Raw genomic sequence first — 121,896 nt, forward strand, 5'->3', positions numbered from 1 at the left:
AGTCTTGAGAGTAAGGTCAGGAGTTGGTGAGACAAGAGCTAAGGAAGGAATAGCATTACTCCTGAAGAAGGAGGTGTGGGAGTGTGTGATAGTATAAGAAAGTAAATTCTTGTTTGATGTGGGTAAAACTGAAAGTGGATAGAGATGGGTGATTATTGGTGCTTATGCACCTGGTCGAGAAAAAAAAAAAACATGAAATGGAAGTGTTTTATGAGCAGCTGAGTGAGTGTGTCAGCAGCTTTGGTGCACGACGCCGGGTATTAGTGATGGGTGATTTAAATGCGAAGTTGAGTAATATGGCAGATGATTATATAATTGGTGTCCTTGGGGTATTCAATGTTGTGAATGGAAATAGTGAAGAGCTTGTGGATTTATGTGCTGAAAAAAGAATAGCGATTGGGAATATCGGCAAGGAGGAAGTAATAACAGGTAGTGATAAAGTGAGAAGATGGAGCGAGTATTTTGAATGTTTGCTGCTGAACGTGGAAGGTGGTAAATAACGTGCGTAAGATAAGAGAACAAATGGAAACATCGGTGAAGGGGGCAATTGGGGAAGTAATAACATGTAGTGATGAAGTGAGAAAATGGAGCGAGTATTTTGAAGGTTTGCTGAATGTGTTTGATGATAGAGTGGCAGATGTAGGGTGTTTTGGTCGAGGTGATGTGCGAAGTGAGGGGGTCAGGGAGTATGGTTTGGTTAAGAGAAGAGGTAGTGAAAGATTTGCGGAATATGAAATCCGGAAAGGGTTAGATGGTATTGCAGTAGAATTTATTAACAAAGGGAGTGCGTGTGTTGTTGATTAGTTGGTAAGGATATTCAATGTATTAATCATGAAGTGTCTGAGAATTGGCGGAATACATGCATAGCGCCACTGCACAAAGGCAAAGGGGATAAAGGTGAGTGTTCAAACTACAGAGGCATAAGTTTGTTGAGTATTCCTGGGAAGTTGTATGGGAGGGTACTGACAGAGAGGGTGAAGGCATGTACAGAGCATCAGATTGGGAAAGGGCAGTGTAGTTTCAGAAGTGATAGAGGATGTGTGAATCAGGTGTTTGCTTTGAAGAAAGTGCGAGAAATACTTAGAAAAACGATGGATTTGTATGTAGGATTTATGGATCTGGAGAAGGCGTATGATAGGGTTGATAAAGATGCTTTTTGGAAGGCCTTAAGAGGATACGGTGCGGGAGGTAAGCTGCTAGCAGTGAAAATTTTTACCGAGGATGTAGGGCATGTGAGCGAGTAGGAAAAGATGAGAGCGACTGGTTCCCAGTGAAGGTCGGTTTGCAGCAGGGGTGTGTGATGTCCCCATGGTCGTTTATTTGTTCATGGATGAGGTAGTTAGGGAGGTAAATGCAAGAGCTTTGTAGACATGGGCGAGTATGCAGTCTGTTGGGGACGAGAGGGCCTGGGAAGCTAGTCTGTTGTTCGCTGATGATACAGCTCTTTTGACCGATTCGAGTGAGAAACTGCGGTTGTTGGTGACTGAGTTTGAAAAAGTGTGTGAAAGGAGAAAGTTGAGAGCAAATGTGAATAAGAGCAAAGTTCTTAGGTTCAGTGGGGTTGAAGGACAAGTAAATTGGAATATACGTTTAAATGGAGAAAAATTGGAGGAAGTGTTTTAGATATCTGGGAGTGGACTTACTAGCGAATGGTAACATGGAAGCGGAAGTGAGTCGCAAGGTGGGGGAGGGGGCGAAGGTTCTGCGAGCGATGAAAAATGTGTGGGAGAGAACGTTATCTCGGAGCAAAAATGGGTATGCTTGAAGGAATAGTAGCTCCAACAATGTTATATGGTTGCGAGGTATATGCTATAGATAGGGATGTGCGGAGGAGGGTGAATGTGTTGGAAATGAAATGTATGAGGACAATATGTGGTGTGAGGTGGTTTGTTCGAGTAAGTAATAAGAGGGTAAGAGAGATGTGTGGAAATAAAAGAGTGCACTTGAGAGAGCAGAAGAGGGTGTGTTGAAATGGTTTGGACATATGGAGAAATTAATGAATGAGGAAAAATTGACAAAGAGGATATATGTGCCAGAGGTGGAACAAGAAGCCGGAGAGCAAATTAGAGGTGGAAAGATTGAGTGAAAGAGATTTTGAGTGATCGGGGCCTAAACATACAAGAGGGTGACAGGCATGCAAGGAACAGAATTGGAACGATGTGGTACATCGGGGTCGATGTGCTGTCAATGGACTGAACCAGTGAATGTTAAACGTTTGGGGTAAACTATGGAAAGGTCTGCGGGGCCTGGACGTGGATAGGGAGCTGTGGTTTCGATGCATTACACACAACAACTAGAGACTGAGTGCGAACGAATGTGGCCTTTTTTTGTTTTCCTGGCGCTACCTCGCTGAAGCAGGGGAGAGTGATGCTGTTTCTTGTGGGACGGGGTAGCGCCTACAATTGATAAAGGCAAGCAAGTACGAATATGTACATATGTGTATATGTCTGTGTATGTATGTGTATATGTTGATATGTATATATATGTATATATGCGTGTAGGGGCATTTGTGTGTGTGTGTGTGTGTGTGTGTGTGTGTGTGTGTGTGTGTGTGTGTGTGTGTGTGTGTGTGTGTGTGTGTGTGTGTGGATGGGCCATTCTTCGTCTGTTTCCTGGCGCTACTTCGGTGATGCGGGAAACGGCGAGCAAGTATAATAAAAGAATCAGAATGAATATATATTATCATCATTATCAACAATCAATAATCATGTATATATATATATATATATATATATATATATATATATATATATATTTTTTCTTTTCTTTCAAACTATTCGCCATTTCCCGCATTAGCGAGGTAGCGTTAAGAACAGAGGACTGGGCCTTTGAGGGAATACCCTCACCTGGCCTAATTCTCTGTTCCTTCTTTTGGAAAATTAAAAAAAAACCGAGAGGGGAGGATTTCCAGCCCCCCGCTCCCTCCCCTTTTAGTCGCCTTCTACGACACGCAGGGAATACGTGGGAAGTACTCTTAATCCCCTATCCCCATCATTATCAACAATCAATAATCATGTATATATATATATATATATATATATATATATATATATATATATATACATATTTCTTTCTTTCAAACTATTCGCCATTTCCCGCATTAGCGAGGTAGCGTTAAGAACAGAGAACTGGGCCTTTGAGGGAATATCCTCACCTGGCCTCCTTCTCTGTTCCTTCTTTTGGAAAATTAAAAAAAAAATAATGAGAGGGGAGGATTTCCAGCCCCCCGCTCCCTCTCCTTTTAGTCGCCTTCTACGACATGCAGGGAATACGTGGGAAGTATTCTTTCTCCCCTATCCCAGGGATAATATTTATATATATATATATATATATATATATATATATATATATATATATATATATATATATATATATATATGAATAAAGTGCTTATGAACGCGCACCTTCATAGAACATACAAACCTCCAACAGCCAGGATCGAACCCGGGACCCCTGTGCCACAGGTTAAATGCTATCTGCTGGCTATGTGCGCCTGTTGGGAAATAACCGGTGTAGACCACGTTGCTCACCAATGTGAGACGAAGGGTATTCGAGTACATAGTATTCGAATAGTTACTTTCGATCAGCCTGGCCCATAGCCTAGCGGTAGCATTCCCGCCTGTGGCACAGGGGTCCCGGGTTCGATCCTGGCTGTTGGAGGTTTGTATATATATATATATATATATATATATATATATATATACACACACGAGTCCTCATATATAAAGTACAATATTTTCAACATGCTGAGCTAAATATAAAATACGTTTCAAATAAACACAATAAAGTCGATACATAAAGGCAGAGAACATGACGTACGCCCTCCGCTGCCTTGGAAAGTACTATTATCCCAATACAGAAATGTTAAAACAATGTCTGGAAACGTCTTACACCCATGTATCAGGATAACCGGTCTTAACTTTGGTCTCACTAAATCACCAACCCGGTTTAAAATGTCTTCTTCCTTCACATACCACGAGCCTACCCTTTTTATTCACCTGCCTTCACACTCATTCTCTCACCTTCCCTTTCTCGTTCCTTCTCTTTTTTTCCGAGTACAAAAATGAAAATATAAATTAAGCATATAGCCCTAAGTACCCAGAGACGTGGGATGTAAAAGAAACTCACGAGTTTCCGTCAACCTCTGAAGTCACTAAAGGGATGAGGCCAGGCCTAATGTCCCTTTCAAAATCCCTTTCCTCTAGTACACCTGAATCGTTTTACAATGCCTCCACCAACATTCGCGGTCTTCCTACCAACGTTTCTTCGGCTGAACAAACTAGTACCTCTCCTATTATCTCAATCCTCTCGGAAAAACAACTGTCTCATTATGTACTCTCCAACTATGACCTACACCTGAGCTACAGCTGCTAGCTAACACTAACAGCATATAGGTAATGAAGCTATTAATAAGTACTAGCAGCACATCTGTAATAGAGCTGATAACAGGGACTAGTAGCACATCTTTACTAGAGTTGTTAACAGAAACCAGAAGCACATCTGCACTGAAGGCTGCTCACAGGAACTAGCAGCACATGTCTACTGGAGCTGCTGACAGGTACTAACATCACATGTGTACTGAAGCTGCTAACAGGAACTAGCAGCACAACTGTAATGCAGATGCAAACAAGCACTGTTAGCACACTTCCACTGAAGTTTATCTTATCTTGATATAACTTACTCTTGCCAAGTCAATCTTCTTGTGTGTTATATCAATACACACCGTGATCAACCATTTTGGAGTATGTCTGGAAAATGACCGTCCATCTGTTATCCACTGGCACACACGTTCCCTCCGATACGCTGAATGTTTTACTGAACGTTCCGGATCAATCCATATCATATCCATTATTGATATCATCCAGACTTAACCTGCTAAGAGTGATGCAATGACCATTATAATTTCACTCTTTACCTGGTATTTTTTTCGCTACTATCAAGCTAACGAGTATTATAAGCAGTACTAAGAGCTAACTCAAAAGTAATATGTCACTGATCATTGTACCACATTAATCTCCAACCAGAACATCGCACACAAGAACCTCATTTGTAGCTACAGTCATGTCTATGTTCACATCTCGGGTAGTATTCTCAGCTTATGTCAAAGCATCAACAAACAGGCTGAGATACAGTCCAAGTCCGGAGACTTAGGTTTAAATCAGAGCTATATATTGATCATAATTATCCTTTTATCTTTCATTTAAAGTTCATCACAGTAACTTCGTTTTTCTTTAAATAACTTGCTCAAAATTTGTATATCTGGCTAGACAGCTAGCTCCCCAGTCTTTGTGGAGACAACTATTCCAGACGTTCCATGGAACAGCACCATGATTGGTTCCTTCTTGTAGGATTAACTCTAGAGCTGCAAAAAGAAACTAGCAGCACATCCGTACTGGAGTTGCTAACTAGAACAGCACATCTGTAATAGGGCTGCTAACAGGAACTAGCAGCACATCTGTACTGGAGTTGCTAACTAGAACAGCACATCTGTAATAGGGCTGCTAACAGGAACTAGCAGCACATCCGTACTGGAGTTGCTAACTAGAACAGCACATCTGTAATAGGGCTGCTAACAGGAACTAGCAGCACATCCGTATGGAGTTGCTAACTAGAACTAGCAGCATATTTGAGCTGGAGCTGCACACGGGAAGTATCAGCCCATCTGTACCAGAGCTGCAAATAGGAACTAACAGCACATCCTTAATGGATCTGCTACCAGGAACTAGTTGCACACCTTTACTAGAGCTATTAACATAAACTAGCAGCACACTGGTAGATGAGCTCTAACATGAACCAGCAGCACAACTGCATTGGAACTGCAAACAGGAATCACTAACACATTTGTACAGGGGCTGCTAACATAAACCAGCAGCACATCTCTACCAGGGATGCTAACCGAAATTAGCAAAATGTCTATATTAAAGCCGCTGACAGGAACTAGCTGCACATCTGTACTGAAATGCAATGCAGAGACGAGATGCAGATCGAGTGAGCGAAGAAGCAGTTTTGAGGGATATGGACGAATGCAGTACTGAGTCGTTAGCACGTGAATGCATATGGTTATTCGTAGAAGATAGGAAATCGTAAAAAAAAAAAAAAGGGAAAAAAGCTCAGGAAACACGACAGAACCTTGAGGGACACCGCTGTAGATGGAGAGTGTGGGACATGCCTATCCATCAATATCAACGGGTATAGATCGGACTGACAAACTAGATACGAGGGAGCAATGTGAGGAAGGGAAGCCTAAACAGTGGAGTTTAGAGATGAGACCCCGATACCACTCCCTGTCAGAAGCCTTAGATATATCAAGAGAAACGACACAGGACTCCCCAAAATCTCTCAGGGATGATGATCAGACAGAGATTGCAAAGAATAGCACCATTAGAACTTGCCTAACGGGAGCCAAACTGGTGATCAGAGAGAAGACTGAGATTCAAAATCTCTCTGGGTATGGGAGATTAGGAGGGATCAAAGACTTTGGAAATAGTAGATAGCAAAGCAAAAGGACGATAGGATGGGATGCATCATCATATGTTTCCAAGAAGGAAAAGTTCTGGTTTTTAAACAAGTTGAGCAGACGAGCAAGCTCAGTATAGATGTGCTGCCACTTCCTGTACAAATACTAAGCACCGAACTTATGGCCAGAGCAAACACAAAGTAGTACAGTTTAGCCAGACTGGTAGAATACAGTATCATCCATCTTGTGGACACCCACATTTAAGTCCCTCTCCGACAAGAAACAAAAAAGACCATTACATCCATCAGCTTCACTTTCTTTAGCTTCACAGAAAGTCGAGGAGCTTTCAACACAAGTGATCATATACTATGCACAGAATTTCTACTTCACCCTTACAAATACCCACAGGGCAAAAAAAACTCTGGCGAGGAATTTTTTTCAATCAAAATTTATCAAAGTATCAACTATGAACCTAAAGAGAATGTTATAAAGGCTTCAGAGTAAGCATAGTTCTTAAAACAGTTGTGTGAATACAACGTTAACTCGTCATATCACACTTAATGGTATCTCTCAAAACACCGCCGTATTCTAAAGCCTCACAGATGCAACCAACACCAGAAAGTTGCAACTCATGGTTATATGAGTGGTGAAAATGTCTATCATTTTAGAAGTGTCATCAACACCTGAAGGTCTTCGAGTTTTTCCTGTTGGTGGATGTAACAACGTTGATGGTCTTACTGACCTTGGCAGTCGATTAGCCCAAAAGCCCATACGCACAACCAACAAACCCCAAACAGGTAATGTTCACTGCGGTCCACGTCCTCGGAAAGCCAAAGAATCTTGGATAACTGAAAGGGCTTTTACAGTGATCTCGGCAATACAGTGACTTTGCAAGTTAGGTTCACAGCAACCCAGAAAACCTCCAAGCAGACATTGTTAGCTGCAAATGTTAATACTAATCAAAATTTTTGCAGCTTTAAAACTCTATGTGCTTTTCAAACACAAATACGTTTTGGATCGCTAGTGGTGGTGTAGTGGTTAGAGTCACTGATCATGAGTCATCATCTCGGGCCACCCCGCATGGGTTTGAATCCTAGGCGCGGCAGTAGCCCTCCACCCAACCTAGGTGTTCACCCTCCCTACGGGGTTGGTCGATAAATGGGGACCTGGCTGAGCATGGTGTGTGTGTGTGTGTGTGTGTGTGTGTGTGTGTGTGTGTGTGTGTGTGCGCGCGCGCGCGCAATAAAAGCGTAAACCTCTCAACCCCTACCACACAGACAGTAATCATTAATTTCATTAGGCTGTCGTTTGAAATAATAATCCTACGAAATAAGTCATTCTACTGCTGGCCGTAAACAAAAGATTAGGGAAGAGTTAAAGTTTAACAACGATCAACTGGCGGCCACAAAATGACGTTCTCGGCCTTAATGACCCTAGCACCTGATAGGCTGAAAACCCAAGCAACAAACATTATTATACCAACTGGCCAGCACCGGTGGGTCAGCTCTTAGATTGCTTATTTTTTTCATTTCCACTTTATAACTTTAATTAATATGTTCTTTAACGAGATTCATTAATTCAAATTCTGATAAGCGGAAAAAATGCACACAAGTCCACCTGGGTCGCGGGGCAGAGTACCAGTACTGTTCTCAAGTCATGGCAGCGTTAGGCGAAAAGGTAAAAACAAACCAATAACTCGTACCTAACACTAGGCCAGGAGTCTCCGATCCCCATCCTTAGCCCTACTTCAACATGGTTGACTAGAAAACACCTTAGCCCTACTTCAACATGGTTGACTAGAAAAAACACTAGTACGCATAGTCGTGTCCCAACGGTGCCACCTATCTTGCAAAAATAACTACTACATGCACTTGTGAACAGAACCTGCAAAATCGTTACCTTTTGCTCCGTATGGCCCAGTATTGATTCTATTTTTTTTTTTTTTTTTTTGGGGGGGGGTTAAATGTACCTTTAGATTAGGTGGCATACACTTTTTGGCTTACGTCCAATGTGTTTAGTTGAAAACAATTACGAAAAGCAAAGTTTCACAGTGTAAATTTCATAACTTCATTAAAATCATTATCCATTTATGTATGGACTCATACACAAAGGCCATTCTTTTTCCGTGTATCGTATATGACGTAATTGGTATAACTCAATACTTAATAGATTTAACACCAAATAAATTCTATTAGATATAATCTGGAATGGAATTCCCTCTTACATTATAGTATACGACGAAATGCATGTACTACTGATCAAAATTTAGGATAATTTCTCCTGTACGAACCAACTGTTCATGATACGTTAGCATCTCGTATCGGCTTCTTCCACTGACCGGGAGAAATCACGTTCTTGCCGTCTCAAACTGACGTCTAAAAATTCCGTTTCAAGTGCCAGTCACAATGGTAAATTGAAAGTTATTGTTTCCATGTGATAAACTGAAAATTATCAAAAAGAGTTTAGGCATCTACTTAAGAATTGTGCTCAAATCGATATATTCAGGGATGATGTTTTGTTTGGAAAACAATACAATACTTAAATGATTACTAACTGGAAGTTTGTTCAGGAAACTGTACGCGAGGCAATCAATCATTTCTACTAACTTTACATGGTGAAATTATGTCATGTAAAAATTCCCAATTACGTTAGGTTAATTTGGTTGGCTAGTGTTCTTGAAACTGTTGAGCACTAATACAATTATCAAAAATTTGCGTTCATGAAACTGCTGAAAACGAATCCAATCACCAAATCTTAGCACGGAAAATACACCTGTCAACTTAACACTATTTTCGCAGAATCAAAGTATGAAAGTTTGGCTTCCGTATAAAATAAAAAATTCAATTTACTTTAACACTACTGTCTGAGACTTGAATACTTACATTTTTTCAATATACTTATTGCATAAAACACATATGATACTGTCATACACTTCTGGTATTCCGTTTGTTCATGTTCCACGTTATCATGAACTTAATTTCTTTGGGCGAACGCAATTCATCACATTTTACACAACACACATCCATATCAGACCCGCCCCCCCCCCCCCATACATGAACCCCTCGGTGCCAGTAATGACAACTCGAGCAAATCCACCCGATCTGTGCCATTAACGGCACACCCAACAACGGGTTATTATCAATGACAAGCCCGTGCTAAGCTGTCTTGGCAAATCTGTACACACATGTTCCATGGGAACACTGCAGTTGCTAACATAATGGGACAGGTCTCCTCTCCGTTAAATGACCATGTGCAACCAAAGTATGACCAAACCCGTTAACAGCGAATTATCTCAAAATGGCGACGCTTGGGGGAAAAAAATCAAACATAGTATAAACTGCAACACTCGATTCTCGTCAATAACCCCGAGTAACTACAACCGCCGCACGGAAATACATATTGTACTATTTCTTGCACTAATTACAAAATACATCAGAACTAAGACCATGAAAATAAACGAATAAAAACGAGAAATCACCTGACTCGATAAACGTACGTCCAACTCCTACGCTGTCCTCCTCCAGCTCTTGATGTATGTGGCAGGAATATCGCTGGCTTACTCAATAATCAGTGATAAGAAACGTATACCAGCTACATACTCTTTCAAATTAAAAATGCCCAACAATAACACAATGCTTATTAATCTATATGGAGTCATATAACAGAGGATTTAAAAGAAATGTCAAATTTTGTGATTTACGAGACTGTGAAATCGACGCCGAGATTCACGCCATCGACTTTTTCGAAAAGCATCGCCGTTGTATCATAGGGAGAACCCCCGTAAGTACAAATTATCATCTTAGCAAGAAAAATTTATACATATTATTCTATCGTACGGGGATTCATTCACTGGTATATGATAACAAAATCACGGCACTTTCAAATACCTGTGTGGCGTACATCTTACAGGCGACCATTAACAGCATAACGAACTGAAATCAGTCCCTTAATTCAACGAAATTAACCTCACGAAAGACCAGGTTTATATCATTTTGTTCTATGAAAGTTACAGATTTCAGAAAGCACGAGTTACAGTAAGGTAGTATGATGTGTGCGGTGTAATGCAGTCCATTTGAAAACACAGCTGCAACTGTCCAAGTGGCCATAACCTTTGTTTACATGAGCTAGGCTAGGGGCTGACTGACCGTGTTTTTTTTTTTTTTTTCTTTTTTTGACTAAGCTGCATCTTTACAGTTTCAAAGAGCAATCCAGCATAATTTACAATGAGGCTTGTCCCACGGAATGATTTAGGAAATCTGTCCATTCCTTGGATAATAATCCTCACTGTGATTATATTCCTAAGCCCAGGGCTTACTCATTCTTCTTGGGTTCTGAACTTGGCTCTTACTATATGCAACAAAACGCCTGTGTTAGATATCCCTGATGAATTTTAGCCTCATGTAAAAAAAAGAAAATAATCTATCAAGTATTACAGGAGAACGCTGTCCACTGTGAAGCATGCACAACATACATATATCTGGAACAAAAGTATCCATATATCAAATGAATTCGTAAACTTAACAATGTACCAACAGTCCGCTCAACTGGCTCACATAAATTGTGCAAAACAGCGCCTGAAGCGCATAGGCCAGAAGCCTAGTCTTTAACGGGTCTCCGAAATATACGTTTTTTCGTATTATTTACTCATTATTCACCCCACAAATTGGCTTGCATGAAGAACATTAGAAAAATGATATTCATCATTCAACAATGGCATTTATAAATGCGATTATCATAAATATGATTTTTCCTTTTTTCGTATATTTCTATTCCCCTTAACGTTCCGACAGACCTACGTAAATCAAACAAATCCTGAGGCGAAAGAAAAAATTCATTTACTAAGGACATTGTCCTCATTCTGTTGGGGTTGAAATGGGTGGACTAGTTCTTTATACACTCAGAGCCCATGGCTCTAATCAGCTTTAATTCGGCCACATTACAAATCTTTTTAAAGCCTATAGAAAAAATGATATCCAGTAAGTACGTGCAGCAGTCACTAACGGGAAGTTGAACAAATATAAATTCTATCAATATACCTCTTGAATAATTGATACAATGTAGGATAAAAAAGGAGATAAAACATGAACGTGGGAATTACATGAGTCACAGAAGAGTTGAATATAATCACGTGTTCCCAGAGATATCTTACTGTCAAAAAAATATTGCCGTTTCAACTCTTATATATATATATATATATATATATATATATATAGATAGATAGATAGATAGATAGATAGATAGATAGATAGATAGATAGATAGATAGATAGATAGATAGATAGACATATATTTCACAGAGAGTGAACCTGGTACCATATGACTGGTAACACTGACTACGCCCGTTACAACACGCAAGCTCGCATTATATGTCAGCCCATCTCGGACCACTTTTTCGTTGATCATCTTTTAGATGTCTCGTCCTCGGTCACTGGTTATTAGTCATACGGTACCGGGTTCGATCCCGTGAAATGGTTTACATCGGTTGTACGTGGTATTACGTATTATAGGGAGGACCTTGTGTGGCTTTAGGGGTGGAATCTTCTCGCTGTGTTACCGGGTTTCCCACCTAGATTTCAGGTCGTCAGACAGACGACGAGACATTTCATGCAGATCACAGAAAACGTAGTCGACCAGACATCTCATGTACATCACAGAAAACGTGAGGTAACGTAGTTTTAGATAAATCGTGGATACTTGTTTTACAGTACCGAGTTCAATCCCTGGCAAATACTGGTAAAATAGTTTACATCGATTCGACGTTATATACACACACACACGTGTGTGTGTGTCTGTATATATGAGAGAGAGAGAGAGAGAGAGAGAGAGAGAGAGAGAGAGAGAGAGAGAGAGAGAGAGAGAGAGAGAGAGACGTATGTGTGTGTGTGTGTGTGTGTGTGTGTGTGTGTGTGTTCATTTTTTATTTTTATATAAAACAAAAGTCGACCCTGTGTGAAGAATCCGGCAAGTGGTCATTTCCTGCAGGATCGGACGGGTTCAGGTAAGGAGGCAGGGGGAGGGGTGCTGGCTGGCGACTGGTGTGGGGACCTTTGGCCTCTGACGGGTACAAGGTATGACCCTGGTGCAACATATCCAATACCGGAGTGTTAGAAAAATTGCAATTGTACTCTACATTTACGTAAAGTCCACTTCTGAAACAATCATAATATATATATATATATATATATATATATATATATATATATATATATATATATATATATGTATATATATATATATATATATATATATATATATATATATATATATATATATATATTCCTACGAGTCCACGGGGAAAATGAAACACGAAAAGTTCCCAAGTGCACTTTCGTGTAATAATCACATCAGGGGAGACACAAGAGAGAAATATAAGTCAGTTGATATACATCGAAGAGACGAAGCTAGGACGCCATTTGGTAAACATGTGATTGTCCAATATATATATATATATATATATATATATATATATATATATATATATATATATATATATATATATATATATATACATATATATATATCCTCTCGCCCAAAGTTCATTCATACCTCTTCTCTAAGGAACTTCCCGTCAAATGGCATAGCTGAGACGGTCCGGGGAGCCGGGGGCGTGGCTAGGGCATAGCGCAACAGAGGGAGGAGCCGTAGGAGGGAAGGGGTCGGGCAGGACAAGGCTGGAAGGGGGAGCCGGTGTGGCCCGGGTATAAAAGGTTAGGTGGTCCTGGCTGAAGCACGGCACACCACGGCAGGCGGTTCGTCATGAAGTGTTTGGTGAGCTCCCACCTTATTGTACTAACACAGCCACAGTCCACCACACCAACTTGGAAGCATCTCAGTGAACACAACTTGTGTCGACGTACAGAACCTGTGGCGCCTAGCGATAATCGGCCTCTCCCTTTAGTTATTTGTACTTTAGTCAGAGCTGAAAATTATTTGCCCCACTTACCAACAAGACAACACAGTGATAAATCGTACTAAAGCATTATATCCATCCGTTCAAGTGTCAGCTACTCAACATTCATCTACACAGACCCAGCTCGACCACGTTTTAGACCAACTAAGCAACATCTTCGATCACTAAAGACGTCGCTTGTCCATTTGTAGGTGGATAAGTGACTAAACTAAAGTTATATATTCTGGCTCTGGTATCTAGGTTCTTCTCAACCAACTCATGGGAATCCAAGTTCCACAATGCTGATCATGCTCAAGTGTGTGACTACCTACTGACCGCGATAATTCTTCTTTTTCTGTGACTGATGCAAGCGAATTATCAAATACGTCCAGTTCGTAGGTACATCTCTCAAGAAGCATTACCGTGTAACGTCAAAAAAATAATTGAGGTCAAAGTTTTCTTTACGATCGTATCGACGTTGTTGTATTAGAGAAACGTAACTTACATACCGTTGGATACAATCTTCTTTCTGTTCATGCACATACCGTACTGGGCAACATGTCTTCTCTTTTACCTCTTGCTTACATATTAGGAACGTTTTACTGTACACTCATTTATTACAAATTGTGAGCTTTACAATTACAGAGAGAGGCTCCACTACGCGTGCTAGCTTCTTACATAACTGTGCAAGGTGAAAGATATTTGTAAAGGCGACAAGAAAAATAGATGTAAACTCATCTCATTGGTCTCTCTAAGCGTTACCCATACACTTGGACACTTCCTTAGGGTTGCTAACAATATAACTGCACGGTCATACAAATTACTAATTTCTAGCAGAAATACGATCAAGGTCGCAACTTACTGTGGGTCACGCACGCTCGCATACCTGCCTAGCCATTCCACCTTGAGACTCCTTCTGCCTCACCACTCCACCTTCAGACTCCTCCTGTCTCACCACTCCAACCTGAGACTCCTCCTGCCTCATCACTCCAACATGACGCTCCTCATCACTCTATCTTCAGATTCCTTCTGCCTCATTACTCCCACGTTAGGCTCCTCTTGCCTAACGTGAGGCTCCTGCCTCACCACTCCACCGTGAGGCTCCTACTGCTTTCTTACTGTCGCTTCCCCTGTAACACCAGTAAATATGTTATCCCACAACCCAACCATTGTTACATGTGTTTACTAAGGAGTGTTGATCACTCCTCCTCAGTCATCTACTGTTTACTTCTTCCTTTCTTTCAACAGCCACATTGCTGATGACACATTTAATTATCACTGATGCTTTCGAATACGACACTAATTCCTTGTTTTCTTATTTACATTATGATAATGGATTTGTACCTTTAATAACCAGGTATGTAAAGAAACATACGTTAGAAATGTATAAGTATCCCATTCAGTCGTAACTCCTTCCCCTTAAACAGAGTGTATCGTGCGAAAACACTTCGCATATTCTTCCTTAGCTACGAAGACAGACCACCACCAATTGACCAAAATGTTCCCTACTAACCACAACACCTCATACCCAGTCACTTGCAGCGAGTCATCAGGTAAGACATCTGTCTACATGCATCACTTCATCCTCAATTACAAGCTGTTTCTACTGCAGACTATTCTAGATTGTTCCTTTGACCTTATCGCCAGGAATTATTTACACCCTGAGGCAACTCACTCACAGAATATACCCTACCTTATCAATGACCTGCTTCCTCCTTGTGACCTCTGCCGTAGCATCTTTAAGCCTCTCCACATTCTATCATCTATCGTACGTTCTGCAGTCATGGGTACTTTCCGACGCAAACCTCGCACCACAAATATTGTCTTTATCGTGCACGATACTGATCTCTTGCAAACAAGAATAAGATCACCAAGAGAGCTGCAACAGGTACTTGATCAAGGAGGCTTCCCATTCTCACAATAGCCTCGGGGCACCTGAAAATCTTCTCTCTAAAGCACTTAAACTTTCTTCCCGTTATCACCTTTAACCATCATCATTTCCACAAATGAAAATAAACACCTAACTTGCAGTTCTTCAACATCTATCCAAACATTATAGTGGAACCGTCTCTCTCCTCAATCACAAGAACCCTACTTACCTTTACCGAAGACATTTCTCCTGTTCACATCACTGAAGCAACTTTTTTCTTTGATTGAATATCCTCTTTTTACTTGGGTAACAGGACAGCATTATAAGTATTCACAACTATTAACATTTCCATTTTACGTCAGCAAACTTCAACCGCAGACACAATCGTCTCATTCCGTTACTAATTCTTCTATTACTTTAGTTCTATCAAAAGGAGAACCACAACACTCATTTATATTTCAGACCCCTCGCTCATATCCTCATTTACCCTTAAATAAACATTACTTTCAATGAAATTCAGCACTTTCAGACAGTTCAAACGCCCCGTTTTCTACTATAGTTACCCTGTCAGTCCTTTGCAATCCAAATATGTACCAGATACAAAATTTAAATTTCTATTCCAGACTTTCTTCTCATCTTGGCTACAAAAACTGTCCTCAACGCATTCCTCAGTCCCTGTACACTCCCTGTTCCCTACAATAGAGTTTAGTAACATCTATTCTCCCGATACTTTACAAGTCTAACATGTACCTTGCGGTCAGCTTTGCTATCCTCTGGAATTTTTGCAGTTCCCATCATTTCCTTCGTCTCTACACAGGTAAATACCTATCTTCTTCCAGCCACTGCCATATATGTTCTCGCTATCCGGCCAGCTGTTGCTCAGCTTCCACTTTCCACCACATTTACGCCTGAATCATATCTCTCCCGAATTCTCCCACACTCTATTCCCACCTTACCATTACCCAAACATCCTCCACAACCTGTTCCCACCTTACTATTACCGACACATCCTCCACAACCTGTTCCCACCTTACCATTACCCGAACATGCTCCACACATTTCCCACCTTACCATTACCCAAACATCCTCTACACTCTGTTCCCATCTTACCTTTACCAAAACATCCCCGTTATTCTTACACTGAAATTCTTTCCATAAACTGTTTCAGAATTCTGTTGTCGACTTATGGCTTCTTACTCATATTTCATTCTTTTCCTTCCAAGCTACTTTCTGTATCTGCATCACCTTAAACTCAAATCAAAGCGATCCATCACACCTCCAACCTCCTCTTGCTTTCTCCATTCAGTACTAAATAGAATTCTCACACAAACCTGAACCTGTTCAGAATCAACAACGGAACTAAAGTCAAATAGTAACGAAGTCCAAGAAAAAATAAATCCAAACTCTCTGGCTATTGAATCCTTTTCTCCCATATCCTTCCGTCTACCGGAATTTCATGACCTAACTCCATTTGCTGCACATGAACATTCCACTTATACGCAAAAGCCGGCAAACGTTAGTCACTGAAAAAGCCTAGTCATATTTAGATGAAAGTGGCATGAATGTAACACTTATCAAATGATACGTATCTAACGCTCCCTCTCACCGAATTATGAAAAGTAGCGTTCACCTGCTCTGTCACTAAGGCATTTACTGTGGATAGTTTCCCTGTTTCAATCTTAAAAAAAATGAATTCTTGATTTTGCAATGCAATGATTAGATTCAAATGCAAAAACTATTTATACCAAAAGTAAATATGGAAAGCACTACAGTTGTAACCAAGGTTTCTCTCTTGCAGGTGGTAGCAGTGTTAGTGGTGGCAGCTGTGGGGTCGCCCATTCCAGACGACTGTGAATATGAAGTCGTTGGATACAGCGGGGCGGTGTCCACTGGGCCACACTATGCAACACACTACGCGACCATCCCTGCCGGACAACACTACCAGGCGACATATGCAACTGTAGGGGCACCAGTTGTAGCCACAGCTGATGTTCAAAAAGCGACTGCTGCATTCATGGCAGCGTGGAATGCAGCAGCTGCAAGGGCAGCAACAATTCAGTCAACATTGGTGAAATCGGCACCAACAGGAGGATATGTCATTCAAGTTCCCAAACAAGTAGAAGCAACTGAAGAAGTGAAGAAGGCAACAGCTCAGTTTACGGCAGCGTGGAATGAGGCTGCTCAACGTGCAACAACGGTTGAATACGGGGTTGATACACTTTCAAAACCAGTAAAGCCAACAGCCGAAGTTCATAAGGCCACAACAGAATTCATGGATGCTTGGCAAGCAGCTGCCCAACAAGCTTCTTCACTCAGACATGCGGTCACGGTATCTGCTGACCCATACTCTGCTCTTCCCCAGCAAGTACAAGCTACAGACGAGGTCAAGAGAGCAACAGAAGAATTCATGGCAGCCTGGAGAAAGGCAGCCGCACGGGTACCTGCCATTCAAACGACCATGTACCAGATTGCAGGCACCCCACCAGCTCCTTCAGCACCAAAAACCGTTGGAGGCGCTCCCCAGTTCACTCCCTCAGTTGCACAAGCAACAGCTGAGTTTATGGCAGCTTGGAATGCTGCTGCTGCAGCTGCTGAAGCAGCTCCTGATGTCAACATCATAATGGGAGCCAGTTCTCTACCCGGTACCGCACAACCTGCAGCACCTCAGGCACCAGCTGCTGTGTCCTATGCTGTTCCTTCTGCACCTGTTCCTTCATATGGACCCCCTCAGCCTGTTCAGCCCACACCAGAAGTACAGCGGGCTACTGCTGCTTTCATGGCTGCATGGAACACAGCTGCTGCCAGAGCATCTACCATCCAGGCAACTTTGGTCAAGACAGCACCCTCTGGCTCTTATACAATTGAGCTTCCAAAGCAAGTACAAGAAACCGATGAGGTTAAGAGAGCAACAGCTGAGTTTATGCAAGCATGGAATGCAGCTGCACAACGTGCAACTGTTGTAGAACAAGCTATCGGCACTCTGCCTCAGCCAGTACAGCAAACCGCTGAGGTCCAACAAGCTACTGTTGAATTCATGGCTGCCTGGGAAGCTGCTGCCCAAAGGGCTTCCACCATCAGACAAGCTGTGACTGTGTCTGCCGATCCTTACTCCGCTGTTCCCCAACAAGTAGAGGCTACTGACGAGGTCAAGAGAGCTACTGAAGAATTCATGGAAGCTTGGAGAAAGGCCGCAGCTCGAGTACCTTCCATTCAGACAACTATGTACCAAATTTCAGGAACCGTACCAGCACCAGAAACTCCAAAAATTGTTAATGGTGTTCCTCAGTTCACTCCTGCAGTTGCAAAAGCAACAGCTGAGTTTATGGCAGCTTGGAATGCTGCTGCTGCAGCTGCTGAAGCAGCTCCTGATGTCAATATCATAATGGGAGCCAGTTCTCTACCCCGTCCTGCACAACCTGCAGCACCTCAGGCACCAGCTGCTGTGTCCTATGCTGTTCCTTCTGCACCTGCTCCTTCATATGGACCCCCTCAGCCTGTTCAGCCCACACCAGAAGTACAGCGGGCTACTGCTGCTTTCATGGCTGCATGGAACACAGCTGCTGCCAGAGCATCTACCATCCAGGCAACTTTGGTCAAGACAGCACCCTCTGGCACTTATACAATTGAGCTTCCAAAGCAAGTACAAGAAACCGATGAGGTTAAGAGAGCAACAGCTGAGTTTATGCAAGCATGGAATGCAGCTGCACAACGTGCAACTGTTGTAGAACAAGCTATCGGCACTCTGCCTCAGCCAGTACAGCAAACCGCTGAGGTCCAACAAGCTACTGTTGAATTCATGGCTGCCTGGGAAGCTGCTGCCCAAAGGGCTTCCACCATCAGACAAGCTGTGACTGTGTCTGCCGATCCTTACTCCGCTATTCCCCAACAAGTGCAGGCTACTGACGAGGTCAAGAGAGCTACTGAAGAATTCATGCAAGCTTGGAGAAAGGCCGCAGCTCGAGTACCTTCCATTCAGACAACTATGTACCAAATTTCAGGAACCGTACCAGCACCAGAAACTCCTAAAATTGTTAATGGTGTTCCTCAATTTACTCCAGCAGTTGCGCAAGCAACAGCTGAGTTTATGAAGGTTTGGGAAGCTGCTGCTGCAGCTGCCGAAGCAGCTCCTGATGTTAACATCATTATGGGAGCCAGTGCTCAACCCCGTCCTGGACAGTATGCAGTTTCCCATGCCCCAGCCACTGTCTCCTATGCTGCAGCACCTGCATCTACTCTTTATCATGGACCACCTCAGCCTGTTCAGCCTACACCAGAAGTACAGCAGGCCACTGCTGCATTCATGGCTGCATGGAATGCAGCTGCTGAGCGAGCAACTAAAATACAAGCAACCTTAGTTAAATCTGCTGATACCATTGCACCCCCTCGGCAAGTGGAAGACACGTCTGCTGTGAAGAAGGCCACTGCTGAGTTTATGGCAGCATGGAATGCAGCTGCTCGACGTGCTACTGTTGTAGAACAAGCTGTATCAACTCTACCCCAGCAGGTTGATTATACTGATGATGTCAAGACGGCTACTGCAGAGTTTATGGCATCCTGGCATGCTGCAGCCCAACGAGCATCATCAATTAACACAGCCGTCTCTGCAACCACCTATGGTATTCCTCAGCAAGTACAACCCACAAGGGAAGTACAGCAAGCCACAGCTGAATTCATGAAGGCCTGGAATACCGCAGCAGCAAGGGTTCCTACCATTGAAACAACCTTGTACACACTCTCTGGATCTGCTGCTCTTGACCCAGCGCGGGCTCCTCAGCCCGTGTCCGATACTCCAGAGGTGGCAGCTGCTAAACGGGCTTTTATGGCTCAGTTCCGTGCAGCCCAGGAAGCCGCAGCTCGTGCCTCAGTCAGTCATGGCGTCCTTCCAGCCCCAACTGTCTTAACCGTATCCCCAGCCCAACACGTAGCATACAGTGCCGGCGGCCTTCATCATGGATATACCATCAGCGACCGGATTTTCGCTCCTTTTACTGGGTTTCCCATCTACGTTAAGGACTGCTAAATCATGGAAATAACTTCTCATCCAACCTATACTGCCAAAAGAATATACTGCACTGTTCAAGTACTTCCTCTTATCAAATCATATGTAAATACAGAATGCTTGAACGGACTCCTATGTACTGAATGGTTTACTCCATAATGTTTTCATGTTCATTAAATGTTATATTAAAGCAACACAGATTCATTTACATCTTGTTTTAATATTCTTTGGGATTCTGATATCCAAGAAACTTATGAGAAAGTTCATTGGATATATCTTGCAAATTGAGGTAAATGTATTTTTGAAAAAAATAATGAAGAATTAACTCTTGTAAAGTCAAATTATCTGTGTAATGAGAGATAACTCTTAATAATTCACAGTGGCAGTAAGGAACATGCTGCAGTACAAATGGAGGAGTTTGATTTGATTGTATAAAAACCACTAGTGTAGGGAAGCTCAGCGACAAGCCATAAGCTAAATTCATAAAGGGAAGCATACTAAGTAGCAGCATACTGAATGCCTTGAATATGTAGTCCATTTAAGATTAGTTCTCAGAAAATTTCCGTCCGATATTTTCGTAATTCACGAGAAAATAGCTCCTTCATATATACACATCATTTGGGATGAAAACTTGAAATAATGAACCTGTAGTTGCCTTCCAACCTGGCCAAAAGCCTATCACACTTTGCCACCAGTTTATTGATCTACTACTTGCCATGGAGAGGGGATGGCTGGACCACACTTAGGTCTATAAGCCACTGTAGCAAAAACATTACTAGCATCACCCCTACAACTGGTTCATTACAGGGAATATCTCCATGTCAACAATAATTCATAAGAACTTACGAGCTAATTCCAGTTACAACATAAGCCTTAAAAAACCTGAATTAACTGACAAACATTACAACACTGGTGCTTCCCCTTCAAGCTCTAACCATGAAGTGAGTATATCCAAGCCCGATTTGCCTGATCCCTTGCCTGAATGGCCTCAAAACACGAACGGGTGAACCATGGAATGGAAAAAGTAATAGTCTTGGAAGAAGAGAGAAATGGTTTCATTCCTGCAAGAACATCCTCTGTTATGCGTCTGGCGGAGACATGAGCATTACCACATAAGAAACGGTGATCTACCAAAGTAAGGTCAGAAAAGAAGTTCTACAACTTATTCCAGTCACCGCTGTTGAGGTGCAAAATGTTTACGCTTGAAAGGGCTGCTGGAGGAAGAAGTGCCGTTAAAATACATTTATGAGTGACTAGATGTACCAGCTGGGGGCGAGATTGTGTAATTACAGCGGGATGGACTAGTGGTGAATAACAGATCCAGAATATTAGGTCAGTGGTCACAAATGTCAGGAATATGGGTATAGAGATAATTGGCTCTATATCACTGAGAATGGAGAAAGCGAGGGCTTTAATCCCTCTGGCATCCGTATGGGAAGAATTCGACTATTCCCATGGTGAACGTTGAAATCCCCAAAGGAGAGGATCTCGGCTTGAGGGTGAGAGGATGTCACAATCTCATGGCAGGAGTTTAGATAGCCGAAGAGATATAAAATGTGCAGAATTACGGTAATAGGCGAAACAGAGGAAAAGTATCGTAGTCGCAAGACAGAACTCGAGTACAGCACATCTGCACTAGAGACACTAATAGGAAAAAGGAGCATATCTATGCTTGAGGTGCTAAACAGGAACTAGCAGCATATATGTACTGGAGCTGCCAACAGGATCTAGCAGCATATCTACACCGGAGCTGCCAACAGAAGCTAACACTACATCTGTACTGGAGCTCCTAACAGTAACTAGCAGCACAACAGTACTGCAAAACCTAACAGGTACTACCAGCACATCTGCACAGATTATAGCAAAAAAATGCAACATATGTCCACTGGAGCTGCTAACAAGATCTATTAGCACATGTGTAACGGAGCTGCTAATAGGAACTAACAGCACATCTGGACCGGAACTACTAACAGGAACTAGCACCGTATCTGTACTTTAGCTGCTAACAAGAACTACTAGCACAACTATACGAGAGCTGCTAACAGGAACTAGCATTACATATGTACTGCAACTACTAGCAGGAACAAGCAGCACATCTGTCCATGGGATCCTAACAGGAACCAGCAATACAACTGCATTGGAGCTGCTAACAGCAAGTGGCAGCACATCTATAAAGAAGCAACTTACAGGAAAGAGCAGAAGCTTGCTGAAGCTGCCATCAGGAACAAGCAGAGCAACTGTACTGGACCTGCTAACAATAACTAGCAGTACATCAGTACTAAAGCAGTTAAAAGGCACTAACAGCATGTTTGTACTAGAGCTCCTACAGAAACTAGCGGCACATATGCACTGAGCTGCTAACAGGAGCTAGCGGCAAAACAGTACTGGAGCCACTAACAGGAACAAGCAACATATCTGTGCAGGAACTGGAAACAGGAACTAGCAGCACATGTGCATTGGAGCTGCTAGCAGGAAATAACAGCACATCTGTATAGGAGCTACTGTCAGGAACTAGCAGGTACAGTACATATGTACTGGAGCTGCTAACAGGAACCATCAGCACGAACGTGAGGGATGATGACCAGACAGAGATTGCAAAGAATATCACCAATGGATCCTGCCTTACGGAAGCCGTACTGGTGATCAGACAGAAGACTGAGATTCAAAATGTCTAAGGATATAGGAGATTAAGAGGGATTCAAAGACCTTGAAAATGGTAGTTGTCAAAGCAAGAAAACGATACTTAATGAGATCAGAACAGTCACCCTTCTTACGGATGGAATGCATCATCATATGTTTCCAAGAAGGAAAAGTTCTGGTTTTGAAACAAGTGGAGCAGACGAGCAAACTCATTATAAATGTGCTGCCACTTCCTGCACAAATGCTAAGCACCGAACGTACGGCCAGAGCAAAAACAGGGCAGGACAATCTAGCCAGACTGTCATCATATAGAACGCCATCTTAAGTCCCTTAGTGACAACATACACAAAAAAAGACCATTACCTCTATCAGCTTCGCTTTCTTCAGCTTCACAGCAAGTCCAGGACCTTTCAACAAGTGATCATAAACTAATGCACAGAAAATTTCTAAATCACTCTGACAAATACCCACGTCGCGAGAACCTGCGATTAGAACCTTTTTTAATCGAAATCAAAGTATGTACAAAGAACCAAAAGAGAATGTCATAAAGGCTTCAGAGTAAACACAGTTCTTAAAACAGTTGTGTGAATAGAACGTTAACTTGTCATATCTCTCAAAACACCGCCGTATTCTAAAGCCTCACAGATACAACCAACACCAGAAAGTTGCAACTCATGGTTATATGAATGGTGAAAATGCCTATCACTTTAGAAGTGTCATCAACACCTGAAGGTCTTAAGAGTTTTTCCTGCTGGTGGATGTAACAACGTTGATGGTCGTACTGACCTTAGCAGTCGATAAAGCCAAATCCCATATACACAACCAACAAACCCCAAACAGGTAATGTTCACTGCGGTCCACGTCCTCGGCAAGCCAAAGAATCTTGGATAATTGAAAGGGCTTTTACAGTGATCTCGGCAACACAGTGACTTTGCAAGTTAGGTTCACAGCAACCCAGAAAACCTCCAAGCAGACGCTGTTAGTTAAACCTGTTGATACTAATCAAAATTTTTGCAGCTTTAAAACTCTACCTGTTTTTCAAATCTAAGATGATATTAACTTACATATATCATGCAATATGTTTTGGATCGCTAGTGGTGGCGTAGTTGTTAGAGTTACTGACCATGAGTCAATCATTCGGGCCACCTCGCATGGGTTTCAATCCTGGGGCGCGGCAGTCGCCCTCCACCCAACCTAGGTGTTCATCCTCCCCACGGGGATGGTCGATAAATGGGGACCTGGCTGAACATGAAGTGTGTGTGTGTGTGTGTGTGTGTGTGTGTGTGTGTGTGTGTGTGTGTGTGTGTGCAACAAAAGCGTAAACATCTCAGCTGGCCGTAAACAAAAGATTAGGAGAGTTAAAGTTTAACAACGATAAACTGGCGGCCACAAAATGACGTTCTCGGCCTTAATGACCCTAGCACCTGATAGGCTGAAAGCCCAAATTACCAACATTATTATACCAACTGGCCAGCACCGATGGGTCAACTCTTAGATTGCTTATTTTTTCATTTCCACTTTATAACTGAATTTACTGATATCTTTAATTAATATGTTCTTTAACGAGATTCATTAATGTCAATTCTAATGAGCTGAAAAAATGCACACAAGTCCACCTGGGTCGCGGGGCAGAGTACCAGTACTGTTCTCAAGTCATGGCAGCGTTAGGCGAAAAGGTAAAAACAAACCAATAACTCGTACCTAACACTAAGCCAGGAGTCTCCGATCCTCATCCTTAGCCTACTTCAACATGGTAGCATAGAAAATACACTAATACGCATAGTCAATTGTGTCCCAACGGTGCCAACTATCTAGCGCTTGTGAAACTGCAAAAACGTTACCTTCTGTTCCGTAAGGCCCGATTTTTTTTTTTTTTTTTAAGATATACCACCAGATTAGGTGGCATACCCTTTTAGGCTTACGTCCAATGGGTTGCTACAATGAATTACGATCTAGGGCAGACAAATTAATAAAGCGAAGCTTCAACACTGTAAATTTCACAACTTCATTAAACATCTAAATATGCACTCATACCCAAAGACCATTCTATTTCCGTGCATCATATATGATGTAATTGGTATAAATTCATAATTAAGAGAGATTTAACATAAAAAAATTCGATTAGATATAATCTGGAATGGAATTCCCCATTGCATTATAGTATACGACGAAATGCATTTACTACTGATCAAAATTTAGGATAATTTCTCCTATACGAACCAACTGTTCATGATACGTTAGCATCTCGTATCGGCTTCTTCCACTGACCGGGAGAAATTACGTTCTTCCCGTCTCAAACTGATGTCTAAAAATTCCGTTTCAAGTGCCAGTCACAGTGGTAAATTGCTAGTTATTCTTTCCATATGATAAATTGAAAATTATCAAAAAATTAGTTTAGGCATCTACTTAATAATAGTGCTCAAATCGGTACATTTAGGGATATAGCATGTTTTGTTTGGAAAACACCACAATACATAAATGATTACCTAATTGAAAGGTTGTTCAAGGAAATGTACACGTGTACACGAGGCAATCAATCATTTCCACTAACTTTACATGGTGGAATTATGTCATAAAAATTCTCACTTAGGTTAGTTTAATTTGGCTGGATAGTGTGTTCTTGAAACTTGAGCACTAATCCAATCATCAAAAATTTGTTCATGAAACTTGAAAACGAATCCAATTATCAACAATTTTTAGCACGAAAATAAATTGAAAACAACATTATTTCCGCATAAAGTATGAAATTAGGTTGGCTTCCGTAAAAAATAAAAAATTCAACTTTCTTTAACACCACTGTCTGATACTTGAATGCTTACATTTCTTCCATATTCTTATTGCCATATACTTCAGGTATCCCGTTTGTTCATGTTCCACGTTATCATGAACTTAATTTCTTTGCTAAGCTGTCTTAGTAAATCTGTACACACGTTCCACGGGAACACTGCAGTCACTGTAACATAATGGGACAGGTCTCCTCTCCATCAAATGACCATATGCTCACACATTACGACCAAACACGTTAACAACGAATTACCACAAAATGGCGACGCTTGGGGGGAAAAAATCAAACATGGTATAAACTGCAACACACGATTCTCGTCGATAAACCCGAGGAACTACAACCACCGCACGGAAATACATACTGTACTATTTCTTGCACTAATTACAAAATACATCAGAACTAAGACCATGAAAATAAACGAATAAAAACGAGAAATCACCTGACTCGATAAACGTACGTCCAACACCTACGCTGTCCTCCTCCAGCTCGTGATGTATGTGGCAGGAATATCGCTGGCTTTCTCAATAATAAGTAATAGAAACTCATACCAGCTACATACTCTTTCAAATTAAAAATACCCAACAATAACACAATGCTTATTAATCTATAGGAAGTCATATAACAGAGGAGTTAAAAGAAATGTCAAATTTTGTGATTTACAAGACTGTGAAATCGACACCGAGATTCACGCCATCAACTTTTCGAAAAGAACCCCCATAAGTACAAATTATTACCTTAGCAAGAAAAATTTCTACATATTATTCTATCGTACGGGGATTCATTCACTGGTATATGATAACAAAAACATGGCACTTTCAAATACCTGTGTGGTGTGAATCTTACAGGCGACCATTAACAGCATAACTGAAATCAGTGCCTTAATTCAACGAAATTAAACTCACGAAAGACCAGGTTTATATCATTTTGTTCTATGAAAGTTATAGATTTCAGAAAGCACGAGTTACAGTAAGGTAGTATGATGTGGGCGGTGTAATGCAGTCCATTTGAAAACACCACTGCAACTGTCCAGGTGGCCATAACCTTTGTTTACATGAGCTAGGCTAGGGGCTGACTGTCCGTGTTTTGTTTTGTTTTTTCATAATTATTATTAAGCTGTATCGTTACTGTTTCAATGAGCCATCCAGCATAACTTACAAATAGGCTTGTCCTACGGAATGATTTAGGAAATCTGTCCATTCCTTGGATAATAATCCTCACTGTGATTATATTCCTAAGCCCAGGGCTTACTCATTCTTCTTGGGTTCTGAACTTAGCTCTTACTATATGCCACAAAACGCCTGGGTTAAATATCCATGATGAATTTTGGCCTCATGTAAAAAAAATAATCTATCAATTATTACAGGAGAACGCTGTCCACTGTGAACACGCACAACATACATATATCTGGAACAAAAAAATATCCATATATTTTTTAAATTGACAAGCATGAAGAACATTAGAAAAATGATATTCATTATTCAACAATGACATTTATAATTGCGATTATCATAAATATGATTTTTTTTCTTTTTTCCTATATTTCTATTCCCCTTAATTCGGCCACATTACAAAATTTATCATAGCCTATAGAAAAAATGATAACCAGTAAGTACGTGTAGCAGTCACTAACGGGAAGCTGAACAAATATAAATTCTATCAATATACTTCTTGAATAATTGATACAATATATGGACAAAAAACAAGATAAAACATGAACGTGGGAATTACATAAGTCACAAGTTGGTTGAAAATAATCACAATTGACCCCAGAGATATTTTACTGGCAAAAAAATATTGCCGTTTCAACTCCGCTATATATATATATATATATATATATATATATATATATATATATATATATATATATATATATATATATATATGAGATGTTTGAGGACAATGTGTGGTGTGAGGTGGTTTGATCGAGTAAGTAACGTAAGGGTAAGAGAGATGTGCGGAAATAAAAAGAGCGTGGTTGAGAGAGCAGAAGAGGGTGTTTTGAAATGGTTTGGGCACATGGAGAGAATGAGTGAGGAAAGATTGACCAAGAGGATGTATGTGTCGGAGGTGGAGGGAACGAGGAGAAGAGGGAGACCAAATTGGAGGTGGAAAGATGGAGTGAAAAGGATTTTGTGTGATCGGGGCCTGAACATGCAGGAGGGTGAAAAGAGGGCAAGGAATAGAGTGAATTGGAGCGATGTGGTATACAGGGGTTGACGTGCTGTCAGTGGATTGAATCAAGGCATGTGAAGCGTCCGGGGTAAACCATGGAAAGCTGTGTAGGTATGTATATTTGCGTGTGTGGACGTGTGTATGTACATGTGTATGGGGGGGGGGGGTTGGGCCATTTCTTTCGTCTGTTTCCTTGCGCTACCTCGCAAACGCGGGAGACAGCGACAAAGTATAAAAAAAAAAAAAAAAATATATATATATATATATATATATATATATATATATATATATATATATATATATATATATATAATTGGAGGTGGAAAGATGGAGTGAAAAAGATTTTGAGTGATCGGGGCCTGAACATGCAGGAGGGTGAAAGGCATGCAAAGAATAGAGTGAATTGGCACGATGTGGTATACCGCGGTCGACGTGCTGTCAATGGATTGAACCAGGGCATGTGAAGCGTCTGGGGTAAACCATGGAAAGTTCTGCGGGGCCTAGATTTGGAAAGGGAGCTGTGGTTTCGGTGCATTATTACATGACAGCTAGAGACTGAGTGTGAACGAACGGGGCCTTTGTTGTCTTTTCCTAGCGCTACCTCGCACAAATGAGGGGGGAGGGGGTTGTTATTCCATGTGTGGAGAGGTGGCGATGGGAACAAATAAAGGCAGATAGTATGAATTATGTACATGTGTATATATGTATATGTCTGTGTGTGTATATATATAAGTGTACATAGAGATGTATAGGTATGTATATTTGCGTGTGTGGACGTGTATTTATATACATGTGTATGTGGGCGGGTTGGGCCATTCTTTCGTCTGTTTCCTTGCGCTACCTCGCTAACGCGGGAGACAGCGACAAAGTAAAATAATAATAATAATAATAATAATAATAACAATGATATATATATATATATATATATATATATATATATATATATATATATATATATATATATATTCTCTTTCATACTATTCGCCATTTCCCGCGTTAGCGAGGTAGCGTTAAGAACCGAGGACTGGGCCTTTGAGTGAATATCCTCACCTGGCCCCCTTCTCTATTCCTTCTTTTGAAAAAAAAAAAAAAAAGAGAGGGGAGGATTTCCAGCACCCCGCTCCCTCCCCTTTTAGTTGCCGCGTACGACACGCAGGGAATACGTGGGAAGTATTCTTTCTCCCCTATCCCCAGGGATATATATATATATATATATATATATATATATATATATATATATATATATATATATATATATATATATATATATATGGGGAGGTGATAACAAGTAGTGATGATGTGAGAAGGAGATGGCGTGAGTATTTTGAAGGTTTGTTGAATGTGTTTGATGATAGAGTGGCAGATATAGGGTGTTTTGGTCGAGGTGGTGTGCAAAGTGAGAGGGTTAGGGAAAATGATTTGGTAAACAGAGAAGAGGTAGTAAAAGCTTTGCGGAAGATGAAAGCCGGCAAGGCAGCAGGTTTGGATGGTATTGCAGTGGAATTTATTGAAAAAGAGGGTGACTGTATTGTTGAATGGTTGGTAAGGTTATTTAATGTATGTATGACTCATGGTGAGGTGCCTGAGGATTGGCGGAATGAGTGCATAGTGCCATTGTACAAAGGCAGAGGGGATAAGAGTGAGTGCTCAAATTACAGAGGTATAAGTTTGTTGAGTATTCCTGGTAAATTATATGGGCGGGTATTGATTGAGAGGGTGAAGGCATGTACAGAGCATCAGATTGGGGAAGAGCAGTGTGGTTTCAGAAGTGGTAGAGGATGTGTGGATCAGGTGTTTGCTTTGAAGAATGTATGTGAGAAATACTTAGAAAAGCAAATGGATTTGTATGTAGCATTTATGGATCTGGAGAAGGCATATGATAGAGTTTATAGAGATGCTCTGTGGAAGGTATTAAGAATATATGGTGTGGGAGGCAAGTTGTTAGAAGCAGTGAAAAGTTTTTATCGAGAATGTAAGGCATGTGTACGTGTAGGAAGAGAGGAAAGTGATTGGTTCTCAGTGAATGTAGGTTTGCGGCAGGGGTGTGTGATGTCTCCATGGTTGTTTCATTTGTTTATGGATGGAGTTGTTAGGGAGGTGAATGCAAGAGTTTTGGAAAGAGGGGCAAGTATGAAGTCTGTTGGGAAGTGAGTCAGTTGTTCACTGATGATACAGCGCTGGTGGCTGATTCATGTGAGAAACTGCAGAAGCTGGTGACTGAGTTTGGTAAAGTGTGTGAAAGAAGAAAGTTAAAAGTAAATGTGAATAAGAGCAAGGTAATTAGGTACAGTAGGGTTGAGGGTCAAGTCAATTGGGAGGTAAGTTTGAATGGAGAAAAACTGCAGGAAGTAAAGTGTTTTAGATATCTGGGAGTGGATATGGCAGCGGATGGAACCATGGAAGCGGAAGTGAATCATAGGGTGGGGGAGGGGGCGAAAATCCTGGGAGCCTTGAAGAATGTGTGGAAGTCGAAAACATTATCTCGGAAAGCAAAAATGGGTATGTTTGAAGGAATAGTGGTTCCAACAATGTTGTATGGTTGCGAGGCGTGGGCTATGGGTAGAGTTGTGCGCAGGAGGGTGGATGTGCTGGAAATGAGATGTTTGAGGACAATGTGTGGTGTGAGGTGGTTTGATCGAGTAAGTGATGTCAGGGTAAGAGAGATGCGTGGAAATAAAAAGAGCGTGGTTGAGAGAGCAGAAGAGGGTGTTTTGAAATGGTTTGGGCACATGGAGAGAATGAGTGAGGAAAGATTGACCAAGAGGATATATGTGTCTGAGGTGGAGGGAACGAGGAGAAGTGGGAGACCAAATTGAAGGTGGAAAGATGGAGTGAAAAAGATTTTGTGTGATCGGGGCCTGAACATGCAGGAGGGTGTAAGGCGAGCAAGGAATAGAGTGAATTGGATCGATGTGGTATACCGGGGTTGACGTGCTGTCAGTGGATTGAATCAGGGCATGTGAAGCGTCTGGGGTAAACCATGGAAAGCTGTGTAGGTATGTATATTTGCGTGTGTGGACGTTTGTATATACATGTGTATGGGGGTGGGTTGGGCCATTTCTTTCGTCTGTTTCCTTGCGCTACCTCGCAGACGCGGGAGACAGCGACAAAGAAAAAAAAAAAAAAAAAAAAAAAAAAAAATTATATATATATATATATATATATATATATATATATATATATATATATATATATATATATATGTGTGTGTGTGTGTGTGTGTGTGTGTGTGTGTGTTCTATTTCATCTTTATATAAAACAAAAGTCGACCCTGTTTGAAGAATCCGGCAAGTGGTCATTTCCTGCAGGATCGGACGGGTTCGGTAAGGAGGCAGGGGGAGGGGTGCTGGCTGGCGACTGGTGTGGGGACCTTTGGCCTCTGACGGGTACAAGGTATGACCCTGGTGCAACATATCCAATACCGGAGTGTTAGAAAAATTGCAATTGTACTCTACATTTACGTAAAGTCCACTTCTGAAACAATCAAAAGAAAATTATATATATATATATATATATATATATATATATATATATATATATATATATATATATATATATATATATATATATATTCTCTCGCCCAAAGTTCATTCATACTCCTTCTCTAGGGAACTTCCCGTCAAATGGCATAGCTGTCTAGACGGTCCGGGGAGCCGGGGGCGTGGCTAGGGCATAGCGCAACAGAGGGAGGAGCCATAGGAGGGAAGGGGTCCGGCAGGACAAGGCTGGAAGGGGGAGCCGGTGTGGCCCGGGTATAAAAGGTTAGGTGGTCCTGGCTGAGGCACGGCACACCACGGCAGGCGGTTCGTCATGAAGTGTTTGGTGAGCTCCCACCTTATTGTACTAACACAGCCATAGTCCACCACACCAACTTGGAAGCATCTCAGTGAACACAACTTGTGTCGACGTACAGAACCTGTGGCGTCTAGCGATAATCGGCCTCTCCCTTTAGTTATTTGTACTTTAGTCAGAGTTGAAAATTATTTGCCCCACTTACCAAGACAACACAGTGATAAATCGTACTAAAGCATTATATCCATCCGTTCAAGTGTCAGCTACTCAACATTCATCTACACAAACCCAGCTCGACCACGTTTTAGACCAACTAAGCAACATCTTCGATCACTAAAGACGTCACTTGTCCATTTGTAGGTGGATAAGTGACTAAAGTTATATATTCTGGCTCTGGTATCTAGTTCTTCTCAACCAACTCAGGGGAATCCAAGTTCCACAATGCTGATCATGTTCAAGTGTGTGACTACCTACCGACCGCGCTATTTCTTTTTCTGTGATTGATGCAAGCGAATTATCATATACGTTCAGTTCGTAAGTATATCTCTCAAGAAGCATTACCGTGTAACGTAGAAAAAATACTTGAGTTCAAAGTTTTCTTTACGATCGTATGTCGTTGTATTAGAGAAACGTAACTTACATACTGTTGGATACAATCTTCTTTCTGTTCATGCACATACCGTACTGAGCAACATGTGTTCTCTTTTACCTCCTGATTACATATCAGGAACGTTTTACTGTACACTCATTTATTACAAATTGTGAGCTTTACACTTAGAGAGAGAGGCTCCACTACGCGTGCTAGCTTCCTACATAATTGTGCAAGGTGAATGACATTTGTAAAAGCGACAAGAAAAATAGATGTAAACTCACCTCATTGGTCTCTCCAAGCGTTACCCATATACTTGGACACTTCCTTAGGGTTGCTGACACTATAACTGCACGGTCATACAAATTACTAATTTCTAGCAGAAATACGATCAGGGTCACAACTTACTGTGGGTTACACATGCTCGCATACCTGCCTAACCATTCCACCTTGAGACTCCTTCTGCCTCACCACTCCACCTTCAGACTCCTCCTGTCTCACTACTCCAACCTGAGACTCCTCCTGCCTCATCACTCCAATATGAGGCTCCTCATCACTCCATCTTCAGATTCCTTCTGCCTCATTACTCCCACGTTAAGATCCTCTTGCCTCATCACTCCCAAGTGAGGCTCCTGCCTCACCACTCCACCGTGAGGCTCCTCCTGCTTTCCTACTGTCGCTTCCCCTGTAACACCGGTGAACATCTTATCCCAGAACCCAACCATTGTTTCACGTGTTTACTAAGGAGCGTTGATCACTCCTCCTCAGTCATCTACTGTTTACTTCTTCTTTTCTTTCAACAGCCACATTGCTGATGACACATCTTTAATTATCACTGATGCTTTCGAATACGACACTAATTCCTTGTTGTCTTATTTACATTATGATAATGGATTTGTACCTTCAATAACCTGATATACAAAGAAACATACGTTAGAAATGTATAGTATCCTATTCAGTCGTAACTCCTTCCCCTTAAACATAGTGTATCAAGTGCGAAAACACTTCACATATTTTTCCTTAGCTACGAAGACCACCAACAAATGACCAAAATGTTCCCTACTAACCACAACACCTCATACACAGTCACTTGCAGCGAGTCATCAGGTAAGACCTCTGTCTACATGCATCCCTTCATCCTCAATTACAAGCTGCTTCTACTGCAGACTATTCTAGATTGTTCCTTTGACCTTATCGCCAGGAATTATTTACACCCTGAGGCAACTCACTCACAGAATATACCTACCTTATCCATGACCGGCTTCCTCCTTGTGACCTCTGCCGTAGCATCTTTAAGCCTCTCCACATTCTATCATCTATCGTACGTTCTGCAGTCATGGGTACTTTCCGACGCAAACCTCGCACCACAAATACTGTCTTTATCGTGCACGATACTGATCTCTTGCAAACAAGAATAAGATCACCAAGAGAGCTGCAACAGGTACTTGATCAAGGAGGCTTCCCATTCTCACAATAGCCTCGGGGCACCTGAAAATCTTCTCTCTAAAGCACTTAAACTTTCTTCCCGTTATGACCTTTAACCATCATCATTTCCACAAATGAAAATAAACACCTCCCTTCCAGTTCTTCAACATCTATCCAAACATTATAGTGGAACCGTCTCTCTCCTCAATCACAAGAACCCTACTTACCTTTACCGAAGACATTTCTCCCGTTCACATCACTGAAGCAACTTTTTTCTTTGATTGAATATCCTCTTTTTACTTGGGTAACAGGACAGCATTATAAGTATTCACAACTGTTAACATTTCCATTTTACGTCAGCAAACTTCAACCGCAGACACAATCGTCTCATTCCGTTACTAATTCTTCTATTACCTTAGTTCTATCAAAAGGAGAACCACAACACTCATTTATATTTCAGACCCCTCGCTCATATCACTTACCCTTAAATAAACATTACTTTCAATGAAATTCAGCACTTTCAGACAGTTCAAACGCCCCGTTTTCTACTATAGTTATCCTGTCAGTCCTTCTTTGCAATCCAAATATGTACCAGATACAGAATTTAAATTTCTCTTCCAGACTTTCTTCTCATCTTGGCTACAAAAACTGTCCTCTTAAAGCACTTCTCATTCCCTGTACACTCCCTGTTCCCTACAACAGAGTTTAGTAACATCTATTCTCCTAATACTTCACAAACCTAACATGTACCTTGCGGTTAGCTTTGCTATCCTCTGGTATTTTTGCAGTTCCCATCATTTCTTTCGTCTCTACACATCGGAAAAATACCTATCTTCTTCCAGCCACTGCCATATATGTTCTCGCTATCAAGCCAGCTGTTGCTCAGTTTCCACTTTCCAACGTATTTACGCCTGAATTATATCTCTCCCGAATTCTCCCACACTCTGTTCCCACCTTACCATTACCCAAACATCCTCTACACTCTGTTCCCACCTTACCTTTACCCAAACATCCTCCACAACCTGTTCCCACCTTACCATTACCCGAACATGCTCCACTCTGTTCCCACCTTACCATTACCCAAACATCCTCTACACTCTGTTCCCACCTTACCTTTACCGAAACATCCTCCATCATTCTTAGACTGAAATTCTTTCCATAAACTGTTTCAGAATTCTGTGTCGACGTAAGGCTTCTCACTCATATCTCATTCTTTTCCTTCCAAGCTACTTTCTGTATCTGCATACTCGAATCATATCCACTATTACACCTCCAACCTCCTCTTGCTTTCTCCATTCAGTACTAAATAGAATTCTCACACAAACCTGAACCTGTTCAGAATCAACAACGGAACTAAAGTCAAATAGTAACGAAGTCCATGAAAAATTAAATCCTAACGCTCTGGCTATTGAATCCTTTTCTCCCATATCCTTCCGTCTACCGGAATTTCATGACCTAACTCCATTTGCTGCACATAAACATTCCACTTATACGCAAAAGCCGGCAAACGTTAGTCACTGAAAAAGCCTAGTCATATTTAGATGAAAAAGGCATAAATGTAACACTTATCAAATTATACGTACCTAACGCTCCCTTTCACTGAAATATGGAAAGTAGCGTTCACCTGCTGTGTCACTTAGACATTTATTATGGATAGTTTTCCTGTTTCAATCTTAACAAAATGAATTCTTGATTTTGCAATGCAATAATTAGATTCAAATGCAAAAACTGTTTATACCAAAAGTAAATATGGAAAGCACTATAGTTGTAACCAAGGTTTCTCTCTTGCAGGTGGTAGCAGTGTTAGTGGTGGCAGCTGTGGGGTCGCCCATTCCAGACGACTGTGAATATGAAGTCGTTGGATACAGCGGGGCGGTGTCCACTGGGCCACACTATGCGACACACTACGCGACCATCCCTGCCGGACAACACTACCAGGCGACATATGCAACTGTAGGGGCACCAGTTGTAGCCACAGTTGATGTTCAAAAAGCGACTGCTGCATTCATGGCAGCGTGGAATGCAGCAGCTGCAAGGGCAGCAACAATACAGTCAACATTGGTGAAATCGGCACCAACAGGAGGATATGTCATTCAAGTTCCCAAACAAGTAGAAGCAACTGAAGAAGTGAAGAAGGCAACAGCTCAGTTTACGGCAGCGTGGAATGAGGCTGCTCAACGTGCAACAACGGTTGAATACGGGGTTGATACACTTTCAAAACCAGTAAAGCCAACAGCCGAAGTTCATAAGGCCACAACAGAATTCATGGATGCTTGGCAAGCAGCTGCCCAACAAGCTTCTTCACTCAGACATGCGGTAACGGTATCTGCTGACCCATACTCTGCTCTTCCCCAGCAAGTACAAGCTACAGACGAGGTCAAGAGAGCAACAGAAGAATTCATGGCAGCCTGGAGAAAGGCAGCCGCACGGGTACCTGCCATTCAAACGACCATGTACCAGATTGCAGGCACCCCACCAGCTCCTTCAGCACCAAAAACCGTTGGAGGCGCTCCCCAGTTCACTCCCTCAGTTGCACAAGCAACAGCTGAGTTTATGGCAGCTTGGAATGCTGCTGCTGCAGCTGCTGAAGCAGCTCCTGATGTCAATATCATAATGGGAGCCAGTTCTCTACCCGGTCCCGCACAACCTGCAGCACCTCAGGCACCGGCTGCTGTGTCCTATGCTGTTCCTTCTGCACCTGCTCCTTCATATGGACCTCCTCAGCCTGTTCAGCCCACACCAGAAGTACAGCGGGCTACTGCTGCTTTCATGGCTGCATGGAACACAGCTGCTGCCAGAGCATCTACCATCCAGGCAACTTTGGTCAAGACAGCACCCTCTGGCACTTATACAATTGAGCTTCCAAAGCAAGTACAAGAAACCGATGAGGTTAAGAGAGCAACAGCTGAGTTTATGCAAGCATGGAATGCAGCTGCACAACGTGCAACTGTTGTAGAACAAGCTATCGGCACCCTGCCTCAGCCAGTGCAGCAAACCGCTGAGGTCCAGCGAGCTACAACTGAATTCATGGCTGCCTGGGAAGCTGCTGCCCGAAGGGCTTCCACCATCAGACAAGCTGTGACTGTGTCTGCCGATCCTTACTCCGCTGTTCCCCAACAAGTGCAGGCTACTGACGAGGTCAAGAGAGCTACTGAAGAATTCATGGAAGCTTGGAGAAAGGCCGCAGCTCGAGTACCTTCCATTCAGACAACTATGTACCAAATTTCAGGAACCGTACCAGCACCAGAAACTCCAAAAATCGTTAATGGTGTTCCTCAGTTCACTCCTGCAGTTGCAAAAGCAACAGCTGAGTTTATGGCAGCTTGGAATGCTGCTGCTGCAGCTGCTGAAGCAGCTCCTGATGTCAATATCATAATGGGAGCCAGTTCTCTACCCCGTCCTGCACAACCTGCAGCACCTCAGGCACCAGCTGCTGTGTCCTATGCTGTTCCTTCTGCACCTGCTCCTTCATATGGACCCCCTCAGCCTGTTCAGCCCACACCAGAAGTACAGCGGGCTACTGCTGCTTTCATGGCTGCATGGAACACAGCTGCTGCCAGAGCATCTACCATCCAGGCAACTTTGGTCAAGACAGCACCCTCTGGCACTTATACAATTGAGCTTCCAAAGCAAGTACAAGAAACCGATGAGGTTAAGAGAGCAACAGCTGAGTTTATGCTAGCATGGAATGCAGCTGCACAACGTGCAACTGTTGTAGAACAAGCTATCGGCACTCTGCCTCAGCCAGTACAGCAAACCGCTGAGGTCCAACAAGATACTGTTGAATTCATGGCTGCCTGGGAAGCTGCTGCCCAAAGGGCTTCCACCATCAGACAAGCTGTGACTGTGTCTGCCGATCCTTACTCCGCTGTTCCCCAACAAGTGCAGGCTACTGACGAGGTCAAGAGAGCTACTGAAGAATTCATGGAAGCTTGGAGAAAGGCCGCAGCTCGAGTACCTTCCATTCAGACAACTATGTACCAAATTTCAGGAACCGTACCAGCACCAGAAACTCCAAAAATCGTTAATGGTGTTCCTCAGTTCACTCCTGCAGTTGCAAAAGCAACAGCTGAGTTTATGGCAGCTTGGAATGCTGCTGCTGCAGCTGCTGAAGCAGCTCCTGATGTCAATATCATAATGGGAGCCAGTTCTCTACCCCGTCCTGCACAACCTGCAGCACCTCAGGCACCAGCTGCTGTGTCCTATGCTGTTCCTTCTGCACCTGCTCCTTCATATGGACCCCCTCAGCCTGTTCAGCCCACACCAGAAGTACAGCGGGCTACTGCTGCTTTCATGGCTGCATGGAACACAGCTGCTGCCAGAGCATCTACCATCCAGGCAACTTTGGTCAAGACAGCACCCTCTGGCACTTATACAATTGAGCTTCCAAAGCAAGTACAAGAAACCGATGAGGTTAGGAGAGCAACAGCTGAGTTTATGCAAGCATGGAACGCAGCTGCACAACGTGCAACTGTCGTAGAACAAGCTATCGGCACTCTGCCTCAGCCAGTACAACAAACCGCTGAGGTCCAGCGAGCTACAACTGAATTCATGGCTGCCTGGGAAGCTGCTGCCCAAAGGGCTTCCACCATCAGACAAGCTGTGACTGTGTCTGCCGATCCTTACTCCGCTGTCCCCCAACAAGTGCAGGCTACTGACGAGGTCAAGAGAGCTACTGAAGAATTCATGGAAGCTTGGAGAAAGGCCGCAGCTCGAGTACCTTCCATTCAGACTACTATGTACCAAATTTCAGGAACCGTACCAGCACCAGAAACTCCAAAAATCGTTAATGGTGTTCCTCAATTTACTCCCGCAGTTGCGCAAGCAACAGCTGAGTTTATGAAAGTTTGGGAAGCTGCTGCTGCAGCTGCCGAAGCAGCTCCTGATGTTAACATCATTATGGGAGCCAGTGCTCAACCCCGTCCTGGACAGTATGCTGTTTCCCATGCCCCAGCCACTGTCTCCTATGCTGCAGCACCTGCATCTACTCTTTATCATGGACCACCTCAGCCTGTTCAGCCTACACCAGAAGTACAGCAGGCCACTGCTGCATTCATGGCTGCATGGAATGCAGCTGCTGAGCGAGCAACTAAAATACAAGCAACCTTAGTTAAGTCTGCTGATACCATTGCACCCCCTCGGCAAGTGGAAGACACGTCTGCTGTGAAGAAGGCCACTGCTGAGTTTATGGCAGCATGGAATGCAGCTGCTCGACGTGCTACTGTTGTAGAACAAGCTGTATCAACTCTACCCCAGCAGGTTGATTATACTGATGATGTCAAGACGGCTACTGCAGAGTTTATGGCATCCTGGCATGCTGCAGCCCAACGAGCATCATCAATTAACACAGCCGTCTCTGCAACCACCTATGGTATTCCTCAGCAAGTACAACCCACAAGGGAAGTACAGCAAGCCACAGCTGAATTCATGAAGGCCTGGAATACCGCAGCAGCAAGGGTTCCTACCATTGAAACAACCTTGTACACACTCTCTGGATCTACTGCTCTTGACCCATCACGGGCGTCTCAGCCCGTGTCTGATACTCCAGAGGTGGCAGCTGCTAAACGGGCTTTTATGGCTCAGTTCCATGCAGCCCAGGAAGCCGCAGCGCATGCGTCAGTCAGTCATGGCATCCTTCCAGCCCCAACTGTCTTAACCGTATCCCCAGCCCAACACATAGCATACAGTGCCGGCAGCCTTCATCATGGATATACCATCAGCGACCGGATTTTCGCTCCTTTTACTGGGTTTCCCATCTACGTTAAGGACTGCTAAATCATGGAAATAACTTCTCATCCAACCTATACTGCCAAAAGAATATACTGCACTGTTCAAGTACTTCCTCTTATCAAATCATATGTAAATACAGAATGCTAGAACGGATTCCTATGTACTGAATGGTTTACTCCATAATGTTTTCATGTTCATTAAATGTTATATTAAAGCAACATAGATTTATTTACATCTTGTTTTAATATTCTTTGGGATTCTGATATCCAAGAAACTTATGAGAAAATTTCATTGAATATATCTTGCAAATTGAGGTAAATGTATTTTTGATAAAATTATGAAGAATTAACTCTTGTAAAGTCAAATTATCTGTGTAATGAAAGACAACTCTTAATAATTCACAGTGGCAGTAAGGAACATGCCACAGTACAAATGGAGGAGTTTGATTTGATTGTATGAAAACCACTAGGTAGAGAAGCTCAGCGACAAGCCATAAGCTAAATTCATAAAGGGAAGCATACTAAGTAGCAGCATACTGAATGCCTTGAATATGCAGTCCATTTGAGATTAGTTCTCAGAAAATTTCCATCTGATATTTTAGTAATTCATTAGAAAATAGCTCCTTCATATATACACATCATTTGGGATGAAAACTTGAAATAATGAACCTGTAGTTGCCTTTCAACCTGGCCAAAAGCCTATCACACTTTGCGACCAGTTTATTGATCTGCTACTTGCCATGGAGAGGGGATGGCTGGACCACACTTAGGTCTATAAGCCACTGTAGCAAAAACATTACTAGCATCACCTCTACAACTGGTTCATTACAGGGAATATCTCCATGTCAACAATAATTCATAAGAACTTACGAGCTAATTCCACTTACAACATAAGCCTTAAAAAACCTGAATTAACTGACAAACATTACAACACTGGTGCTTCCCTTTCAAGCTCTAACCATGAAGTGAGTATATCCAAGCCCGATTTGCCTGATCCCTTGCCTGAATGGTTTCAAAACAAGAACGGTTGAACCATGGATTGGAAAAAGTAATAGTCTTGGAAGAAGAGGGGACAAATGGTTTCATTCCCGCAAGAATACCCTCTGTTATGCGTCTGGCGGAGACATGAGCATCACCACATAAGAAACAGTAATCTACCAAAGTAAGGTCAGAAAAGAAGTTCCGCAAGTTATTCCAGTCAGCGCTGTTGAGGTGCAGTCTTTACGCTTGAAAGGGCTGCTGGAGGAAGAAGTGCCGTTAAAATACATTTATGGGTGACTAGATGTACCAGCTGGGGGCGAGACTGTGTAGTTGCAGCGGGATGGACTAGTGGTGAAAAACAGATCCAGAATATTAGGTCAGTGGTCACAAAGGTCAGGAATATGGGTATAGAGATAATTGGCTCTATATTATTGAGAATGGAGAAAGCGAGGGCTTTAATCCCTCTGGCATCCATATGGGAAGAATTCGACCATCCCCATGGTGAACGTTGAAATCCCCAAAGTAGAGGATCTTGGCCTGAGGGTGAAAGGATGCCACAATCCCATGGCAGGAGTTTAGGTAGTCGAAGAGATATAAAATATGCAGAATTATGGTAATAGGCAAAACACAGGAAAAGTATCGTAGTCGCAAGACAGAACTCGAGTACAGCACATCTGCACTAGAGATGCTAACAGAAAGTAGGAGCATATCTATGCTAGAGGTGCTAAACAGGAACTAGCAGCATATATGCACTGGAGCTGCCAACAGGATCTAGCAGCATATCTGCACCTGAGCTGCCAACAGAAGCTAACAGTACATCTGTACTGGAGCTCCTAACAGTAACTAGCAGCACAACTGTCCTGCAAAACCTAGCAGGTACTAGCTGCACATCTGCACAGATTATAGCAAAAAAATGCAACATATGTCCACGGAGCTGCTAACAAGATGTAACAGCACATGTGTAATGGAGCTGCTAATAGGAACTAATAGCACATCTGGACTGGAACTACTAACAGGAAGTAGCACCGTATCTGTACTTTAGCTGCCAACAAGAACAACTAGCACAACTGTACTAGAGCTGCTTACTGGAACTAGCAATACATATGTACTGGAACTGCTACCAGGAACAAGCAGCACATCTGTCCATAGGAACCTAACAGGAACAAGCAGCACATCTATCCATAGGATCCTAACAGGAACCAGCAATACAACTGCACTGGAGCTGCTAACAGCAAGTGGCAGCACATCTATACATCCAGGCCCCAAAGACCTTTCCATAGTTTACCCTAGAAGCTTTACATACCCTAGTTCAGTCCATTGACAGCACATTAACCCCAGTATACAACATTGTCCCAATTCACTCTATTCCTTGCATACCTCTCACCCTCCTAAATGTTCAGTCCCCATTTGCTCAAAGTTTTTTTTGACTCTATCCTTCCACCTCCAATTTGGTTTTCAGCTTCTCTTTGTTCCCTCCACCTCTGACACATTTATCCTCTTTGTCAGTCTTTCCTCACTCATTCTCTCCATATGTCCTAACCATTTCAACACACCCTCTTCTGCTCTCTCAACCAAACTCTGTATTTCTATACATTGCCCTCACCCTTTCATTTTTTACTCGATCAAACCACCTCACACCGCATATTGTCCTCAAACATTTCATTTCCAACACATCCATCGCCGTCCACACAACCCTATCTATTAGCCCATCCCTCGCAGCCATGTAACATTGTTGGAAGTTGTAGAGGATGTGTAGATCAGGTGTTTGCTTTGAAGAATGTAAGTAAGAAATACTTAGAAAAACAGATGAATTTGTATTTAGCATTTATGGATCTGGAGAAGGCATAATGATAGAGTTGATAGAGATGCTTTGTGTAAGGTCTTAAGAGTATATGGTGTGGGAGGTAAGTTGCTAGAAGCAGTGAAAAGTTTTTACCAAGGATGTAAGGCATGTGTACATGTAGGAAGAGAAAAGAGTGATAGGTTACCGGTAAAAGATTGGTCAGCAGCAGGGGTGTGTGATATCCCCATGGTTATTTAATTTGTTTATGGATTGGGTATTAATTTGTTTATGGATTTGGAGGTAAATGCAAGAATTTTGGAGAGAGGGGCAACTATGCAGTCCACTGTGGATGAGAGGGCTTAGGAAGTGAGTCAGTTGTTCGCTGATAATACAGCTCTGGTGGCTAATTCAAGTGTGAAACTGCAGAAGTTGGTGACTGAGTTTGGAAAAGTATGTGAAAGAAGAAAGTTGACAGTAAATGTGAATAAGAGCAAGGTTATTAGGTTCAGTATAGTTGAGGGACAAGTTAATTGGGAGATACGTTTGAATGGAGAAAAACTGGAGGAAGAAGAGTTTTAGATATCTGGGAGTGGACTTAGCTGTGAATGGAACCATGGAATCGGAAGTGAGTCACAGGGTGGGGGAGGGGGCGAAAGTTCTGGGAGTGGTGAAGAATGTGTGGAAGGAGAAAATGTTATTTAAGAGCAAAAATGGGTATGTTTGAAGGAATCAGATAATCAATATCTATAAAGTACAAACAATAATATCAAAAGACCCTAAGAATGATTACCAGTGCTCTAAATTTGGGGAACCTCTCTGGCATAATCAAAATGTCAAGAGATAATGAAAGGGTTAATAAGCTTTAGCACTTTATTACTAAATACTTTTAATGCTCCATACTTTCAGATTTACCTTCTTGCATTGCTACCTACATCCTATTAAATCTAAAACAATTATATCAGCTGTTTTGCTATGACTCATAATAGGAGAATAAACTATGATTTTCTTAATTTCTTAGGGACTTAAAAGTACAATTTCATCTTTATCTAACATCACAACCAAAGCAATAATAGGGAAGGTTTGAAATTCTCAATGTCATATGCACTTCCTTCTTATCAATGATCTTATCATCCACTCATGAGGTTTTCAAAAACAAAGATGCTATTATGAAACTTTCATCAATGATGTAACTCAAAACCTTCAAGCAGTCAGACTGTCACATCAACTCCATGAATCAGATCCATTTGCTACCAGTAACTACATAAACACTTCCTAAAACTGAACTTCATGATTTTTGCTGTTTGAATATTTGAATGTTCTTTATTCTGGTAATGAAGTCAATGACGTTTCATAAAACTAAATCTCAGTGGCTGTGAGGGGGTAAACACAAAACCACTTTTTATCTCAATGTCCTCATGCTCATACTTTACTGTAAATTGCTGCATTACCTAAAAACAAAAGAAGAATTTACCATTAGTAAAGCTTTATATATCCAGAGAGCAGGTCTTTCAGAAAACATATGAATTATCTTTAAACTAATGAAAAGAGCATATTGATAGTATACAGCTGTTTTCAACTGGAACTTATATGAATTAATCAGCATATTTCAAAGGAATATGGTTATCATTCTCCAACAAAGAGGCTATCAAATTACACCAACCAAATAATACCAAAACAATATCATTCACTGAAGACTTATATATATACATAAACTGGAGAAAGTGAAGTGTCTTAGATATCCAGGAGTGGATTTGGCAGCAGATGGAACCATGGAAGCGGAAGTGAATCATAGGGTGCGGGAGGGGGGAAAAAGTTCTGGGAGCGTTGAAAAATGTGTGGAAGTCGAGAGCGTTATCTTGGAAAACAAAAATGGGTATGTTTGAAGTGGTTCCAACAATGTTATATGGTTGTGAGGCGTGGGTTATAGATAGAGTTGTGCAGAGGAAGGTGGATGTGCTGGAAATGAGATATTTGAGGACAACATGTGGTATGAGGTGGTTTGATTGAGTAAGTAATGAAAGGGTGAGAGAAATGTGTGGTAATAAAAAGAGTGTGGTTGAGAGAGCAGAAGAGGGTGTTTTGAAATGGTTTGGTCCCACGGAGAGAATAAGTGAGGAAAGATTGACCAAGAGGACGTATGTGTCAGAGGTGGAGGGAACAAGAAGTGGGAGACCAAATTGGAGGTGGAAAGATGGAGTGAAAAAGATTTTGAGCGATCAGGGCCTGAACATGCAGGAGGGTCCAGTCCAGTCCCCACAAAACTTTCCATGGTTTACCCCAAACGCTTCACATGCCCTGGTTCAATCCATTGACAGCACGTCAACCCCGGTATACCACATCGTTCCAATTCACTCTACTCCTTGCACGCCTTTCACCCTCCTGTATGTTCAGGGACCAATCACTCAAAATCTTTTTCGCTCCATCTTTCCACCTCCAATATGGTCTCCCGATTCTCCTCGTTCCCTCCACCTCTGACACATATGTCCTCTTTGTCAATCTTTCCTCACTCAATCTCTTCATGTGACCAAACCATTTCAACACACCCTCTTCTGCTCTCTCAACCACACTCTTTTTATTACCACACATCTCTCTTACCCTTTCACTACTTACTCGATCAAACCACCTCACACCACATGCTGTCCTCAAACATCTCATATCCAACACATCCACCCTCCTCCGCACTACTCTATCTATAGCCCATATCTCGCAACCATATAACGTTGTTGGAACCACTATTCCTTCAAACATACCCATTTTTGCTTTCCGAGATAATGTTCTCGACTTCCACACATTTTTCAACACTCCCAGAACTTTTGCCCCCCTCCCCCACCCTGTGACTCATTTCCGTTTCCATGGTTCCATCCGCTGCCAAATCCATTCCCGGATGTCTAAAACACTTTACTTCCTCCAGTTTTTCTCCATTCAAACTTACCTCCCAATTGACTTGTTCCTCAACCCTACTGTGAAGTGAGTTGAGGAACCTTGCTGTACCTAATAACCTTGCTCTTATTCACATTTACTCTCAGCTTTCTTCTTTCACACACTTCACCAAACTCAGTCACCAGCTTCTGCAGTTTCTCACATGAATCAGCCACCAGCGCTGTATCATCAGCGAACAACAACTGACTCACTTCCCAAGCACTCTCATCCACAACAGACTGCATACTTGCCCCTCTCTCTAAAACTCTTGCATTTACCTCCCTAACAACCCCATTCATAAACAAATTAAACAACCATGGAGACATCACGCACCTCTGCTGCAAACTAACATTCACTGAGAACCAATCACTTTCCTCTCTTCCTATTCATACACATGCCTTACATCCTCAATAAATCTTTTCACTGCTTCTAAACTTGCCTCCCACATCATATATTCTTAATACCTTCCACAGAGCATCTCTATCAACTCTATCATATGCCTTCTCCAGATCCATAAATGCTACATACTAATCCATTTGCTTTTCTAAGTATTTCTCACATACATTTTTCAAAGCAAACACCTGATCCACACATCCTGTACCACTTCTGAAACCACACTGCTCTTCCCAAATCTGATGCTCTGTACATGCCTTCACCCTCTCAATCAATACCCTCCCATATAATTTCCCAGGAATACTCAACAAACTTATACCTCTGAAATTTGAACACTCACTTTTATCCCCTTTGCCTTTATACAATGGCACTATGCATGCATTCCGCCAATCCCCAGGCACTTCACCATGAACCATACATACATTGAATATAAAACCATGTATACTAACATTCTTTGCTAATAGCTATGTAAGACAGTTACAAGTGTACCAGATTAGACTTTGGTCCTATTCTAGTCAAGAGTCCAATCATCTTGTTTGCATGTGTAAATTTTTCCTGGGCACACCAGGTTACTTTCAAATTCACTTTATCAACATAAAATGCCCTTCACTCACAACTGCTAAGCTTTGGTTAATCCTAAAAAAAAAAATGACATATATTCTATCTATCTCAGAGGGCAAAGATCGTGTACCTATGTGAGTTTATGGACAGACCCATCATAGCAGTGTCCAAACATGTTTGTATACTTCATCTAGTAAGATGCAACCCATATGAATGACTGTGGCTAAAAATATCAGTCTTACAGACTAAGGTAATTCACAGAGGTGATGTAAGGGAAAGTATTGATCAGAAAGAAGGTATAAGGAGAGTTAAGGAGAAGATGGGAGGGTATGAGGGAAGGAGAGAATAAGGTGTGAGGGAAGGAGAGAATGAGGTGAGGGAGAATGTGCAAGGGAGGGTGATGAAGAGATTCAAGCATTGTGTGAGGAAGGGTAAGGATAGGGTTAGAGAGGCATGAAGGAGTGGGAGGATGAGTTTCAAGAGAAAGCTAGGGGGGAGGGGTGATTATATGGTGCATGAAGGGTGAGAATAAGGTGTGAGACAATGTGGAGGAGGAGAAAGAGAAGTATGGAAAGGCAAAGTAATAAATGACTGATAAGGTCATCTTAGAAAGAAAGCTGATACTCACATAAAACAAAAAAAGCCAATAAATATTTTCATTAATCTCAAGTATAAATACTATCCCCCACATTAACAATATGGTATTATGTGATAATAATTCCTCAGACATTTCTAATACCAAATATCACTCTCCTGACACCATAGAAATTTTTTTTTCCTATTATGCTAGCTTACCCTGGTAAGAAAAACAACCATTTCTTGCTCAGCAATGCGTCGACCAACACACATTCTGGTGCCAGCACCAAAGGGGAGAGAAGCATATGGATGGATAGGTCCAAAGGGCTTATGTCGTAACCAACGCTCAGGCAGGAACTCCTTTGCCCGAGGGAAAAGGGACTCGTCCCAACCCATCAACATGTTTACTATAAAAACTGACCACTGTGAATATGCAAAAGGTAAAACAAGTCCATTAGAGAAAGATTTACATTTCATAATCAATGTGGGTCAATATGAAACACTTTGTTATATCCAAAATATCCCACAAGATAATATTTATGTAAAACATTTACTAACCCCTTTAGGAACACAGTAACCACCAAGTACAATGTCTTTGTCCACAGCTCTAGCTGTACCAATTACTAATGGGAAGATCCTGGAAAAGAAAAACTTTTCATCAAAAGAGTGTATATGAATCATTAAGACATTTACTTTCTTTGTATTATACTTGATTGCCATTTCCCACACCAGCAAAATAGTGCCAGGAAACAGAAGAACAGCCCATCCACTCATACACACACACACACAAACACACACAAAACCATATATTACCTTTATACTTATCATACTTAATCGCTGTCTCCTGCATTAGCGAGGTAGCTCAAGGAAACAGACGAGGAATGGCCCAACCCACCCACATACACCTATACATATATATACATAAAAGCCTACACACACACATGTATACATACATATACATTTCAACATATACATACATATACATTTCAACATATACATACATATACATACACAATGTTTTTTTTTTTTTTTTTTTTTTTTTTTTTTTTTTTTTTTTTATACTTTGTCGCTGTCTCCCGCGTTTGCGAGGTAGCGCAAGGAAACAGACGAAAGAAATGGCCCAACCACCCCCCCCCCCATACACATGTACATACACACGTCCACACACGCAAATATACATACCTACACAGCTTTCCATGGTTTACCCCAGACGCTTCACATGCCTTGATTAAATCCACTGACAACACGTCAACCCCTGTATACCACATCGCTCCAATTCACTCTATTCCTTGCCCTCCTTTCACCCTCCTGCATGTTCAGGCCCCGATCACACAAAATCTTTTTCACTCCATCTTTCCACCTCCAATTTGGTCTCCCTCTTCTCCTCGTTCCCTCCACCTCCGACACATATATCCTCTTGGTCAATCTTTCCTCACTCATTCTCTCCATGTGCCCAAACCATTTCAAAACACCCTCTTCTGCTCTCTCAACCACGCTCTTTTTATTTCCACACATCTCTCTTACCCTTACGTTACTTACTCGATCAAACCACCTCACACCACACATTGTCCTCAAACATCTCATTTCCAGCACATCCATCCTCCTGCGCACAACTCTATCCATAGCCCACGCCTCGCAACCATACAACATTGTTGGAACCACCATTCCCTCAAACATACCCATTTTTGCTTTCCGAGATAATGTTCTCGACTTCCACACATTTTTCAAGGCTCCCAAAATTTTCGCCCCCTCCCCCACCCTATGATCCACTTCCGCTTCCATGGTTCCATCCGCTGCCAGATCCACTCCCAGATATCTAAAACACTTCACTTCCTCCAGTTTTTCTCCATTCAAACTCACCTCCCAATTGACTTGACCCTCAACCCTACTGTACCTAATAACCTTGCTCTTATTCACATTTACTCTTAACTTTCTTCTTCCACACACTTTACCAAACTCAGTCACCAGCTTCTGCAGTTTCTCACATGAATCAGCCACCAGCGCTGTATCATCAGCGAACAACAACTGACTCACTTCCCAAGCTCTCTCATCCCCAACAGACTTCATACTTGCCCCTCTTTCCAGGACTCTTGCATTTACCTCCCTAACAACCCCATCCATAAACAAATTAAACAACCATGGAGACATCACACACCCCTGCCGCAAACCTACATTCACTGAGAACCAATCACTTTCCTCTCTTCCTACACGTACACATGCCTTACATCCTCGATAAAAACTTTTCACTGCTTCTAACAACTTGCCTCCCACACCATATATTCTTAATACCTTCCACAGAGCATCTCTATCAACTCTATCATATGCCTTCTCCAGATCCATAAATGCTACATACAAATCCATTTGCTTTTCTAAGTATTTCTCACATACATTCTTCAAAGCAAACACCTGATCCACACATCCTCTACCACTTCTGAAACCGCACTGCTCTTCCCCAATCTGATGCTCTGTACATGCCTTCACCCTCTCAATCAATACCCTCCCATATAATTTACCAGGAATACTCAACAAACTTATACCTCTGTAATTTGAGCACTCACTCTTATCCCCTTTGCCTTTGTACAATGGCACTATGCACGCATTCCGCCAATCCTCAGGCACCTCACCATGAGTCATACATACATTAAATAACCTTACCAACCAGTCAACAATACAGTCACCCCCTTTTTTAATAAATTCCACTGCGATACCATCCAAACCTGCTGCCTTGCCGGCTTTCATCTTTCGCAAAGCTTTTACTACCTCTTCTCTGTTTACCAAATCATTTTCCCTAACCCTCTCACTTTGCACACCACCTCGACCAAAACACCCTATATCTGCCACTCTGTCATCAGACACATTCAACAAACCTTCAAAATACTCATTCCATCTCCTTCTCACATCACCACTACTTGTTATCACCTCCCCATTTACGCCCTTCACTGAAGTTCCCATTTGCTCCCTTGTCTTACGCACCCTATTTACCTCCTTCCAGAACATCTTTTTATTCTCCCTAAAATTTACTGATAGTCTCTCACCCCAACTCTCATTTGCCCTTTTTTTCACCTCTTGCACCTTTCTCTTGACCTCCTGTCTCTTTCTTTTATACTTCTCCCACTCAATTGCATTTTTTCCCTGCAAAAATCGTCCAAATGCCTCTCTCTTCTCTTTCACTAATACTCTTACTTCTTCATCCCACCACTCACTACCCTTTCTAAACAGCCCACCTCCCACTCTTCTCATGCCACAAGCATCTTTTGCGCAATCCATCACTGATTCCCTAAATACATCCCATTCCTCCCCCACTCCCCTTACTTCCATTGTTCTCACCTTTTTCCATTCTGTACACAGTCTCTCCTGGTACTTCCCCACACAGGTCTCCTTCCCAAGCTCACTTACTCTCACCACCTTCTTCACCCCAACATTCACTCCTCTTTTCTGAAAACCCATACTAATCTTCACCTTAGCCTCCACAAGATAATGATCAGACATCCCTCCAGTTGCACCTCTCAGCACATTAACATCCAAAAGTCTCTCTTTTGCACGCCTGTCAATTAACACGTAATCCAATAACGCTCTCTGGCCATCTCTCCTACTTACATAAGTATACTTATGTATATCTCGCTTTTTAAACCAGGTATTCCCAATCATCAATCCTTTTTCAGCACATAAATCTACAAGCTCTTCACCATTTCCATTTACAACACTGAACACCCCATGCATACCAATTATTCCCTCAACTGCCACATTACTCACCTTTGCATTCAAATCACCCATCACTATAACCCGGTCTCGTGCATCAAAACCGCTAACACACTCATTCAGCTGCTCCCAAAACACTTGCCTCTCATGATCTTTCTTCTCATGCCCAGGTGCATATGCACCAATAATCACCCACCTCTCTCCATCAACTTTCAATTTTACCCATATTAATCGAGAATTTACTTTCTTACATTCTATCACATACTCCCACAACTCCTGTTTCAGGAGTATTGCTACTCCTTCCCTTGCTCTTGTCCTCTCACTAACCCCTGACTTCACTCCCCAGACATTTCCAAACCACTCTTCCCCTTTACCCTTGAGCTTCGTTTCACTCAGAGCCAAAACATCCAGGTTCCTTTCCTCAAACATACTACCTATCTCTCCTTTTTTCACATCTTGGTTACATCCACACACATTTAGGCACCCCACTCTGAGCCTTCGAGGAGGATGATCACTCCCCGCGTGACTCCTTCTTCTGTTTCCCATTTTAGAAAGTTAATACAAGGAGTTAATACATACACAATGTATACATACATATACATTTTTTTTTTCATACTATTCGCCATTTCCCGCGATAGCGAGGCAGCGTTAAGAACAGAGGACTGGGCCTTTGAGGGAATACCCTCACCTGGCCCCCTTCTCTGTTCCTTCTTTTGGAAAATTAAAAAAAAAAACGAGAGGGGAGGATTTCCAGCCCCCCGCTTCCTTCCCTTTCAGTCGCCTTCTACGACACGCAGGGAATACGTGGGAAGTATTCTTTCTCCCCTATCCCCAGGGATAATATATATACATATACATACACTGACATATACAAATATAAACATGTACAAATCCATACTTACTGCATTCATCCATTCCCATCACCACCCCACCACACACGAAACAGCATTCCCCCCCTCCCCCCCATTCTCCATCTAGGCAGCACCGGGAACAGACAAAAAGGCCACATTCGTTCACACTCAAGCTGTCATGTGTAATGCACCAAAACCACAGCTCCCTTTCCATATTCAGGCCTCAGAGACCTTTCCATGGTTTACCCCAGATGCTTCACATGCCCTGATTCAATCCACTGACAACACATTGACCCCAGTATACCACATCGTTCCAATTCACTCCGTTCCTTGCATGCCTTTCACCCTCCTGTATGTTCAGGCCCCGTACCCTCAAAATCTTTCTCACTCCATCCTTCTACCTCCAATTTGGTCTATCATTTCTCTTTCTTCCCTCCACCTCTGACATATTATCCTCTTTGTCAATCTTTCCTCACTCATTCTCTCCATGTGTCCAAACCATTTCAACACCCTCTTCTGCTCTCTCAACAACATTCTTTTTATTACCACACATTTCTCTTACCCTTTCATTACTTACTCGATCAAACCACCTCACACCACATATTGTCCTCAAATATTTCATTTCCAACACATCCACCCTCCTCCGCACAACCCTATCTATAGCCCATACTTCGCAACCATATGACATTGTTGGAACCACTTTTCCTTCAAACATACCCATTTTTGCTCCAAGATAACGCTCTCGCCTTCCAAATATTCTTCAACGCTCCCAGAACCTTCGCTCCCTCCCCGTCCCTTTGACTTACTTTTGCTTTTATGGTTCCATCCACTGCTAAATCCACTCCAAAATATCTAAAACACTTCACTTCCTCCAGTTTTTCTCCATTCAAACTTACTTTCCAATTGACTTGTCCCTCAAACATACTGAACCTAATATCCTTGCTCTTATTCACATTTACTCTCACCTTTCTTCTTTAACACACTTTACCAATCTCAGTCACCAACTTTTGCAGTTTCTAAACCAAATCAGCCACGAGCGCTGTATCATCAGCAAATAACAACTGATTCACTTCCTGATTCACTTCCCAAGCCCTCCGATCCAGAACACACATACATACACACAAACACATACATATATCTATTTCATTTACTCTACTTTGTCACAGTCTCCCGCATTAATGAGGTAACGCAAGGAAACACATGAAAGAATAGCCCAACCCAGCCACATACACATGTATATACATACACGTCCACACACGCACATATACATACCTACACATTTCAACGTATATATACATATACATACACAAACATATATACACATGTATATATTCATACTTGCAGCCTTCATCCATTCCCATCGCCACCCCTCCACACATGAAATACCACCCACTCCCCCCGCACAAGCGCATGAGATAGCGCTAAGAAAAGACAACAAACGTCACAATTGTTTACACTCAGTCTCTAGCTGTCATGTGTAATGCACCGAAACCATAGCTCCCTTTCCACATACAGGCCCCACAAAACTTTCCATGGTTTACCTCAAATGCTTCACATGCCTTGGTTCAATCCACTGACAGCACATCGACCCAGTATACTACATCGTTCCAACTCACTCCATTCCTTGCACACATTTCACACTCCTGCATGTTCAGGCCCTGACCCCTCAAAATCTTTTTCACTCCATCCTTCCACCTCCAATTTGGTCTCTAACTTCTCCTCGTTCCCTTCACCTCTTGACACATATACCCTCTTTGTCAATCTTTCCTCACTCATGTGACCAAACCATTTCAATATACACACTTGTGCTCTATCAACCACACTCTTTTTATTACCACACATCTCTCTTACCCTTTCATTACTTACACAATCAAACCACTTCGCACCACATATTGTCCTCAAACATCTCATTTCCAACACATCCACCCTCCTCTGCGCAACCCTATCTATATCCCACACCTGGCAACCATATAACATTGTTGGAACCACTATTCCATCAAACATACCCATTTTTGCTCTCCGAGATAACGTTCTCGCCTTCCACACATTCTTCAATGCTCACAGAATCTTTGCCCCCTCAGCCACTCTGCAACACACTTCTGCTTCCATGATTCCATCTGCTGCTAAATCCACTCCAAGATATCTGAAACACTTAAATTCCTCTAGTTTTTCTTCATTCAAACTCCCAATCGACTTGTCCCTCAGCCCTACTGAACCTATCCTTGCTCTTATTCACATCTACTCTCATCTTTCTTCTTTCACACACTTTACCCAACTCAGTCAGCAACTTCTGCAGTTTCTCACCCCAATCAGCCACCAGCACTGTATCATCAGCGAACAACAACTGACTCAATTCCCAAGCTCTCTCATCCACAACAGATGGCATACTTCTCCCTCTCACCAAAAATCTTGCATTCACTGCCCTAACAACCCCATCCATAAACAAATTAAACAAACATGGAGATATCATGCACCCCTGCTGCAAACCGACATTCACTGAGAACCAAACACTTTCCTGTCTTCCTACACGTACACATACCTTACATCCTCGATAAAAACTTTTCACAGCTCCTAGTAATGGCATTTCTCACATACATTCCTGAAAGCAAACACCTGATCCACACATCCTCTACCACTTCTGAAACCACACTGCTCTTCCCCAATCTGATGCACTGTACATGCCTTCACCCTCTCAATCAATTACCTCCCATCTAATTTCCCAGGAATAATCTGCAAACCTATACCTCTGTAATTTCAGCTCTCACCTTTATCCCCTTTGCCTTTGCACAATGGCACTATGCATGCATTCCACCAATCCTGAGGCACCTCACCATGTCATTTTTTTTTGCTTTGTCGCTGTCTCCCGCGTTTGCGAGGTAGCGCAAGGAAACAGACGAAACAAATGGCCCAACCCACCCCCATACACATGTACATACATACGTCCACACACACAAATATACATACCTACACAGCTTTCCATGGTTTACCCCAGACGCTTCACATGCCCTGATTCAATCCACTGACAGCACGTCAACCCCGGTATACCACATCGATCCAATTCACTCTATTCTTTGCCCTCCTTTCACCCTCCTGCATGTTCAGGCCCCGATCACACAAAATCTTTTTCACTCCATCTTTCCACCTCCAATTTGGTCTCCCACTTCTCCTTGTTCCCTCCAACTCCGACACATATATCCTCTTGGTCAATCTTTCCTCACTCATTCTCTCCATGTGCCCAAACCATTTCAAAACACCCTCTTCTGCTCTCTCAACCATGCTCTTTTTATTTCCACACATCTCTCTTACCCTTACATTACTTACTCGATCAAACCACCTCACACCACACATTGTCCGCAAACATCTCATTTCCAGCACATCCATCCTCCTGCGCACAACTCTATCTATAGCCCATGCCTCGCAACCATACAACATTGTTGGAACCACTATTCCTTCAAACATACCCATTTTTGCTTTCTGAGATAATGTTCTTGACTTCCACACATTCTTCAAGGCTCCCAGGATTTTTGCCCCCTCCCCCACCCTATGATCCACTTCCGCTTCCATGGTTCCATCCGCTGCCAGATCCACTCCCAGATATCTAAAACACTTTACTTCCTCCAGTTTTTCTCCATTCAAACTTACCTCCTAATTGACTTGACCCTCAACCCTACTGTACCTAATAACCTTGCTCTTATTCACATTTACTCTTAACTTTCTTCTTTCACACACTTTACCAAACTCAGTCACCAGCTTCTGCAGTTTCTCACATGAATCAGCCACCAGCGCTGTATCATCAGCGAACAACAACTATCTCACTTCCCAAGCTCTCTCATCCACAACAGACTTCATACTTGCCCCTCTTTCCAAAACTCTTGCATTCACCTCCCTAACAACCCCAACCATAAACAAATTAAACAACCATGGAGACATCACACACCTCTGCCGCAAACCTACATTCACTGAGAACCAATCACTTTCCTCTCTTCCTACACGTACACATGCCTTACATCCTTGATAAAAACTCTTCACTGCTTCTAACAACTTGCCTCCCACACCATATATTCTTAATACCTTCCACAGAGCATCTCTATCAACTCTATCATATGCCTTCTCCAGATCTATAAATGCTACATACAAATCCATTTGCTTTTCTAATTATTTCTCACATACATTCTTCAAAGCAAACACCTGATCCACACATCCTCTACCACTTCTGAAACCACACTGCTCTTCCCCAATCTGATGCTCTGTACATGCCTTCACCCTCTCAATCAATACCCTCCCATATAATTTACCAGGAATACTCAACAAACTTATACCTCTGTAATTTGAGCACTCACTCTTATCCCCTTTGCCTTTGTACCATGGCACTATGCACGCATTCCGCCAATCCTCAGGCACCTCACCAGGAGTCATACATACATTAAATAACCTTACAAACCAGTCAATAATACAGTCACCCCCTTTTTTAATAAATTCCACTGCAATACCATCCAAACCTGCTGTCTTGCCGGCTTTCATCTTCCGCAAAGCTTTTACTACCTCTTCTCTGTTTACCAAATCATTTTCCCTAACCCTCTCACTTTGCACACCACCTCGACCAAAACACCCTATATCTGCCACTCTATCATCAAACACATTCAACAAACCTTCAAAATACTCACTCCATCTCCTTCTCACATCACCACTACTTGTTATCACCTCCCCATTTGCACCTTTCACTGAAGTTCCCATTTGCTCCCTTGTCTTACGCACTTTATTTACCTCCTTCCAAAACATCTTTTTATTCTCCCTAAAATCTAATGATACTCTCTCACCCCCAACTCTCATTTGCCCTCTTTTTCACCTCTTGCACCTTTCTCTTGACCTCCTGCCTCTTTCTTTTATGCATCCCCCACTCATTTGCATTTTTTCCCTGCAAAAATTGTCCAAATGCCTCTCTCTTCTCTTTCACTAATAATCTTACATCTTCATCCCACCACTCACTACCCTTTCTAATCTGCCCACCCCCCACGCTTCTCATGCCACAAGCATCTTTTGCGCAAGCCATCATTGCTTCCCTAAATACATCCCATTCCTCCCCCACTCCCCTTACCTCCTTTGTTCTCACCTTTTTCCATTCTGTACTCAGTCTCTCCTGGTACTTCCTCACACAGAATCTCCTTCCCAAGCTCACTTACTCTCGCCACCCTCTTTACCCCAACATTCTCTCTTCTTTTCTGAAAACCCCCACAAATCTTCACCTTCGCCTCCACAAGATAATGATCAGACATCCCTCCAGTTGCACCTCTCAGCACATTAACATCCAAAAGTCTCTCTTTCGTGCACCTATCAATTAACACGTAATCCAATAACGCTCTCTGGCCATCTCTCCTACTTACATACGTATACTTACGTATATCTCGCTTTTTAAACCAGGTATTCCCAATCACCAGTCCTTTTTCAGCACATAAATCTACAAGCTCTTCACCATTTCCATTTACAACACTGAACACCCCATGTATACCAATTATTCCCTCAACTGCCACATTACTCACCTTTACATTTAAATCACCCATCACTATAACCCAGTCTTGTGCATCGAAACCACAAACACATTCATTCAGCTGCTCCCAAAACACTTGCCTCTCATGATCTTTCTTCTCATTCCCAGGTGCATATGCACCAATAATCACCCATCTCTCTCCATCAACTTTCAGTTTTACCCATATCAATCTAGAATTTACTTTCTTACATTCTATCACATACTCCCACAACTCCTGTTTCAGGAGTAGTGCTACTCCTTCCCTTGCTCTTGTCCTCTCACTAACCCCTGACTTTACTCCCAAGACATTCCCAAACCACTCTTTCCCTTTACCCTTGAGCTTCGTTTCACTCAGAGCCAAAACATCCAGGTTCCTTTCCTCAAACATATTACCTATCTCTCCTTTTTTCTCATCTTGGTTACATCCACACACATTTAGACACCCCAATCTGAGCCTTCGAGGAGGATGAGCACTCCCCGCGTGACTCCTTCTTCTGTTTCCCCTTTTAGAAAGTTAAAATACAAGGAAGGGAGGGTTTCTGGCCCCCCGCTCCCGTCCCCTTTAGTCAGCTTTTACGATACGCGAGGAATGCTATGGATAGAGTTGTGCGCAGGAGGGTGGATGTGCTGGAAATGAGATGTTTGAGGACAATATGTGGTGTGAGGTGGTTTGATCGAGTAAGTAATAATAGAGTAAGAGAGATGTGTGGTAATTAAAAGAGTGTGAGTGAGAGAGCAGAGGAGGGTGTTTTGACATGGTTTGGTCACATGGAGAGAATGAGTGAAGAAAGATTGACAAAGAGGATATATGTGTCAGAGGTGGAAGGAACAAGAAGTGGGAGACCTAATTGGAGGTGGACACGTGGGAGACAGCGACAAAGCAAAATAAATAAATAAATAATCTACCCAAAGGGATATTTTCCAAGGATGAACATTATCTGTCTCTATTTTACAGTTTATCTTAATAAACCTAAAAATGATATCCTGCCTCATGGACTCTTTGATGACAGCCTTGAGATAAGAGAGCTGGGCCAAGTGTCTCTGCATGATTGGTCCCTGATGATCCCCAAGCACAGTGTCCACTTCCTTCTGCAGCTGGGCTTGCACCTCAGGGTTTCGTGCTAGCAGGTATAATGTGAACCCAATGGTGTGGGAAGTCTGAGGGCAATATGAATACAAATAATCAGTGAAACAAAGGAAGATAAACTGTTGTCCTTGGAACATAAAAGCAGTGGAGGACACCTTATAAGTTTATAGCTTAATAAAATGGAATGTCTGGAAAAGCAAGATGAGACAGGCAATTATTTACCTTAGTTTTGCATGATTTTATCATGAACAGAGAAGTTTATTAGCTTGTTTCATACACTTCATGTTATTTCTTTTTCTAGAACTCTCCTGGAAGGGAAGAATATCTGTTCAAGGCAGGTATCAGATGTGCTAAACACTTCTAAATGAAATGTTAAGCACCTAGTCCTTAAGGACAGCCCAAGACAAAGGATATCTGATATATAGAAATAGTTGTAAATTCCTACAGAAAAAGATTATAAGAAATGGTTACATCTATACTCAAATGGTTGACTTTTCTATTTTAGCTGATACAGCACATTCAACTGGATGCCATAATATATGCCAAGAGGTAGTAAAAGCTTTACAGATGATGAAAGCCGGCAAGGCAGTGGGTTTGGATGGTATTGCAATGGAGTTTATTAACAAAGGGGGTGACTGTATTGTTGAATGGTTGGTAAGGTTATCTAATGTATTTATGACTCAGGTGAGGTGCCTGAGGATTGGCGGAATGCTTGCATAGTGCCATTGTACAATGGCAAAGGAGATAAAAGTGAGTGCTCAAATTACAGAGGTATAAGTTTGTTGAGTAATCCTGGGAAATTATATGGGAGGGTATTGATTGAGAGGGTGAAGGCATGTACAGAGCATCAGATTGGGGAAGAGCAGTGTGGTTTCAGAAGTGGTAGAGGATGTGTGGATCAGGTGTTTGCTTTGAAGAATGTATGTGAGAAATACTTAGAAAAGCAAATGGATTGGTATGTAGCATTTATGGATCTGGAGAAGGTATATGATAGAGATGCTCTGTGGTAGGTATTAAGAATGTATGGTGTGGGAGGCAAGTTGTTAGAAGCAGTGAAAAGTTTTTATCGAGGATGTAAGGCATGTGTACGTGTAGGAAGAGAGGAAAGTGATTGGTTCTCAGTGAATGTAGGTATGGGGCAGGGGTGTGTGATATCTCCATGGTTGTTTAATTTGTTTATGGATGGGGTTGTTAGGGATGTGAATGCAAGAGTTTTGGAAAGAGGGGCAAGTATGCAGTCTGTTGTGGATGAGAGAGCTTGGGAAGTGAGTCAGTTGTTGTTCGCTGATGATACAGCACTGGTGGCTGATTTGGGTGAGAAACTGCAGAAGCTGGTGACTGAGTTTGGTAAAGTGTGTGAAAGAAGAAAGTTGAGAGTAAATGTTATTAGGTACAGTAGGGTTGAGGGTCAAGTCAATTGGGAGGCAAGTTTGAATGGAGAAAAACTGGAAGACGTGAAGTGTTTTAGATATCTGGGAGTGGATTTGGCAGCTGATGGAACCATGGAAGTGGAAGTGAATCATAGGGTGGGGGAGGGGGTGAAAATTCTGGGAGCCTTGAAGAATGTTTGGAAGTCGAGAACATTATGGTTGCAAGGCATGGGCTATGGATAGAGTTGTGCGGAGGAGGGTGGATGTGCTGGAACTGAGATGTTTGACGACAATATGTGGTGTGAGGTGATTTGATTGAGTAAGTAATCATAGGGTAAGAGTGATATGTGATAATAAAAAGAGTGTGGTTGAGAGAGCAGAAGAGGGTGTTTTGAAATGGTTTGGCCACATGGAGAGAATGAGTGAGGAAAGATTGACGAAGAGGATATATGTGTCAGAGGTGGAGGGAACGAGGAGAAGTGGAGACCAAATTGGAGGTGGAAAGATGGAGAGAAAAAGATTTTGAGTGATCGGGGCCTGAACATGCAGGAGGGTCAAAGGCGTGCAAGGAATAGAGTGAATTGGAACGATGTGGTATACCGGGGTCGACATGTTGTCAATGGATTGAACCAGGGCATGTGAAGCGTCTGTGGTAAACCATGGAAAGTTTTGTGGGGCTTGGATGTGGAAAGGGAGCAGTGGTTTCAGTGCATTATACATGACAGCTAGAGACTGAGTGTGAACGAATGTGGCCTTTGTTGTCTTTTCCTAGCACTACCTTGCGCATATGCGGGGGGGGAAGGGGTTGTTATTTCATGTATGGCGGGGTGGCAATGGGAATGAATAAAGGCACACAGTATGAATTATGTACATGTATATATACGTATATGTATGTGTGTGTACATATATGTATACGTTGAGATGTATAGGTATGTATATTTGCATGTGTAGACATGTATGTATATACATGTGTATATGGGTGGGTTGGGCCATTCTTTCATCTGTTTCCTTGCGCTACCTCGCTAACGCGGAGGACAGCAACAAAGCAAAATAAATAGATAAATAAATAATATATTTCCTTGTTATATTTCATCATACTTAACTGCTGTCTACTGCAAACTGAGGTAGCATGCAAGGAAACAGACAAGAAATGGCCTAACCCATCCACATACATATGTATATACAAAAGGGCCCACACCCATTTATACATACCTATACATTTCAACATATTCATACATATACATACACAGACATGCATCTACATACACATGTACACATCCATACTTGCTGTCTCCATCCATTCCTGTCCCCACCCCACCGCACATGAAATAGCATACCCCTCCTTCTAGCAAAGAAGTGATAGGAACAGACAAAAAGGCCACATTGATTCACACTGTCTCTAGCCATCATAAGTAATGCACCGAAACAACAGCTCCCTTTCCACATCCAGGCCCCACAGACCTTTCGATGGTTTATCCCAGATGCTTCACATGCTTTGGTTCAATCCAGTGACACCACAATGACCCCAGTATACCACATTGTTCCAATTCACTCTATTCCTTGCATGCCTTTCACCCTCCTGCATGTTCAGGTCCCAATCACTCAAAATCTTTTTCACTCCATCCCTCCACCTCCACTCTGGTTTCCCACTCCTCATTCCCTTCACCTCTGACACATATATCCTCTATGTCAATCTTTCCTCACTCATTCTCTCCATATGACCAAACCATTTCAATACACCCTCTTCTGCTCTCTTAACCACAGTCTTTTTATTACTACACATCTACCACAGAAGTGGTAGAGGATGTGTGGATCATGTGTTTGCTTTGAAAAATGTATGTGAGAAATAATTAGAAAAACAGATGGATTTGTAGGTGCATTTATGGATATGGATAGGGTGGATAGAGATGCTTTGTGGAAGGTTTTAAGAGTAGATGGGTTGGAGGTAAGTTGCTAGAAGCAGTGAAAAGTTTTTATCAAGGATGTAAGGCATGTGTACAAGTAGGAAGAGAGGAAAGTGATTGATTCCCAGTAAATGTCAGTTTGCGGCATGGGTGCATGATGTGTCCATGGCTGTTTGATTTGTTTATGGATGGGGTGGTTAGGGAGGTGAATGCAAGAGTTTTGGAGAGAAGGGCAGGTATGCAGTCTGTTGTGGATGAGAGGGCTTGGGAAGTGAGTCAGTTGTTGTTCGCTGATGATACAGCGCTGGTGGTTGATTCGGATGAGAAACTACAGAAGTTGGTGACCGAGTTTGGTAAAGTGTGTGAAAGAAGAAAGCTGAGAGTAAATGTGAATAAGAGCAAGGTTATTAGGTTCAGTAGGGTTGAGGGACATATTGATTGGGATGTAAGTTTTAATGGAGAAAAACTAGAGGAAGTAAAGTGCTTTAGATAACTGGGAGTCGACTTAGCAGCAGATGGAACCATGGAAGTAGAAGTGAGTCACAGGATGGGGGAGGGGGCGAAGGTTTTGGGTGTGTTGATGAATGTGTGGAAGGAGAGAACGTTATCTCTAAGAGCAAAAATGGGTATGTTTGAAGGAATAGTGGTTCCACCAATGTTAAATGGTTGCAAGGCATGGGCTATAGATAGGTTTGTGTGGAGGGGGGTGGATGTGTTGGAAATGAAATGTTTGAGAACAATATACAGTGTGAAGTGGTTTGATCAAGTAAGTAATGAAAGGATAAGAGATATGTGTGGTAATAAGAAGTGTGGTTGAGAAAGCAGAAGAGGGTGTATTGAAATGGTTTGGTCACACGGAGAGAATGAGTGAAGAAAGATTGACATAGAGGATATGTGTCAGGTGGAGGGAAGAAGAAGCGGGAGACCAAATTGGAGGTGGAAGGATGGGGTGAAAAAAGGTGAAAGGTGAGCAAGGAATAGAGTGAATTGGAACGATGTGGTATACTGAGGTCGATATGCTGTCAATGGATTGAACCAGGGTATGTAAAGCATCTGAGGTAAACCATGGAAAGGTCTGTGGGGCCTGGATGTGGAAAGGGACCTTTGGTTTTGGTGTATTTCACATCACAGCTCAAGACTGAGTGTGAACGAATGTGGCCTATTTTCTTTGTTCCTGATGCTGCCTTGCTGGAGGGAGGGGGGTGCTATTTTCGTGTGTGACAGGGTGGTGATGGGAATGGATGAAGGCAGCAAGTATGAATATGTACATGTGTGTGAAGTATATGAGCTACTGACTTTTATCAATGAGGTGAAGTATATGAGGTACTGACATTATCAATGGGGTGAAGTTTATGAGCTACTGACTTTATCAATGGACTCTATAGATTCACAAACAATAAACAGTAACATAAATGTTTTAGTTGTAATAATTCATAATAATACAGTTAAATTTGAAAGATGATTCATGGTATTTCTCTCAATGCTCACTGTATCAATGCCAGCGAAAAGCATATCCAAGATGAGGGTGACAACATCCTTGCGGGAAAGTCCTGGGCTAAGGAGTAGCATCTCCATTAGGGTTATATCTCGATCATCATCAGGACTCTGGGCCAGGAGTGAAGCCTCTGTCTCACAGATGTTCCGGTCTGCCAATCTTGCCAAGATAAAGGAAGATTTATCATTAATCATTATACATAACAACAGAGATCTAGAAAGGCTAGCACTAAGGGTCTCAGACAGCCATTATCAGAGAGGATGAAGAACAGACATATGTAACAGACAGGTAAAATTTTACCATTCTAAAGAATATGGCCATCTCTAATAATATATATATATATATATATATATATATATATATATATATATATATATATATATATATATATATATCTTTTTTTTTTTTTTTTTTTTTTTTTGCTTTGTCGCTGTCTCCCGCGTTTGCGAGACTTGTGTGAGGAAGTACCAGGAGAGACTGAGTACAGAATGGAAAAAGGTGAGAACAATGGAAGTAAGGGGAGTGGGGGAGGAATGGGATGTATTTAGGGAATCAGTGATGGATTGCGCAAAAGATGCTTGTGGCATGAGAAGAGTGGGAGGTGGGTTGATTAGAAAGGGTAGTGAGTGGTGGGATGAAGGAGTATATATATATATATATATATATATATATATATATATATAATTTTTTTTTTTTTTTTTGCTGTCTCCCGCGTTTGCGAGGTAGCGCAAGGAAACAGACGAAAGAAATGGCCCAACCCACCCCCATACACATGTATATACATACGTCCACACACGCAAATATACATACCTACACAGCTTTCCATGGTTTACCCCAGACACTTCATATGCCCTGATTCAATCCACTGATAGCACTTCAACCCCGGTATACCACACCGATCCAATTCACTCTATTCCTTGCCCACCTTTCACCCTCCTGCATCTTCAGGCCCCGATCACACACAATCTTTTTCACTCCATCTTTCCACCTCCAATTTGGTCTCCCACTTCTCCTCGTTCCCTCCACCTCCGACACATATATCCTCTTGGTCAATCTTTCCTCACTCATTCTTTCCATGTGCCCAAACCATTTCAAAACACCCTCTTCTGCTCTCTCAACCACGATCTTTTTATTTCCACACATCTCTCTTACCCTTACGTTACTTACTCGATCAAACCACCTCACATCACACATTGTCCTCAAACATCTCATTTCCAGCACATCCATCCTCCTGCGCACAACTCTATCCATAGCCCACACTTCGCAACCATACAACATTGTTGGAACCACTATTCCTTCAAACATACCCATTTTTGCTTTCTGAGATAATGTTCTCGACTTCCACACATTCTTCAAGGTTCCCAGGATTTTCGCCCCCTCCCCCACCCTATGATTCACTTCCGCTTCCATGGTTCCATCTGCTGCCAGATCCACTCCCTTTTTCAATAAATTCCACAGCAATACCATCCAAATCCGCTGCCTTGCAGGCTTTCATCTTCTGCAAAGCTTTTACTACCTCTTCTCTGTTCACCAAATCATTTTCCCTAACCCTCTCACATTGCACACCACCTCAACCAAAACAGCCTATATCTGCCACTCTATCATCAAACACATTCAACAAACCTTCAAAATACTCACTCCATCTCCTCACATCACCACTACTTGTTATCACCTCCCCATTTGCGCCCTTCACTGAAGTTCCCATTTGCTCCCTTGTCTTACACACTTTATTTACCTCCTTCCAGAACATCTTTTTATTCTCCCTAAAATCTAATGATACTCTCTCACCCCAACTCTCATTTGCCCTCTTTTTCACCTCTTGCACCTTTCTCTTGACCTCCTGTCTCTTTTATACATCTCCCACTCAATTGCATTTTTTCCCTGCAAAAATTGTCCAAATGCCTCTCTCTTCTCTTTCACTAATAATCTTACTCCTTCATCCCACCACTCACTACCCTTTCTAATCAACCCACCTCCCACTCTTCTCATGCCACAAGCATCTTTTGCACAATCCATCACTGATTCCCTAAATACATCCCATTCCTCCCCCACTCCCCTTACTTCCATTGTTCTCACCTTTTTCCATTCTGTACTCAGTCTCTCCTGGTACTTCCTCACACAAGTCTCCTTCCCAAGCTCTCTTACTCTCACCACTCCCTTCACCCCAACATTCTCTCTTCTTTTCTGAAAACCCCCACAAATCTTCACCTTCGCCTCCACAAGATAATGATCAGACATCCCTCCAGTTGCACCTCTCAGCACATTAACATCCAAAAGTCTCTCTTTCGCGTGCCTGTCAATTAACACATAATCCAATAACGCTCTCTGGCCATCTCTCCTACTTACATACGTATACTTATGTATATCTTGCTTTTTAAACCAGGTATTCCCAATCACCAGTCCTTTTTCAGCACATAAATCTACAAGCTCTTCACCATTTCCATTTACAACACTGAACATCCCATGTTTACCAATTATTCCCTCAACTGCCACATTACTCACCTTTGCATTCAAATCACCCATCACTATAACCCGGTCTCGTGCATCAAAACCACTAACACACTCATTCAGCTGCTCCCAAAACACTTGCCTCTCATGATCTTTCTTCTCATGCCCAGGTGCATATGCACCAATAATCACCCATCTCTCTCCATCAACTTTCAGTTTTACCCATACTAATCGAGAATTTACTTTGTTACATTCTATCACATACTCCCACACCTCCTGTTTCAGGAGTACTGCTATGTAAGTAGGAGAGATGGCCAGAGAGCGTTATTGGATTACGTGTTAATTGATAGACGCACGAAAGAGAGACTTTTAGATGTTAAAGTGCTGAGAGGTGCAACTGGAGGGATGTCTGATCATTATCTTGTGGAGGCGAAGGTGAAGATTTGTGGGGGTTTTCAGAAAAGAAGAGAGAATGTTGGGGTGAAGGGAGTGGTGAGAGTAAGAGAGCTTGGGAAGGAGACTTGTGTGAGGAAGTACCAGGAGAGACTGAGTACAGAATGGAAAAAGGTGAGAACAAAGGAGGTAAGGGGAGTGGGGGAGGAATGGGATGAATTTAGGGAAGCAGTGATGGCTTGTGCAAAAGATGCTTGTGGCATGAGAAGCGTGGGAGGTGGGAAGATTAGAAAAGGTAGTGAGTGGTGGGATGAAGAAGTAAGATTATTAGTGAAAGAGAAGAGAGAGGCATTTGGACGATTTTTGCTGGGAAAAAATGCAAATGAGTGGGAAAGGTATAAAAGAAAGAGGCAGGAGGTCAAGAGAAAGGTGCAAGAGGTGAAAAAGAGGGCAAATGAGAGTTGGGGTGAGAGAGTATCATTAAATTTCAGGGAGAATAAAAAGATGTTTTGGAAGGAGTTAAATAAAGTGCGTAAGACAAGGGAGCAAATGGGAACTTCAGTGAAGGGGGCTAATGGGGAGGTGATATCAAGTAGTGGTGATGTGAGAAAGAGATGGAGTGAGTATTTTGAAGGTTTGTTGAATGTGTTTGATGATAGAGTGGCAGATATAGGCTGTTTTGGTCGAGGTGGTGTGCAAAGTGAGAGGGTTAGGGAAAATGATTTGGTAAATAGAGAAGAGGTAGTAAAAGCTTTACGGAAGATGAAAGCGGCAAGGCAGCAGGTTTGGATGGTATTGCAGTGGAATTTATTAAAAAAAGGGGGTGACTGTATTGTTGACTGGTTGGTAAGGTTATTTAATGTATGTATGATTCATGGTGAGGTGCCTGAGGATTGGCGGAATGCTTGCATAGTGCCATGGCACAAAGGCAAAGGGGATAAGAGTGAGTGCTCAAATTACAGAGGTATAAGTTTGTTGAGTATTCCTAGTAAATTATATGGGAGGGTATTGATTGAGAGGGTGAAGGCATGTACAGAGCATCAGATTGGGGAAGAGCAGTGTGGTTTCAGAAGTGGTAGAGGATGTGTGGATCAGGTGTTTGCTTTGAAGAATGTATGTGAGAAATACTTAGAAAAGCAAATGGATTTGTATGTAGCATTTATGGATCTGGAGAAGGCATATGATAGAGTTGATAGAGATGCTCTGTGGAAGGTATTAAGAATATATGGTGTGGGAGGCAAGTTGTTAGAAGCAGTGAAGAGTTTTTATCAAGGATGTAAGGCATGTGTACGTGTAGGAAGAGAGGAAAGTGATTGGTTCTCAGTGAATGTAGGTTTGCGGCAGGGGTGTGTGATGTCTCCATGGTTGTTTAATTTGTTTATGGATGGGGTTGTTAGGGAGGTGAATGCAAGAGTTTTGGAAAGAGGGGCAAGTATGAAGTCTGTTGTGGATGAGAGAGCTTGGGAAGTGAGTCAGTTGTTGTTCGCTGATGATACAGCGCTGGTGGCTGATTCATGTGAGAAACTGCAGAAGCTGGTGACTGAGTTTGGAAAAGTGTGTGAAAGAAGAAAGTTAAGAGTAAATGTGAATAAGAGCAAGGTTATTAGGTACAGTAGGGTTGAGGGTCAAGTCAATTGGGAGGTAAGTTTGAATGGAGAAAAACTGGAGGAAGTAAAGTGTTTTAGATATCTGGGAGTGGATCTGGCAGCAGATGGAACCATGGAAGCGGAAGTGAATCATAGGGTGGGGGAGGTGGCGAAAATTCTGGGAGCCTTGAAGAATGTGTGGAAGTCAAGAACATTATCTCGGAAAGCAAAAATGGGTATGTTTGAAGGAATAGTGGTTCCAACAATGTTGTATGGTTGCGAGGCGTGGATTATGGATAGAGTTGTGCGCAGGAGGGTGGATGTGCTGGAAATGAGATGTTTGAGGACAATGCGTGGTGTGAGGTGGTTTGATCGAGTAAGTAGTGTAAGGGTAAGAGAGATGTGTGGAAATAAAAAGAGCGTGGTTGAGAGAGCAGAAGAGGGTGTTTTGAAATGGTTTGGGCACATGGAGAGAATGAGTGAGGAAAGATTGACCAAGAGGATATATGTGTCGGAGGTGGAGGGAACGAGAAGTGGGAGACCAAATTGGAGGTGGAAAGATGGAGTGAAAAAGATTTTGTGTGATCGGGGCCTGAACATGCAGGAGGGTGAAAGGCGGGCAAGGAATAGAGTGAACTGGATCGATGTGGTATACCGGGGTTGACGTGCTGTCAGTGGATTGAATCAGGGCATGTGAAGTGGCTGGGGTAAACCATGGAAAATTGTGTGGGGCCTGGATGTGGAAAGGGAGCTGTGGTTTCGGGCATTATTGCATGACAGCTAGAGACAGTGTGAACGAATGGGGCCTTTGTTGTCTTTTCCTAGTGCTACCTCGCACACATGAGGGGGGGAGGGGGATGGTATTCCATGTGTGGCGAGGTGGCGATGGGAATGAATAAAGGCAGACAGTGTGAATTGTGTGCATGGGTATATATGTATGTGTCTGTGTGTGTTTATATATGTGTACATTGAGATGTATAGGTATGTATATTTGCGTGTGTGGACGTGTATGTACATACATTGTGTATGGGGGTAGGTTGGGCCATTTCTTTCGTCTGTTTCCTTGCGCTACCTCGCAAACGCGGGAGACAGCGACAAAGCAAAAAAAAAAAAAAAAATATGAAAGAAAGATCAGAATTATCTGTAACTGTATTTTCAAATATATGTATCATTCACAGTCCACATCTACACCTGAAAATATCATATCTACTGATTTTGCCTCAACACTTCAAAGAATACGTGAACATGTCATTATAGACAAATGAGAAGGTTACTTTTCTTTACCAATGACCATCAGTCTAGTTTTTGAGAGTCACATTTAATTTTGAAAGAAATTAATAGGTTTTACAATCAATGGGGCAATGAAGGTATCTCTTAATTTTTTTCACAACTGATCGCCATTTCCTGCATCAGTAAGGTAGTATCGGGAACAGATGAAGAATGGCTGCATTTGCTCATATCCATTCTCTAGCTGTCATATTCAAAGCACCAAATCCAAAGACCTCTCTATACATAACCAGGCCCTGTAATCCTTTCCATGATTTTCACTTTCCGTTTCACACATCCTGGTTCAGTCCTTTGGCAGCACGTTAACCCTACGTACTTCATTGCAACTCACATTATCCTGTACACACATTTCACCCTCTTACATGTTCAAGCCTCCTTCACTCAAAATCTCCTTCATTCCATCCTTCCACCTGTTCATATGCAAAATAGAAGCTGTTTTCCAAACCATTAGATAGATGAGTATCAACATGTCATACACCTCCTACTTTTCTTGAATGTTCACCAGATTGGTATTCAATAGGAAAATGCTTCCAAAAAGATCTTCATGTCATTTACTGGAGTCTGCTATGACAGTATACTTTTCAACATATACAGGAGGTCCTTGATTAATAATATTTTGAATAATGTTATTTTGCCATTACATTGTTAAACAAATAAAACCAGTTGAATAAAATCGCCATCACTCTGAAGTTACATCACCTCTGCTGGAGATGCAGTGAAGCTGCATGACACTGCTACATCTCTGATACATCAAACAGCATCAGTTTTCTCCTCACTCCCAATAACAATTGTTTATATTCTTGTTCTTTCTTATTTCTGCAATCTGACTTGAAATCTATTTATAGTACTAAGACTGAAAAATGAAAATGAAGTGCCTCTGAAACTCCTGGATCAAAATAACAAAAGATAACAATATCCTTAGAGATAAAGGGTTCAAGATAAGGGCTCAAGGTGCTGCTGGATTAGGATGGCATGGAGTGATTTTCTGTCTTTGTCACTTGAATCATTCAGCAACTGTTGTCAAATCAAAGCTAATGCAGACTACATTTTCTGAATCAAACACCAGGAGAGGCTTGCTTATGCTTATGTACATCACCACAGAATCATCCAATTCAGCAACTACTGCTGTATCAGAAGTAATGGAAACAATTTTAATAGAAGCTTACCAAAAAAGGGGGTGATGAGGGATTGAGATGCTGCTGAAGTGAGATGGAGTAGAGTGATTTCCTGTTCTTGTCAACCTCTGAATTATCTGATTGCCACATCACTGGCAATGAAGACTACACATCTCATAGATATTCTGACAGAAACTCTGGCAATGATTTGCTCAGTCTTAACACCTCCCTCAGAATTCTAAGAAGATATGCTAAGTGATCTCTGGTGGCCTTAAACCTGGAGCAGTCTTTTTCTTCCTTCACAACGAATGTGCTGGCTTCCATTCTTTCCAAAACAAGCCAGTCTAATTCACATCAAATATAATTGATGAGCATAACCTTCTTTTTTAAGAATTTTCTTATGTATGCAGGTTATAACCATGTTTTTTCATCATCGTCAATCCTTCTCACCACTTCTGATTCACCTCATTTTTTTCATACACATTTGCCATTTCCTGTGTTAGTGAGGTAACATTAAGAACAGAGGATTGAGCCTTAGAGGGAATATCCTCACTTGGCACCTTCTCTGTTCCTTCTTTTGTAAATCAAAATGTGAGGGAGGATTTCCAGCCCCCAACTTCCTCCCCTTTTAGTCATCTTCTACGACACTCAGGGAATACATGGGAAGTATATAACCATAAAACTTGCACGCTATCTTTAACAATTCTTGCAGAAATATGAAATGACTACCCTTACTGTGGAGACTGACAACATTAGGATGGCAGGTACAGAAGCATACACAAACCATGGCTTGCATCAGGTAATCTGTCATTAAGAAGCAGGCAGTTGCTGTGACATCCAAATATGCATGTAAAGTACAAAAATACCTTAAAAAATATCCTGACATGTTTATTATCAAAAGAAATTATCATTTCATTCATTAAAGATATGAGTAAAAATTATTCTCTTCTTCAATATTGTTGCAAGTTCAAAATATACTATAATTCTCAAGCGTCTTAAGTGGAAAGTGCCTTAAGTCAAAACATTGTAAGTTGGGTTATAAGTGTGCACACATGTGCTCCAAACCTTCCCAGTACATTGTTTATAATATGGTTACAGAGCTCAAATGATTCATTCAGTTCCACATTAATTGAGTTTACCCACCTTAGGAACTCATCATGACTCCTCTTAAGCTTCTTGTAAGATGAGGTTGGGAAGAGCGTCCAAAGATGAATACTGAACTCAGTTTCATTTAAACCATGAAATACCTCATTTACCAGCCTAATTAATTTTAGAGGCTCTGAGTTCTCTGTTAGGTCTGGCTTTAAACAACCAAGTCGACGATTCAGTGTCACCAAACCAATTGCTGAAATAATAAATCATTGGGAATGAAACAATAAATCATTGGGAATGAAATCCTATCATTATGACAATTTTCTGTTTCCCCTTTTATCAAGTTAAAATACAAGGAGGGGAGGGTTTCTAGTCCCTCGCTCCTGTCCCCTTTAGTCGCCTTCTATGTCACGCGGGGAATGCGTAGGAAGTATTCTTTCTCCCCTATCCCCAGGGATATGTGTGTGTGTGGGTGTCTATGTATATACATGCGTATGTGGGTGGGTTGGGCCATTCTTTCGTCTGTTTCCTTGCACTACCTCACAAATGCAGGAGACAGCAAATAAGTATAATAAATACATAATAAATACATATGATAAATTTGTCTATAAATTTTAAGTACAAAAGAAAGAAAATGTGAAAATATTGGAAATGAAAGGCCTGAGGACAATATGCAGTGCAAGACAGCATAAATTGTTTTTGGAATGACATTTTAAAAGAAAGGTGTGGTAGAAAGCAGATTGTGACTGAGAGAGCTGACCATGGTGGGCTAAAATGGTTTAGACACAAACAGAAGGTGAGTGAAGAATGACAGACTAAGAGGATCTACGTGTCAGATGTGGAGGGTGCAAGGGGGATGGAGGAGAATGAGGAGATGGCAGGAGAGAGTAAAGGAGGTCTGAATATTCAGGGTAAGAGGCATGGATGGAAGAGAATGAACTGGATTGATTTGATATCTGGGGGAGGCAACATGCTGTCAATGGGATGAATCAGGGCACATGAAGTGGTCAGGTAAACAATGCAATAATCTGTAGCATTTAGCTCTGGAGGATAGCTCATTTTCATTACATTACACATAAACCCTAAAGATCAAATATATGCAAATGATGACATTGTTAATTTGTTCCTAATTGCTATCCCATAAGGAGGGAAAAGCAATTAAGTATAAAATCATGTTGGTGTGACTTTTTTGTAGAACTAGATTCCTTTCACCTTTCAACAACAGTTTTTACCTTTGGAACTGATGGCAAGACCTCTTTATCACACATTTATTTGAGAAACTAATATCAGCATATATGAACAGTGTTTGGAATCTACGTACATTCAAGGGCCCACTTGTATAATTCAGTCTGGAAGTCACTTGGCATTTCTCCATGCTGTGACTGAAGTAATGCAATTCTGATGGAAAAGATATGAATCTATTAAAAAACTTCCTGTGAAGACCATACACAGTGTCCTAACTGTAAAAATAAAGGTAAAAATCAATTCAATGATTAAATAAAATGAATGGGAGAGTTCTTCATTCTAATGATAATACTTTTATAAACACATAAAAAATAATACAAACATCAGCAAAACTAAGAAATTCTTACAACCACAAGAAAATGGATAATATCATTAAAATCAACAAAAGATATCATATTTATCATTTCCTGTAATTACGTATTTGTTCAGTACTGGGAGGGAGTTTTACACTCATGAAGCCCCATCTATTGAACACTCTCTTCTAACATAAAATCTCTTGAATCAATTTATGCTGTCTGCACAAACAAATCCTCAGTCAATCTGTTCCAATCACACATCACTATCATACTATAAAAGTATTTCTTTACATCCATCCATATTTACAATTTTCTTATTTAACTTCATGTTATGTTCTCTAGTTCCTCTATCCCTACACTTCTCAAAATACAGTCCACTTCATCAATCTCTTTTACAAACTTAAAGGTTGTGATCAGGTCACCCCTGACTTTTCTCTCCCAAAGTGGGTAAATTCAAGGCCTCCACCCATTCCTTATAGTTAAGCTCTTTTCATTCTGGTACCATCTTTGTTGCCCTCCTGTGGACTTTGTGAGTTCTTTATGCTTCTTTAGGTACAAAGACCAAACCTGAGAAGAATATTCTAATTTTGGCCCTATTTAGGATATGAATAGCTTGCTGTAAGTTTCTGTATCCATATACTTGAAAGTTATTTTGATATCTGCCAACAGACAGTTTTCCTCCTTAGCTATTCCCTTAATATGAGACTCTGGCAATATGTTAGGGATGATGTCTACTCATAAGTCCCTCTCACACACAGAATCTTGAGGTTTATTTCCCACAGTTTATCTCCTTAGCTATTCTCTTAATATGGGACTCTAGCAACATATTAGGAACAATGTCTAGTCTTAAGTCCCTCTCACACACAGAATCCTGAAGCTTACTTCCAGCAAAGTAATAATCATACTGATGCCATCTTTCACTTTGTCCCATCCCTATTACTTTACATTTGCCAGGGTTAAATTTCATCGACCACATTTCAGGCCACCTTTGACGTCTGTTTATGTCCCCTTGTATGCTCATGCAATCCTCTTCACTATTCACTTCTCTCATGATTTTTGCATCATCTACAAACATATTCAGGTAGAATTCAATACCTCTGAGCAAGTCAATAATGTAGATCAAAAAGAGCAATAGTCCCAAAAATGAACCCAGGGGCACTACCCTGGTCACCTCAACCCATACAAAAAAGGCTCCTCTGCCATGTATCCTTTGTTCCCTTCTGCTAATACAATCTTTTCTCCAGGCAACATTCCTGCTTGATGGTTCAGTTTCATAATCATTCTCCTATGAGGTAATGTGTCAAATGCCTTGTGGCAGTCTAGATACAAAAAGTCAACCCTACCTTCTTTTTTGTCTAGGAATGAGTTCACTTTCATATAAAACTACAAGATTAGTCACACAGAACCTCCTTTACCTTAAACCATGGTGACTTGTAATATGAGCCATGTCAAGGTGGCTTTGAGGTGAAGAAGGTAGAGGGATTGAGAGAAACAGCGTTTCCATAAGTAGCACTAAGCTATTGTTATTGTTCCAACAACATGAATCATGAAAGTCCTTTTCAATGAAATATGATATAATTGCCTGCTACAAAAGCAACAAATAATACAAATATAATGTCATATAATAATATAACTTCCATATAAACTGAAATAATTATCATTACATCTTTCCCCCAAACAAAACAAAAAATGAATATATAAAATAACTCTAAATATAATGCACAACATTAGTCATAGATATGCAAAGTACAAATATTACCTTTACATCAAACATTTATCGATCTAACCTCTCCGGGGGTTGTACTAGTCTTACCTCTAGATGTTTTAACCTCACAGGAATCATGCTTACTCCTCTTTAGTGTACCTTCCCCATTTGTGTGCACTGCACGTCACTTCTGGTTCAGCTCGTCCACAGTAATTCCCGGTGTCACAGCACCTTCTCCTTCATGACATACATCAGTTTATTCATCATCATAATCACTAGCATGTCTTATGCAGTCGCTGCCTACTTCTCTTGCAAACCTGAAAATCACTCTTCTTAACCAAATATGATCTAGGAGCAACCAATATACCCATTTTTAACTTTTTACTTGTGCCATCATTGAGTCTAACCACATTTCCCTCTTCAAGTTCAGGCAATAGCTTAGAGCTTCTATCATAATAAAGTTTCTGCTTATCTTGTAAGTCTTGAAGTAGGTATCGAATAGCCAGTGGGTCCTGTGTCTCTGGTTGTAACAAGGCTTCAGAAGTGGGGAGTGTGGGTTGGGTTCTCCTGCCAAATAGTAACTACTGAGATTTGTTGTTCGCACATGTGTATTTCCATAATCCAGCACACTTAGATGAGGATCCTTGCCCTCTTTGGCAGCTTTCTTCATCAACTTCTCTACCGTCTGTACACTTTTTTATGCCAGGCCATTCTTTTTTGGATAACAAGGGGATGAAGTTGTGTGGTCTATTCCATATGACCTACAGAATCCTTTAAATTCTACAGCTGTGAACTTTGGGCCACTGTCACTGTGAATAGTCTGAAGTATTCCATGCCTAGCAAAATGATACTTACAGTACTTCACAATAGTATTGGAATGAGTATTTTCCAACAAAAACTCAAAATATTTGCTGTAATAACAAGCAACAGGTGCCTCTTCCCTTTCATCTCAAATAAATCAGCTCCAAGTTTTTGCCAAGGGAGTTTAGGGACTTCATGAAGCATCACTGGTTCCCTTTCTTGGTGCTTACTGTACGTAATACAAATGTCACAAGCACTAATCAGGTTCTTAAGGTCAGCCCCCATTCCAGGCCACAAGATCTCTCGCTATCATTAGAGACTTTCCTATACCTTGAGAGTTATGAATGTGTTTGAGGACCTTACTTCTTAGTTCCTTAGGCAGCATTCTGTCTACATATCTTATCTTTGTAATGCCAAAAGGCATGGAGTATCTCTCTTACAATCAGGCCATCCCTCTAATGTAAATTCTTTAAGAGTCTGCAATACTCTATCTTTCTTAGTCCTATTTCTAAAAACCTTCAAGCTCATATCTGCAGTGTCTAGCTGTCCATGTGTTACTGGATTTACTTGAACCTCTAGATCATCATTTTGGACTTCTTTAGCCCAGCTGACTCTAATCAGAGCATCAGCTATATGTATGTCCTTCCCTTTCTTACAAAGTACCTCCAAGGAATATTTCTGGAGTCTGAGAAGCATTCTCTGTAACCTAGGAGTAGATAACAAGGACTTCTTGAAAAAACTAAGGGTTTATGATCAGTCTCTACAACTACTTTACTTCTCCCACACAGATAAGAATGAAATTTCTCAGCTCCAAAAACAATGGCCAACAACTTTCAATATGAGCATAATTTCTCCGAGTTTTAGTTAGAGACTTGGCAGCATAGGCAACAGGGTGATCTTCCTGAAGAATACAAGCCCCTACAGCATACCCTGAGGCATCAACAGTCTAGGTCACAGATTTAGATACATCATAATACCTCAAAACTGGTACTTCACAGACCATTTCCTTAAGTTTCAGAAAACATTTCTCCTGTGGTTCATCCCATCTAAATTTAGTGTCCTTCCCCAGTAACCCTCTCAGAGGTTCATTTATTTTAGACATATTGGTAACAAACTTTCCTAAGTAGATGATCATTCCTAGACATCTAAGTATCATTCCTAGGCATCTATGTAACTCTTGCTAATCCTTAGGAATTGGAAAATTACTTATAGTTTCTATCTTCTTAGGGTCTTGTCTTAACCCCTATGCTGTTAATACATGGCCAATGTATTCTATCTGCTCAGTTTGAAGCTTAAGTTTGGCATAGTTCAACTTTAGGTTTCTTTCCAGGCATCTCTAAAGGACTTTTTCTAGTCCCTCATCATGCTGTGCTTCAGAACTACCATACACTATTATGTCATCCATTATAATTTCCACTTCATCAAGATCATCAAACAATTCATGCATGAACCTCTGGTAGATTTCTCCCATAGGGGAGATGTAAGTACCTGTATCTACCAAAACAAATGTTAAATACAAGCAGTTTGGAAGACGCTTCATGTAGTTAAATTTGCCAAAATCCCTTAGAGGAATCTAACACAGAAAACACCTCAGCATTTGCTAAATGGTTGATATTTCCTCAGTTATACATGGTGGATAGTGTTGCCTCTTCAAGGCCTTATTCAAATCTCTTGGATCTAGGCATATTCTTAATCTACTTCCCTTAGCCACAATAACCATACTGTTATTGCATCATAATAAATATATATATATATATATATATATATATATATATATATATATATATATATATATATATATATTCTTTTTTTTTTGCCGCTGTCTCCCGCGTTTGCGAGGTAGCGCAAGGAAACAGACGAAAGAAATGGCCCAACCCACCCCCATACACATGTATATACATACGTCCACACACACAAATATACATACCTACACAGCTTTCCATAGTTTACCCCAGACGCTTCACATGCCCTGATTCAATCCACTGACAGCACGTCAACCCTGGTATACCACATCGATCCAATTCACTCTATTCCTTGCCCTCCTTTCACCCTCCTGCATGTTCAGGCCCCGATCACACAAAATCTTTTTCACTCCATCTTTCCACCTCCAATTTGGTCTCCCACTTCTCCTCGTTCCCTCCACCTCCGACACATATGTCCTCTTGGTCAATCTTTCCTCACTCATTCTCTCCATGTGCCCAAACCATTTCAAAACACCCTCTTCTGCTCTCTACCACGCTCTTTTTATTTCAACGCATCTCTCTTACCCTTACGTTACTTACTCGATCAAACAGCCTCACACCACACATTGTCCTCAAACATCTCATTTCCAGCACATCCATCCTCCTGCGCACAACTCTATCCATAGCCCACGCCTCGCAACCATACAACATTGTTGGAACCACTATTCCTTCAAACATACCCATTTTTGCTTTCCGAGATAATGTTCTCGACTTCCACACATTCTTCAAGGCTCCCAGAATTTTCGTCCCCTCCCCCACCCTATGATCCACTTCTGCTTCCATGGTTCCATTTGCTGCCAGATCCAAACCCAGATATCTAAAACACTTTACTTCCTCCAGTTTTTCTCCATTCAAACTTACCTCCCAATTGACTTGACCCTCAACCCTACTGTACCTAATAACCTTGCTCTTATTCACATTTACTCTTAACTTTCTTCTTTCACACACTTTACCAAACTCAGTCACCAGCTTCTGCAGTTTCTCACATGAATCAGCCACCAGCGCTGTATCATCAGCGAACAATAACTGACTCACTTCCCAAGCTCTCTCATCCACAACAGACTTCATACTTGCCCCTCTTTCCAAAACTCTTGCACTTACCTCCCTAACAACCCCATCCATAAACAAATCAAACAACCATGGAGACATCACACACCCCTGCCGCAAACCTACATTCACTGAGAACCAATCACTTTCCTCTCTTCCTACACGTATACATGCCTTACATCCTCGATAAAAACTTTTCACTGCTTCTAACAACTTGCCTCCCACACCATATATTCTTAATACCTTCCACAGAGCATCTCTATCAACTTTATCATATGCCTTCTCCAGATCTATAAATGCTACATACAAATCCATTTGCTTTTCTAAGTATTTCTCACATACATTCTTCAAAGCAAACACCTGATCCACACATCCTCTACCAGTTCTGAAACCACACTGCTCTTCCCCAATCTGATGCTCTGTACATGCCTTCACCCTCTCAATCAATACCCTCCCATATAATTTACCAGGAATACTCAACAAACTTATACCTCTGTAATTTGAGCACTCACTCTTATCCCCTTTGCCTTTGTACCATGGCACTATGCACGCATTCCGCCAATCCTCAGGCACCTCACCAGGAGTCATACATACATTAAATAACCTTACCAACCAGTCAATAATACAGTCACCCCTTTTTTAATAAATTCCACTGCAATACCATCCAAACCTGCTGCCTTGCAGGCTTTCATCTTCCGTAAAGCTTTTACTACCTCTTCTCTGTTTACCAAATCATTTTCCCTAACCCTCTCATTTTGCACACCACCTCGACCAAGACACCCTACATCTGCCACTCTATCATCAAACACATTCAACAAACCTTCAAAATACTCACTCTATCTCCTTCTCACATCCCCACTACTTGTTATCACCTCCCCATTTGCGCCCTTCACTGAAGTTCCCATTTGCTCCCTTGTCTTACGCACTTTATTTACCTCCTTCCAGAACATCTTTTTATTCTCCCTAAAATTTAATGATACTCTCTCACCCCAACTCTCATTTGCCCTCTTTTTCACCTCTTGCACCTTTCTCTTGACCTCCTGTCTCTTTCTTTTATACATCTCCCACTCAATTGCATTTTTTCCCTACAAAAATTGTCCAAATGCCTCTCTCTTCTCTTTCACTAATAATCTTACTTCTTCATCCCACCACTCACTACCCTTTCTAATCAACCCACCTCCCACTCTTCTCATGCCACAAGCATCTTTTGCGCAATCCATCACTGCTTCCCTAAATATATCCCATTCCTCCCCCACTCCCCTTACCTCCATTGTTTTCACCTTTCTCCATTCTGTACTCAGTCTCTCCTGGTACTTCCTCACACAAGTCTCCTTCCCAAGCTCACTTACTCTCACCACCCTCTTCACCCCAACATTCACTCTTCTTTTCTGAAAACCCATACAAATCTTCACCTTAGCCTCCACAAGATAATGATCAGACATCCCTCCAGTTGCACCTCTCAGCACATTAACATCCAAAAGTCTCTCTTTCGCGTGCCTGTCAATTAACACGTAATCCAATAACGCTCTCTGGCCATCTCTCCTACTTACATATGTATACTTATGTATATCTCGCTTTTTAAACCAGGTATTCCCAATCACCAGTCCTTTTTCAGCACATAAATCTACAAGCTCTTCACCATTTCCATTTACAACACTGAACACCCCATGTATACCAATTATTCCCTCAACTGCCACATTACTCACCTTTGCATTCAAATCACCCATCACTATAACCCGGTCTCGTGCATCAAAACCACTAACACACTCATTCAGCTGCTCCCAAAACACTTGCCACTCATGATTTTTCTTCTCATGCCCAGGTGCATATGCACCAATAATCACCCATCTCTCTCCATCAACTTTCAGTTTTACCCATATCAATTGAGAATTTACTTTCTTACATTCTATCACATACTCCCAAAACTCCTGTTTCAGGAGTACTGCTACTACTTCCCTTGCTCTTGTCCTCTCACTAACCCCTGACTTTACTCCCAAGACATTCCCAAACCACTCTTCCCCTTTACCCTTGAGCTTCGTTTCACTCAGAGCCAAAACATCCAGGTTCCTTTCCTCAAACATACTACCTATCTCTCCTTTTTTCACATCTTGGTTACATCCACACACATTTAGACACCCCAGTCTGAGCCTTCGAGGAGGATGAGCACTCCCCGCGTGACTCCTTCTACTGTTTCCCATTTTAGAAAGTTAAAAAAAATACAAGGAGGGGAGGATTTCTGGCCCCCCGCTCCCGTCCCCTCTAGTCGCCTTCTACGACACACGAGGAATGCGTGGGAAGTATTCTTTCACCCCTATCCCCAGGGATAATATATATATATATATATATATATATATATATATATATATATATATATATATATATATATATATTTTTTTTTTTTAATACTTTGTCGCTGTCTCCCGCGTTTGCGAGGTAGCGCAAGGAAACAGACGAAAGAAATGGCCCAACCCCCCCCCCCATACACATGTACATACACACGTCCACACACGCAAATATACATACCTACACAGCTTTCCATGGTTTACCCCAGACGCTTCACATGCCTTGCTTCAATCCACTGACAGCACGTCAACCCCTGTATACCACATGACTCCAATTCACTCTATTTCTTGCCCCCCTTTCACCCTCCTGCATGTTCAGGCCCCGATCACACAAAATCTTTTTCACTCCATCTTTCCACCTCCAATTTGGTCTCCCTCTTCTCCTCGTTCCCTCCACCTCCGACACATATATCCTCTTGGTCAATCTCTCCTCACTCATTCTCTCCATGTGCCCAAACCATTTCAAAACACCCTCTTCTGCTCTCTCAACCACGCTCTTTTTATTTCCACACATCTCTCTTACCCTTACGTTACTTACTCGATCAAACCACCTCACACCACACATTGTCCTCAAACATCTCATTTCCAGCACATCCATCCTCCTGCGCACATCTCTATCCATAGCCCACGCCTCGCAACCATACAACATTGTTGGAACCACTATTCCCTCAAACATACCCATTTTTGCTTTCCGAGATAATGTTCTCGACTTCCACACATTTTTCAAGGCTCCCAAAATTTTCGCCCCCTCCCCCACCCTATGATCCACTTCCGCTTCCATGGTTCCATCCGCTGACAGATCCACTCCCAGATATCTATATATATATATATATATATATATATATATATATATATATATATATATACATATATACACACATACACACACACACGCACACATACACACACACACATATACATATATAAACATATGAAAAATGTAAGAAACAATTTAGAAAACTGAAACTTCTAGCTTGAAATGAAATGAAAAAATGAATGTCACATAATGATTCAACCTCTGGCTATGGAAAAGGGAAATGTATAATCTATTTACACAAACGTCAATAGCAGTTGTCATCAATTTTACCACTGTATCAATAAGCTTCAATGTCTAAGCTACATTTTTTTCCAATTTCACTATTTTCTTGTCAAAGCACCATGTATGAAAACTATCACTCCAGTAACACAACTATAAACATTTACTTCCCCTTTAAAAAAGTTCTGAGGAAGTCTGTCTCGATACACTGCGGGACACTCTACCACCTGGCGAGGTTTGTGTTGCAATGGTTCTTGATTCATAAACATAGTAGCATCACTGGTGGGCAGAAGAACATTCTCCAACGCACGCACGGGCCGCCTGGGATCAAACCCGCACAAGTTCGAATCCTGGACACGGCAGTTGGTCCACAATCCACCCAGCTGTTCATCCTCACCGGCTTAAATGGGGCTTGTATATTTTGACCCTCACAACTGCCCTGCAGTCCCCCTTCAGATGGCAAAGAAACTGGAGGCACCACATCAGGCAAGAGGATGAAGCCGCTCCTGCCAGGTAGCACCAGGAAAAGACAACAAAGGCCACATTCGTTCACACTCAGTCTCTAGCTGTCATGTAATAAAGCACCGAAACCACAGCTCCCTTTCCACATCCAAGCCCCACAGAACTTTCCATGGTTTACCCCAGACACTTCACATGCCCTGGTTCAATCCATTGACAGCACGTCGATCCAGGTATACCACATTGTTCCAGTTCACTCTATTCCTTGCCCGCCTTTCACCCTCCTGCATGTTCAGTCCCCAATCACTCAAAATCTTTTTCACTCCATCTTTCCACCTCCAATTTCATCTCCCACTTCTCCTCGTTCTCTCCACCTCTGACACATATATCCTCTTGGTCAATCTTTCCTCACTCATTCTCTCCATGTGACCAAACCATTTCAAAACACCCTCTTCTGCTCTCTCAGCCACACTCCTTTTATTTCCACACATCTCTCTTACCCTTACATTACTTACTCAATCAAACCACCTCACACCACATATTGTCCTCAAACATCTCATTTCCAGCACATCCACCCTCCTGCACACAACTCTATCCATAGCCCATGCCTCGCAACCATACAACATTGTTGGAACCACTATTCCTTCAAACATACCCATTTTTGCTTTCCGAGATAATGTTCTCGACTTCCACACATTCTTCAAGGCTCCCAGAATTTTCGCCCCCTCCCCCACACTATGATTCACTTCCGCTTCCATGGTTCCATCCGCTGCCAGATCCACTCCCAGGTATCTAAAACACTTTACTTCCTCCAATTTTTCTCCACTCAAACTTAACTCCCAATTATCTTGTCCCCCAACCCTATTGAACTTGAACGTAATAACCTTGCTCTTATTCACATTTACTCTTAACTTTCTTCTTTCACACATTTTACCAAACTCAGTCAACAACTTCTGCAGTTTCTCACCCAAATCAGCCATTGTATCATCAGCAAACAACAACTAACTAACTTTCCAAGCTCTCTCATCCACAACAAACTGCATACTTGCCCCTCTCTCCAAAACTCTTCAATTCACCTCCCTAACAACCCCATCCATAAACAATTTAAACAAATACGAAGACATCACGCACCCCTGCCGCAAACCAACATTCACTGGGAACCAATCACTTTCCTCTCTTCCTACTCGTACACATGCCTTACATCCAAGGTAAAAACTTCTCACTGCTTCTAGCAACTTACCTCCCAAACCATAAACTCTTATTACCTTACACAAAGCATCTCTATCAACCCTATCATATGCCTTCTCCAGATCCACAAATGCTACACACAGATCCACCTGTTTTTCTAAGTATTTCTCACATACATTCTTCAAAGCAAACACCTGATCCACACATCCTCTACCACTTCTGAAACCACACTGCTCTTTCCCAACCTGATGCTCTGCACACGTCTTCACCCTCTCATTCAATACTCTCTCATATAATTTCCAGGAATATTCATCAAACTTATGCCTCTGTAGTTTGAACACTCACCTTTATTCTCTTTGCCTTTGTACAATGGCACTATGCATGCATTCCACCAATACTCAGGCACTTCACAATGAACCATATATACATTGAATATCCTTTCCGAGCAATCAACAACACTGTCACCCCATTTTTTAGTAAATGCTACTGCAATACCATCCAAACCCGTCGCCTTGCTGGCTTTCATATTCCACAAAGCTTTCACTACCTCTTCTCTACCAAACCATTCTCCCTGACCCTCTCACTCTGCACACCACCCCGACCAAAACACCCTATATCTGCCACTCCATCATTAAACACATTCAACAAACCTTCAAAATGCTCACTCCATCTCCTCACTTCATCACTACTTGTTATTACCTCCCCACATGCCCCCTTCACCGATGTTCCCATTTGTTCTGTTGTCTTATGCACGTTGTTTACCTCCTTGCAAAACATCTTTTTATTCCCCTTAAAGTTTAACGATAGTCTCTCATTCCAGCTCTCATTTTCCCTCTTTTTCACCTCTTGCACCTTTCTCTTGACCTCCTGCCACTTTCTTTTATATGCCTCCCAGTCATTTGCACTACTTTTTGCAAGTATCCTCCAAATACCTCTCTTTTCTCTTTCACTAACAATCTTACTTCCTCATCTCAACACTCATTACCCTTTCTAATCAGCCCACCTCCTACCTTTCTCATGCCACACGCATCTTTTCCGCAAGCCATCACTGCTTCCTTAAATACATCCCATTCCTCATCCAGTCCTCTCACACCTTTTGCCATTCTACAGTGAATCTCTCCTGGTACATCTTCACACAAGTCTCCTTTCCAAGCTCACTTCTTTTTTGAAAACCTCTACAAATCTTTACCTTCGCCTCCACAAGATGATGATCAGACATCCCTCCAGCTGCATCTCCCAACTCATTAACAACCAAAAGTCTCTCTTTTTCATGCCTATCAATCAACACGTAATCCAATAATGCCCTGTGACCATCTCTCCTATGCACAAACATATACGTATGTATTTCTCTCTTTTTAAACAAGGCATTCCCAATCATCAGTCTTTTATCAGCACAAAAATCCACAAGCTCTTCACCATTTCCATTTACAACACTGAACAATCCATGTACACCAATTATACCCTCAACTGCCCCATTACTCATTTTCACATTAAAATCACCCATCACTATAACCCAGTCTCATGCACCAAAGCTGCTAACACACTCACTCAGCTGCTCACAAAACACTTGCCCCTGATGATCTTTCCTCTCATGACCAAGTGCATAGGTACCAATCACCTATCTCTCTCCATCCACTTTCAGTTTTACCAACATCAATCTAGATTATACTTTCTTACATTCTAACACATACTCCCACAACTCTTGCTTCAGGAGTAGTGCTACTCCTTCCTTCACTCTTGTCCTTTCACCAACCCCTGACTTTACTCCCAAGACTTTCCCAAGCCACTCTTTCCCTTTATCCTTGAGCTTCATTTCACTCAGAGCCAGAACATATAGGTTTCTTTCCTCAAACATATGGCCTACCTCTCCTTTCTTCCCATCAATCTGAGCCTTCAAGGATGATGAGCACTGCCCATTTGACCCCTTCCATATCCCATTTTAGAAATCAAAATACAAGGGGGGAGTTTCAGCCCCCCACTCCCACCCTCTTTAGTTGTCCTCTACAACACACAGGGAGTAAGTGTGAAGTATTCTTTCTTGTTTGCTTTCTTGTACCCTCCTTAATATCATGTACCCTCCCTGACAGATTAGGTGTGATCTTATCTCTTTAAGATGGCACGTTCTATCTGCACTACTACAACATTACTAGGTTTGTTTTTCCAAATTCAGTCCCTGAGTTCCACTTCTTTTAAATCTATTACTATATGAAAGTTCATCTAAAGTTGTATACATAATTTTCACTTGATACTCCCATATGTCCTACCTGCAGGATTGTTTTCCCTTATTCTATCCTCGAGTTCAAGTTCTTTTGAATTTACTGCTAGTTCATTTGCAATTTGCATTATTTTCATTCTGATATTCCCATCATTTATTATCCTGATCTCTGCGAGATAATGGAAAGCATATTCCACTCTTTAACCTCTTGATGTTTCTTTTTTTTTTTTCTTTAGACTCTATCACTTACTTTTCTCTCCTTCTTTTCTTGTTCTGTCACCTCTGAAAACTACCCTACTGAATCCCTTTTTCCTTACCAGTTTCTTAACATACTCAGTACTTCCAGGCTATAGAACTATAATGAATGTAAATGGTACCTCATATCTTGACTATATCTACCAGTTCTCATTGTTTCTATTTACTCAGAAGCTGCACTTGGTATGTCTAAACTCTGTAGTAGTCTTTTAATCTGCTTTCCTTTCTACTCTACCCTTTCCTGTTAGACTTGAATATGGTTTCCTTCCAGTCTCAAAATCATCCACAATTTACAGTATGTTTATCTTCCTCCTGGTACACACGTATGTTCTTAATTTTGCTGTAGCCCATTTTCAGCCAATTCCTACAGTGTTAACTCATCTTCCTCCATGTATGTGATTTTATCTGAAATCTCCATTTTTGTCAATAAGCACTGATCCTGAATACACTCCACCATATTCTAACCTTCCATATAACAAACCATAAACTTTACTCACTGCTGTGTCTAACAGTATATTACTCTCACTACAGAGTATATTACTTTCACTATAGAGTATATTACTCTCACTACAATTTCACATAATTGACCATATGCCTCAGTTTCACTGTTCTCACATCTCTGTTCCACTGTATGTCAGTGCCCACTATTTATGCTCATCAGGTGCAAAATTTGCTCCTGTTTTCCTCTATCTATTATCAATAATATTTTGAAGGTTTGTTGAATGTGTCTGATGACAGAGTGGCAGATATAGGGTGTTTTGGTCGAGGTGGTGTGCAAAGTGAGAGGGTTAGAAAAAATGATTTGGTAAACAGAGAAGAGGTAGCAAAAGCTTTGCGGAAGATGAAAGCCGGCAAGGCAGCAGGTTTGGATGGTATTGCAGTGGAATTTATTAACAAAGGGGGTTACTGTATTGTTGACTGGTTGGTAAGGTTATTTAATGTATGTATGATTCATGGTGAGGTGCCTGGGGATTGGCGGAATGCTTGCATAGTGCCATTGTACAAAGACAAAGGGGATAAAGGTGAGTGCTCAAATTACAGAGGTATAAGTTTGTTGAGTATTCCTGGGAAATTATATGGGAGGGTATTGATTGAGAGGGTGAAGGCATGTACAGAGCATCAGATTGGGGAAGAACAGTGTGGTTTCAGAAGTGGTAGAGGATGTGTGGATCAGGTGTTTGCTTTGAAGAATGTATGTGAGAAATACTTAGAAAAGCAAATGGATTTGTATGTAGCATTTATGGATCTGGAGAAGGCATATGATAGAGTTGATAGAGATGCTCTGTGGAAGGTATTAAGAATATATGGTGTGGGAGGCAAGTTGTTAGAAGCAGTGAAAAGTTTTTATCGAGGATGTAAGGCAAGTATGTGTACGTGTAGGAAGAGAGGAAAGTGATTGGTTCTCAATGAATGTAGGCTGGCGGCAGGGGTGTGTGATGTCTCCATGGTTGTTTAATTTGTTTATGGATGGGGTTGTTAGGGACGTGAATACAAGAGTTTTGGAAAGAGGGGCAAGTATGCAGTCTGTTGTGGATGAAAGAGCTTGGGAAGTGAGTAAGTTGTTGTTCGCTGATGATACAGCACTGGTGGCTGATTCATGTGAGAAACTGCAGAAGCTGGTGACTGAGTTTGGTAAAGTGTGTGAAAGAAGAAAGTTAAGAGTAAATGTGAATAAGAGCAAGGTTATTAGGTACAGTAGGGTTGAGGGTCAAGTCAATTGGGAGGTAAGTTTGAATGGAGAAAAACTGGAGGAAGTAAAGTGTTTTAGATATCTGGGAGTGGATCTGGCAGCGGATGGAACCATGGAAGCAGAAGTGAATCATAGGGTGGGGAAGGGGGCGAAAATCCTGGGAGCCTTGAAGAATGTTTGAAAGTCGAGAACATTATCTCGGAAAGCAAAAATGGCTACGTTTGAAGGAATAGTGGTTCCAACAATGTTGTATGGTTGCGAGGTGTGGGCTAAGGATAGAGTTGTGCACAGGAGGGTGGATGTGCTGGAAATGAGATGTCTGAGGACAATATGTGGTGTGAGGTGTTTTGATCGAGTAAGTAATGTAAGGGTAAGAGAGATGTGTGGAAATAAAAAGAGTGTGGTTGAGAGAGCAGCAGAGGGTGTTTTGAAGTTGTTTGGTCACATGGAGAAAATGAGTGAGGAAAGACAGACCAAGAGGATATATGTGTCAGAGGTGGATGGAACAAGGAGAAGTGGGAGACCAAATTGGAGGTGGAAAGATCGAGTGAAAAAGATTTTGAGTGATCGGGGCCTGAACATGCAGGAGGGTGAAAGGCGTGCAACAAATAGAGTGAATTGGAACGATGTGGTATACCGGGATCGACGTGCTGTCAATGGATTGAACCAGGGCATGTGAAGTGTCTGGGGTAAACCATGGAAAGTTCTGTGGGGCTTGGATGTGGAAAGGGAGCTGTGGTTTCGGTGCATTATTATATGACAGCTAGAGACTGAGTGTGAACGAATGGGGCCTTTGTTGTCTTTTCCTAGCACTACCTCGCACACATCAGGGGGAGGGGGTTGTTATTCCATGCGTGGCGAGGTGGCGATGGGAATAAATAAAGGCAGACAGTATGAATTATGTACATGTGTATATATGTATATGTCTGTGTGTGTATATATATGTATACATTGAGATGTATAGGTACGTATATTTGCGTGTGTGGACGTGTATGTATATACATGTGTATGTGGGTGGGTTGGGCCATTCTTTTGTCTGTTTCCTTGCGCTCCCTCACTAACGCGAGAGACAGCGACACAAAAAAAAAAAAAAATGTTCCTGTTTTGATCATTTCCTTTTGTTATTCTATCTCAAGAACATTCAAAGAAGACCTTTCTGATCTTTTTTCAAAAGTTTATGGTTTATTGTGCTTTCCTTCGTCTGTTTATATTCCCTCAAAACTACAAACTTGATTTTGTAATTATTTCACCTTGTAGTTTTTACCTTTAAAAGACTTCCAACATAACCTCTCTTACATTTCAGGTGATCTAGAGCTTGACAACCCATAAGTGACCTCCAGTGTGCAATCATCTTATGCCTCTGTGACCTCCCTCACCTGTTCATAAACTCCATGGTGATCTCATCCATTGAAGACAGGTATGTTAACACATTCTTGACCTTCAACATATGAGTCTGTACCTGGCTGCGGACTCTCCACCACTCCTCCCCATTCCTGTAGTAAAATAATTATCAAGGAAAAAAGTAATAAAACAATGATGATATTCAAAATGATTACAACGTAAGCAAATGATATATGTAATTCGTTATCTGCACAGTACAGGAGAAGTTTATACTTATGTGATTTTATCTCTTGAACTTTCTGTGCCATCAAGCAACCTCTTAAACATCTGTATACTGTGTATGTATCACTGTGAAATCTCCATCACATATGTACAATACTTTAAGGGGAAGGAGTGCTATTCTTATTAGGTCCCATCTCTTGAAACTCCTCTCCTAATATCTGAAATAAATCTGTAAGCTGTCTACATTCAATCAACCACAATTATACAATAAAATGTACCGTACTTCTATAAATCTTTGTTAATCTCTTTGCCTAATTTCCTGGCATGGCCTCAAGCTGTTCTATTTTTGCATCTTTTGAACAATGGTTCACGGTTGTTATCAAAGCAGTTTTAGAATGGTTGTGATCAGTTCACCCCTTACTCTTGTCTGTTTAAAGATGGACAAATCTATGACCTCTTATCTATTACTCTGACTAAGCTTTTTTAATTCTGGTACCATCTTTAATGAATTCCTCTTAACCTTTCCTAGGTCTAGAGGGGTTGGTGTGAGTGGAAGACTACCTGTGACATGGGCAAACAGGGTGGAGGTATACTGGAGGGAGAGAAATAGTGGAAGAATGTGTGGAATGGTCTATGCGAGGGAGGCACGTAAGGATAGGGATGAGCGGAGGCTCTTTTGCTGTGGCCACCCCTTGATGGGAGTCCCAGGAGGGAATGGGCATCTGCAATATAGACAGATAATTTTTTTATATATTATTATTATTTTGCTTTGTCGCTGTCTCCAGCGTTTGCGAGGTAGCGCAAGGAAACAGACGAAAGAAATGGCCCAACCCACCCACATACACATGTATATACATACACGTCCACACACGCAAACATACATACCCATACATCTCATTGTGCACATATATATACACACACAGACACATACATACATACACATGCACACAATTCACACTGTCTGCCTTTATTCATTCCCATCGCCACCTCGCCACACATGGAATAACATCTCCCTCCCCCTCTCATGTGTGCGAGGTAGTGCTAGGAAAAGACAACAAAGGCCCCATTCGTTCACACTCAGTCTCCAGCTGTCATGCAATAATGCCCGAAACCACAGCTCCCTTTCCACATCCAGGCCCCACACAACTTTCCATGGTTTACCCCAGATGCTTCACATGCCCTGATTCAATCCATCGACAGCACGTCGACCCCAGTATACCACATCGATCCAATTCACTCTATTCCTTGCCCGCCTTTCACCCTCCTGCATGTTCAGGCCCCAATCACTCAAAATCTTTTTCACTCCATCTTTCAACCTCCAATTTGGTCTCCCACTTCTCCTCATTCCCTCCACCTCCGACACATATATCCTCTTGGTCAATCTTTCCTCACTCATCCTCTCCGTGTGCCCAAACCATTTCAACACACCCTCTTCTGCTCTCTCAACCACGCTCTTTTTATTTCAACACATCTCTCTTAACCTTACATTACTTACTCGATCAAACAGCCTCACAGCACATATTGTCCTCAAACATCTCATTTCCAGCACATCCATCCTCATGCACACAACTCTATCCATAGCCCACCCCTCGCAACCATACAACATTGTTGGAACCACTATTCCTTCAAACATACCCATTTTTGCTTTCTGAGATAATGTTCTCGACTTCCACACATTCTTCAAGGTTCCCAGGATTTTCGCCCCCTTCCCCACCTTATGATTCACTTCCGCTTCCATGGTTCCATCCGCTGCCAGATCCACTCCCAGATATCTAAAACACTTTACTTTCTCCAGTTTTTCTCCATTCAAACTTACCTCCCAATTTTACTTGACCCTCAACCCTACTGTACCTAATAACCTTGCTCTTATTCACATTTACTCTTAACTTTCTTCTTTCACACACTTTACCAAACTCAGTCACCAGCTTCTGCAGTTTCTCACACGAATCAGCCATCAGTGCTGCATCATCAGCGAACAACAACTGACTCACTTCCCAAGCTCTCTCATCCCCAACGGACTTCATACTTGCCCCTCTTTCCAAAACTCTTGCATTCACCTCCCTAACAACCCCATCCATAAACAAATTAAACAACCATGGAGACATCACACACCCCTGCCGCAAACCTACATTCATTGAGAACCAATCACTTTCCTCTCTTCCTACACGTACACATGCCTTACATCCTCGAGAAAAACTTTTCACTGCTTCTACCTTGCCTCCCACACCATATATTCTTAGTACCTTCCACAGAGCGTCTCTATCAACTCTATCATATGCCTTCTCCAGATCCATAAATGCTACATACAAATCCATTTGCTTTTCTAAGTATTTCTCACATACATTCTTCAAAGCAAACACCTGATCCACACATCCTCTACCACTTCTGAAACCACACTACTCTTCCCCAATCTGATGCTCTGTACATGCCTTCACCCTCTCAATCATTACCCTCCCATATAATTTACCAGGAATACTCAACAAACTTATACCTCTGTAATTTGAGCACTCACTCTTATCCCCTTTGCCTTTGTACAATGGCACTATGCAAGCATTCCGCCAATCCTCAGGCACCTCACCATGAGTCATACATACATTAAATAACATTACCAATCAGTCAACAATACAGTCACCCCCTTTTTTAATAAATTCCACTGCAATACCATCCAAACCTGCTGCCTTGCCGGCTTTCATCTTCCGCAAAGCTTTTGCTACCTCTTCTCTGTTTACCAAATAATTTTCCCTAGCCCTCTCACTTTGCACACCACCTCGACCAAAACACCCTATATCTGCCACTCTATAATCAAACACATTCAACAAACCTTCAAAATACTCACTCCATCTCCTTCTCACAACACCACTACTTGTTATCACCTCCCCATTAGCCCCCTTCACTGAAGTTCCCATTTGCTCCCTTTTCTTACGCACGTTATTTACCTCCTTCCAGAACATCTTTTTATTCTCCCTAAAATTTAATGATACTCTCTCACCCCAACTCTCATTTGCCCTCTTTTTTACCTCTTGCACCTTTCTGTTGACCTCCTGTCTCTTTCTTTTATACATCTCCCACTCATTTGCATTTTTTCCCTGCAAAAATCATCCGAATGCCTCTCTCTTCTCTTTCACTAATAATCTTACTTCTTCATCCCACCACTCACTACCCTTTCTAATCAACCCACCTCCCACGCTTCTCATGCCACAAGCATCTTTTGCGCAAGCCATCACTGCTTCCCTAAATACATCCCGTTCCTCCCCCACTCCCCTTACCTCCTTTGTTCTCACCTTTTCCCATTCTGTACTCAGTCTCTCCTGGTACTTCCTCACACAAGTCTCCTTCCCAAGCTCACTTACTCTCACCACCCTCTTCACCCCAACATATTTATTATATCTATAATATATTTATTATCCCTGGGGATAGGGGAGATAGAATACTTCCCACGCATTCCTCACGTGTCGTAGAAGGTGACTAGAGGGGACGGGAGTGGGGGGCCAGAAATCCTCCCCTCCTTGTATTTTAACTTTCTAAAATGGGAAACAGAAGAAGGAGTCACGCGGGGAGTGCTCATCCTCCTCGTAGGCTCAGATTGAGGTGTCTAAATGTGTGTGGATGTAACCAAGATGTGAAAGAAGGAGAGATAGGTAGTATGTTTGAAGAAAGGAACCTGGATGTTTTGGCTCTGAGTGAAACGAAGCTTAAGGGTAAAGGGGAAGAGTGGTTTAGGAATGTCTTGGGAGTAAAGTCAGGGGTTAGTGAGAGGACAAGAGCAAGGGAAGGAGTTGCACTACTCCTGAAACATGAGTTATGGGAGTATGTGATAGAATGTAAGAAAGTAAATTCTAGATTAATATGGGTAAAACTGAAAGTTGATGGAGAGAGATGGGTGATTATTGGTGCATATGCACCTGGGCATGAGAAGAAAGATCATGAGAGGCAAGTGTTTTGGGAGCAGCTGAATGAGTGTGTTAGTGGTTTTGATGCACGAGACTGGGTTATAGTGATGGGTGATTTGAATGTAACGGTGAGTAATGTTGCAGTTGAGGGAATAATTGGTATACATGGGGTGTTCAGTGTTGTAAATGGAAATGGTGAAGAGCTTGTAGATTTATGTGCCGAAAAAGGACTGGTGATTGGGAATACCTGGTTTAAAAAGCGAGATATACATAAGTATACGTATGTAAGTAGGAGAGATGGCCAGAGAGCGTTACTGGATTAAGTGTTAATTGACAGGCGTGCGAAAGAGAGACTTTTGGATGTTAATGTGCTGAGAGGTGCAACTGGAGGGATGTCTGATCATTATCTTGTGGAGGCGAAGGTGAAGATTTGTATGGGTTTTCAGAAAAGAAGACACAGATAAATAGACTTAAATAAAGTTTTGGTTTACTAAAGGTAGTGACATTCTGTCTACAAATATAAGGTCTCTCCTTGTCCCATATAACACCTGAGAAAACTCACACAACTCATTCTTCATAGCTCTAGACTTCCTTGTGGTGAGTGCTATGTGCTAGTGCTGGCCTTGCCTTTTGGCAAAATCGTAGGAGTAACATATAGAAATATTAAGTTGTATGCAGCTTTTATGGATCTGGAGAAAGCATGTGACAGAGAGTCAAGTGAAATGGCTTTATGGGATGTGTTGAGATAATATGGTGTAGGGAGATAACTGTTGGATGGTGTAAAACCCTTCTACAAAGGAGCAAATGCATGCGTAAGACTGGATGGAAAGCTGAGCAAAAGTTTGGGGATACAATTAGGTGTGAGGCAGGGAGGTGTGATATCACCATGGCTTTTTAACATATATATGGGAGAGATGAAAGCAAAACTAGGGAAAAGGGGTGCAGACATGGAGTGTGGCAGAGATATGGTGGTAGTGGAAAGCCTGTTAGCAGACGATACTGTGTTATTTGCTGAGAGTGAAGAGGAGTTGTAGAAGGTTGTAACAGTGTTTTTTGATATGTGCAGTTGTAGGTGATTGAAGGTAAATGCAAGTAAAAGTAAAGTGATGGTATGTGAAAGGAAGCAGTGAAAGTATAGATTTTGTAAAACCATATAGAGTGCAAGAAGAAAGTGTACCAAATTGTCCGTTGGATATGAGGGGGAAAAGACTGGAAGAAAAGAGAGAATTTAGTATCTACGAGCTGTCTTGGGTAAGTTTGGTGATAAAGGAGAGCACAATACATTGTAGATGAGTCTTTGGGTCCCTTAATAAAATAGTGAAGGGTAGAGGAGTGAGAATGGAAGTGAAGAGAGGCTTAAGGGACAGCATAGTCCTCCCAACTCCAACCTGTATAGCTGAAAAATGGACACGGAATGAGACACAGAGGTCAAGAATCCAGACTGTGAAAATGACCTATCAGAAAAGAGCATGTGGTGTGACTATATAGAATGAAGAAAGAAATAAAGGGGTGTATGGGGGACATGGTATGGCAGGGAACGCAAAGGGAATGAATTATGGAGTGGCAGAATGGGTGAAATGTAATACTTGAGATAGTTTGGGCATGTGGAAAGAATGAAAGACAGGGAGTTTAGAAGGAGAAAGTATGATAGTACAATCAAAGGGGTTGGTGCGAGAGGAAGACCATCTGCGACATGGACAAATAAGGCGAAGGAATACTGGAGGGAAAGAAAAGGTGGAAGAATGCATGGAATGGTGTGTGTGAGGAAGGCATGTAAGGACAGGGATAAGTGGAGACTCTTTTGTGGTGGCCACCCCTTGATGGGAGTTCCTGCAGGGAACAGGCATCAGAGATATAGACAGATAGATAGACAGACATAGGAGATGAGCAGCTTGCTAAATATTTCATTTTCCATATACTGTACTTGAAAGCTATTCTAATTTTTGCAAATAGATTGCTTCCCTAACTATTCTCATGCAAAACTCTAGCAACAGGTTAAGGTCAATGTTAACTTCCAATTGATTATAAAAACACAGAATCTTGAGGTTATTTCCTTCTAAATAATAATCATATTGAGGCTACTTTTCTCTGTGTCCCATACTCATTATTTTACATTTGCTCAGGTTGAATTTCATCATCCAAATATCAGACTAATATTAGGGTCTGTCTAAGTCCTCTTTAAGCTGATGCAATCCTCCTTGCTTTTCACGTCCCTCATGACCTTTACATCATGCAAAAAATACTTATGTAAGAGTTTGTACTTTCAGGTAAGTCATCTGCATATATCAAGAAGAGTACTGGATCCAAAACAAAGCCCTGTGACATTCTGCTGTTACCTCAACCCATTTGGAGAGGGATTATCTAATAAGCATTCTGTCTACCCATCCACCAAGATAATATATCCATAAAAGGAATTCCAGTTTATTCCTGCTAGGTGGCCCAGCTCCTTGAGCAGCCTCCAATACTGTACAGAGCTAAATGCTTTCTGGTGAATCAGATACAAAAATATTCATCCAGTCTTCACTTTTGTCTACGAATGAGCTCATTCTCTTACAAACCCCAAAGAGGTGGCTTACGCATGACCTCCTTTCCCTAAAACATTGATGTCTCAAACTTAGGCAATGTCTTCCCTATACAAAGTCATCTACTTTGGTTTCTAATTACCTTTTACAAACCTTACACACAACACTCATTCGTGAGACTGGTCTGTACATTAGAGCATGTTCCTGGTTTCCTTACTTATAGACAGGTATGACATTTGCCCTTTTCAATTTCCACAGTACTTTGCCTCTATCCAATGACATCTTGAACAGTATTTCAAGTGGTTTATCTAGCATATTTACACACATCTGCAACACACGGAGAAATTTCATTTGGATCATAATCTTTGTATAAGTCAAGACCTTTTAGCATTCTTTTAATATCTTTTCTTGATTTCCCAATGATTTTTAAAACCGCCCTATTTCATTTAATGGTTTTGGGTCATTAACATCTTCCACTGAGAAAACACTGTTGAACTTGTTATTCAGTTCCTCATATATCCTAACATCCTCCTCCTCAATTCTTCCCTCTGCATCTCTCAGCCTGATTATCTAGTTTTTAAATGACTCCTGATGAATTCAACATTCATATCAAAGTTTCTTTATTCCTACTTTCTTATCCTGATATGCTCATTCCTTGCCCTCTTAAACCTTCCAAATCATAGCTGTCTGGAGTGTTGTCTGTATCTTTACCAATACACACCTCGAAGCTCCTTTCCTTTTTGGCATCTTTTATTAAACAATCCTTCCTTCTTACTTATCATTCCTTCTGTATTTGAGGCTCAAGGCATCCATATACCTACTCCTTCACCATAAAATTCATAAAGCCCTTGTTCCTTGCTACTGAACTCTGTTTCCCAATCTTCCTTACCACTGAGAATGTAGAGGTTTATGTAATTTCCATTACCATATTGCCTCTTTACATCTTGTCTCACCTCCACTCTTTAATGTCCCCATTTACCACACACAGTCAAACATTAGCATTACATATCATCTATAATATGTCACTGTTCATGCTAGTAGGTATGAAGACAAAATCTTGCAAGTATGACGTATCAGGCTCTCTCATACAAGTATGCTCCATGACATGTTGGTAGAGGAAATTTTCCAATGTACACTACAAAAATTTGTCTCCATGACTTCCTATTACCATGAAAATCCAAATTCCCCCATCTCTATTACTAAAATCCCCCATTATCAATCCTTTACCATCTCTAAGAAGCAAGTGTTTTCCTACTTCACATACCATCCTGACTGTTCCTTCACTACCATCATTATGCATTTATTCTGGATTGTTGTGATTCTTTGGAGTATCACAGAATATCAAAACCATTATGCACTTCTTCCTCACAATTACTCTGCCTATCATACCTTGTCTGAACAGGCCATCCCCCACTATTTCTTGATATCTAAGGCTATCTTTTACTAACAGGGTTAGTGTTACCCTCCATTGCCTTCTTTGTGTGTGTGTGTGTGTGAACACTTAACTGCTTCCTTACTCTGCCAGTATTCCAGTTTTCCTCTCAAAGTAATTGTCAGCAGCTTCTTCCCGTATCTTTTTGAGAGAAAGAAAGGCTTTTCGGATGGGGTTTTCCATTGTAGCTCTGATCACAGCCTCGGCATAATCTGGACGAACCACTGCTACCATTGGCGGAGTAAATGGATTCTCAAGCCTGACAATTGGGCCGTAGTTCTTCATCAATTTTTGGAAAAAGAGGTGAAAATTGCCAGGAAGGGAGACTGAAAATTAAAGAAATTGTATGATAACTTCTAGAACTGGCACCATGATTGCAACCACAAAACCTCTAATGGAATGGATTGTAGTCAAACGAATTAAAATGGCCTATGATCTGAGATTTCAGAGAAGTAAAGTTAATTGGTCAGTTATAACCTGCATAAGCACACATAAGTCATTCTATTATATTCTAAGTACAGTAGGAGATACCTAATGTTCCCAATCTAGGAGTGAGTATAGGGTGTGGCAGCTAAATACTGATCACGGAAGTAGTATTGCCTGGGTTTCAGGAGTTAAGTGGTGCTGGCATACAAAGCCAAATCTCCAGTGTTTGTCAATGACCCTCTTTCAGGCATAGATTGCTGTCTGTTTCATCCTTTGACTCATCTGCTTATGGGTTTCTGGTATTTTAACTCAATCTCACACCCTCTCTTTCTCAAAACAGCACTTGACAACATATTTCCTTGTCATCTTTTTCCCTACCTTTACTTACCAAAACTCTACGGTAGAAAAACTGTCTGCTGATTCTCTGGCACCAATCTGAGGGTGGGCCATCAGTCAAGAAGGTCTGGGTGGATCCCAGAGCCCACTGACTGCCATCATGGAACTGGGACTAACTCCACTTCCACAGCCACATCTCTGATACCTGGCTATTTCTCTATTCATTTCTGTAACACTGGCATCATGCAACTGGGACTAACTCCACTTCCAGAGCCAAATCTCTGATACCTGGCTATTTCTCTATTCATTTCTGTAACACTGGCAGTCTTAAATCCAACCTTCTTTCTTCATTCTAAAGCTCAAACGTCCAAGGATGCTTCTCTTTTGCACTTTCATATCTCCAACTGTAATCTGCATCATCATTCCCACTCCAAGGGTAGAGTGTGTGCCTACTGTTGTATAAAAACATCTTTTCTTTGCTATCTGGCTCCTATTCTCCATTACCTTGTTTCAGTGTTCGCATCATCTCACCCACCCTCATTCCTCATCGTAGGTACAACTCTCTGATACTTGACTTTTCCACTTTGGTCTGCTTTTTTCATATTCATGTGCTGAGACCCCTCTATCCAGGGAGAGTTCAATAAATATGACTAGGATTGGATAGGATCTAACTGGGACAATGCTGAAGGAGCCAAGGCTTTTTCTTTTACCTTCTTAAACAATTTGGAAAAAATTAAACAACCTACTCAAGTTTTCGACTATCACAACTACTCTTTCAGTACCCTTGACCTCTTTTTTACCTCTGACACCTCTTGCTATTCATGCATTACTTCTGCCCCCTCAAGATTTTCTGACCACAAGCACATTTCTGTTACTTTAGGAATGCTCACCCTCTATTCTCCAATAAAAATGCAAACTTTGGCTCTTCAGGAGAGCTCACTGGTCATCCTTGGACAGCTTCATTACTGACTTTCCCCTGGATGAGTCTTGCTTCTCTCAACAAGAAGCCTCATGCTGTGCTGCATGCATAGCACAGGTTATCTAGGCTGGGTTGGATTCCTACATCCTATCTTCTATATCTTTTCCACATAATCATGGTCTGATTGCTCCTACTCTGATACCTTCTCCTGAAACCGATTCAGCTTCTAATTACACTCGGAACCACTGCAAAGCTGTTCTTTATAAAGTCAAAGTACAAAAAGAAAGTGTGCTGACTTGACTTCTACTGACAAATCTCTTTGGCCCATAACCAAAAAGCAAATGCCCAGAACATCATTATGAAACATGATGAATTTATATCATATGCAGTTACTGAAAACCAAACATTATTGCAATCTCAGAAACTCTGAGAATAGACACTTAATAGCTGAGTTAGCAACACCCAGATAAAAACTATTTATGAAAGATCGCTTGCACAGTGGAGGTGGTGGAGTTGACAACATTCCAAGTGCTATTAAGATAAGCAAAGTAGACACACACACACACACACACAATTACGACTCTTTATATTGACATTACCAACAAGCTCACAACTATGTCTCATGTTATTTACAGACCTCCTAAGCAAAAAGATGACAAAGATAAGATATCATACAATGAAATCAAAACTATAATATACAATAAAGATGTTATAATAGTATGAGACTTCAACAGTCCAAACATAAACTGGAACACGTTAACAGCTGACCAAGAGGGAATGACACTAACAAAACTGATTGAAGATGCTTTTCTAGAATAGTTAATTAAAAAACAACTAGAGGTAAAAACATTCTTGATCTTGTCCTCACCAGTGACACAAACTTCATCAACTCTTTCGAAGCAGCGAGAGTTTGTCAAACAGCAATCACAGTTTGATTAGATTAGAGATAAATTTATATAATGAAATAAATGACAACAAACTCTTGATCTCAGATTACAGGTAAGCAAATTTTGAAAACATTAGACAAGAAATTCGTAGTACTACATGGACAAAACTTCTTAATGTTTACACAATAGAGGAAATGTGAAATAATTCTAAAAACACACTATTCAAGAATGAAAATAAACACATTCCATGAATTACAAAGAGAACTAGCAATATTTCGAAACCATCATGGATGAATAAGAGAGTGGAAGGACTATTTTGCCAAAAGAAGAAAACATAAGAAATTCAAATCAATGGGAACCGATAAAAATCGCCAGGAATTGATCAAAATCCAAAGGGAGTGTAAGAGGGTCATACGACAGAGTAAGTGCGACGAAGAAAAAAGGACGTCCTTCAAAGTTAGGAATAATCCTAATGAATTATCCAATACTTATTCACATATATAAGACAAAGGAAGACAGTAGAAGAAGGAATTGGACAATTACAATATGAACATGACACACTAACTACTGACAACAAGGAAATGGCTACCCTACTAAATTATTCTTTTAACTCTGTATTCACAATTGAAAAAAACATCTCGAATATCATAACCAATGAAAATGTTTCAAGGATCTGGTGAAGAAGAGCTGTAGGTTAGAGAAAGAAAGAGCTCTGAAGCACTTAAATACCTGGGCCAATTAAATCCTAACAAACCCAACAACCCAGATAACTTAGCTCCAAAACTTTTAAAGGAGGTCAGGAGACAGCTGACATACCCCATAACAAAAACATTCAACAAATCTCTATCGGATGGTTAGGTGCCAACTGACTGGAATACTAGCAATGTTACTCCTATATATAAAAAAAGATACAAAAAGTGTGCCTTGAATTACCACCCAGTTAGCCTTACATCAGTGATAGGTAAAATAATGGAAATATTGATTATCTATTATATTCTATTATACTTAGTTGCTGTCTCCCGCATTATGGCCCAACCTATGCACATACACATGCATATACATAAACACCCAAACATGCATTTATACATACTCAGACATATACACATGTACTTATTCATGATTGCTGCCTTCATCCCTTCCCGTCGCCACCCCCCCATACATGAAATGGCACTTCCCTCCCACCTGCGCACGCAAGGTAGTGCTAGGAAAAGACAACAAAGGCCACATTCGTTCACACTCAGTCTCTAGCTGCCATGTGTAATGCACCAAAACCACAGCTCCCTTGCCACATCCAGGCCCCACAAAACTTTTCATGGTTTACCCATGATGCTTCACATGCCCTGATTCAATCCACTGACAGAATGTCCACCCTAAAATACCACATCATTCCAATTCACTCTATTCCCTGCAAGCATTTCACCCTCAAAATCTTTTTCACTCAATCCTTCCACCTCCAATTTGGTTTCCCACTTCTCCTCGTTCCCTCCACCTCTCACACATATATTCTCTTTGTCAATCTTTCCTCACTCATTCTCTCCATGTGACCAAACCATTTCAATACACCCTCTTCTGCTCTCTCAATCACACTCTTTTTATTACTCCACATCTCTCTTACCCTTTCATTACTTACTCGATCAAACCACCTCACAGCATATTGTCTTCAAACATTTCATTTCCAACACATCCCCCCCTCCTCCATACAACCCTGTCTATAGCCCATACCTCGCAACCATATAACATACCCATTTTTGCTCTCTGAAATAACATTCTCACCCTCTACACATTCTTCAAAGCACCCAGAATCTTCGCCCCCTCCCCCACCCTGTGACTCACTTCTGCTTCCATGGTTCCATCCCCTGCTAAATCCACTCCCACATGTCTAAAACACTTCACTTCCGACAGTTTTTCTCCATTCAAACTTGCCTCTAAATCAACTTGTCCCTCTAACTTACTGAACCTTATAACCTAGCTCTTATTCACGTTACTCTCAGCTTTCTTCTTTCACACACTTTACCAAACTCAGTCACCAACTTCTGCAGTTTCTCACCCAAATCAACCACCAGTGCTGTATCATCAGCTAACAACAACCGACTCCCTTCCCAAGCCCTCTCATCTACAACAGACTGCATAATTGCCCCTCTCTCCAAAACTCTTGCATTCACCTCCCTAACAACCCCATCCATAAACAAATTAAACAACCATGGAGACATCATGCACCCCTGCCGCAAACTGACATTTACTGGGAACCAATCACTTTCCTCTCTTCCTACTCTTACACATGCCTTATATCCTTGATGAAAACTTCTCACACCATATACACTTAATACCTTCCACAAGGCATCTCTATCAACTCTATCATATGCCTTTTCCAGATCCATAAAAGCTACATACAAATTCATTTGTTTTTCTAAGTATTTCTCGCATATATTCTTCAAAGCAAACACCTGATCCACACATCCTCTACCACTTCTGAAACCACACTGCTCTTCCCCAATCTGATGCTCTGTACATGCCTTAACCCTCTCAATCAATACCCTCCCACATAATTTCCCAGGAATGCTCAACAAACTTATACCTCTGTAATTTGAACACTCACCTTTATACCCTTTGACTTTGTACAATGGCACTATGCATCCATTCTGCCATTCCTCAGGCACTTCACCATGAACCATTCATACAGTGAATATCCTTACCAACCAGTCAACATAGTCATCCCCCTTTTTAATAAATTCCACTGCAATACCATCCAAACCCACCGCCTTGCCAGCTTTCATCTTCCACAAAGCTTTCATTACCTCTTCTCTCTTTACCAAACCATTCTCCCTGACCCTCTCACTTCACATACCACCTCGACCAAAACACCCTATATCTGCCACTCTATCATCAAACACATTCAACAAACCTTCAAAATACTCACTCCATCTCCTTCCCACTTCACCACTACTAATTATTACCTCCCCTTTAACCCCCTTCACCGATGTTCCCATTTGTTCTCGTTTTACGCACTTTACCTCCTTCCAAAACATTTTTACTCTAGCTAAAATTCAATGACATTCCCTCACCCTGACTCTCATTTGCCCTCTTTTTCACCTCTTGCACCTTTCTCTTGACCTCCTGCCTCATTCTTTCATACATCTCCCAGTCATATGCACTACTTCCCTACAAAAATCATCCACATGCCTCTCTCTTCTCTTTCACTAACAATCTTACTTCTTCATCCCACCACTCACTACCCTTTCTAATCTGCCCAACTCCTACCCTTCTCATGCCACAGGCATCTTTTGCACAAGACATCACTGCTTCCCTAAATACTTCCCATTCCTCCACCACTTCCCTTACGTCATTTGCTCTCACTTTTTTCCATTCTCCACTCAATCTCTCCAGATCCTTCCTCACACAAGTCTCCTTTCAAAGCTCACTTACTCTCACCACTCTCTTCACCCCGACATTCTCTCTTCTTTTCTGAAAACCCCCACAAATCTTCACCTTCACCCCCATAAGATAATGACCAGACATCCCTCCAGGTGCCCCTCTCATGCACTATCAACTAACACAAGATAAAACTGTCACATTTCTTTCATTTTTCTTTTCTTTCATACTATTCGCCATTTCCCGCATTAGCGAGGTAGCGTTAAGAACAGAGGACTGGGCCTTTGAGGGATACCCTCACCTGGCCCCCTTCTCTGTTCCTTCTTTTGGAAAAAAAAAAAAAAAAAAAAAAAAAAGAGAGAGGGGAGGATTTCCAGCCCCCCGCTCCCTTCCCTTTTAGTCGCCTTCTACGACACGCAGGGAATACGTATATATACATATATATATATATATTACATGCGTGTCACATTTCTAGAACACAAAATTATAACGGACAACCAACATGGTTTCCGTTATAGACCATCCTGCCTGACGAATTTGCTTGAATTTTTCTAATGTTATTTATCAGAATTGGGGCAAAAAACTGGTCTAATGTAGTATATTTAGATTTCCAAAAGGCTTTTGATAAAGTATCTCAAGAGACTTTTACATAAACTCAAAGCACACGGAATCATTGAAGAACTCTTTACATGGATCAGAGACTGTCTTATCGGAAGAAAGTAGAGTGTAGTTAACCATTAAACAGCGATGCCTCAGACTGATTAGATGTAACAAGTGGTGTGCCACGGGCTAGTTCGAGGCCCAATTCTTTTCAAAATATACATTAATGACCTAAAACTCAATCTCATATCTAAGATCTCCAAATCTGCTAATGATACTAAACTAGGAGGTGGAGCTATAAACAGGTGGGACTGTGAAGTGATTAAATGAGATTTAACTTACTAGCAGAGTGGTCAGACAAATGTCAAACGAAGTTTAATGCAGACAAGTGTAAAGTAATGCACTTTGGAGACAAGAATATACGTTACAACTGCAAACTTCATGGGAACTCTCTAACTAAAGTAAATGAAGAAAAGGACTTTGGAGTTGACATTAGCAACGATTTGAAATACACTAAACAGTGTCAAGCAGCAAGTAGAAAAGGTAACCAAATGTTAGGTTTCATAGCTAAGAATATAAATTATAAGACACCAGAAACAATACTCACACTTTATAATTCTCTAGTAAGACCACACCTTGAAAATGCACTCCAGTTCTGGTCCCCAAACTATAAGAAAGACGAGGAAAAATTAGAGCAAATACAAAGCTGTGCGACAAAATTGATCCCATCCCTTAGAAATCTGGCATATGAAGAGAGGCTAAAATGATTGGATCTCTTCACCCTTAAAAAATGTAGCCTTCAAGGTGACTTAATCCGGGTTCAATGTTCTGAACAAGTTCGATAAAGTAGACCACAAGTATCTTTACGAACTACAAGAAGATACATTTACTAGGACAAATGGAATAAAACTCAAGAGCTAAAAGATGTAGCACGGATGTGGGAAAAAGCTTCTTCTCTTATAGGCGTGTTGAGCACTAGAATAAGTTACCATCAGACGTAGTGAATGCTAAGACTACAAATACTTTTGAAAGTCATTTAGACAAATATCTTATAAATTTGGGTATACTTTGAGAAAAACACCAGAAATAAAAGTATAAACGACAGAGGTAACAGGGACACTAGAAGGCTAATGTGCAGCAGCGGGGAGTTGGCGATAGCTTAAAAAAGTACTGATCGAAATCAAATTTTTCTTGTCAAGTTAAATAATTTCTTTTTCAGACAATCCAGGCGTGGGCCAATCAGGCCTCCTGTTGTCTGACATTCTCATGTAAACACGTAACACTCAATCTTTCCTCTTCTATTCTAACCTGAACAATCTATTGCTAGCTCTCTAACTAGTAAAACCACTCATTTTGGTACCTCTCTAACTAGTAAAACCACTCATTTTGGTACCTCATCCTACTTTAACTCATCTTTGGTTGATTCTGTTTCCAATGCTCCTCTTCCACCTTCTCCCACTGAACCTATGCCATCACTTATATTCTCCTCACATAAAGTCTTCCAAGTACTCTACCAGCTCTAGGTGGACAAGGTATATGGTTTCGATAGCATAAATCCTTGAGTTCAAAAGAATTATGCTTTTAAGTTAGCTCAATCTTTGCTCAACTATTTTGCCTCTAGAAGCATAACTGTGTGCAGCACATCCCTAAGAAAGTGGACCACTCTACCCATCTAACAAATACCTCATTGCTCTCACTTCTGCTATCTACAAAATCTTTTAAATGTTCCTTTAACTCTCACTTTCTTTATGACTTAGAATCCCATTCACTTCCTTCTGATCACAAGTACCTATTTTGCAGTTCTCGGACTGCTGGTGATATATGGTCCTCTTCTCTTAGGGATTTTTCTGAAACTTCTGTCATAGCCCTTGACATCTTCAAAGCACTTGACACAGTGTGACACAAGCCTTTACTTTCTACACTCCCTTCCTCTGGTATTTACTTTTATATACTTCCTGTGGTGCCCTAATCAATTTCTACCTTTCCTTTTTTCTTTCACCAGAGATGGCCTCTGATTGGGGCTTGCTTTGTCCATGGCATGTCAATCACTATGAAAATAGTATCGTCCTCACATTCAGAAAAGTATCTAGATACGTTATATAAAAAATTTCATCATAAATTACCCACTAAAGCTTACTTACACTCATCCATGACAATGTAAGGTAAAGATTTCACAAGGGGATATGATCGTGGTCCTGGGATTTCCCATGTAGATCTTACTGCTTTCTGCTGCTTTATTGTAGTTTCTGCTGATGTTGCTGCAACTAGCTGTGGTGCAAAAGTGGTGGTGAAAGTTTGTGAAGATGGAAGTTGTGACTGCCATATGGTTTGCTTTATCCCACACTTCACTCCACTCGACATCACCTGCAAGAATAACATAACTAAAACTAAGGTATTGCTAATCATTAAACAGATGCTTATTTTTTTTCTGGATACCATATCTCACTTCAATGAAATAAAGATGGGTGTGATTCTCCTTACTCCAAGCCTTTTTCTGTTATCAAACAAAATGAAGAAAATTTCTATTGTATCTTACATGTACAAACAATTCTCAAGCAATGGCATATATCAAGATATCATTACTCCATTTTCTTCAGTCGAACAAAATCTTGTAAAACAAATTTGTAAGAGAAGAAAGCTGAACATCTTTATGTTGATATTTCACAGACAAAAACTGTTCCTTTACATGTTAAAAGTGTATGGCATACCACGGTAATTCTAACTGGCATGAGGCCTACTTTCACAATCTAATTTGAACATCCTACAATTTCCACAAATTAGCTCATTACAACAAAAAGAAAAATATGTATGCATTCTAATAATAGGTTTCATTACAGTAATTTCATATCCTGCCTTAAAGAATACAAGCATTTAATAAATGAAACTAACTCAAGACAAGTGAAAGAATCCCCAAACTTAATCTTAAAAATAATAATATCCTGTATTGATGACAGGAGAAACTGCATAAAATGGCAATATACTGTACATGGATTTGCCCACACTAGAATGGGAGAAAGAATAGATTCATCAACACAGCTTTCAAGTGTCTGAATCATACTTACAGGAATGATAATGAACAGCTCTTTGAAATCAGCAATGACTCATTTTGAAGTAAAGGCAAGAAACTAAGTAAAATATACTATAAAATATACTATATATACTATATTGGATGTTAATGTGCTGAGAGGTGCAACTGGAGGGATGTCTGATCATTATCTTGTGGAGGCTAAGGTGAAGATTTGTATGGGTTTTCAGAAAAGAAGAGTGAATGTTGGGGTGAAGAGGGTGGTGAGAGTAAGTGAGCTTGAGAAGGAGACCTGTGTGAGGAAGTACCAGGAGAGACTGAGTACAGAATGGAAAAAGGTGAGAACAATGGAAGCAAGGGGAGTGGGGGAGGAATGGGATGTATTTAGGGAATCAGTGATGGATTGCGCAAAAGATGCTTGTGGCATGAGAAGAGTGGGAGGTGGGTTGATTAGAAAGGGTAGGATGGTATTGCAGTGGAATTTATTAAAAAAGGGGGTGACTGTATTGTTGACTGGTTGGTAAGGTTATTTAATGTATGTATGACTCATGGTGAGGTGCCTGAGGATTGGCGGAATGCGTGCATAGTGCCATTGTACAAAGGCAAAGGGGATAAGAGTGAGTGCTCAAATTACAGAGGTATAAGTTTGTTGAGTATTCCTGGTAAATTATATGGGAGGGTATTGATTGAGAGGGTGAAGGCATGTACAGAGCATCAGATTGGGGAAGAGCAGTGTGGTTTCAGAAGTGGTAGAGGATGTGTGGATCAGGTGTTTGCTTTGAAGAATGTATGTGAGAAATACTTAGAAAAGCAAATGGATTTGTATGTAGCATTTATGGATCTGGAGAAGGCATATGATAGAGTTGATAGAGATGCTCTGTGGAAGGTATTAAGAATATATGGTGTGGGAGGAAAGTTGTTAGAAGCAGTGAAAAGTTTTTATCGAGGATGTAAGGCATGTGTACGTGTAGGAAGAGAGGAAAGTGATTGGTTCTCAGTGAATGTAGGTTTGTGGCAGGGGTGTGTGATGTCTCCATGGTTGTTTAATTTGTTTATGGATGGGGTTGTTAGGGAGGTAAATGCAAGAGTTTTGGAAAGAGGGGCAAGTATGAAGTCTGTTGGGGATGAGAGAGCTTGGGAAGTGAGTCAGTTGTTGTTCGCTGATGATACAGCGCTGGTGGCTGATTCATGTGAGAAACTGCAGAAGCTGGTGACTGAGTTTGGTAAAGTGTGTGGAAGAAGAAAGTTAAGAGTAAATGTGAATAAGAGCAAGGTTATTAGGTACAGTAGGGTTGAGGGTCAAGTCAATTGGGAGGTGAGTTTGAATGGAGAAAAACTGGAGGAAGTGAAGTGTTTTAGATATCTGGGAGTGGATTTGGCAGCGGATGGAACCATGGAAGCGGAAGTGGATCATAGGGTGAGGGAGGGGGCGAAAATTCTGGGGGCCTTGAAGAATGTGTGGAAGTCGAGAACATTATCTCGGAAAGCAAAAATGGGTATGTTTGAAGGAATAGTGGTTCCAACAATGTTGTATGGTTGCGAGGCATGGGCTATGGATAGAGTTGTGCGCAGGAGGATGGATGTGCTGGAAATGAGATGTTTGAGGACAATGTGTGGTGTGAGGTGGTTTGATCGAGTGAGTAACGTAAGGGTAAGAGAGATGTGTGGAAATAAAAAGAGCGTGGTTGAGAGAGCAGAAGAGGGTGTTTTGAAGTGGTTTGGGCACATGGAAAGGATGAGTGAGGAAAGATTGACCAAGAGGATATATGTGTCGGAGGTGGAGGGAGCAAGGAGAAGAGGGAGACCAAATTGGAGGTGGAAAGATGGAGTGAAAAAGATTTTGTGTGATCGGGGCCTGAACATGCAGGAGGGTGAAAGGAGGGCAAGGAATAGAGTGAATTGGAGCGATGTGGTATACCGGGGTTGACGTGCTGTCAGTGGATTGAATCAGGGCATGTGAAGCGTCTGGGGTAAACCATGGAAAGCTGTGTAGGTATGTATATTTGCGTGTGTGGACGTATGTATATACGTGTGTATGGGGGGGGTTGGGCCATTTCTTTCGTTTGTTTCCTTGCGCTACCTCGCAAACGCGGGAGACAGCGACAAAGTATAAAGAAAAAAAAAAAAAGTACATGACGTACAAAATAGTACAAAGATGGATGAACGGTGTAAATCATGAGGGAATTTGAACACAAAAACAATGAAAATGCCAGTAATAAAACTTTTAAGAAAGTGGGCCTCAATAGTGTAGAGTTCCCTCCCCAACACTGTCCCCAACACAAAGAATGAGCCTCCATGGTATAATAATCAGCACAGTAATGTAAAACTCACATGTGTTACAGTTCAATTCTTAGGCAGGGTAGCTGGCACTTAATTCTCTCCTTTTGGGATGGCTGATAAAAGGGTTCCAGGTATAAGCATAATGCACAACAATCAAACCACTCCAGCAACTGCACATGAAATACCTCTAACCTAAACAAACAACATCCCTTCTCCCACAGAACATTCACATACTCAAGAAACATTACCCTAAAAATAGCAATACATCAACCACAATCTAACGAGATAGTCTTGAAAAACCCAACACAAACTTCACAATGGCACAACTGCTGACCTATCCTTCACTTCCAATGATATATTCAAAACCTTAAAGAGCTTCCCTAATACTGATCCATAAGCAATTCGGCCTAACTGCAGTCCAAGCTCTCAAATATATTTTAAATCACTCCTCACTAAACAACAACATCCAAACATCTGGAACCGTGCCAACAGAAAACCCATCCTGAAACCCTCCTAGCCACCCAACTTCCCTTTCTTCTATGACATTTCATTGTGAATATCAACAATATCCAAACTCCTTAAAAAAAGTCATGCAAAACTGTCATGCAAACTGCCCTACTCTCATCTTTACAAGAAGGCTTTGAACCAATTCACTCCACTATCACACCATATACCTCTCTTTTCTTTTTAATTAGCAATTCATCTTCCTCTTTCCACTACTCACTATCATTTTTCACACAGCTGCATCCCACCTTCTGCATGTTACATGCTTCTCCTGTACTCATAAGCAATGCATCCATAATTAGCTTCCATTCCATGTCCTCTCCTCTCGGTTTGTTTATTCTCACTTTTACCCTTTCTTCATTGTCTCTCCAGGTATCTCCACACACAAGTTGCTCTTCTAAGCTCATTCACTTTCACTAACCCATGTCATTTCTGGGATTGCAGTGGAATTTATCAAAAAAGGGGGTGACTGTATCGTTGACAGTTTGGTAAGGATATTCAATGCATGTATGGTTCATGGTGAGATACCTGAAGATTGGAGGAATGCATGCAAAGTGCCACTGTATAATGGCAAAGGGGATAGGGGAGTGTTCAAATTACAGAGGTATAAGTCTGTTTAGTATTCCTGGGAAATTATATGGGAGGGTATTGATTGAGAGGGTAAAGGCATGTACAGAGCATCATACTGGGTAAGAGCAGTGTGGTTTCAGAAGTTTTTAAGGATGTGTGGATCAAGTGTCTGCTTTAAAGAATGTATGTGAGAGATACTTAGAAAAGCAGATGGATTTTTATGTAGCATTTATGGATCTGGAGAAGGCATATGATAGAGTGAAAAGAGATGTTTTGTGGAAGGTTTTAAGATTATATGGTGTGGGAGGTAAGTTGCTAGAAGCAGCGAAATGTTTTTATCAAGGATGTATGGCATGGGTACGAGTAGGAAGAGGAAAGTGACTGGTTCTCAGTAAATGTCGGTTTGCAGCAGGGGTGCGTGATGTCTCCATGGTTATTTAATTTGTTTATGGATGGGGTTGTTAGGGAGACGAGTGCAAGAGTTTTGGAGAGAAGGGCAAGTATGTCTGTGGTCGATGAGAGAGCTTGGGAAGTGAGTCATTTGTTGTTCGCTGAAGACACAGCGCTGGTGGCTGATTCGGGTGAGAAACTGCAGAAGTTGGTGACTGAGTTTGGTAAACTGCGTGAAAGAAGAAAGCCGAGAGTAAATGTGAATAAGAGCAAGGTTATTAGGTAGAGTAGGGTTGAGGAACTAGTTAATTGGGAGGTAAGTTTGAACAGAGAAAAACTGGAGGAAGTGAAGTGTTTTTAATATCTGGGAGTAGAGGGCAGTGAAGGATCTGGGAGCATTGAAGAATGTGTGGAAGGTGAGAACTTTATCTTGGAGAGCAAAAATGGGTATGTTTGAAGGAATAGTGGTTCCAACAATGTTATATGGTTGCGAAGCGTGGGCTATAGATAGAGTTGTGTGGAGGACAGTGGATATGTTGGAAATGATATGTTTGAGGACAAAATGTGGTGTGAGGTGGTTTGATCGAGTAAGCGATGTTAGGGTAAGAGAGATGTTTGGTAATAAAAAGAGTGCGGTTGAGAGAGCAGAAGAGGGTGTTTTGAAGGGGTCTGGTCACATGGAAAGAATGAAAGAGGAAAGATTGACAAAGAGGATATATGTGTCAGAGGTGGAGGGAACGAGAAGTGGGAGACCAAATTGGAGGTGGAAGGATGGAGTGAAAAAGATTTTGAGCGATCAGGGCCAGAACATGCAGGAGGGTGAAAGGTGTGCAAGGAATAGAGTGAACTGGAACGATGTGGTATACCGGGGTCGACTTGCTGTCAATGGATTGAACCATGGCAAGTGAAGCGTCTGGGGTAAACCATGGAATGTTTTGTGGGGCCTGGACGTGGAAAGGGAGCTGTGGTTTCGGTGCATCATACATGACAGCTAAAGACTGAGTGTGACCGAATGTGGCCTTTGTTATCTTTTCCTAGCGCTACCTCACGGGCATGCGGGGGTTGTCAAGTGTGGCGTGGTGGTGACGAAATGAATGAAGGCAGCAAGTATGAATTATGTACATGTGTGTGTGTGTGTGTATATATATATATATATATATATATATATATATGTATAGGTATGTATACGTTCGTGTGTGGACGTGTATGTATATACATGTGTACTGTATATGGGTGGGTTTGGCCATTTCTTTCGTCTGTTTCCTTGTGCTACCTTGCAAACGCAGGAGACAGCGACAAAGCATAATATATAACATATATAATATATATATATTATCCCTGGGGATAGGGGAGAAAGAATACTTCCCACTTATTCACTGCGTGTCGTAGAAGGCGACTAAAAGGGGAGGGAGCGGGGGGCTGGAAATCCTCCCCTCTTGTTTTTTTTTTTTTTTTTCCAAAAGAAGGAACAGAGAAGGGGGCCAGGTGAGGATATTCCCTCAGAGGCCCAGTCCTCTGTTCTTAACGCTACCTTGCTAACGCGGGAAATGGCGAATAGTTTGAAAAAAAAAAATATATATATATATATATATATATATATATATATATATATATATATATATAATACTTCCCACGTATTCCCAGCGTGTCGTAGAAGGCGACTAAAAGGGGAGGGAGCGGGGGGCTGGAAATCCTCCCCTCTTTTTTTTTTTTAAAATTTTCCAAAAGAAGGAACAGAGGGGGCCAGGTGAGGATATTCCAAAAAAGGTCCAGTCCTCTGTTCTTAGCGCTACCTCGCTAACGCGGGAAATGGCGAGTAGTTTAAAAGAAAAAAGTATATATATATATATATATATATATATATATATATATATATATATATATATATATATATATATATCTTTCATACTATTCGCCATTTCCCGCGTTAGCGAGGTACCGTTAAGAACAGAGGACTGGGCCTTTGAAGGAATATCCTCACCTGGCCCCCTTCTCTGTTCCTTCTTCTGGAAAATAAGAAAAAAATACAAAAAAAAAAAAACGAGGGGAGGATTTCCAGCCACCCGCTCCCTCCCCTTTTAGCAGCCTTCTACGACACGTGGGAAGTATTCTTTCTCCCCTATCCTCAGGGATAATATATATATATATATATATATATATATATATATATATATATATATATATATATCTCTGTAATTTGAGCACTCACTCTTATCCCCTTTGCCTTTGTACAATGGCACTATGCACGCATTCCGCCAATCCTCAGGCACCTCACCATGAGTCATACATACATTAAATAACCTTACCAACCAGTCAACAATACAGTCACCCCCTTTCTTAATAAATTCCACTGCAATACCATCCAAACCTGCTGCCTTGCCGGCTTTCATCTTCCGCAAAGCTTTTACTACCTCTTCTCTGTTTACCAAATCATTTTCCCTAACCCTCTCACTTTGCACACCACCTCGACCAAAACACCCTATATCTGCCACTCTGTCATCAGACACATTCAACAAACCTTCAAAATACTCATTCCATCTCCTTCTCACATCACCGCTACTTGTTTTCACCTCCCCATTTACGCCCTTCACTGAAGTTCCCATTTGCTCCCTTGTCTTACGAACCCTATTTACCTCCTTCCAGAACATCTTTTTATTCTCCCTAAAATTACAGAGGTATAAGTTTGTTGAGTATTCCTGGTAAATTATATGGGAGGGTATTGATTGAGAGGGTGAAGGCATGTACAGAGCATCAGATTGGGGAAGAGCAGTGTGGTTTCAGAAGTGGTAGAGGATGTGTGGATCAGGTGTTTGCTTTGAAGAATGTATGTGAGAAATACTTAGAAAAGCAAATGGATTTGTATGTAGCATTTATGGATCTGGAGAAGGCATATGATAGAGTTGATAGAGATGCTCTGTGGAAGGTATTAAGAATATATGGTGTGGGAGGCAAGTTGTTAGAAGCAGTGAAAAGTTTTTATCGAGGATGTAAGGCATGTGTACGTGTAGGAAGAGAGGAAAGTGATTGGTTCTCAGTGAATGTAGGACTGCGGCAGGGGTGTGTGATGTCTCCATGGTTGTTTAATTTGTTTATGGATGGGGTTGTAAGGGAGGTAAATGCAAGAGTCCTGGAAAGAGGGGCAAGTATGAAGTCTGTTGGGGATGAGAGAGCTTGGGAAGTGAGTCAGTTGTTGTTCGCTGATGATACAGCGCTGGTGGCTGATTCATGTGAGAAACTGCAGAAGCTGGTGACTGAGTTTGGTAAAGTGTGTGGAAGAAGAAAGTTGAGAGTAAATGTGAATAAGAGCAAGGTTATTAGGTACAGTAGGGGTGAGGGTCAATTCAATTGGGAGGTGAGTTTGAATGGAGAAAAACTGGAGGAAGTGAAGTGTTTTAGATATCTGGGAGTGGATCTGTCAGCGGATGGAACCATGGAAGCGGAAGTGGATCATAGGGTGGGGGAGGGGGCGAAAATTTTGGGAGCCTTGAAAAATGTGTGGAAGTCGAGAACATTATCTCGGAAAGCAAAAATGGGTATGTTTGAGGGAATAGTGGTTCCAACAATGTTGTATGGTTGCGAGGCGTGGGCTATGGATAGAGATGTGCGCAGGAGGATGGATGTGCTGGAAATGAGATGTTTGAGGACAATGTGTGGTGTGAGGTGGTTTGATCGAGTAAGTAACGTAAGGGTAAGAGAGATGTGTGGAAATAAAAAGAGCGTGGTTGAGAGAGCAGAAGAGGGTGTTTTGAAATGGTTTGGGCACATGGAGAGAATGAGTGAGGAGAGATTGACCAAGAGGATATATGTGTCGGAGGTGGAGGGAACGAGGAGAAGAGGGAGACCAAATTGGAGGTGGAAAGATGGAGTGAAAAAGATTTTGTGTGATCGGGGCCTGAACATGCAGGAGGGTGAAAGGAGGGCAAGAAATAGAGTGAATTGGTGTCATGTGGTATACAGGGGTTGACGTGCTGTCAGTGGATTGAAGCAAGGCATGTGAAGCGTCTGGGGTAAACCATGGAAAGCTGTGTAGGTATGTATATTTGCGTGTGTGGACGTGTGTATGTACATGTGTATGGGGGGGGGGTTGGGCCATTTCTTTCGTCTGTTTCCTTGCGCTACCTCGCAAACGCGGGAGACAGCGACAAAGTATAAAAAAAAAAAAAAAAAAAAAAAATATATATATATATATATATATATATATATATATATATATATAATCTTGCATCATATTTACAAATTCCAGTTAAATCAATTACACATCCACACAGAGACGAGATGGAGCACCATCTGTTGCAATGGCAGTAAGCTTTTATAAAGGCAAATTGTGCTCTGCAACCACCATCAGTGCCTGTTTTGTATCTTGTGTTCTTTCCTTCCGCGACAGTCTCCATGAATTCTCCGATATCCACGTCATCTGACACAGGACGAACAAAATCTGATGGTTGAGATTTATCCTGCACACACAGACAACTCATCTAAAGTTATATTCCAATAACCACACGGCTGAAGTTGAGATTGAGTTTCACTGTTTAGATAGAAAATTCTGTGCTCAATTGTGTATCGTGATAACTCCCCTCCCCACTCTCTCCCTCCGGGGCGGGCCGGCCTGTGTGGCGGGACACCCTGTTTTCTAGTGCTACGATTGAAATCACATCAGTGAAGCAAATCTCTATATAATCACCTTTAGATTCTTATTTCTCGCTATGTTTCAAGCTAACTGATTGGAGGCTACTGTTACTCTCTCTGATGAGCTCACAAAACTAACGAAAACTTGAGGCTGCTGATCCAGTTGCCTTTTACATTAAGTCACCTTTGACGTGCGACGTTGAGAAACCTAAGGGAATTCTTTATCAATATCTCTGTGGTTTGAAGTCAGATGACGTTGTCTGCAAGTCTGATTATTTGAATTGTAATATACACAACTGGCAAAGCAGACCCATGGCTTTGCTATTACCGTCTTTGAAAAAGCACTTCTCTTTCCCCTCATTTTGAAAACAGATTTCTTTGAGGCATTTCCCTTCCATAGTTCGAGATAGTGTGAAAATTACATAAAAATATCAACTACAACACAAAAATATAATCAATAGGCAATATTCCACGTCTAAAACACTCCACTCTTACGTTTGTCTTGATCGAATGACTAACTCTCCCGGGTGAAAATGGAACGTGCGAGGCTAAACAAGAACGGAATGCGGGATCCCAGCGCCATGCTGTGTGTGTGTGTGTGTGTGTGTGTACAGAGGAAAAAACAACATGGTATATATACATAAGGTTGAGACGGGGTAGCACGATTGGAAAACTGTCTCCCCCTTAACATACAACTAGTAATCACAAATTGTAAGCATGGTAATCTGAGATTGAACGTAATATATATATATATATATATATATATATATATATATATATATATATATATATATATATATATATATATATATACTGCAGAAGCTGGTGACTGAGTTTGGTAAAGTGTGTGGAAGAAGAAAGTTAAGAGTAAATGTGAATAAGAGCAAGGTTATTAGGTACAGTAGGGTTGAGGGTCAAGTCAATTGGGAGGTGAGTTTGAATGGAGAAAAACTGGAGGAAGTGAAGTGTTTTAGATATCTGGGAGTGGATCTGTCAGCGGATGGAACCATGGAAGCGGAAGTGGATCATAGGGTGGGGGAGGGGGCGAAAATTTTGGGAGCCTTGAAAAATGTGTGGAAGTCGAGAACATTATCTCGGAAAGCAAAAATGGGTATGTTTGAAGGAATAGTGGTTCCAACAATGTTGTATGGTTGCGAGGCGTGGGCTATGGATAGAGTTGTGCGCAGGAGGATGGATGTGCTGGAAATGAGATGTTTGAGGACAATGTGTGGTGTGAGGTGGTTTGATCGAGTAAGTAACGTAAGGGTAAGAGAGATGTGTGGAAATAAAAAGAGCGTGGTTGAGAGAGCAGAAGAGGGTGTTTTGAAATGGTTTGGGCACATGGAGAGAATGAGTGAGGAAAGATTGACCAAGAGGATATATGTGTCGGAGGTGGAGGGAACGAGGAGAAGAGGGAGACCAAATTGGAGGTGGAAAGATGGAGTGAAAAAGATTTTGTGTGATCGGGGCCTGAACATGCAGGAGGGTGAAAGGAGGGCAAGGAATAGAGTGAATTGGAGCGATGTGGTATACAGGGGTTGACGTGCTGTCAGTGGATTGAATCAAGGCATGTGAAGCGTCTGGGGTAAACCATGGAAAGCTGTGTAGGTATGTATATTTGCGTGTGTGGACGTGTGTATGTACGTGTGTATGGGGGTTGGGCCATTTCTTTCGTCTGTTTCCTCGCGCTACCTCGCAAACGCGGGAGACAGCGACAAAGTATAAAAAAAAAAAAAAAAAAAAAAAAAAAAAAAAAAAATATATATATATATATATATATATATATATATATATATATATATATATATATATATATCTTTTCATACTATTCGCCATTTCCCGCGTTAGAGAGGTAGCGTTAAGAACAGAGGACTGGGCCTTTGAGGGAATATCCTCATCTGGCCCCCTTCTCTGTTCCTTCTTTGGGGGGGGGGGATTTCCAGCCCCCCCGCTCCTTCCCTTTTAGTCGCCTTCTACGACACGCAGGGAATACGTGGGAAGTATTCCCTGCGTGTCGTAGAAGGCGACTAAAAGGGGATGGAGCGGGGGGCTGGAAATCCTCCCCTCTCATTATTTTTTTTTTAATTTTCCAAAAGAAGGAATAGAGAAGGGGGCCAGGTGAGGATATTCCCTTAAAGGCCCAGTTCTCTGTTCTTAACGCTACCTCGCTAACGCGGGAAATGGCGATTAGTTTGAAAGAAAAAGAATATATATATATATATATATATGCTCATGAATTAGTTGTAAATGGTATGAGGTGGACTTTAAGGATCGTATTAGAGAAAATGCACCTAATGCTACTAGAAATGTGGGAACACAACTTACTATAGATACAAGATCTAACCTATTCTGTCCGAAGAAGGAAAGATAAGGCAAAGGATGATTGGCCATGTTATAATATGGAAAGCCTAAAGTTTCAGGAGATAATGGAAGATGACCCATACAGACTATACATATCGTTCAGGGTAACTGTCGAAATAAAGTACGTAGTGATGAAGTTACATATTCCTCTAAGGAATTCTAACATTCCAGAACTATCATGCGAGTCTAACATTTAGGGAACAATAAGGATGGCACTCGAAGCAGTAAAACAAGCACTTCTCAGTGATAAAGAGCAAGACTGGGGGTATTTGGTTCCTAATGGTGACAGTCATGGAGACAAGTTTTTCCGAGTTACAGAGGAAAGTTTACTGCTCCAGCATATCAGTGAACACAACAGAAGGACTGATATGCTATCACGTATTATCAAATATTATCTTTCACACATACTAGCACGCATATCGAGAATATCATACAATGCCGTGACATGAGTCGAGGCAAAACCGAGAGGAAAGCAACAATTTCTAACGGTAACTTAAATTGAGAAATGGAGTTCTGTTCCAGAGTATTGTGGTGTGGAAGGTTCTGTGAAATCTTTAATGAAGGAACAGGAACATAAATATAATTAGCCTTAAATATAGAGGGAAGGTTGAGAGAAGAGTGGTCCAATACAAGATGTTAAAAAGCGGAGCCTCGCGACATGCTCCTGACATATAGGTGGAACTCCAGTCAGACACCACCAACTGAGTGGACAATGACTCTTGCTTATAACGTAACTGGAACATTCCTTAGGGTTTCTTTCATTTTTTCAGCAACATCGCTTCATAATGACGTTTACTTTCTCTACACAAATATACATAACTATCATGTTGGTTCCTGGTCTATTCGAGTTTCTTATAAGCTACTTCCTTAGACAACAGGCACTTTTCATTTCACCGTCCCATCATCTTTGCTTCGGTTTAGAAATAAACCGTTTATTACGCATTGGCACGTATGTTCCCTCTAATGCTCTGAAAGGTAGCTTTTCCGGGCAACGTTCATGTTTTCATCGACCATATCATCCCAGGTTTGCCTGTCACGAGCAATGCATAGATCATTAAAATTTGCATATTTGAAATTGGGTATATTTACGAGACTCTCGTGTTGAGCAACATTACAAGCAGCGTTGAAAGTGACCTCAAAAGTAATTCGTCGGTGATCACTTGTACAACTTGTTTGTATTCAGACACACTGTCAAGTTTTGCGGTTTTATTTCCCATTTGATACCTAAATCATAAATGGATCTAGACAGGGGAAGGTTCCGTGAACAATCAGTTGTGACTAGATCCAAATGAAGGAGTAGTTTATGGCAAAAAGCTGGAATTCAAGGGCGCATTTGGGAAAATGCTCCTGATAGTGCCGTAACTGTGAAAACCAAAGTTATGAGCGAGGTAAGATCTCACACCTGCAATCGAGAGGGATATATGCTAAAACGAAGGGGAAAGAAAAGACACTAGAGGACCAGGACTGGCCTCCCTAATAAGAGGTAGCCTCATGCGTCAAGAGGTACTATAAGACAGACCGTTCAAACTATAGATAACAGGGAGGGGTAACTGCTGAAAAGAAATGCAAAGAATTTTAAACGAACCAGAATAAATGTACACATGGATCACAATGAAGGAACACTCAGGATGGTGCATGAAGCTGTAAAACACGCGCTTCTCACAGTTGGTAAAGTACTAATGATGGACGAATTCAATTATGAAAAAAAAAAATGGGGCACATTGAATTCTCATCAAGTCATAAGTTTTTGAACTGAATACAGAAACAATTTCCTAAACCAGCAAGGTCACTGACCACACTAAGATCCAGCAAGTCACTGACCACACTAAGATCCAGCAAGTCACTGACCACACTAAGATAGGAGGGACAAACTCCATTAGACCTAATCTTCACACATAGTAACGTGGAAACCGAGAATATGAAATACAGTATACTAATTCAAAAAAGTTTAAAATATGTAATGCTTCAGTTTGATAATATGGTAAATGATGAAAAAAGAGCTCAGAGGAAACGAGATATAATCGTAGAAACTACATAGAACTTAATCTTTGTGGTGGAGAAACTGGGAAAAGGAGTTCAGTAGCCAGAAACCAGGACACTTTCATGGAATATTCTATACATTTAGAATGAAGTAGGAAAATGGGCTTCTTTGTCCTCGAATACAGAGAGAAGCTTGAGAGAGAGAATTCACTAAAATATCAAAAAACGGAAAAGCTTTGCGATGTAGATGATATTCTAGCCAGATGGCATTAACAAGGTATAATACAGCAAGAGACAAGTATGGCACGATACAAAAGGAAGAACAATGAATTTCTTTAAAAGAATTGTACAAGACAGTTGGCAATCCAAAACTTTTCCAGAAATTCCTCAGGAATAAACTCTTATTTACAGAGGAAATAATTAGGCTTTGGAATTCAGAGGAAAGAGTTATAAGGGATGATACAAGGATATGTGAAGAGGTTAATAACAAGTTAAAGGGGATGATACAAGGATATGTGAAGAGGTTAATAACGAGTTATAGGGGATGATACAGGGATATGTGAGGAGGTAAAAAAAAAAAAAAGTTCATAAGTGTTATCACAACAGAAGACACTTTGGCTCTGACACCAGTGAGATGGAACAAGGAGGAGACGACAAAAAGAACTGAAAAATCCAAAAGCATCAAAGAAAGACGATGTTAAAGGGTCTTAACTCTTGTACTTATTGACTCTTGGTCCCGATGATCTTCCCTGTGCTGAAGATGTGTGCTGATACACTTCATAAGCCTCTTGAAATATCAAAATGTCGTTGGGAAAAGTACTGTGACAATGAAGTGGAAGATGGAAAACGTCAAAGCTACCTTTACAAAAATGGAGACCGGGAGGAGGCGCTAACTATCCTACCAGTCTCCTATGATGAAAGGAGTTGGAGAAGATAATCAGAAAATATACGGATAATTTCCACGGAAGAATGAGCTCTATTTGAGATAGAAATTAAAGCTAGGCGGATCATTTGCCTGAACTGCCAGAAAGCACTTGACACAACCACAAAGGAGCCTGATAGAGAAGCTGAATCTTCATGTAAGAAAACGGGACAGAAGATTATCGTAGTTGAAGGGCACAAAGGATGCATGTAAAGAGAAGCTTTCTCGATATGGGGTTAAAATCTCCAGCGTTATGCCGCAGAGGCCTGTTTAAGGACCACCGTTTTCCTTAAGCTATGTAAATGACTTGGCAGAATGGTCGGACTCCCACCTGAATATGTTTGCAGGTGATGCCAAGGTCATGAAGAAAGTGAGAAACCAAGAGAATTGCATCATCTTCCAAGAGGGCATTTATAAACTCCAAAGTTGGTCTGATAAATGGATGATAGGATTCAACCCAAGTAAATGTCATGTTGATGCACAGCGAAAGCCTCCTCATAAATATCATCGAACAAGAAATAAGCGGATGGAATCTGTTTATGAAAGACTATGGCCCTTAACCGGTCGCCATAGTCTTCCATGAAGAGGACAGAAGTGGAAACAAAATGTCTGCTAGCATATATTAGAAGAGCAATCAAGTATGTGGATAACCCAGGATAAGGTAATATTCAAGAAGCTGTTCACGTCATACTTAAGGCCAAAACTAAAATATGCTTCTCATGTTTTGTTACCGCAATTCAAGAAGCATAGAGACCTGTTACAGAAGTCCAGAGGAGGACAACAAAGATCTCGTACCAGAATTAAGAAAGCCGAGTTACAGGGAAAGCCCAGAGGCCAAGAAAGAAAAAGAGCAAGGGGTGACCTGATATTTTTTTTCTCACGATTTTAAAAGTTTTTATTACGTCGTGCGTGAACAAGTTTTCGAAGATGCAGGTATAGAACAACCAGGGACCATGACGTTACATTGACCATGAAACCTATCAGCAAAAATGAAAAGAACTTTTATCATAACAGTGTAGTGAACGAATGAAATGAACTAAATAATGAAGCCGCAATTGTAGACAGCACAATGATGTTTAAAAAGTTATGTGATAAAGGGCGAGATGTAGCCTGATTGTAAAACTCCCTCATCGTACAGTACTGACAGATAATGACAAACAGCCAATAAAACACACACACATATACTGGGTTAGGCTGGTGTGAGCGAGCTCACGTGTGTGTGTGTGTACTAAAGGGCAGCAAAGGCATGACTGAGACGGGGCACCCAGAGCGAAAATCTCTGTCTGTAATAAAAATCAATAATGAAAAATCACATCACGTATGCCAAGGTTATGTTGATCATGCCTTAAAACATAGCAACCAGCAAACCACTATTTTTCGACTATGATATCTTCCCTTGTCAAACCTTTTCATCGACCCCCCCCCCCCAAAAAAAAAAAAAAATCCTAACCACCCTCTTAGAATAACAAAGGATAATGGATGTATGTTTAAAAAGACCATAAGAGGTAAAATGCGAAGGGGTGGCTATAAAGGGAAGACAACCGCACTGTAAGACGAAAGGATTTCATCGCCACTAACAACCCTTTTGCCATAAACACTACTTAATCCGTCGCCAGATTTATCTTACCCAATAAACATTTCTAATCGGGTGAATTCATAACTCGTCCTCATACATGATAATTCACTTACCTCCATAAAATTTATGCAGTCTAGGCTCCACCAATTGCTTAACGCTCGGCCTACAAAATTTTTCTCTTGAACCAATGCTGACGTTATATAACCAAAATATCACAAAGACTTCCTCCGCAAAAATAATACGTATTAAACATCACTTACAGTTATCAGGGAGGACATGTCAGCCAGCAACTTGCGTAGAGGTTCAGTCGAAATCACCTACCAAGTTCAACTGACGAAACTAACCGCTCTATAAATAACCTTGAGGAGTGCCACCGTTCACCAGAAGATTATTTAATTTTTTTCTATACTCCGTAGCTCTTCTTCCCGCGACATTTTGTCTTGCAGCCACTACATATGATGTAAATCAAATGAATCACCCGAGTAATGAAAGAAAAAGTGATATAGTTGTATAAAAACTGCATATGTATGTAGCAAGGCGACCATCAACAAATACACTATGAGTTGGTAAATGTTCGCATACACACACACACACACACACATATATATATATATATATATATATATATATATATATATATATATATATATATTGCTTTGTCGCTGTCTCCCGCGTTTGCTATATATATATATATATATATATATATATATATATATATATATATATATATATATTATCCCTGGGGATAGGGGAGAAAGAATACTTCCCACGTATTCCCTGGGTGTCGTAGAAGGCGACTAAAAGGGGAGGGAGCGGGGGCTGGAAATCTTCCCCTCTCATTTTTTTTAATTTTCCAAAAGAAGGAATAGAGAAGGGGGCCAGGTGAGGATATTCCCTCAAAGGCCCGGTTCTCTGTTCTTAACGCTACCTCGCCAACGCGGGAAATGGCGAATAGTTTGAAAGAAAAGATATATATATATATATATATATATATATATATATATATATATATATATATATATATATATATATATATAAATGGATGAACAGCATTAACAAAGAAAATGATCGTATAATCACAGGACAATGATATATCATGCTCATGCCCGCGTAGTGACACTGTTATATCTCTAATATGCATGGTAATGGGGACAAAAATGCCACTCGTCATCATGATTTGACGATAAATCTGTCAGCCAGAACTCAAAGTCAAGCATGAACATGCAAACTCTGGGGCCATGACTTCTTGGTTCGAAGGAAATTCTTGGATCTGCAAAAGGTTTGGCC

At 41.4% G+C, this 121,896-nt stretch overlaps 3 protein-coding genes across 5 annotated transcripts; 2 read left to right on the top strand and 1 right to left on the bottom strand.

Annotated features, from left to right (window-relative positions):
* Positions 1 to 13,141: 13,141 nt before the first annotated feature.
* On the top strand, positions 13,142 to 20,422 carry LOC139761078 (uncharacterized). The gene is made up of 2 exons (XM_071684913.1): positions 13,142 to 13,224; positions 17,014 to 20,422. The coding sequence occupies exons 1-2, from the start codon at positions 13,213 to 13,215 to the stop codon at positions 20,233 to 20,235; spliced, it is 3,234 nt and encodes a 1,077-aa protein (XP_071541014.1). The 5' UTR covers positions 13,142 to 13,212; the 3' UTR covers positions 20,236 to 20,422.
* Positions 20,423 to 31,560: 11,138 nt separating this feature from the next.
* On the top strand, positions 31,561 to 39,579 carry LOC139761081 (uncharacterized). The gene is made up of 2 exons (XM_071684928.1): positions 31,561 to 31,633; positions 35,409 to 39,579. The coding sequence occupies exons 1-2, from the start codon at positions 31,622 to 31,624 to the stop codon at positions 39,390 to 39,392; spliced, it is 3,996 nt and encodes a 1,331-aa protein (XP_071541029.1). The 5' UTR covers positions 31,561 to 31,621; the 3' UTR covers positions 39,393 to 39,579.
* Positions 39,580 to 42,966: 3,387 nt separating this feature from the next.
* On the bottom strand, positions 42,967 to 121,008 carry LOC139761086 (probable cytochrome P450 49a1). 3 transcript variants are annotated; one of them, XM_071684942.1, is made up of 11 exons: positions 120,870 to 121,008; positions 104,517 to 104,739; positions 95,924 to 96,164; positions 87,808 to 87,924; positions 71,732 to 71,808; positions 70,462 to 70,663; positions 62,483 to 62,648; positions 57,622 to 57,791; positions 47,118 to 47,196; positions 46,779 to 46,982; positions 42,967 to 43,558 (listed from the first exon to the last, which is right to left on the bottom strand). In XM_071684942.1, the coding sequence occupies exons 1-11, from the start codon at positions 120,885 to 120,887 to the stop codon at positions 43,448 to 43,450; spliced, it is 1,608 nt and encodes a 535-aa protein (XP_071541043.1). In that variant the 5' UTR covers positions 120,888 to 121,008; the 3' UTR covers positions 42,967 to 43,447. The 3 variants fall into 3 exon arrangements, with proteins under 3 accessions (XP_071541043.1, XP_071541051.1, XP_071541061.1); XM_071684950.1 differs by lacking the exon at positions 120,870 to 121,008 and adding an exon at positions 120,723 to 120,818; XM_071684960.1 differs by lacking the exon at positions 120,870 to 121,008 and adding an exon at positions 102,983 to 103,042 and having other exon boundaries at positions 104,517 to 104,594.
* Positions 121,009 to 121,896: the final 888 nt, after the last annotated feature.

This window comes from Panulirus ornatus, chromosome 3, assembly GCF_036320965.1.
Source record: "Panulirus ornatus isolate Po-2019 chromosome 3, ASM3632096v1, whole genome shotgun sequence".
Classification (NCBI taxonomy): Eukaryota; Metazoa; Arthropoda; class Malacostraca; order Decapoda; family Palinuridae; genus Panulirus; species Panulirus ornatus.

Coding starts and splice junctions, on each gene's coding strand:
- LOC139761086 (XM_071684942.1), bottom strand. Junction 71,809..87,807: donor ACCATGGAGTTTATGAACAG/GTGAGGGAGGTC, acceptor CTTTTCCATCAG/AATTGCATTACTTCAGTCAC. Junction 47,197..57,621: donor GTCATCAAAGAGTCCATGAG/GCAGGATATCAT, acceptor TTTCTTTTCCAG/GATCTTCCCATTAGTAATTG.